Here is a 144,179-nt window from a genome sequence, read left to right on the forward strand (position 1 = left end):
CATGACTGAAAATCCTGAACTTGAAGCCAAAAAAAATGAATAAGTGATGTCATAGTGACTACTTTTTAATGTCAATACAGTCTGGGTAAAACCAAGACACAGGCTGGTAAACAAAAGCAATTGTAAACAAAAGTAAACTATCTCTTGTGTTCTGGGATTTGATAGATTAAGTGAAGTTTATGAATGTTTTGGGGAAAAAAATGAGTCAATACTATCCCTCCCAACTATAAAATGAAAAACATGAATGAATATGTGCTTGTATGAGGAGCAGTTAACAAATAAACACAATGCCACAAAGCAATCTTCTGATAAAATTACCATTTATTAAAAAAAAAACAAAAAAAAAACAAAACATAAGTCACAGTCATGGTGTTCAGTATGGTCATTCATTACAATACACAACACAGGGACAAGTCAAAGTGTGTAATGTTCCCTAAATTTATGTTGTAAATGTGGTTTAAAGTAAATTCAAACACATACACACACACCCAAAAAGATAAAGAATGATGTGTCTGAGCTCGGCTACCATGAGGATATAAAAATAGATAAGGACATAAGGTTCCTTCTCAGACAGGAAATGAAGGGGATGGACTGAGTTGTCTTTCACACATCACACTCATTATCTATTCCCCCCACCTCCTCCTCCGCCTCCTCCCTCCATCACATGCTGAATTTTTGGAAAAAAAAAGAGGAAGAGTCCGTCAGTGTGAAAAGAGGTCAGCGATCACATCGTTGATGGAAAATCACCTACATCGTGCCTACTAGACCATGGATGGACACGCAGTCAGGGAGTTCGCACACTTTCTCTCCTGACACTTGCATTCAGTCTCCGAAACACACACACACAAATGCACAGATGTGTTGCTAAAGGGTTGCCATGACAACCCTCTTCCGTTCCCAGTCGTTCAGGACGAGAGAGGGAGTCGACGGATGGAAAGTGTAATTGAGTAGAGTCATTTAGGCCATGCGGAGAAAGTCATTTTGTTGCAGAAATGTTCATTTTAAAGACCATTTTAGGATCTTCCAAATCAGCCTGCAGCTAGTAGACGGGAATACTGTGAGATTGCTTCAGCTCTGACTAAACAAAGAGGAAATACAGCCCCAACCAGTTAATCACCAACAGATCCCATGACTGTTACCATGTTTCATCAGTCTGACACCTTCTTTAGTTTGGCTTCTAATGAGATAATTACACTGGATTCATTTTATTGACTGGGCACTTGTGCATGTGCAATAACGATGACGTGCAGGTTCATGTAGTTTGAGCTAGAATACTGTCCAATGATGACATGACTGTGAGGGAAAGTCACCGATACCCTTTAATAAACCGTTATTGTAGGGCTGGGCAATATATCGAGACTTTATCAGAGGCAATATAGAAGGAAGCAATATCTTTTTTATCGAGATAGCTTGTTTTGAATTAAAAGCATCTTTTCTTTTGCATTGTGCACAGCTGTATTTTTGTTATTGTCATTGAAAAGTATTTTTAATTTATTTTGTTTTAGGAGCATTTAATTTAATATAAAGGTAATGTAATTTTAGTCAGTTGTTTTAATGCACATGTGCTGCTGATCCTTAATAAAAGTATATTTGGCACTAAAGGCTGCTAATTAGAACTGTCTATTTGGTTACTTGACAAAAAATATATATATCGAGATATATATCGTATATCGTGATTCAGGTAAAAAATATAGAGATATAAGATTTGGTTCATATAGCCCAGCCCTACATTAACGCTGAGGTTATAGAGTAAATTATTGGTATTTCTAGTTATATGTTATCAAATCAATTTCTGTTTTGGAGTTCCATTAAATCAGTGGTGAGGAACACTTGTTTCCCTGCTCCAACACACCTGATTCAAATAAAATGGATCCAACAACCTATCAAGTTCTGCACATATTCATTCATTTGAATCAGGTGTGTTGGAGCAGAGAAACATCTAAAACTTGCAGAATAACGGTCAATGTTCCCCACCACTGTAATAAATCAATCAGTTACTGATAGATTTTTAGTTCGTGATGGGGGTCCATCATTCATTCGCAGGCACAAGTTTACCAGCATGTAATCCAGTGTTACAGCTCATATCCAATGATCACATTCACACTCAGGAGTCTGTCAGATCTGCTGCTTAATCATTTCCTCGTCCCAGCGTATAACAAGCAAATTTGCAAAACTCAAGCAGTGTATTTGTGAGGTGGAAAGGTGCTAAAACCCCTCCAAAAACAAAGAAAAATACAGAGCAAATAGAGGGTAATTTCAACAAAAAATAAAGTGAGACATCATAATATTGACAATAATCTGTTTTAGTCTCCTGTTATAAGAATCAACACCTGTGTGCTCTTGCCAGTAAACTCTTTTTTCACAAAGGTATTAAATGGATCTGGGAAGATGTGACAAGAACACAGCAACATGTCTCTGCTTCTTATCTTTTATTAAAAAAAACAATTTTTTTTCTTCCCCTTTTGCGTCTCAACAGTAAACTGAAACAAAAAGCAGCATCATGTGGTTCTGAATTGAAGCTTTTACAGCTGGCTGTTAAAGAGAGTCACATTACTGAAATGTTAACAGCAAAGTTTTATTATTTTATGTCATCACTAAACCAGAATGTCTTGTTTGTTTAGGGTAATGGTAAGGGTTTATTAAATAATTAAATAATAAATATATAATTAAAATATTTAATATGTTTTTAACATATTTTAGCAGGAGTTAATAATTACTTATTATGTCCTGTGAGTCTTATTTACCAAAGGTCCTTTTTAAGCTTGCTAACTAGTCTTTTTGTCTGCCAGGGTAGAATCAAGGGTTATAAAGTCTTCTCAGAGGTCAGTCAGTCCTTCTTTTATGGTATACACAGAAACACATAGTAAGGAAACAAATAGCTTGCATAGGGTACTCAACAAGGCATAAAATCAGCTATAACGGTTTAGTCATTAAAAGGAAATTCCAACCTTTCATAACCTTGATAGGATAACAGAAAGAAGAAAAACTAAAATAACCTTTAACGATTTCTACAGTGAATATAACAAAAAACTCCTGTGTTGGCTATTGGCCTTCGCTTTTCTTTGCAGTATTGCTACATTTATCTGCAGACACAGAAAAAAAGCTTCATGACCAAACCACAAAACGAATCCTGAGTGACAGACATCATTTCCTGTTGTTTTCAATTATGTTTCAGTGTTTTAGGTGGACTCTTCCTTCAATGATGGGGAAGACAGAGGTTGCTACTTCAGATACAGAAGTTTGTTTTTCCACAAAAACACATTCAGTAATCCCTGCACAACCCTCTCAGGGCAGTAAATGATTTAAAACCTAGTCTCTTCAAAAGTTGCTCCCAGGAAAACATTCAGTTCAGTCAACAGGAATGAAATTTAATTTCATTATTATGACTCTCCAGATTTTATAATGTGCAGCTGGTGTGTAGTGCTACTGTTTTTGCTCCCTATAATGAACTGCTTTGGCCTCTTTGCTGGTCAGATATATAGCAGATGCCACTGTGAGGCTGGGCCGACTAAACAGACCAAGTTCTGCCTTTGGAGATAACAGTCTAAAGGATCATATTATTACACATTTCTGAACTGACTAAAGCACAAGACACTGGGAAGACAGGCTCAGAAAAGGTAAAAATCAAATTAATTAAAATACTCAGTTTATTAATGACGATCCACAGGTTGGCTTCACCGCTCAGGCCTGCAGCAGCTTCCTCAGGTCCTCGTCCATTCCTCGGTCTCTCAGCTGCTCCAGGCTGTGGTAGCGATGGATGATGCTGTCTGCGGTGACCACCACCACCCTGACGCCGTGGGTGTCCTCGCCGAGCTGGCAGCCGATGGCCGAGCTCACGACCATGTCCAGGCCGCCGTGGCAGCCGCCGGCATTCCGGTGATAATGGCCGGAGAACACTGCCTTCACGCCTGTGGCAAGAACAGCCAGGGATGCCAAATTTAACACAGCAGAAACTAAATAAAGTCAAGCTTTAAACAGCAAAACATAGAAGCTTTATTTGTGTTTTAATGGCCTGATTTAGTTCTAACTAATTTAATCAGAATATTGCTATAAAGAGTAAACAAAAAGCTGTGTTATACTGTGTCATTTCTTCAATTTAACTTGATTACTGTGAAGCCATGAAATGTTCATTTTCAATAGAAGCCGCAAAAGAAAATGATAACGGGTGGATCGGTAAACAGGACAAGGGATGCTGTGTCGCTCCAATAACAGCAAACAAAATCAGTTGCTTCTTTATGTTCTAACTTTGCCAAAGTCTGAGTCAATAAATGTGCTTTTTCTCTTCAGTTGAGAAACAATTTGAAATCCAGGCAAGTAGCCGTCACTTTTTGGCCAATTTTTACAAAAAACAAGTCAGGATTTCCAAGTTTGAGGAAAAGTTTGGAGTCAGACATAACTTTGGATATGAAGAAGCTGCTTTAATGCTTTAATATCAGGACAGAATAAGGCCTAGGGGAGATATGAGAGCACATGTTCTGGTGCGTCTTCATGTTTAAATGTGCAAACGTGTAGCAGGGGGAGGGAGGGGGGTTGTGACATAAGTGAACATGAGCTGCTCTAATTTCTAACCGGAGTGTTTCCACTGAGGGAAGTCTGCTCTCTTCCTCATCTCTGGTGAGACGCGCAGCTGAAAAATAATGAAAAGTGGCGACAAAAGAGGATAAATTGCAGCCTGAGAATGAGAAAGACATCGGTCTGTCCCAGAATTCTGCACAACAAAGACAGGATAGACGCCCCCCAACACCATCTCCACCACCACTGAACAAGCTCTTATGTATCCACTGCTGATACCACTTCGATGTCAACACCGTGAAATTGCTCTGAATCATCAAGTCGGCCACTCTGTATAATCAAACCGCACCAGAATACAAATGTGACCTAAATTTTTATTAATATTAGCAAAAGTGATAAAGTGAGGACAGCGGTTACACACAGCGGGCCATTAAATGATTAATTCTCCATAGATGGGAATGGATTTGTTTAAACCCACATTTGTGTATGCCTGGACTCATTTGGGGGTGGGACTGGTTGTGTGTGCAACCTTCAGGTGAGCCTGCAGCAGTCACATTACAGAACTCACATGAATCTGTTTGTATGCGTGTGGCGAGGATAGTAGACTTTTATGTAACCTTGCCACTGTTCTCACAAATGTGTGTTGGAGTTAATAAGCGCCCTTGATATTGTTTCCCTATGAAGGCTGAAAGGCCATAAATGCCCTCTATGTACTCATTATTCAGTATGACTAAGTGTATATAGCTCTGTGTGTGTGTGTGTGTGTGTTGTGGTCTATCCATGCCAGTGTTTTGAACAGCCTTTCTGTAATTATTTAGACGTTGTGAATGAAAAGAAAAAAGCAGAGCAGCAATAGAAGCGTAAGTGAGAAAAATGTTTGATAGGATCACCTGATGACTCAGATCGCCTGTGGATTATGTCAGAATCCACATGAAAGCTTCAACTTCTTCGTCTCCTCAGAGGGATGGGGAGGTAAGATGAGGAGTCTTAGACAGTAATAGGAAAGAAGTGATAGATATGAATTAATCCTGCAATAATAATAATGATGAAAGAACTGGGAGAGATGGAGAAATCACTTTAAAGCTGAGTTTAAAACTCCCAATAGTCATACTACTGAGTAAAGTGTTCTGTGGGAAGTGTGCATATGTACGCATGTTTCAGTACATCTGAGAGCTGTCACCACATCCCACACACCACCGTGTGGCGTCAGAAAGATTTCCCCATATGTACATGATATATCTGTGATGGAGCCATGTAGAAAAGTAATTTTTTTTTTTTAACCTGTCCTGTCCAACATCATAGCAAGCAAAATGATAATCTGGTTGCTGTATTGTGCTGAACAAATCTGCTTTGCCAAGGGGAGGCCTATGGGTAAGAGTCCTCTTGATAAAATGATTTATTTATTTATTTATTTACTATTTACTAGTCAGCAGCAGCCCCAGAGCACTAACCCAAGCTACCCCACCACGAAGACGATTCCGGCCCCACCCGAATGGCGGCAGAGGAGAGCCTCAGCAAGAGCCCCCCACGGTCTTGGGGCACACGTTCCATTGGGCCAACATCGGCAGCCGCCGGCCCCGCCAGGTACCGGCTACCCAGGGCATACCAAGCGAAGGGCCCAGGGCCCCAGGAGCCCAGAGGAGGCCGCCCCACCCCCCAAAGGCAGAGGGCCCGCACCATGCCTAGGAGGACCAGAGGACAGCGACCCCCAAGAATAAGACGGGTCTGGGGGATGTAAGTCAAGAAAGTAAGTGTAAGAAGCAAACTTCCCTCTGGATGTTGAGCCTCTAGTGGCATTAGGGACCCCCGCTCCCCAGGAGGTCCCCCGGGGCAAGACAGGCCAGGAGAGGCCGCCCCCCACGACAGGGCCATACAGGGACCGCAGCCAATGAGCTGCCACCGACCCCAAAAGGTACCCACCCCCCACATGCCTAACGGGGAAAGAGAGGATGGAGAGGAGGACAGCAGCAGAACCCAGACCCACGGCACACCACCCCCAGGCCCCCCCAGGCGTGTCTATGTTTGTATGTAAGAGAGATAGAGAGAGCGGGGAAGAAGAGGGGTCCGGGGATGTAAGTCCGAAGGGAAGAGAAACTCCCTCCAGATGGTGAGCTGCTAGCAGCACTAGGCACCCCCTTTCCCCAGGAGGCCCCCCAGGGCAAGACAGGCCAGAGGCAGCCACCCCCCACGACCAGGCCACGCAGCGACTGCAGCCAATGAGCCGCCACCGACCCCAGAAGACACCCATCTACCAGACACCCAGGGGGGAAGGAGAGGAGCAGAAGGAGAATAGCGGGAGAGCCCAGATCCACGGCACACCACCCCCAGGCCCACCCAGGCCACCCCACAGGGTCATGTCATCCCTCCCCACCCCATCTACTCACCTATGACCTTGCACACTCCCACTCATCCTAGCACATGCATACGCACACACACAAACATACCCCCACAGAAAAGTAATTATTAATAGTTACTAGTTAGTTCCTCCAAAACAGTAAGAGTTTGTAACAGTTACAGCATTATAAAAAGTAACAACTTACTCTGGAATATAACTGCCCTGCTTACTTATTTTTAATGTTCAAATATGTTCCCTTTAACAACTTTATATTCAGCCTCATGTTCAATTACTTATAATAAAACTGAATATTAGATCTGACTGAATTAAATAAAACTTAATAGAATGAATCCTTAACAGAAAACATCCACACCAAACATACTCAGACTGTTAGGATGGTGTGGCTCCATCTCCTTCATTGTTACTGAAGAGATGCTTCATTAGATTAAGATTTTTTTCTCCATATTGTTCATTCAGCCAAAGATCAGACAGCTTTCCAAAATCATTTCAAAATTTTTCTTGCTTGCAACAGAGGCTTTGCAGAATGCACTTATTATTTATATGAAGCACCAAAAGGCTAATTTTAATGATTTTGCATGGAGTCAATTTCCAAACTGGTGGCAAAAACTAAAAAAATTCATTAGTAGGCCTGGGATGCAGGAGCTGCAGCCCCAAACATTTTTTGTTTTCTCATAACAAAAGAGACATTTGTTAAAAAAAAAAAAAAAAAATCATTGAACTTGTGCAATTCATTTCTCTGAAATAATGTTGTGATCATGTGTTTTGCTCAAAAATGTAAGCCAGCTGTGTTTTGGTGTTTGTGTATTTCATGCAAGCAGCATCTGCCTCGCAGTGCCTGGCACCACAGCTGCCCACGCCTGGCAGGCTTGTATTCTGCAAGCCAAAGTCATTTAATCTGGAAGTCAGTCGTGTTGTGGATATTAAAGAGTATTTTTTTTCTCTCTCTAAAGGAGGGAGAAAAGTGTTGGTAAGGATGTAGTAGCTAGATCAGCTGGAGAAGTCACCTCCTGTTGCTGCAGCAGCAAAGCTGTGCCACTTTATCTACAAGCTCAGTGGTGAAGAGGAGGGATCTTTATCCTGCCAGTCTGACTCTGTGGTTCAGAAATATACTTATGTAACAACACACACAATTCATGAAAACAAGTAATTATTTATGTAAGAGTAGTTTGTTGACTCTTGTCTTAACTCTTGCTCTGTCACTTTCTCTCTTTCGTTTCCTTGCTTCCTCCGATAATGTCCTTTTGTGTTTCTTTTAGTGAATCTGTACTGGAGTGTTGATATTAAGTTGAAAAAAAAAAAAGGAGTTGTGAAGAAGGGTTTCTCAGGCTCGGGATGCTGTGTGGTTACAACAGCACCAGGAATGTGCATGATGAAGGTCAGTATGTCATCAAAACAAGTTTTAAGGTTGGAGAGTGACACAGTGCTGCTTTAAGACTGAAACTTTTTTATGAGCAGGTTGGATGAAGAAAAGGAGAGCATCAGTTTGTATTAGCTGAGAAACAACCATGATCTCACAATCAAAACAGAACATCTGACACATGAGTAAATACTCTGTAGACCATAAGCAGCAAACAGTTTAGCACAACTTTCATCCATGTCACGGCTCTAATTTCCTCTCAGTGTTTTACTCCTGCTGCACAGGAAAACAATGACGACACAGGTGAATAAGAAGTTGATTATGTTCCGATTTAATGTATTAAAGCTAGCACATGACTTATATGACACGCATCCATCCACCTGAATATATAAGTTTTGCACTGTAAAAATGTTTCTATAATATCTAATTATGTCTGACATCTTATATGAAAACTAGATAAACAGATTAATCTTGCTTTACAAAAGATTCACCATCAAGTTTTTTCCTCCATAGCACAGGTTTAAGGAGAGTTGTTCACCATAACAACACCAAGACTCTTTTTCCAGGTCTTAAGCGCCACTGAGAATCTAAGCTGACAAAACCAGTAAACAATTTGTACATTGTGGAAATGAATCAGCTGGCACTGCTTGCTTGTTCCAGTGGATTCTGTGGAGTAAAACTGATTTCATGGAAACAATTTCAGACTAAGCGACCTTGCTTGACCTGAATTCATTTGAGTTTGTCCCTCCTGGAGTGGAGTCATTATTTGTCTTAAGAAGTCAAGTCAGTTTTCAGAGCCTCTTGGTTGGTAGGAAAAAAAACAAAAAACAGTTTGTGAGAGAATATAGTCTCAACCAGCAAAAAGAAATGATAGAAAAGTAAGAAAAGTAAGAAAAATACAATCAAAATGTTGAAATAGCTATCAATATTGTAATTCAGCCAAAGGATGAAGCTGACCTCTGAAAATGTCTGAAAATAGACCGGGGAGAAAGCCGAGAGTACCTCACTGACAGGAGAAAATACAGAAACTGAAAAGAGAGATGGCTTTTAAAATGCCTGTTGCCATGGAAAAAAACAGGAGATGGGGTATTACATGCACATATAATCACAGCTGCTGCAAGAAAATTAGCTGTGGAAACAGGACTCGAGAGTCTTCAGTCCCCACCCCACTAAAGATGGGGGGCAGGAGACCTTCAGTGCACAGAGGTTGTAAAAATGAAATTAACATATGTACAAAATTCTAATACTGCTGCTCCTGCAATTGAAATGCAGAAAATAACAGAATTTTTGAATAATTTCATCAACAGCTCTACAAACAGCTGACTGAGGCGTTTAGGTTTAAAACGACAAACATTGCAGAAACATCCACTAAACAATGAGACCACCAAGCGAACGATGGGTTTAAAATTCAACCTTGGAGTGCAGAGATGGAAAATTTTCTGCAGTGTAAACTGCAATAAACTGGTGGCAGTGTCTGTGTTTATTAAGCACCAAATTTGCTTAACAATTTACTCGGTATGTGAATGTGCTTCTAAAGGAAATTGAGTCTCATTTTAGTCGTGTTGTTGTGTACTTATTAAAGAAATAATGAGCAGTTATGAGCATTGGGCCTTTATCTTTCCAGCATCAATGATGTGGAATCTCTCAGATGTGATGATCAATGCTATCACTTCCAAGTCAGTGACATATTTCCAGGAGAATGGTATAATGTTTATCAAAGGACTCTCTTTTGGTTTAGAGACAGCAGCCCCGAGGAAAAGACAGGAGGCAAAAGTGGAGGCAGCAGAAATTAAAATTAGAGATGCATCGATCCGTTTTTTTCGGGTTCAAAGCTGATTCTGATATCTGAAATTGGATATTGGCCAATTCCGATATTTTCTGATACCAAATCAGTTTATGTGAACATTATTGTGTTTATCGTCATTATTGCCATTGTTGCTATTGTGTAAGGTTTTATGAGACTGTAGTTAACAACACATCACTTCTTAATATGAGAGCAGCTAATAAGCAACATTAATATAATTTCAATGTATTGCACAATTATAAGAAAAAGACTTTCGAATGTAAATCAAAGACAATGTCTGTAGTTGCTTCATAGTCTTAATAAAATCAAAGGTAGTTATAATTTAGCAGTGACAACTGACAATTTTCTGTTTATATTATCAGCTCAGAGGACTCATTTCTGCCGAAGAGGACTTCTGATCATAGAAGCTGCTGTTCCATATACGATATCCTACAAACAGGACTGTGTTAGCTGCAAACGTTTAAAGTGCTCCGCAGGTTTACGTGCATTAGCAGGGCTCCAGACTAACTTTTAGCATTGGTTGCACTGGTGCGCCTAACGTTTTCATTTGGTTGCAGCAAAAATTATAGGTACACCCCAATTTTTACAGTGTGGACCAGAAAAGCCCCTTACTTTGTCCCGTTGCATAGCTTAGAGAACCTCACCCACCGTCAGACATGGCAGCTGTTGTCAATCAAAAGTAGTTCCATTAAAACGCACACTAGTTTGAAATCTCTTGCAAGAAATTGGCAGGTATGCTTTTTGCGGAAACACTAGATTAGCCAATTTAATGATGTGCTCACCTTCAGCCAGAGAGGCCAAGCTCTTAGTGTAAACAACTGCAATAATCCTCTGTTTGAATGAAAACTTGAGAACTGGTGGAGCTGCATGCACCGCTTCAAACTACAACAGCCTCAGCTTGTGTGCATTCTCCATGCCTTGTGGTACAATTAGCACATGTTGCTATTAGATTTAAACCTTTTTCTGTGTTACTGTTAGTGTCATAGCTCCAGATAATGATCTTTATCCTAAATAAAAATACCTGGATTTGTTAAGTCCAATTTCACCCCATGTTTTTTTTGTCTTTTTGCCATGCTTCGCAGTATCGTATACATTCCCTTTCCTTGCTGAGTGAATGTGGTCACCAAAACATGCACTCTCTGTGCTGATAACTCCACGTCTTGTCTCCGTATTGGTGGAAGTCCCATTCACCTGTCAGCCTTGATATAGCACCGGATCTTTTGTGCTTTTCTCTGTGATGAAGACTCTCGTTTGGGAACTGGCTTTTGGTTTGACAGACAGAAGTGGTGAGGGTTGGGAAGAGGGAGGCAAGGAGGGTAGAAGCGGAGAGTATTATGGTGCTTGAAAAATATCCAGAGTAAGCAGGCAGAGTGATGAAAACATATTGAATGCAAACGGAGGAAAATTACCCAGAGTTAAATTGAATTCTGGTCAGGGGTTGCAGAAAACCGCACAGAAAGGAGAGCAGAGTTTCCTCCGGTATGCTCGGTATTTCATCTAAACCTAATAATCCATAATTTGAAGATTTTTTTGAATATCACGAAGCAGCTCACAAAGCTTAAATACTAACAATGTGCACTGCAAAATAAGGGGATAAAAGAAGTTAAGAAATATCGATCACCATCAATTCAGGTTTGATGTTTGTGATCCTTCCTTTAATCTACCCTCCACCTCTTTTCCTTCTCACTTTTCATAATTGGGCTTTCATCTTCTGGTCACTGATTCACAAGCAGCAAAATTGGATTTGCTAATTACGATTCAAGTTCCTATCTTGACACTAAACAACCTCATATGAGCAAAAACGTCTCCGAGTATCTTTTTCTTTCAGACTTTTCTTCCTTTTCTTCTTCTTTCATTTTTGACACAGACTGAACAAAGCTGCCACTAGAACATGTGTGAGAATGGGTTGTGTGGGAGTGAATATACAACGTGTGTGCTGGTATTGAACGGCAGTTGTCATTATAGTGCAGGTCTGGGAAGTAATTCATGATGAAATGCTAGCTGTTAATAATTTGCATAACAGAAGGACAAAAAATGGTGTAGTGTGGTGACTCCACATGAATCACACCCAGCCATCAATCATCATGCAGCAGGCCTCGAAATACTGAAGATGTCACACATGTATCATAGCAAACTGAATTTCTGTGTTATGCGTATTTATAACAAAAAACTTAAACAAACAAAAAGTGCTGCAGAAGAGAGGTTGGCACGAACAGCTATAAAGTAAAATGGTAAAGATCATAGTTCTGTGGAATGAGCAACATAGCTGAACATGTTGGATATACCTCTAGAAAAAATGTGCCAGAATCCCCCCCCCCAATACTATTCTGTTGGTAGTCACTATTGTTTTTCCCAGTTGCTTGGTGGATTAGATAATTACACTCTCCTGCACCAATAAGGAGAGAGAAAAAAACACAAAAGAAAAAACACACATATATTGGCCATTTTTACACTTTATTCATTTTGCACTATCAGAGACCTCAGCAGTGTGGAAGATCCACACACAGCCACAACAGCGTGACACCTCCTCCTCATGTTGGTCACCAGCCTGGTCACATTTTCCAGTGGCATCCCATCCTTCAACAAGGAGTTATTGAAAGTCAACCACCATTGTTGTTTTAATCATTTGCCAATTGTGTTGCTTAATTGGGTTGATATGTGGACTCATGGCAGGGCATTCATTTGTCCTCTCCAGTCCAAAATTCTGTACTGATAGTGGCTGTGTGGTGGAGCGTTGTCATCCTGGAGGATGGATTTTTTTTCTTTTTTTTTGCACTTGAATATGGAGAGAAAAAAAACAAAACAAAAAAACAACATAAAAAAAAACAAAGAAAAAAACTGAATAAAATAACATATCAGTGTTGATGAGGTAAGGAGGAAACCCTGGGAGGGCTTATCAAGAACTATGGTGAGGTAAGGATTTAGGTCCTGGACTCTTGAGATATGGACCACTGACTCAAGAATCTCCTTCTAATATGTCTCTAAATTAGGTGTCAGTTATATATCTGTGACTGGCACACACCTGACAGCACCTATTTCTCAAAAGAAGAGTGAATACCAAAGGGAGACCATTGTAGGGGTTTTGGTATTTTTTGGGGGGGACCACTCACATTTCACTGTGCTGCTCATTCCACAAATGCACGATCCTTACAAGTTATACTTCATTGTAAACGTGACTAATCAGACTTTCAAACCATGCATGATACAACACCAATTAATATTATCAAAAGGCAGACATAACTGGCCTAAATAATGTTCTCCTCAAAAAATGTTTGGAAACGTATAAAAACAAAATATATTAATAAGGTTGGTTTTGGAGAAACATCAGTCTAATGATGATTTCAATAAAGATTTATGTCTGAGTAAGGACTAGGTAGATTACAGTTTGTAATGTTAGTTATGGTGTTCAGTAAGATTCTGAACTGGAACAAGTTTATTCTCCTCAAATAATATGTGCTGTTTGGGCAGTTTCATGAGGAAACATCAACTTCAGTTCTACTGATATACTGATGACACTGACCTCTATCTATGAAAACTAAGGAAACTAATGGTTATATTGGCGACGCACGACCTAAAATGTTCTGATTTTAAAGTTTGATTCACATATTCAAGTGACCTCTAGAGTAGCATTGTTTTACCTGTCGACCATCATTAAAAAGAGAAAGCTAACGATGGTGTGGTGGTTAGCACCGCAGCCTCACAGCAAGAAGGCCGCTGGTTCGAATCTCGGCTGGGGGGAGGTTCGAACCTTGAGGGTGGTGGCCTTTCTGTGTGGAGTTTGCATGTTCTTCCAGTGTATGTGTGGGTTCTCTCCGGCTTCCTCCCACCGTCCAAAGACATGCATGTTAGGTTAATTGATGACTCCAAATTCTCCCTATGTGTTGGCCCTGCGATGGACTGGTGAACTCTCCAGGGTGTACCCTGCCTCTTACCTGTTAATGCTCGGATAGGCTCCAGCTTACCTGCGACCCTTAATAGACTAAGCCGTAAAGAGAGAGAGAATGAGGTTAGGCTAATGTCCAAAAGGTTTAAAAAGTCTCCTTTAGGTTCAAGACAGAAAAACAAAACTCCCAAACCTACTGCCAGTTTCAGGAGTATAGTTCCTCCAGTCAGTGGTGCAGGCCGCGATGTTCCAAGAAGCCAATGAACTTTCCACGGGACATTTCTCAAATGTTCCCTTCCTCACCCAACTTAAATCTTAAGACTTGTAATTTCCGCTGAGGGGAAGACCGTGTATTTAGATGGCTGCGGCTGCTTCTTTCTAGAAAAGGTTGTTGTTGTTTTTTTCATTTGAATTGGAAATTTGTGAACAGATGAAAAAACAGACAACAATGGTCCTTTCTCACTAGTACCCACTTAGCCCAGTCCAACACCACCCTTCTCAATTTGTAGGTGTTTTGTAGGGAATCAGGTTTTCCCGGGACGAGTAGATACATTTTAAGCACCTCCTCCGTCGGGGTTCTGAAGATGCAGAGCCTTCCGAAAATGGTGAAAATTGTCGAGATAGCAGGCCACTATTGGCCAGAATTTGATTTCATGGGATGAGTCACAAGAATGACTCCTGACCCCGCCATCTTTAACCCTTTTAAACTCCAGAGCCGCTACTGTGGAATTGGCATTAAACCAAGCAATACGTAAATCACAAGCTCAACGTCCTCCATTGTTGTTCTGTGTGTGTCACAAACAAATGACTTCCTGATATTTACTAGCCACCTTACTTTGCCAAGGGGAGGCTTATGGGTATAAGGCTCCTCTTGATAACCTGAATAATTAATTAATTATTTACTGTTATTTATTCACTTTGAATTATGGAATCTATGGAATCTTGCTGGACCTGACCAGAGGAAACAATAAAAAAAAAGGAGATGAAGAAAGCAAAAAGGAAAGTAGACGCATTACTAAAACACGGCCTCAATTGCACTCTGTTGTAATGGGAACAATCAACCGGGGTGGTGTGGTGTTGGCTGAACTACGGTAGGGCTAAGTGGGTACTAGTGGGAAAGGGCCATAAGTACAGGCTTGAAGCAATTACTAAAAAGAGAGCCTTGCCTTTTGTCTCAGCTTTCTTAGCTTCTTATTTTCAGCTTAGAAAACCCCTTTCTTTTATTTAGTTGCCAAATATTTCTTATATAGAAAACCCAAAAGCCAACCTCTCTTTCTTCAAAATTCATTGACATTTAATGTCTGATTGTCCACAAGAACTTCCACCTTTGGATGCAGGTGAATAAGAGAGCCAGAAAAATGAAAAGCAGAATGTCTCTTTGTTAAAACAATAGGGTAAATGGCTTATACTTTGCCTCTTATCAAATCCTCAGTGGGTGATAAATGTGTCTTCACTACAGGGTTGAGCCCTTGCTGATAATGACAACCAGCGGCAAGAGACCCAGGAAGAGTGAAAGAAACAGAGGCAGAGATGACGATACTGTGCAGAGCAGCACATGGCTTATCTTAGCCTCTAATTAGCAACTGTATGTTCAACTGCACAGCCGCTAGGAATGTTAGGAAATTCAGTGAATTTCTTAGCAACGCCCTTGATTTATCACTTCTTTGTTTTAAAACACATAAACAAGGTTTAGAGGCAAACAAAGACAATACAGAAGTGTTCGCCTGCTCGTTCATCAGTCTTTGTGTGCACGTTGATCATGAATGTGGGACGTAAACCTCAGAGGAGAGGGAGGGAGGAGATGGAAGAGGGGAGCAAATAAATCTAATTACAGTACTTCATCTCCGAGGATGGGAGAGGCTGAGAGCCTGCTGAGATTTCTGCTTTTTCCAATCGCCTCTAGGAAAGTAGACACCGTCCTCTGGCCGGTGTGGGGATTCAATCATCTTTGATGAGACAGAGAGCACAAAAACCTGTTCTCTGTGCTAATGTAAATTTAAGTTTTTCCAACAAACTTTCAACCTAAAATTTTGTCCTTTGCACGCAGTGAATAAATGCTGCCTGACTTGCATTCATGCAGTAAAAGGTAGTTGAACTCAACACTGAGAGCATTATTTACCAATGATTAAGCGTATGACAGTGACAAGGGAGTACAGAAATATCCATGATAGGAGTAAAGTCAAGCTTCTTTTTCGAGTTATGTTGGAATACAAAGCAGAAAAAAAAAAAATCAGGAAGGTGAGGATTGGGAATCTGTGCAGGTAAATCCCCTGATATTTCTTTAAGGGGTCAAGGTACATTCTGCGCAATCTTCTCACATTCTTCCTTCTGCCTTGTTACAGTCAATGACACAGTTATTACACTGTGTGAATGGCTGTTTGTCCCTTTCACATTGTATTGCTTCCTTCCTTTGTAGCTTCACAAAAGCTGTGTAGGAAAAAGCATGCATACATAACATTGGACAGATCATTTAAATTTTTATCCATGGGCTTCGAAGGGCAGCAAATCTAGCCTTAAGCACCCAAAAGTGCACTCTGTGTCCTAAACTCAGTCCGAAGTATTGTTCTTGAGGTGTGGAACCGCTGTTAGCATACACCTTTATTAGCAGCGGGTATGCAGGGTCACCTAGCAGGAAAATGGGAAAAGCTTCTTTGTCTTCCACAATCTGTTTTTTCAGAGGTGGTATTTTTCTAGTCTTTAAATAAAGAGTCCAGCTTAGTGTTAGCAAAAAGTCAAGCACCATGAGCACTCCTGGCCACTGTTTCTCTAACAATGCAAGACATAGCCTGTCACGACACACCAAACGCGTTGGCTGTCTTCCGTAGCCTTTCCTTATCGCTCAGGTAGTACAACATTATTGCAGTCCTCTTCATAGGATCGACTGAAGACCTAATATTTGTGGATTGCCGGTTGATGTACGGGCAGAGTTGTTGAGTCAAAGCAACAAAATAGGGCTTGGACATTCTAAAGTTTTCCCTCCATCCGTTGTCCACGACAATGCCGTTAACAAAATTATCCCACCAAGTGCTGCATCTTCTGAGTCGGACCCAATACTTTCTCCTGGAAACATTATTGTTGTTGTGTTTCCCGCATGTTTGTCACATTGACGTCATATCCTCTTGTTGTGAGGTTACGCTGTCCTGACAGAACACAGACGGTAGAGGTTTCGAACCGACCCACCTTGGTGCCTGGTTTCAGACATGACCGGTTTCATGGAGGCTAATCCCTGGGTTCGTGGGGATGAAAGGATGGATTGCTAAAATACTTTTGTGGTTTTACTGCAATTCGGTGCCGTGGGGACGGCCCCTTAGACACAATTATTCCACTGCCTAATTAATTTAACAATGGCCGAGACACAAACAATGAGATAAGCTGGGGGAGAACATAAAACAGCAATGTAGGAACTTGTTTTTGTCAGCAACAGACTTTATCCTCTATATCCTTCATACATCACCAGAGTAATGTGGGGGCTGCAGAAAACATTAAAGAAAGGAGAGAGAAAAAAAAAAGAAGCAGCAACAACCCCATAAATGCTGAGCCAAATCTCCAGCTGCTGGAAATCAACTGACAGCATAAACAGACACCTCTGGAACAATCAGAAACCCAGTTATACAGAGTTATCTAGACGAAGTTAAAACTATTCTTCGCTGCCAGAGAGACATTTGTAGAACATCCAGTTATCCTATTTCAAGGTTGCCTTAAATGAGAAAATCTGTCCAATTTTACTTCCTAGGACATGCCAGACTGCTGTTTGGCCTTCTTCAAAGGCAGCCAACTTCTAAAGAATATGCCAGTTTTTAAACAATGCTCGTACTTTATTGGTACAAAGAAAAACTAAATCATACAAAGCTTTACAGTACTTCTACACAATGAAGCTTGTAATACTTCAGCTGCTGGAAAAGCTGCATTTGTCTTCCAGGCAAAATTACATGAGCACTAGCTTCTCAAACATAGAAACTTACCCTTGTCAACTGCTTACTTAATGAACACTGCAAAAGAAAAATGACATCTTTGCTCTTTGTACTATAGTTTCTCAGTGTTCTTGAATCCTTTGGAGAATCAGGCGCGGGTATGAAGAAGTGTGAATGCATGTGTGTGCGAGGCTGAACGAGACAAATGACTCTCATTTCCAGCTCTATATTGTGATTGTGGGTCCAGACCAGCGTAGTATAGCTGATTTACAGTTCTAAGAAATCCTTATATCATCATAGCTGTTATGCAGCACCCCAAATAAGCCACAGACCAAAACAAGAGCAATAATCCATGGACTTTTCAAAGACACCCCCCCCGAAAGGGCACTTCCCAGTCATTGGTGGGCTTCCTGGAAACCTGTCTAAGACAAACACAAAATACTTGTGAACACAAACGTTAAGTGTACAAAGTGTCATTGGAAACTTCTCTAATCCATCTAACATGTTGGAGACCATATCAAAACTTAACACAAAAAGTAAGGAAATTTTGGTTCAGGCGATTATTTCTTTAGTGTAATAATGCTTCTTGGCAATAAATCTTATACCGTTGGAAAGCCTGTTTATTTCCCTTTTAAATGGTGCCAAAAATTCATTTGTAGGATGAGCAGCAGAGTTGAGTAAGTGGGTTGGGAAAAACTTGCCAAACCTTCTCTGCCATTGCCAAACAGTTTCCTCTGCTATTGACTGCCTTTCACTGCCAGGCCTGTTTGCACTGGAGTCAGCAACATGTGCACTGAGCGTAATGTTCAGGTTCTGTCTTCTGTAGATGTCAAGGTGTGCGGAAGACACAGAGAATGCTATGCTGATTGCTGCACCCATAGAGTAACAGCTTTTGGTGGAAGCAGCGTGATGGTGTACGGTGGAAACTTCCTCACTGGGAAAACAAAGCTTGTCATCATTGGAGGTAACATCTCTGTTTAAAATATTGAGTCATTACACTCATGACTAATGAGGACAATACTGGATTTAGGCTGTCGATCTCAAGTCAACATTATTAAAAAAAAAAAAAAAAAAAAAAAAAAAAAAAAAAAAAAAAAGACAATATACAGTATGTCCCTGCTAATAAATGCTCATAAAGGAAGCTTCAACAATACCAGCAGAAATAGGCAACATCAACTGTCAGGAAATACTTCCAAATGAGACCAATGTTTCACCGCACTGCTGATTATACTGAACCTGGTATGCAATTCATTTACTGTAATTTTTGGTCATGAGAACTTTAACATGTTTGTAAAAGGCCATATAAAGAAATCTGGAACAAAACAACTACATCTCAGCAGAAAAGTAGAAAGAAAAAGTTCAAACTGACTGCTTAGAACAGTCTGAGGCCTGAGCTTTCACAAAAAGATACACATTTATGTAATCTGAAACACTAATATAATCCATGATCATCCACTGTAACATTACATAAATAACAGGAAAAAAAAAAGCAAAAGAAATAGTGACCTCCTACATGATGCTGCCCTTCACAGTAATCACAGTAATGATCACCAGAGTGCAAGAGCTCATGAAGGTTTCAGATCACAGGGTGCAGTGGTGAATACAGACCAACAGGAGAGGGAGATGATGCATGATTAATGCACAACAAAGAAGGGGTAAAAAAAAAATAGTTCTGAGGCCAACGCATGTCTAAATTTGCCAAGGATGTTAGGAAACATGGTCCCTCATTGCAAACAATCAACAGGCTTTCCTTGAACGCTGTGTTTACTTCAAAATTTCGTACTTATTCTAGTTATCTGCAATTCCTTACTTGCACTGTCATCTAAGACGTCTGCAATAGTTACAATGGGACAGTCATTTATTTTATTTCCTTGCAGGTCATTTCTGTTTTGTGGAAATTCTTATAGCTTGTAATATTATATTTACAGCACACATGAGTAAATTTTTTAAAACGTATATACAGTTGTCCTCATAAGTAAGGCTTAATCGAACTTAGTTTTTGTACTGCTAGCAAAACATGGAGAAATTTGTGAAACATCAATGATGTTGAATCAACAACAGAGGTTTCAACTTTCAAAAAAAGGACAAAAAATTATGATGAGGCAATTCTGATGAGGCAGAGGGAGGAAGGAGGGAGCTTGACATTACTGAGGTCGATGAGAAGGAGAAAAAGTCTGGGAACCACTGCCTTAGCTGGTGACTGAAAAGGTTAACTTTGGACACTAAGTGGACACCTTTTTCTAACAACTTTTTGGTAATTATTGTAATGTATTTTGATGGGAGTGGGTAGAAAGGGCACAGGAATCTGATGAGTTACATGGAATTGCTAAGAAATAAATCCCAGTAATTACATCTTGTCTCCGGTTGTAAACCATGTGTTACACACACAGACTTAAATGAATGGGCAAAAGTCATATATGGAACTTTGTAGTAATCCTTTCTAGATAACCACGTGAATGTATCCATATAGTCCATGAACATCTCCTTTAAGTAGTCTGAATGTATAACCATTGTCAGGGCACATGTAAAGAAGCGTGTAAATGAGGACATTTGAAGATAACATGTTCTGCACGTATAGCAACCCCTTCTATTCCTGCATATAAAGAGCTTGTATGGATCGCCCCTTTAAAACTTTAAACAGTGTTCCCTCGGAGGAGCAATCCATTATGAGAGCGAAGGGTCAGCAGACCAAAACGGGCCAACATGGTTAAATACATGCTGGAATAATGGATGGATAACGAAATTAATACCATCTCCAGACAGTCACCTTGATGCATGATTAAGAAGCAGTGCACACGCCCGCATGAGAGGTCCTGTCAATCAACAGTGAAGCTCTGGCTGGATAGTGCAATGTGCATGTGTGTGTAATATGAGTCAGTGCCTTCTTATAGTCTTATTGTCCTTGTGAGAGTTTCCCTGTCCAGTACCCTTGTATCATACCCTTGTAAGCTTACAACAATGGATTCTGATTAAAGAATTATTCTTCTTATAGGAGGTGAATGCATTAATTAATTGAATTACGTCGTGTTTCCAGAAGCTCCTCCTGTGCTTCTGGATAATGGTATATTAATCCTCTGGGCTAGGATCCTAACTGTGCTTCAACTAGATATCCTTGAAATGAGCAGGTTTAACAAAAATATTAGCTAAGACGCATTAAGACACTTCACAGTGGCCTAAATCCATCATCACAGAAAATACAGCTGCTGTTTCAGGGCTTGGAGGAGGCAGCTGGCTTTCACAGTTAAACTTTGATTTATCCCTCATGTCCTCTACTTATTACTATAAATATACAAAAGTAGACCCAAGACAGACAAAAGACATCTCATATTAAAGTGGATAGGAATGTACTGAGTCACTGTAGGCTATTTCATTCACAGTCATATGATGAAAATACTGTAAATCCTACCTGCCCGTTTGAACCTGTCCATGAGGTTTTCTCTAACAACCCTCTGCAGGTTAAAATAGTCATCCTCTTCATCAGGGCTTCTTAAGTACAGAGGAATGTGCTGGAATACCAAGATGTGTTTGGGCTTGGGTTCCTGAGCAGAGACAGAGACAGTAGCAGATTTCTGAAACATAAGATCCAAAACCAGCCAAAAAAAACACATTTTATATCTCAACAAGCTCATGAATCAGATTAAAAGTTGTGTCATCCTACTGTTGAAGATGAGGAGGAGGAGGCCTCGCTCAGCTGTGCCTCCAGCCACGTCTCCTGAGCCTCCTTCAGCTGAGGGCAGGCCGAGGCGTCGTAGAACAGCTGGGAGTTCAGAACCAGGCAGAGAACTCCACCCACCTGGGACAGCAGGAGAAACAGAAAAAAAAAAACTGATAGGTTGCACTTTTCATTTCCTGACACTTACACAGCCTGTGTATTTCTATTTCCATCATCATCTTTAAATCTCTTCTAACTCTAACCTACTTCTGAAAATTGTTTTATTAAATTACACGTGACTGGCCAAGGTTATCATATTTTAATTTAATAAGTAAATTTACAATTTAGTTACATGCGAGGCCTGAGATTCACTTGTCTTATATACTGCAAGTAAACAATGGAGCAACACTAAATTTAGTGTTGGCGGCTCTTTTTTACTTTGGTGTTCAAACTTAATATGGTTTTCACCAGAAGCAGGCCAGTATAAGCAGCAGGAGGGGTACTCTACGTGATTTCCTCCCTTTGGTTAAATAGATGATCAGCTTGCATGCACACTGTAAATAACTTGTACCAGGGTTTACAGGTAATTGAACTGAGACCCCTGGCTGTTAAGCAGAATAGAGTTTACTTCTTTCTTTCAATGTTGAGGAACAAAAAAGACGTTATTTAAAATTGTGACGTGTATTGCCTGGACCATCTGTGGGGTAAGCGTAACTTACACGATGGCTGAGTATGAAATCCGCCTGGTAGCCTCAACATTAAAAGCTAGTGTGAAAAAGTACTTTGACTTCTAGGGATGGCTTCATTTGCAGAGGTGTGAAAAACTCTGATGTGGATCATAGAATCGAACTCTGGTCCGCCTACAAACATAGCTCTCAGTTTGGTTCAAGTGAACCGAATTTAGAAAGTGGAAAACAAGGCAAATGGCATTGTGAGTAAACATAAACAAAACATATGTAGGACAATAGGTGGCTCTGGCCAGGAGAAATGGCTCTCGGTCAGACGTGGAATGACAACGCCAAAAAAGTTCTGATAGAAATATGGTCAACCCAAGACCGCTAGGATTCGATGGAGCTCCACGTTCTGCTTTTATGTGTTGGAAACAGAATTTCTCTTGCATTAACCAACAGATGAATGAGTTTGCTTTTTTGTTGTTTGTCATGACAAATGCGAGAAGCCAGGTTACACGTCTCCACTTGGAAAGTAGTAGTAAAGTCGTCAAACAAGGGGGAAAAAATGCATCAAAATATTATAATCACATCACAGCCATCTGAATCGTAATCTACTTGAATTGTGATGTGACTAAATATTCCCACCCTCACATACTGTCCCTAGAAGTTCGGTCCATTTAAAGTGGACCAAACAGTGTCAGTGTGAATGTGCCGTACATTAATTTCCCTTCTCCTAAATGACATCATCTAAATGTGTGTAAATGCCAACAAAAACTAAGCAAATGTTAATGTTGGTGTCAAGCTTCTTAATTACTAAGACACACCTTGAAATAACAGTTTTTTCCTCAGTCCAACAAGGCCACAACCAAGTCTACTTCCGCCTGTTAACATCTTCTTACCCAGAAGCTAAAATAGTCATCACCCCAAGCTCTGCAATACTGCTCCACAGTGCTGGGGGTGGGGGTGTTGCCGAGGTCATGGTTTCCACTGACGAACACAAGTGGGATGGAGGGATCCGTCCCCTTCAAGGCTGCCTTCAGGTCTCGCTCCTGACCTTCTCTGAATGGCGTGTCTGGAGGGGATTAAATGAGCAATTCATGGTCACTGTCTAACAAATCAAATATGTTGATAATTACAGATTTTATGAAAACAAAACAACACTGATCTGGAACTGAAAAGCAGTCATTTGATCATATAAACATTTTATAAAGAGCAGATGAAATAAGCCAAACAGCAAAATGAGATGATTTAATTCCAACTGTCAGAATGAAAAGTGTAAGGGGGGGTTCTGCAATGGGGAGAGTAGCCTAAGGGAAGGGGGAATTATGTGGATAATAATGACAGCTCGGAGAATAATCAATGCTCTGTATGTCTCGAAATTTATATCACCATGGTTACTGACATAATGACCAGTGTTCTGGTGTGATCTTCTTGGTCCAAACTAAACCTTCCAGGTCACAATTATGAGGAACATCTTCTAAATTCAGTGATCCAGGATCTATAAGGCTACTTTAAAACATGTTCAATAATTTATTAGAACCAGGCATGCTACAATATAAGTATGGAGTTTGCAAAGAGGAGAACAAAAGTAAATCTGTTTTGAGCTTAACTAATTCAGTCCTAGTGTGGGTGAAAGGCAGAGAATGAGTGAAATTCAAATCTATATATACTTTTGAGTTCATATCAAACAAACCACCATCCACTGCTCTTTAAGTTATTCCCTCTTCTCCCTTCTTTTTCTTTCTTTTCCATTTTTTCCCCATCAGAGTAATTATTTTACTGGCCTACTTCTGGAGCAAACGTTTCCTTGGATGTTTGGATAGAGCTCATTACATAAGAGCCTTTTTCTGACAGAACATCTTGGGCATGACAGTAGGAGAAAATGTAGAGTTTAAAAAGCACCCAGATAAAAGGTAAATCGTTGCTTTCAGTTGTCACTCTTCAAACATAGGCCCTCCTTGTTATGTAAAACAGATTGTGCATGACACGTTCTAATTCTGCACTAGCAGTCATATAGTATTTATTATTTATTTTTTACAATATTTTTATCTCATCACATCAGCAAGGCATTTTGGCATGAACAATACATCAGCGGAGGAATATGTTTGCAGATCAACACCAGTGGTTTAGACTCTCAGAAAGCACCGCTTGTATATGACTGGGTTAATATGAACTGATAGCACCTGAGGGTTATCGCTAAACAGATGTCTGTATATGAATTTGCAGAATCTATAGGCAACAGGATTTTGTTACTGGAAATTTTCTGGTTTCCACTAACCAGCCTTTGTTAAAATGGAGAGTGATGGAAAGAGTAAAATATCAAAATCATATAATGTTGTCTTAAATAGATCTAGCTTTATATTCCATATCCGAATGACAAAAACTGCATAGAAGAGTATTGGTATTGACCCCAAAATACATTACAAATATTTGCTGGCTGAACCAGAAATCTTGACAAAGACAGAATTTTTCATACCTTTAAATATAATTACACCCTTTAAAACCTGGGTTACAGAGAGCTTTATGTAAAAATGAATGTTAAAAGGGCAACATTAGAGGCAAAGATGTAAATAAATATAACAAAGCAATGTAAAATGTAGAAACTGTACACTGGAAAAAAAATATCTGAAGACAAGGAAAGTAAAACATAACAACAGAAGGCAAAACAATGCAAAACCAAAGCATAAAACTTTAACAGATCTAAAACACCTAAGAGCACATGCAGAGCTAACCCCCAGAGGAAGACTGTTCCATATTCTGGAACCAAGGACTGCAAATGCACCAGCCCCCTCGAGTTCCCAGCCAAGGGAACAGACTTTGGTTGAGGACCTTCGAAGTCTGACAGGAGTATAAAAGTAGGAGTTAAAAGTTCACTAATGTACATTATGTCAATCACATTTATACAGTGACTCTTAAGCTTTCATTTATCTATTACATTTTGGAAAATGTTCCAATTTTTGTATTTTGTCTGCTCAGACCAGCTGATCTAATAAATGTAAGTTTCCAAAATGATATGGGACAAATTGATTGCAGACAAGAGCAACTAAACCACTCCGCTACTGAAATGTACTTGAAAACAATCGGAATAATTCTGTTACTTCATTAGCTGATTAAACTCTCTTTATTCGACACAGAAATGGATGGACTCAGTATTTACTTTTTCTTTTTTCTGACATTTTCTTTTCTGTTATTTGCAGTACAGGGCAAAAAGGAGCCCTGTACTGCAAATCTATGCAGCATGTAAACCAACAAACTCAGGCTCATAGTGCAAGATTTCCATTAAGACATCAGATAATAGGCAATGGGTTGCAGGCTTGCCTGAGGAAATATTTTGTTGTTTAGTTAAGTTGCTAGTACATCATGGAAAAAAAAGATTAATAATATTTTTGGTACAACTAGCTTTCATATGTGATACAGAGCGCATCTGAGTTTGTTCAATCTTGGTCCATGTCTGCCCAAATAGATGCAGGCAGAGAACAGATATAATAAATGTAAGTGATTACAAAGCAGGATCTGTCTCAAGAGCATGACTTTGCTTAGATAAAAATGTGTTAAAGATAAGACAAATAGACACACACAATGGCAGAGATGGTGAGCCGCCTTCTGCTTCCTCACGCCAACAGCTGCTTGCTCTCAACTACAGCCATCTGCTAACCAGGCATAACCATGAATCAGGCATCTGCAAACCAAACTCAAACCAATCAATCATATCCCACCTGTATTTGAAGTGGTTTCCTCAAATACACCATGGAAATCCTTAGACATGCATCAGACTTCTTGTCTGTACCAACAAATGACCAAGAAATTAATATGGAAAATCAAAAGTTTGTTCACAAGTGAATATTGCTGTAAATACATCAGAGCCTTTATGGCAAGCGTGTGTGCTGATGTGAGTTTCTGCTCCACACTCTTTTCTGTTGACCACTATGTGGCTCATTGATACTGTAGATATGCTCAGTTGCATGTGGTTCTGATAGCTACACAAAAACAGTAACTGGGATTTTCATGACAAACTACCAACCCTATGATGAGTCTACATCTGACTTTACTGCCTGGGCCACAATTGTCAATACACACGTTTATGCAAATGTAGTGATTCTAATATTGGCAAGAAGCATACAAAGTAGTCATGCAGCATTTTCAGATAAATTGCATCTCCTATAAATTACTGCCATTATTTGTAGGTAATAAGGAAGAATCTAAAAAAAGGCACATCTTTCTGCATAAGTTTTCTTGTCCTCTTTTCCTGTTTTGGAATAAGTAATATAGATGTACAGAGCAGGGTATGGGTAAATAACAACACAATGCTGCTCTGCTTTCTCTCTGGGACTCTGACTGAGAGGCCTTGTTTGTTTAATGAGATTGCAACACCAATTCTCAAACCTTGACAGGAGACTTTGGCAGGCTCCAGTTGAGCTTGTCCAACACTGTAAGCACTTCTCTCAATATCCTTTAAAGACTGGCTGTCAGGGCTGCATAGACTCTTCAGTGCGTGGGGTCTTGCTGTCGCATACATTTTACACACCTAAACAACTGTGTTTTCAGTGTGTGGGGACCTCTATATTTGTGCACCTACAGGTTGTGCTGATGTGGCATCAGCCAACAGTTTAAGACATGGTCTTTAAAGAAATGAACCCATATTGAATGTATTCCACCAGCTTTCACACATATTATTTTGGTTAGGATAACTCAAAGCAAAATCTTTAAACTGTAAAGTCCAATAAACCCAAAGCAAAAAGAATAATATTTGCAATCTCAATGATAAGCAGAAAATAACACTGGCCTCACAGACACCAGAGGCTTTAAAGAGTTTTCAGTCTAAAAGGACCATTCCCAATTGCAACTCTTGGATGTGGTAAGAAATCTCCACTACTGGTTTCTGTTGATGCACAAGACAAAGATTTTTTCCATCTCATTGATTGTGTGCTTGGTCATAAAATAAATATTTTGGTTCTAGTTTTTTTGGCTTAGGTCTCAAGATGGTAAAATACTGTGTAATCGGGGTCATCTACAGGCTTATTGTCAATTCAGACTGTCAGAAGTGAGATGTATCTGCACTGTGAGCAGATTTGCTACCTACATCCACAAATGTGCGTCTCTTGGGTCTCAATGAAAACATCAACAGAGAGACATTTCTAAGCTTCTAATTTCTGCAATTCCAGAAGCTCCAAAACCCCAAAGAAACATATTACAGCCTACAAGCTACAGGATGAGCCTCTTAGTAAACATGCGCAAAAACTCCCAATTCATCCACTCACATAAAAAAAATCTAAATGCCTCAAAGTGTCCCAAAAACAGTTTTTCTCCAGACAGTCTCTCCCATGTTCTCACATCTTCTTTCATTGAAAAACCCACTGGGAGCCCCATTTTCATCTCACTTCAATGGCAACTATACTGGTTTCTACAGTTACACAGAAGGGACAGAGAAGTCCCAGGGTAACCTTTACCTCACCTGTGTGTTTCGAAAACGTCCCAATAAGCACACATACTTAAATACTTCTCCTTGCCGTATCATGTGTAACATCCTTTATGAACCTCCAGAGACATAGCTTGAATCCTTTGTAGTGCTCATTAAGAGTGTCAAGTCCAGCATGTTTTTCTAATCTAATCATCTCTCCATCTCCCCCACCCTCATCCCCTCTGCTCTTTATCCCTTCATTTGTCAGCTTTGAAAGTACGTGAGAGAAAGACACAAGAAAGTGAAAGAGATAAAGGGAGAGGCAGAGATGGGGTGAGAAAGAGAAAAGAGATTGAAGGAAGTCCTTAAGATGAAAACAAGCATCTCTTGGGGGGTTCGCTCAGGTTGGAAAGGAAACAGTGAACTGGGGTCAAAGAAGGCCTTTATGGCAAGTGCCGGTCAAAATCTTTTCTTCAACTTAAGAATGTTTAGTTATCGAGGAGGTGTTGATTTTTCTTGACCACAGTGATAGAGTGCAAATGAATGCCTTTGAATCTTTTAGTGTTCCACGCCAACTTCTGTGTACAAGTACTCTGAACTTCAACAAGTCTTTGATAAAGGAGATAATTTACTAGACATGCTTTTAATTTTCCTTCCTTTAAATGCCTCCATATGTGATTTATTTGTGTATCAGAGCAGTGTTAATTTGGTTGACTAATAGTTTTAGTCAATGGCAATTTTTTCACACAAAACAGAATAATAAAAACCTAAAACTAATCCTTGAGGAGAAAAACCCTGATAAAATAAATGAACTTTTATGAGAAAACACAACTCATTTAAAGAAATATTTGTATGTCTATCCTGAAATCATTGCAAAGCTATGCCAAAGCTAACATTAGATCATGAGATATAGTTGTTTTTGCAAAAGCTGCAAACTTAAAGATATTTCATCTGTCAAGTCAATGCTACTAATTAGAGAAATAAATGAACCATTAATCTGAGATTGACTCAACAACTGGCACAATTTTAAAAAACGTAATGGGTCTTAAGAGAAGAACAAGTTTTTCTTCGTTCATGTCAATCTTAAAAGACATCAGATGATAACAGTGGGATATTGAGTGCTGTCTATAACTTGTTACCAGATTCGTAATTTCACCTAGGTGTAAATTATGACATCATAAAATCAAGGGAAACTTTAAAAATTTTAATCTTACCTTCAGGACTCTAAACTAACACCGGCCAACCTGCCAAATGAAGTCATATACGTCCATTGGCTGTGTGCTTATTTTGGCATGTGTGGTGGTGTTTACTGCCTGAACAAAGTGCAGCTGAACGCGGGGCAGAATTTAAACAACAAGAGTGACAAGTAGAAAGAAAAACAAAAATGTGGCAGTGGTTGGACGGTGTAAAAAAAAAAAAAAAAAAAATGCCACAGGTCACAAGAACAGAAAAGAGGTAGGGGAGAATGTCTACAACAGGGCTACTCAATTCGGTCCTACGAGGGCCGCAATCCAGCAGGTTTTCCATGTATCCCTGCACTAACACACCTGAGTCAAATTAGGTGGCTCTAATAGCCAATCAGGTTCTACACAATAACTCATTAATTTGACTCAGGTGTGTTGGTACAAGAATACATGGAAAACCTGCTGGATTGCGGCCCTCGTAGGATCGAATTGAGTAGCCCTGGTCTACAATGAAAGATAAACTGAAGGGCATTGAGATCTGGCTCATTCTACTAAGAGTTCATACACGATTTATGTAGTCAAGGCAACTGAGTATCCATAGTGGCATGGATTCAGGATACAGGCTACATCCACGAGTGGTTTTGTTTGAAAAAAACTTTTCCATTAAAATGGAGTTGTTTTGAGAAATTTGTGCATTTACACAAAACCACTGTAAATGCTGAGATACACTACCGTTCAAAAGTTTGGGGTCACTTTGCCATGGGATTCAATAGGGAAGTGACCCCAAACTTTTGAACAGTAGTGTATATTTGCCAGATCTTAAAGGGGCACTGTAATACTACCACATTTAATTTAAAAGCGTGGCATGTGGTGTTCTCTGTGTCCACTTATTGCTGACAGCGGTAGCAGAAAAACAGATGTTGCAGCATGTAAATTCTTCTAAACTTGCATATGTATTCATCTGCAAGTGGATCCTCAGGTGCAGCGATAACTACACTACAGGTAAACTATACTATAACATTACTGTATATGTGAAGTGTTTTCTTCTATGTGCCTTTTAAAGCATTACTTATCCCAAACAGCATCTATTGTCTATCAAATAAAACCATTACTGCTGTTTTTAAAATTCAGAGGATTTTCACTTCACTAAAATACTTTGTTCATTCAGACACACCAAAGTAAAAATGGTGACACAAATATATCATTCTAAAAGAATAAAAAGATAAGTTGTTTCAGTAGAGCAATTAGATACCAATACAATGTTGTTTAGCATTTTAGTCAGAGAAATGTCAATAAAAACTATTTAAACAAACATTCATGATTAAATACATTAAGTTGCACTTTAAATCTGCTTTATTTTCCTTGGAAAAAAATTGTCTAGTGGATACTTTGGCTGGTAACTTTGGAATCTACCAAGCAAACTGACTGGTGAAAGGTAATTTAGATCTCTGATTACTCATACAATTTATGTTATAGTTGACTCAATCAACTCTAGAGTTAGTTGGCTATAATATTTCATTTAGTTGGCTAAAGCTAAACTACAACCTGAAAACTTGATTGAGATTACTAAACTATGACTATGATCTAACTGACAGTTCACTCTTAAAAGTTTAAAAATTTGTCAAAATGAACACTGATTCAGAAAGCTCATTGAGAGAGAAGCATAGCATGTTTATATAAAGTGAAAAGCTTGGAAATGAAGGTTGTTTAAATAAGGTATGAGGTATCTGACTGCAGCTGTTTAGTAACAACAACAGACAGATAATAGAAAAAAAAGAGACAGGGGAAAATGTTAGCGAGACCAATGAAGACGAGAGATAGACAGTTAAATCTGTGGGAACCGAAATACAGTTGCCAATTTCCTGTCGCCGACAGGCAGCAGTGTTGACAATGCCAGTTGACAGCCAGCTTCCCCTGGCCGCCACCCATTCATTCTGTATTGTAAATAAACAGTTTAAGGGGAAATGTCAGCCGAGAAAAAGAGGGAGCAGCCCCGGCTATAATATCGTCTCTTTCTTTCCCATCAATGTGGCAGTGCAGTTACCAGGCTCATGACGGACATGGTGAGTAATGAGGATGGCACATACAACCTGCTCTGCCGGAGCTGACAGTAACAATGCCTGACGCTTCACTGTTTAAAGGACCTCAAGGCCTTTGGGTTGAACCCACACACACACCCACACACCACTGTCCCAATGCATGTGAAATCCATCTCACTCTAACCTCTGAAAGAGACTGATCAGTGAGAGATAGAGAGAGCGTAGTGAAAGCTGGATTACGGACACGTCTTGGTTTAAATGGTGCAGTCGTAACAATGATAAGACTTGGATGCCTTCAGTGAGACTCTTCTCTGATAAGGAGAGACAGCTCAAGGAGTGTTAATGACTGTTGCTGTGCAGCTACAATTGTTGGTCAATATGACCCATAAAAGAAAAGGGAAGCAAGAGCTGCTTTGTGACTAAGCCAAGCCAAATCTGTGTTGAATATGAATAGTTTGCCTTGAGTGAAATTTTAGAAACAGGTAGCCAAGGACATTTTACAGATGACATGCTGCATTGCATATAACCAAACATTCTAAGTATGATTAATATCTCACTTAGCCTGCAGCACAACGGCCAGTGAAACTTTGATCACTCTCCAATCAAATATGACAGAGTACTGAGAGGGAGGCCATGCTGAGATGAGACAGGTTTGCTTGCTGACTTATCTTCTCTTTCAGCCCCAATTCCTTGAGGCCAGTGAGCCAGGCAGGAACCTCATGCTACCTTCCCTAATTGTCATGCAAAGGTAGTTTGCATAGGTTGACGGCTTGGGGCTCTTTTTGCTGAACATTAATGCTGCACTAGGCCCTGCCAACACATTCCTACCCTGTTAAGAAACCAGGCTGCTGTTGGATGAAGTGAAGATCCTGTAGTTGTCTACAGCTTTAAAAAGTGTAAGGGAGTAATGATTTGATTTAGGAGTTGTTGATTTATATTTTACAGATTATTATAAGGTCTGGGCGATAAAATCAATTTTACCGATGAATTTGAATCTCCTTGAGCTAAATGGTAAATGGGCTTATACATATATAGCGTTTTTTCAGTCAGCTTGACCACTCAAAGGGCTTTACAGCGAATGTCACGTTAACCCATTCACACACACACACACACTCATACCCCGATAGACACATCAGGAGACAATGCAAGGTTCAGTGTCTTGCCCAAGCACACTTAGGCATGCAGACAAGGAAAGCCTGGAATTCATTCACTAACCTTCCGGTTGGAAGACGGCTGCTTATAGAGGATTCGGTGGCAGCACGACCGATTTATTGCAACACCTCAAACAGAGGCATGCAGTCAAATAGGAGAAATGCTGCTCTCTATGAGATGCACTAGACACCAGTAGCTCACAGACTACCGCTGAAGATTCATTTATGTTTTCTTTACATTCGTAAATAGGTACATCCATGTCCAGGGGTGTCAAACATCACTGCCCACATCCTTTACGTTGGTATGGTTGTTAGGAGATGTATCCACTAGGGGGCAGTGCAGAGTTTAGTTTACTTCCAAGTTCTAATTTTAGTTTCAGACAACAGTACATATGGAGACAGTAGCAGAGATTAAGATAATGCACATTCTCAGAAAGAGACAAAAGAAACAGTGCAGTAGATGACGGTGGTCTTTGGGGCTATTAATTACAGTAAGGCTTTTTCTTTCTTTTTTCTTTAGCTAATTATATACGTGAGCTATACCGCACAACACCGCCCCTGCAGTTTCCAGTAGTACTGCTCCATTCGCTCTGTCTGGGCACGCATCTGCAAGCTTTCTGAAAACAAAGTAAAAAAAAAATGCATGTAAAGGACACAGAAGTTGGAGAGAATGCTCTGTCCATACATGCATTTAACACATAGCAAAAATCAAGCTTAAGAGACAACCAACATTGGGGAATAATTTTTTACCGTGTATCCCGTAAGATGAGAAAGGGGCCAAGTGGAAAGCGATCACAGTTGAGCTCATGTTGCATTTCAATATTGAAACGTTATAAATTTATATGATGGAAAAGCTCAGCTTTGTTTACATTGTTCATACTTTTTGTGTGTGTGTGTTTAAACAAAAGACATTTTTACATTAAAAATTATTAAGTATGATTAAACATTTTTTTACACTACACAAGCCCCAATGGGAAAATAATTTTTGTAATGATATGCAATGTTAAATTGATGTTTTCAAAAGTATTTTGTAAATATAATTAAAAAAAAGGGGGAAACCTTTTGTTTCGAAGAGAAGGGAGTTTGATTTTTGAATTTATTTGTAGCTAGAAATTACATGTAAATTACACATCTGTTATATTATCATCTTTGTCTACAACAGCATGACCTGGTTTTACAAGCATGTATCAAAGCTTGTGATTATTTGTACATTAAATTTAAGTAAATTCCCAGAATGGATGGTTTGAGTCATTTCTGTCATTTGTAATATTACCAGTCAAAGGTCTGGACCCACTTTCCCATTAGATTTATGGGAAACTGTGTCCAAACTTTTGACTGGAACTGTATATTTTTAAGAAAGGAAAAACAAAAATTGTAAATCAAATTGGGTGTGAAAAAAAAAATCTGAGATTTATTTTCTAGCCCTATCACGCAGCCCTAATTTTTATAGCAACAATTGTTTTATCTACACAAGTGCGCAAATGTCTTGATCCAACCCTTTTTTCTGCATATTTTGCTTCAAAGTGAGGGCCTTTTTGTAATCGTTAAGGTGGTCTTGGGTAATAGTTCTCTGAAGGTCCTTTAAAGTTTTTCTTTGAACACTGGCTGCTTTCTCACTCATTTTCATTCAATCATCACATCTGGCCATTGATCTTTAAATCAAACACACACACACACAAAAAAACAGAAGTATTCAACATGTCTTGCAGAGTACCTGTGTTTGTAGTGTGTCATCTCTCTTCTAACCAATGTAGTTTGAAAAAGTCGACATGCTGTTCTTCTGCACCCATATTTGCTTGCTCCTCTTGTTACCTTCCACCAACAAAACGCTCACTTCATGTGCTCTACAGGCTAAACAGTAAAATTGTCTATTTTTTTAAGTGTCTCTATGATAAAAGAAATAATCTCCCAAAGTATCCAGCCCCCACAATGAGAAAACTGATGGTAAGAAACCAGCACAACCCATTGACAGGTAAAATTTCTTTATTTAATTGTGGAACAATTGCATCAGCAACTCGTCAACTTCTACAGAACCATTTGAAGATTTCAAAGAAACAAAATCCAACCTCACCACAAATAGCTTGAAGGTAACCAGGTGCTTTCTACAGATAAATATTGCATGCTGTCACAGGAGGTCTGATGTTTACGAGCTAGACTTTACAAACAGGCCACACAACTAACTGTGTTTTTGCCTCCCAGCAGCGGTGGGTGCAACACATATTAAAACACAGCAGCGGCTATCTCGGGTCAAGATTTTCTGTACTGGACAGGAATTTAAAAAGTCTTTGGAGCCTGATCAATAGCTAAAATCTTCATCAGCATCAGCTTGAGAATGGCCAAAGGCCCTTTACTTTTCATAGATAAATATCAGCTGAGGTCTTATGGGAAATTGTTGCTTGCAGACTCTGGCTGGGACAAAGGCTAATAGAATGCCAGGGGCCAGTGTTTAAACCAGCCTCAGTGAGAATTATTCTGTGGCTGCACCATCCAAAGCTTCTGTTTTTCACGGAATGCATTAATTAGATTAGGACCGTCTCATCGAGCAGATGAGAACACATAAATCAATACATACCAGACATACCTCATTCACTTTTAAGATCAATAAATGTCAGAAAACTTGCACTGCTTTTGCACACACATATCTAGAAATGTGCAGCAAGCAAAAAAAATGAGATGATGCATAACCTCAGGGAAGTACACTACCTGGTCAAAAAAAAGGAAAGTTGCTACCAAAACAAACAAAAAAAAGGTCACACACTAATATTTCATTGGCCCACCTTCAGCTCTGATTATGGCAGCCTTTGCTGTGGTAATGTTTAGATAAGCTTCTGCAGTGTCACAGTTCTCATCATGGATGTGCAGCCGACAAATCTGCAGCAACTGTGTGATGCTGTCATATGGAGCAAAATCTATGAGGAATGTTTCCAACACCTTGTTGAATCTATGCCATGCAGAATTAATGTTTACGCCAAATTCTGACCCTACCATCATAATGTTGAAATAAAGCTGAAAGACTTATCAGACGAGGCAACGTTTTATTGCATCCGCTATTGTCCAAATTTGGTGAGTCTGTGTGAACTGTAGCCTCAGTTTTCTGTTCTTAGCTGACAGGAGTGGCACCTGGTGGGGTCTTCTGCTGCAAGGTTGGACATGTTTCACTTTCAGAGATCCTGCATGCTTTGGTTGAAACCAGTGCTTATCTGAGTTAATGTTGCTTGTCTATCCTCTCCAACCGGTCTGTCCATTCTCCTCTGACCTCTGACATCAACAAGGCATTCTGGTCCAGACAACTGCTCACTGGATATTTTCTCTTTTTCAGCCCATTCTCAGTAAACTGTGGAGATGGATGTGGGAGGAATACTCATACTTTTGTGTGTCTGTGTGTGTGTGTGTGTTCAAAGTTCAGTTTAAACTTCAGCAAGTCATCTTGTCTACATGCCTGAATGTACCGAGTTGGTGCCATGTGATTATTTGTGATAACAAGCAATTGAACAGGTGTACCACCATTTAAATTCTGAACTTACTTCCTTTAAATTATCCTTATTATACAGTATATTACATAGTATTATGGAGTACTTTGACGTACTGGAACATGGGCCACATCACCATCTGATCACATGTATCCATATCTCTACATGTACTGTACTTCTTACCAATTATAAGGATTTTCACAATAAAGAAGTGATTAAAAAAACGTGTCTTTAGTGCAAAGCTTGATTTATATAACCATTTTTGCACGTTGATGGAAACATCTTGGCAACACTTCAGTCCCACAGCTAACATCACGGTAACTTAAAATAACCTCAGCAGTGGGTGAAGACATGCAACTTCCAAACATGTAGCAGCAACAACAACATGACACACACCTAAAAGACACAAAGAAATGAGAGCAGCAGCCATGTGACACCTTCAGGTGTGGGAGCACCACAGCACATAAAATAGCAGAGCGTGACATAGGAGAGGACAGACTGGGTGGATGTACAGCTGTCTGCACCAAGGCCAATTCACAACTACAGGTGTTGTCTGACTTTCTGCCCTGAAATGACAGTTTGTCTATGATAATGGGATAAAAATAATCAACTGTGCCTGAGGCTCAAAAATGACATCCATATTTCAGAAAAGCAGTTAATTAGAATAGTTTCCATCAGACACATCCCAGTAAAACCAAAGAAATATATTCAAATTAACTTGACATTAGTAGAAAATCTCCTCTCAAAGTGAAGTAGGGGATCAAAAACTAGAACCTCCTGGGTGGGTCACAAACTAAAACCTATGTTGGAAATAAAGCAGAGCCGGATTAAAGTTTTTATCTGTCTGATGTCTGCAAGTCATAAAGTACCGAGTCTGAGATATTAGAATGAGCACCAAATATATCACAGATGTGCTTAGAGGAAAAGCAAAATCAAGAAATCATGTTACAATTTTTCTACATTTTATCTGACAAAAAGCAGATGCCAGAGCCAGAAATTGTAGGTTGTTGTTTACAACGTTATCAGTTGTGGGTGAAGGTTGCTGTGGTTGATCAGTGGGTCATTTTCAGTTTGTAATGATGATGGTACAGATGAGACATGTAGACCGTTAGACCACTCAGACCTGATGCAACAATGACATATGTTTACCTTTAGGAACACTTTTCTGTGCACGAGAACAAGTGTGTGTGTGTGTTTTTGTAAGACTGATAAACATGAGAGATAATTTACAATAAAAGTTGAAGGCTTTACTTCTCAAATAGTTTTAGTTTCATCAGAGGTTTAGAAATACAACTCCAACTCCAAAAAAAGTAGGGACATAGGGTAACATATCAATAAAAAAAAGAAAGCAGTGATTTGCAACTATATTAAACTCATATTTATTGAAATTCATGAAATACATGAAATTCAAAATGAGCTCATATTTTCTATTAGATGATAAAAAAGTCTCGGTTTCAACATCTTATATTGTTTTTTTCTGTTGTGAATAAAACACAATCTATGAGATTTGCAGATCATTGCATTTTATTTACATTTTACATACCGTCCTTACTGTTTTGCTGCAACTGACCTTACACAGTCAGCAAGTATAAATCCAGCTTCAAAGTTTTAAGTGGACACTTTCAAGTTTTGCAGAAACCTCCCCAGGTTTTGTATACTGATTAAAACTAAGCCTTTAGTTTTAGTTGTATTTATATGAAGCTATGCAACAATATGTAGTTAAACATAACAACCACCCTAAGAACTGAAACTCCTCAGCTTAAGCCATTTGTGGTTTCTGTCTTAAATTAACCAAAAAATGATCAAGCCATTTTTTAATAACACACAACTAGCAAATAGGGGACATGGAAATCATAAGCCAGGCTTTTTTGTGTCTTTCAAAAGGAATTACACAACTTTATTTAGACTAATTCTGACACTTTTAGAATTTGTGTGAAAGCTTAGATGAGACACAAGCATCTATAGGTTAACAATAACAGATGATGATTAGAGTTAGCATATGTGGGTTAAGATTAAGTCATCAAACGATCCCAAAATCTGACAATAACATTGCCTGATGTCAATACGTTTATCTATTTCCACTTAACACCACTTGAGAGCCACTAAACCTCTTCATTTTAATGAGAGATTAAGAAGTTCTCATCTGTGCTCCATCCCTACCTGGCATAGCGTGGACGAGATCGCCACACAGCACCATGAACCTCGGCTTAGGTCTGAGCTGGTTAACGGCTTTCACGGCCTGTTTTGTGAGCTCCACTTCCTCAGCCCATTCATCTCCACCACCGCTACAGTCGCCCTCCCTCCAGGTCTTCATCAGCCCAAGCTGGGGATCCGCAGCTTGGATGAAACAGAAGGGTCCAGTCCACTCACGCTCTGCATCTGGAACAAAAACAGACAACAGCGTTCATAACGGGATTAAAAGGCATTAATTCATCATTTAAACCTGGATCAGGTAACCTATTGTAAGAGTGAAGGAAGACAATAAAAACAAACTGATCAATATTCTGATATAAACATGAAAACTTTTATCTTTTCTTTTAGATAACTAAGTAGCCAAATAAATAGAAGTAGCTGGTGAACCATTTTATGATTTATTTAGATGAGTTGTTGGAGGAATTCCTAGTTTTGTGTGTCCAAACAGGAACCAAGGATGGCTATATTTAGTAGATCTAAGGGGTTATTTTCAACTCCAATGTAGTGTACTTGATTGGTCAAAATCATTAATGAATATCTAGAAAGTGCCATTTCAAAAGGCCAGTACAAACAACTGCTGTTAACATTAATGGCTAATGTGTCAGTTAACAGACCAGTTGGACTATTAAGAGCATTTGGATATTTTTTAGAGAGCATGTTTTTTTTTTTAATATTAATGTATTTATTTTCCTTTTTGGAATTTAGAAATATTTTCAATCTCTTCTTATATGGCTGTCACATTTTACTTCAACTCACTAGCCCTTCAGAGATTGGTAAAAAACAAATAGTAATGGAATGGGAACATATGAAATCAGCACACAGTCCCGTGTGAAATGACTCTACAGTAGCCACAGGTAACTTCTTTTTAGCTCTGACTCCAGTCAACACAGGTGGGAACAATTGCCCATGCTAACTTCCACTGAGGATGCTGCACTTGGGACTGCTCGAGTGAACACAGCTCATTTTTACTTTACAAAAATAACCATTTACAGACAACATCTCACATGGAGGCTCTGAAACTGACTCCTGGACTGAAAAAGAGAAGGATCAATTTTATTATCTGTAAAACAGCTGGCAACTCACTCTCAGTGTAGCTGTGTGGGCCTGACATTAACAATCCAGTCAAAATGACTAAACTGCTCTAAATGTCTTTGGAAAATAGTGATCATCAGAAACTGTAGTCCAATATCGCCTATAGGGTATAATACAATGTCATCACTTTCTGTTCTAAATGTAGACTTCTTCCCTAGGAGATAGTGGAAATTAGTTAACTGGTTCTAAATACAGAGTACTGATGTTATGACAGACAACAGTAAATAATTTAATTGTCTTGTTCAAGCAGGTGTATCATTCGACCATTAAATAACACATTCCAGTTTACTACCTTTGGTAAGAAAATGGCAAAAGAGACTGTATCCCTAGATTTAGCAACTTAAAAAAACAAAACCTTCCAGCACTAAATCGGCACTTAACATTGAGGTCTTCCTTACTCTGCAGGGGTCTCCAACTCCAGTCCTCGTGAGCTACTGTCCTGCAGGTTTTAGATGTCTCCTACTACAACACACCTCTGCACAAGCCTGTTAATGACCCAGTGATTTGAGTCAGGTGTGTTGCATCAGGGTAGAATCCAAAACCTGCAGGACAGTAGCTCACGAGGACCGGAGTTGGAGATCCCTGCTCCAGAGGTGTATTCCTCTCTACCTGTCAGTCAATACCTTTAAATGAACTGTTTGCACATGTGAAATTTCATTTCACTATATTAAATCAATCAGAGGCTGTGGTCTGAGTGAGAGAAAAATATAGGACAGTCATTCTGCCATTTAAATTAATCTGAGGGACCATTTTACAAATAAAAAGTAGCAATAATCCCAGCACGGCCACTGTTTTTCTCTTATAATTTTGTAAAGACTGAGCTTGAAACTGTGACTATTCACTGTTGGTTAAAAGTGGGTATGTATGATTATATGATTTTGTGGACTGACAGAATTTTTTCCCTATTTTGAGCGGTTAATGGCCAGCTGTGTGGTGTTTATCATATTTGTACAAACAACAACAAATAATAGTTACAAGTACAGCCTTTAAAATGTTTAGACTGTGTTTACATTTTCATAAAATATGTAACTGTATATAACCAGGTACTTTGATCAACTTGTCATTTTGATGTGTTTATGTAACATAAACATGGAGGCTTTAGACTGGGTGGCATCATGGCAGTGGTGTTTAACTCATATACAACCTGCTAGCTTGCTATACAAGTTCCATGCAAAAATTCATTCTCTGAACCAGCATAACTCTTGGTAAGCTGGAAGCACCATGATGATGATTTAGGACTGGGAATTCAAGATCAGAAAAGGGGGAGGTGATGTACATTCTCACTTCACTGTTAACTAATGCTAAATAATTAACAAAGAGCTACATGTTAAAGAATGAACGTTACATAATCCTGACATTGTGCAACACAAGAGCCCTACAATCTAATCACTCAAACCTTCATTAACAATGCAAACAGTGCCTGTCTTTCCATGTTTAGAAAAGAAACAGAGACTTTATGCAGCTTAGTGGATGGCAATGACAAGGTATGACATGAAGGACTTAAACTAAAAAAAAGCCCTGCAAAGTGATGGAAATGGACTCTTACTGTTGCTTGAAAACAGACGGATGTTAAGAGCAGGTGTAAACCACAAGTTTCTGCTTCACTCAATTTAGTTTCCAGAAAAAGCTGGAGCTCTACCACTGCAGTTATGCACTGCTGTCGCCTTGGAGAGCATGGATTCAACACAAATCCCCTCACTCACACTCAGCAGGAGTAAGTAGCTGTTCAGCATCCTTTGTGCTTAATATGCTCTCCATGTATCACTCTCCCAAATGAGTTTATGATAATTCAGTCCTCCAGAGAAACTTGAGCAAAGATGGGGGGAAAAAAATGAGAAAAAGCGGATGCTGCTTCTGGGAGGGAATATAGAAAAAGCTTAACAATGATACCCCCTGTGTAACTGACATTTATGGAATCATGAGGGGAAACACATTTTTCACTTATGATTATCATCGTCATCTTTCCAACCAAATCACTTTTAAGAGGCTTCAGTCCAAACTAACTTTGCCTTAATCTTAACTTGTGGCTACATTGCTGATGAATATTTCCTGCTGAGAGTGAAGACTGCTAATGAATTTTCAATTTTTCCAGCTGCCAAGATCAGTGCAGTGTTAATTTTCCAGCTATGGCTTATGTTCTACCTTGTCCCTGCAGTCTATACAATTCTATCACATTTATGATTTGAGAATGCAGACAAGACTTGTTTTTTTTTTTATTTTTTTTTATTTTTCACACGCTACAATAGTCAGATAAGATTTGTTCTTTTGGTCACACAAAACAAAGGAATCTATATAAAATAGCTGGAGCTCAAAATCTGCAGAGTTTATAAGCATTATACAGTAGTACAGCATCTGTGACGGCTTCATGAAGAAATTACTGGAAATAAGGGGAAGCAGTCTTATGTGGCTGTCCCGGGGGAGTACAATTTCACAAATATAAATAGCTCAGACTTTTCAGGTGCACGTCAACCAAACTTATTATCACATTGGATTGAAGTACCTCAGTTTCCATACGGAACTGTGCCCAGCAGGGGGTGCTAATCACCAAAACACACACAGGGGGTAGAACTGCTGAAAGCATTACATAGTATTACACACTGTAAACTACTGGCCTTATACATTGACTTCAGTGTTAGAACCTCAAATCAACTTAAATGAACTTAAAATTAGCCACAAAAGTAAAAAATATTGTTTAAAAACAGTCTATCTAAAGCTCACAGCTGAGCTCAGATAGAAATGATTACATCAGAGACCTCAGAGGCAGACAGGAAGAACTTCAATCTATATCCCAGAGAAATCTGCATTAAATGTATTCAATGTATGTGCTTATAACATATGCCCATAATAAAAATAAACACTTGGGGAAAAAAATGAAGAAACCGCTTCATTAACTTCCTGCACGGACTTAATTTATTGCTTAACAGAGAACAACAGTATAGCAGCTGATAACTTAATACTAACTCAGCTAACAAGCAAGGTGCTGACCGTGACCCGTTTATCAAAACAAATCTAACAAACGTCATTTTTTAGCACAGCCTTTGCTCTGCCATGCCATTTAACTGCTGCCGACAGTCAATAAACCCGTACAACCACAAAGTTAGTTAGACAGCATTAGCAAATGAGTTAGCCGGGTGAGCTAAAGAAGCTAGCAACAGTGGGTTACCTTCAGTAAATCCGCTGAACGTCCGATGTTTTGCCCTGAGAAATAAGTCGTCACTCCCAGCCATGACTTCCACTGTTTCTAGCAAACTAACACGCGACTTGTGGTCGGTTAGCCTGCCTCGGTGTACAGTTGCTGGGTAGTTTTTGCTCCAGCTGTACGTGCTGCTAGCTACGACTGGCAACGATTGGTGATCAACTACACAGCCTGTTCAACTGTCAAAGTTTACCTGCAGCAGAAGTGCTTGTGTGGATGCACGTTCATACATGTCTTTGTACTTTTTGTTGTAAAGTTTTGTTCGTTTTCTGTTACTGCTTCTGGTGTTTCTTTTTTACGTTTTAATGCATTTTGGTGTTTTGTACCATGTTGTTTCTCTTTATCTAACTTTCAGCCAGGATTGGTGCTAGCTATTTGGGTGCGCTGAGCACATCTTTGTGCTCCCCCCTCGTATTTAAATACAATTTACAGATCTAAAACCATGAAAAAAAAATATTGCATGCATTAAATATACATTCATGCATGTGTAAAAATGTGTGGTGTGAGAAAAACAAACAACAATCTGCTGCTCAACCCCTCCAAAACCAAGGATTCATAATTGACTTCTGGAAGATATTGAGGACATAATCCCACTGAACATCAGTGGGGCAGTGTGGAGAGGGTGGCGGACTTCCGCTTCCTGGAGCTTGAACACCTCTGAGCTGCCAAAAAAGACACAACAGAGACTGCTCTTCCTGAGGGTATTAAAGGAGAACAACATTTCACAGAGACTACTGGTGTCTTTCTATCGCTGTTCCATTGAGAGCATTGTAATGTATTGTATTTGTGTGTGGTACAGCAGCTACACAGTAGCTCAGATGAAAGTGCTCCAGAGGGTCATCAAAATGGCTCAAAAGACCGTCAGCTGCCCTCTTCAAACACTAGAACTACACAGTTCCCACAGCCTTCAAAAAGCACAGACTATCATTAAGGACAATTCACACCCTGGACACTCTCTGATTGAACTCTTGTCAACAGGCAGACATTAAAGAACAACTAAAACCAGGACAAACAGATTCAAAAACTTTTTTATCCAGCCGCGTTCAATACGAAAAAACTATGTTTTCCAAGGAATGAGTGCTTTAACAGAATGTACACCTGTGTATGAGGGATGGGTCTCTGCTTGTGCTCCCTTTTTAAATGAGGCTTTTATTGCTTTTATTTGTACATTTTATACTAATTTTATATATGAAGTATCTGACTGGATGCACTGTTAAAGCTCATTGTACTTGTTGCAATGATAGTAAAGATATTCTGTTCTAAATGATTTGTTTTATGACATGAATAAATGATTTCAAACCATTTTTATGTTTAATTGAATTAATTACTTGAAACATAACACTGAAGTCTGAACAAGACTATAGATCAGGTAACATTATAAAATCTTTATTTTTCTAATGGTAGGTAACATTAACTGGGGCTTCATTTATAAATTTGGTGTAGGTAGCCTACAGAAACCAGCAAACACCAGTCATAGTCAACTTTTGGGATTTATAAAAACCAAACTTGGCAGGAGAATGTTCCTACCTTCCTCCACGGCAACTCTGACCCTACCATATGCACCAAATTTGGAAAAATGGGAAACTGCAACATCAATGGTACAGAATAAAATAAAAAGAAAATGCTGTGAAATGTGAGACATTAAAATATTACCTTTCACACCACATGGTACATATTAAAGTTATTTGCAACAATAAATAAAGATGCACATTCAATATTAATTCTCCTGAGAGTGCATGCTAAAAAAACAACAACAAAAAAAAAAAAACAAAACAAAACAAACAAAAAAAAAACAGGATTTACAAGAGAAAGGGAGGTGGTATTAATAAGAACCAACCACTAAAATATGTTCTGTCATTGTCAAATAAAACATACATGTTATAAAATACATTCAGCTAAATAAGGTGGACAGTCTGCTGCCAGCATGCAGCAGTTAGTAAAAGAAAAGGCGAAAAGTAGCTTCAGTTATTCATTCTAAGACCCAGCAGAGTGGGAATGCAGACTGGAGGCTGGAGCGTAGAAGTGATGAAACATACAAGAGGTGGATTTGCTTTTATTTATTTATTCTTACACAATGCTTTTTTTAATTGTTGTTTTAATTAATTCTGTCAAGACGGTCTTTATTTCCTACAACTCCTCGGTCACCTTGTTAATAGGGGTGATCGTGTCCCTCTTTACCTGCAGGACTTCCTCTGAGTGTATATATGATTTAACACTAAATAAACTGCTACCAATCTCTGATGTATCTGTACATATTTATTTTATAAATTCAAACAAAGGACCAAATTACTGGCATCAGTACTGTCATTTAACAGACTTAGTGTTGCTTATACCTGTTTACAGAGTATTCTAAGACTGAGTGACATTACAGTAACTGCCATGCTATGCTTTTTTGTTGTCATTCTCTTTATGGCCATTATACACATCTTCATTTACATATAGTTTCTATATCATATTACACATTTTGTGTTTCATATCTTGTGGCATTATGTAATGTTATGCAGCCTATTTGGTAAAACAAAGGCCCTATAGGTGTAACTACAATTTAAACACCTAATGCTACATCAATAATGGCTGCAGTCACTTGTAGACAACGTGATAAAATCATCAACAGCCTTGCTAATATGTTAAGTGTGGCCAAACCTGTTCTTAAGCTGTCACCAAGAAAAAGTCAGCAGGCAAATTATGGTTCCACTCTTTTCACTTCAACTGATTTTAGACATTATATAGCCTAAAGTTGTTTCTGAACCAATGTGTCATGGTCTAGCATGGTGCTATTATAGCTTGAAATCTGAACAGGATTAATGGTAAGTTATGAGACTGTGTGAAAAGCTTAGTCATGGTTGTTCTAAAGAAGCGTAAAATTGTGTGGCAACTTTCCCACAGAAAAGCAGAAACTGACAAAATGGCATGATAAAACAAAAAAGATTTTCAAAGGAGAACACTTAATACACAAATATGAAAAGGACAAAAATAGAGAGAAAGATGCCAGACCAGCTGAATCTGAAGGGTATAATAGACAACTTTGCAATTCAGATCAGGTGAACCTTCCGTGATATCAGCTTAACTGTGTCTTCACCTGTGCCATTCACTGTAACTATGTTTTAACCTGTTGTTGTTCTCCTGCAACAGAGTTAGCAACACATATAAGATGCCTTCTTTTTCAATGTATTCTTAGTTTCTTTTAGTTGTCAAATGTGCTGAGAATGTTGCTCTTTGTGATGGCCGTACCTACAGCCTAAAACCTAAAACCCATTCTTTTTTAACCCACCTGTGTTCTAGTCCTTCACCAGCTCTGCCCCTCACACTCTTGCTGGTTGTTTTGCAGTTGCAAACTCTCACTTGTTGCTGATTTTACTTTGAGTTAATGTGATGTTAGCTATGAACTTGAGCAACATGTCACTTGACCACTGCTGGCTGATATGATTTAGTCAGTGTATGAAATGCTGAGCTGACAGGATAAGAGGCAAAAGGAAGGCAGGCTGGAGGCTGTGTAGAAAGCTTAATATGTCATTGTGATAGGGCATGCTATAGGTATCTGGTAAGCCTGTTAAATTATTTGTGCATTTCAGAGATGTTCACAAGTCCTTTTTTGCAAGTCCGAGTAAAGTGTCAAGTCTGTGCAGGATCATCGCCTGTCCTGCAGGTTTTAGATGTTTTCCCACAGCAGCACACCTGGTGCTTGTTCCAGCAGGTTATGTCAAAACTCTGAGTATGTTAACTTTGGGTTAAGGGGAACTCCAGGTTTTCCGTTCCAGAAAGCAGGATAAGTCTTACCTCGAGTCTGTTAATTGACCCCATAAAATAAACCTCCTCACTGACAGGTTCACCATATGTGAAATTTTCATTTCAATTTCCCTTCAGCCTTGTCCTTAACATTCTCCTGCAGCAAGGCAAGGAAGTGTCCAGATGACGGTCAGTACTGAGGATCCAAACACAGCAAGACTGGAAGGCATTCGTTAGACAGTTAGTACTAAGAACAAAACCACAAAGATAGGCTAGGCTGATCTGGGAAATCCATGAAGCAAAGAGGATGACATCATGGGCCCAATATGCTGCAAGTAAGGGTCCCAGACCCTGTAGAAGGCGTTTAGTTTAGAGTGGAGCATACATGAAATGTATTTGCAAGGAATGCAGTCCATAATGATGTTATGCCAGGATTTATTTGTTGGAGCATCAGTCTTGATTCAAAAGAGTAGATAGTTTTTCCTAGCAGCTGATAGTACTAAGAGTAAAAGAGTTAGAAAAGAGCTTTTTGGCAGATTCAGGGTTGTTCATCAACAAAAGATTCAACAAGGGACACTTTGACTGAGGGGATTCTATATCATACCAAATCAAAGATGGGTCATGGTTGCGCCACCTTGTAATCATTCACAGGTGAGATACAAGTCTGCCTGTTTCCGTGGTAAAAGGAGAAAGTTGCCGGATTTCAGCCCATTAGTCAAAACTCCTGCAGTCCGAGTATTATATAGAACCTTAATCAATTTCACAAAATCATCACCTGGGCCAAATTCCTCCGGAGCGTAGAGTAGATACATTACATTACAGTCATTTAGCAGACACTTTTATCCATAGGGACTTACAGTGGTTAGGCAGCAACGTTAGGGGTCTTGCCTAAGAACCCAACTGGAAGGTGTTAATATTCATCCAGGGAACTGAACTCTGGTCTCCAGCATGGGAGATGGATGCTCTGCCAACTGAGCCATTCAGCCGCTATATGACCATTTGACCCGGTTGCGAGACAGCACGAGGGCCAGGACCTTACAGCTCTGGGATAACTGAATGATATTGAGGAGCCTCCTCATATTGTCACTGGAATTTTGGCTCTTGATAAAACCGGTTTGGTCCTACTTGACAATATGCGGCAGAACCTTCTCTATGCGTAAGGCCAGAATTTTGGAGAGCAGTTTTGGTCAGAATTAAGTAGAACTATCAGCCTGTATGAGGTGCAGCTGTCTGGGCTTTTTCCTTTTTTGAGGATAAGAGAAATGTTGGCCTCCCTAAGGGATTGGGAAAGGATTCCGATTTCAAATGACTGATTGTACATAGACAACAGAGGATCCAAAAGAATTCCACTAAATTCCTTATAGGACACACATCCAAATCCATCTGGCCCTCCAGGTGTGTTTTAAGGTGGATGAAGGTGGATGTGGTGGATCCAGCACCCTGGATTTTTGTACCACAGATGTTCCAGTTTCCTGCTCTCATATTGTATTAAGTTTTTAATACCCAAAGTTACAGGTGGTGCAGCAACAGCTGTATTCACCAGTGCTGTCAATCTTTTGATTGATTGCACGGCACTGCGGAGTGTCTGTGTGACGCTACGTCAGTGATTGTTACATCTGGAGAGATGACAGCAGACAGGATATTGGACAGAAAGATCATGGAAGATTGTTCACAAGTCTCAAATGGTGAGTCCAAGTTGAGTCTCAAATCTTTTGAGTGCAAGTCCAATTCCAGTCTCGTGTCAATGGAAAGTTGATTTAAGTGCGACTCAAGTCTGAGTCTCAGAGTCGGGTCCCAATCGCTGGTGCATTTGGTAAAATTGAATGAATGAAGTATGAATGAATGAATGAATGAATGAATGAATGAATGAATGAATGAATGAATGAATGAATGAATGAATGAATGAATGAATGAATGAACGAACGAACGAATAAATAAATTTTAATTATTTTACAATTATCCAGAATGACTCAAACCGCTGAATAGAGCATGTTGTGGGTTCCTGAAAGGGTTTTCATATCCTATTAAAACATTTAAAATCTGGAGTTTTTATTATCATTTAACATAGATGGCTACCCAGGTAGATAGAGCTTCACAAATTGAACATCTGCATATCCACATTGTCTTAATTTGATCAACATCTCAGTACCACAGTCCCACTGAGATAAAGACCTTGGACAGAGACAGAAGCCTTTCAGCACCATGGAGAGAGGCCATGATCGCCCCAGTGTCTTTACAGTTGCACTTTCTAATAGCTTAAACGCCTTATAAGGCTGGTTTGAGTTATTTATTTATTTATTTTTATCACAAAAACAAAAGAAAATGTTTCTTGTAGAGTTATCAACTTCTCTATGGGTAGAATGTACTTTTCCAGTAATTAACTTTTCCTGTTTGTACGTTTCTGCCTATTTCTTAGCTTTAACAATCTATTTTTTTCTTCTTTCTCAAATTGCTCATCTTGGTTTTCTTGGAGTTAGTTAGGAGTGAGTCCTAAAGGGGAGAGTATAAGGTTTTTACTGAAGGAACTGCGGGTCTGACTTATCTAATTTTATAATGGTCAAAAACAAGAAAAAATCATTGTAATATTTTAAGACATACAATATTTTCTTTATAATTTCTATGTCAGAGAAATGTTATATCTCGATAAAAATGGGAAGTAGAGTATAATGTAGGTGCAGCAATTAATGCAAACATGCTACACCTAACAGAAATAACGTATATGATGCAAAAATCAGATTCTGTACAATTTTAAACAGCTTGAAAGATAGAGTTTGGTCTTTATTTACCTTTATTCATTAACACAGCCAGAAAGATGACTCTGCACTAATTCTGTAAGGTTACAGTCTGGGCTCTGGGGAGTAATCATCACTCCAGGAGGCCTTCTGTCACTGATTTTAAGTCCAGTTCTTGAGTCCTTTGGCATACCTTAGATTTTTGTCACTTTTTTGCTTTTATAAGAAGATTTCAGTACAGCCACCCTGCCATGGAAACCACGTCTGCCATGTCTGATAAGGCTTCAGCCAGCTGGATCAGGTGAAAGTACTGATACATCATTCAGGTCCTGTCAGATCTTTGCTGGATTTTCTTTTCCAGTTTCTCAAGGAAATTATTTTCAGATACTGTTCATCTGCTGTAAATAGTTTTAGAGACCTGACTTCTTTTTATGGTCCTCCATGTGGAGAACTAATTCTTTAAGACCACTTCAAAGGATGACAGAAACCTCTGTAAAGGACTTGAGTGAAACACGGTGCCTTAGAATAAAATTATAAAATGTTATATCTGTTAGGGCTGTTGAAATGGAGATTTCTGGCTTAGAGAGTTAAAACTTCCTTTAAAGACACAGATTAATAAATTCCATACATTGTTACTCTAAACATCAAAAACAAATAAACCATTAAATTTCCCCCAACTGATTAACCTGACTGTTTTTTGCAGCTTTGTTTCCCCTTGAAAGAACACACACACAAGTGCTTGTGGTAAAAAATGAAGGAATAAAAACTGGAAAAACTTTGGATAAATGGCTTTTTAAATAAATACATACATAAATAAATCTTCTCTTGTTCTAAGAAACTCTGCCAGCCACTGCCTATTGTAACACATTAGGCTACTTGTGATTTCAGAGTATCTCAAATACTTGCACTGGGAATTTTCAACGTGACACAAAACGAGGGTGTTCCCACGTATTTCCTAGCAAAACAGAATAGTGGTGTCTGTATTTCGAGGCTTTATCATAATATTTTACAATAAAGCCCACCCCTCTACCACCCTTCTCTCTCTCTCTCTCTCTCTCTCTCTCTCTCTCTCTCTCTCTCTCAGCCCTCGCATTCACTCCCTCCCCTTGTTTTCCTCCTCCTCTCCTTTTTGCTCACCAGGTTCTCCCACCCTCGGCTCTTCTATTCGCTCACTGCGCTCTGCTTCTTGGCGTGGCTTATGTCTCTGCCTATCCTGTGCGTAAGAGCGCACAGATGGACATGTAAACCGACGCGCTCCTGAAAACGCGAAATCGGAGCCCGTAAAAGCCTCTCTGGGAGGACTTGTATGCGCACCTAACAGCAGAGGGACTGCTCAGATTCAGACAAGTTCAGTCCACTGAGATTTTTTTCTTTTTTTCTGGACGCGTTTTTCTTTCTTCGCTTTTTCCCTCCTTTTAAAATCTTGTTTTTATTCAATTTCTCGTTGTTTCGATGGCGACATGTTGGTAAAGATGTTCATCAGCGCAGATGACAGTCCGTTACTGTTGGGGTGTATGTTTCTGGACTTTTCCGCTTATATGGAGCGCGCGCCTTTTCCTTTCTTTCCAAGTCTTTTCGTTTTCGCCTGAAGTTGAACGTGGGGGAGAAAGCATCATGAGAGGCAGATACTTTCTCCTCGGCTTCTTGTTGCTCAAACTTATGGCTCTCGTGTGCAAGGCTGACGGAGAGCCAGGACTTCTTGGGGGATTTGTCATGATCGCCACCTCCAACGGCTCCAGAGAGGAGGAGAGTGTGTCAGAGGAGACACCGCACACTGAGGACAAATGCAGGGGCTACTACGACGTGATGGGCCAGTGGGACCCGCCGTTTATCTGCAAAACGGGCAATTATCTGTACTGCTGCGGCACCTGTGGCTTCCGCTTCTGCTGCTCCTTCAAGCACTCGCGGCTTGACCAGAGCACCTGTAAAAATTATGACACCCCGGTGTGGATGAAGACCGGACAGACTCCCTACAAAAAAATGAACAAGATACACGACAGCACCAAAGACAAGACGAACTTAATTGTTTACATCATTTGTGGAGTTGTAGCCATCATGGCTCTTGTGGGGATTTTCACCAAGCTGGGGTTGGAGAAGGCGCACCGGCCGCAGAGAGAGAACATGTCCAGGTAAGTCCCCCTCCTTTTACTGCGCTTGTTTACAAAGAGACTTGCAGTAGTAGCCACGAGCGCGATGATCTGTAGCACGCAGCGTGAGGTTAATCCAGATGGATGAATATCAGAACTACAAAAGGCGAATTAACATAAAATACAGCGACTCGCTTTGAACGCATCACATATATATATTTACACTGGTTTAGATAACCTATTTATATCATCCTCTGATTCCTATTAACAGTTGTGGTTTGGCAGCTCTCTCCACTCCAGTTTATCTCTCCATTGTGTGTTTTTCTGAGTGGGAATCACTGCTTGCATACACCTAGGTGGAAGTGTGTTTGCAATGATTTCAGCACAATAATAATAATAATAATTTAAAAAACAGCAAATCTCTTTGAGTCTTTGAGAGAGAATTTTCATTTTTCCTCTCAGCCCAAAAGATGGGGCCCAACTGAATAATTCAATTAACTGTACCACAGCTCCTCATGCCTCCACCTCACTCCCTCCTCTCCTTATCTCTTTTCTGTCCAACAGGGCCGTTGCCAGCGTGCTGCAGGGCGGGTGTCCAGGTGAACAGTATCGGGGGGAGGAGGCCCTAGGGATGCATTCCCAGCACTTTGTGCCTAGGGCCACAAACCTCCGTGAGTTTTTGATTATCCTTGGGAGTTTGACATCCCATAAAAAGCTGTTGTGAACTGTGAATGCAACTTAGAGCAGCATATTGAAGTGTAGGAGGGGTGTGTGTCATGTTGAGTGTGTCAGAGTCGGTGGCATTAGTGACGTAGAGGAGACAGTTTAGGGACTCAGGCCCATCAATTCAAGTGGAGGCGCAGATTTTTAGGCAAAAAGTCTTTTTGGTTAAAGTATGTACATACATCCCTGCAGGCATATTTCAAATTAGAACACTGGTTTTGTTTTATCTCACACCAGCTAGATATCCATCCATTTTATAACAGAGAAAGAGGATATCTTCCTGTCTTCTCTGCTGCTTTTCAAATCCAGCCGTTATTCACTGTTTTATTTTAGTTCGTGCCCACATGATATAATGAGAAAGAGAAAAAAGAGGAAAGTGGGAGTGTGTGTGTGTGTGAGTTGGCAATGAAGAGGTGGTGGAGATGTTTGCATGTGGCTCATGTGTAGTGCTTTCTCTGTTTCTTTTTTTTATTTTAAAATTTATTTATTTTTTGTTTGTTTTTTGTTTTTGGGGTTATAATACAAAGAATGCAATCTATTTCTGTTGTGTCCCGTGGGCTGCTAGCTTCTTTGTGTTTTTTAACGCCGAAGATCAAACAGATGAATACACACAAATGTGCATGCACACACACATATGTGTACAGACAGACACAATACCGGAAGCATGCAACATCCAGATTCCTTCAAAGTTGCATCATCAGCCTGTATTTTTTTGTGCCAAAACAATAACAGATTTGTGTTGTTCATCATAAACAGTGCTACACAGACAAAGAGAACAGTCTCTCCCTTATTTTTGGTCTTATATGTATGAAGGTGTGTATGAATGGCATCCGGTGTTGTTCCAGTTGAAATACTACCACATCAAAAAGACAAATTTGACCTCTTTAAGTTTGTTTTCTGAGTTTTAAACTGGCTTGTTCATGAAAACTAAACATATTTCGTTGTTGGATGTGAGGGTGCGACAGTGTAGTGGTGCTGATAATAACTTCCCCCACCTGAGTGCAATTCCCTAAAAATGTAACATTGGCTTTAGTAGAAAACGTTTTTAACATACATTTTAAATGAGTCATACAGTATGTATTTCGGATTAAAATAGGCTGAATAAATTAATGTACTTAACCTTTTAGGAGCTGAGGTTCCTCAAATTGGGGGAAGTTGAGAACGGATAGTGCCAAATTAACTGTACCAAAATGGCGATTCTGGAGACCTGACATGAAATGTCTCTATTTTATTCTGCTCTTTTTTTTTTTTTTTTAGCAGAATTGGACTTTACAGAGATAATGTTCACATAATGTACTATGATTTGATAGAGGTTTAAAGCTACAGCTTCATTATTTCAAACATGTTAACTACAGATCTTAACAAATCTCCCTTTACTGACAAAAAAAGTGTTCAAATAGACCTTGTAGATGCAGAGATATTATATATATATATAATTTCAGTTGTTTTTTAAAGTACTTGTTAAAATTTGAGTGACTGATTAGTAATATGACACACAACAAGGATTCAGTGAGAGCTAATGAATCTGAATGTTATGCCAATTTTCCAGCCATATTAACTAAAATAAGAACAGTATCTCTTATTTAGTTGTCTTCTTATTATTGTTCCTTGCTGTTATTATGAATCAAACTGAAGTATTTAGGAAGAATGAAATGCAAAAAAATGCATCTTATGTCACCCAGGATGACCTCTACCTCCAAACCTCGTTGTGTGAGAAAAGCAGTTCTCATTAGATGTTTTTGCTCACCATTTTCATTTTTATATCAGCAATAATCCACCTTCTTATAGACATAGAAACAGTTTATCTTCTATAATTTTTTTAAATTATTTTTAATTTATTCAGTGTCACGTGACTGTTCTCAAGTCAGGTATCTTTCATGCCTTCATGTTTAAAGGTATATTAACAACTGATAACAGAAAACTGTGTATTTTTTGTTTTTATTGGCATCCCCATTAAAATTGAACAGGCAGCTGTTGTACCCCGCAGAGTTTGGTGGGGATACGTTGGTTTAGGAAAGACCACCCCACACCAAGTTTCTGCTGCAAACCCAGTGAAAGAACAGCTTGCATAATATTGAAATAATAATATGTGTTGAAAAAAAAAAACGAGATTTTGTGAAACATTACCTCTATTTAACAAAACTTTGATCACATTTAGTTTTTTAACCTCTTTAGTAATGGTGAAGTCAGGATCTTTTCAAAGATTCAGCTCTTTCGGCTTTCAAATAGCTCTTCATTTCTGAATATAAGTCCTTGCTCAAGACCCACTTCTTTCCACTGGTTTCGAACATAGTTGAGCTTGACATTTCCTTGCTTTTACTTTTTACTCCGGTCTTAAGTCATCTGTTATTTACTGATTTTTATCATTACTGTTTTACTGTATTTACTGTGTTGTGTTTTATGTTGTAGATGTTTTATTGTTCAGCACTTTGGGCAAATGGGGTTGCAATAAATGTGCTATTTAAATATACTTGAACTTCCTTTAATGTCACTCAGAGCTTTTATTTAGCCTAATTTAGCAATTATGAATGGTGTGTATGCTGCTTAGCATTTTTTATTAATTTTTTTCATAAAAAATGGCCTGTAACATGGTGGTATGAGGCTCATCTTTCCTTACATGGGATTGGCCAAAAGTTAGCCAATCAAAATAAAGTCCCATCCATCAAACTTTTTGGGTCTTCTTGATGGGAATCAGCTCTTCTCGTTCACTACAAAGAGTCTGCTCGTTCGTGAACGACACATCACTAAATCTCACGTACAGCAAGATTTATTGAGTTAATTTAAGTTGTACAAGCTCAAATCGTTCCAGTTGACTCAAGTTTCTAAAACTGTTTTTCTTTTCTTTTGAGGCACCAAGTTTGCTTTTTTCTTTTTTTCTCTTCTTTCTAATTTTTTTGTTAGAGTTTACAAAGTTTGTAGTTTTCCATGTGGAAATGTTGCATGATTCACACGGTCACGGTCGAATCAGGAAGTACATGTACCTGTAAATAAGTGGTTGGGAGAGAAAGAAGAGTTGAGATTCTACTGCTGTTTGTGAGAATGAGATGATATTGCAGTCTTACAACAGCTCCCCTGGCTAACGACAAGGTGACATAACCCTACTCAGCATGAAGCACTACACCCACATACTCCATCAAACTCATAAAGAGAGCGTGTTGCATGAAACAGGGGAAAAAAGATGGATTTTCTTTTCTTTTTTTTTTTAAAAAAAGAGGTGGAGGCGGGCTGCCTTGAAAAGAGATAAATGAAATGACACATTCAGGTGGTGAAAGGGTCCACTCAAGCCTTATGTTTTTTTCTCCTCACAGCGGGAGAGTTGCGATAGTGGCGTGGCCTCTCACCTAAAGTGGCCACGAGGACGCGGCTATGAAATAGTGATTTTTGTTAGTAACGTGGAGCCTGCTCCTTTCAACCCTGTACTCCTCAGGTTTGTGTGTAATCATGTGGAATGTCATTAACCTCCGTGTTCTGGCGGGAACGTCCTAGACGAACATCTGATTGGGTCCCTCTGTCAGCGGCGGAGGCCATTTATCACCCTTGTTGGAGAACAGAAGAATTAGATATGGATTTGCTGGATGTTGTTCTTATTTGTAGTGATTAACAGAAGGTAAATAGACTCAAAAGGGCGAGGTGGTCTTTCATTAAGAGTGAAACTGTGAATACAAAGGACAGATGGTGGGAGGTAGAGGAAGAGTGAGTAGAGCAGTAATTACAATGTAAAGATAATTGCTTGGTTTAAAAGGGTTAGTTGGGCACATGCTTGTGCACACAACGGAAGTCTGTACAGATATAGTGCAGGGTTGTGTTTGAAAATCTATTTTTAGTGCAAACCTTATTGACTGTAGCTTATGGTCAGATTGCCCTATTAGTGACATCAGTGAATCTGCTCTGGCGGGCCTTGGCATCCTGTATAGGGAAACTAATTCCTTTGAGTTAGGCTGCTGTTTTTCTCTTATAACCACTGCTTCTTCATTTATAGGCTTCCACTGCAAGTCTATTATTTGTTGTAGGTGTTCAGAGAAGTAAGCAAAACGACATTCGTAATTCATCCTGTATCTGTTTAATGATAATTCTTATTATCAGGTGAGAAGTAAACAGTACTGATAAATATCCCACCAGGTCTGTGATGTGATTGTCAGGGACTCCTCATGTGCCTCCAGCCATGCCCCTCTTACAAGCCACTGCATATTTAAAAATGAAAACTTGGTTTGCAGTGTAAACCAGAGCCAGCCATTCTGCAAATTCCCCCAGCTGGGAAGGCTCGCAGACTTTCATGTGATGACAGAGACTTTGTTTGAATCCTTAAAAAACGGCTGAAAAATCCAGCTTCTCTTTGCTTTTCGGCATCAAAGGGAGGACGAGACAAAGACGAAATGAAGGAGGAAGAGTTGGAATGGGGAACAAGGAGCGTCATATAATCTCTCTGGCAACTTCCAGAATGCATACAGTGATCATTCTGGAAGGATAGGGCTTTATATGTGTCATATGTTGCATATGAATGCTTTGCTCCACTATGGGTTTTCATCACGATGTCTTAAAACATCTCAAGCCATTACTGTTTAAATCAAGGTGACTTTTATTAAAGTTTTTAGGCACAATGAACCAGAGGCCTCCTCCTTCAGACTAATTGACAATCCTTTCTGTATTTACTGCATAATCTAATTATTATGTTAGCTGTGAAATTTAATAGGAAAGAAGTAGTTATCCTCGATTTACTGCACTAAACACGTCCTCCAGACCAATAATGTGCTTCTATGTTCTGTAACTGTCATTTTGGGTATCATACTAAAGAGCTTTATGTGGGCAGCTCTATTAGTTTTATGAAGACTAAACACACACTCACTCATACACATTACTTTATATTCATGCCTCAGTTCAACAGTTGCAGACTTAATTACCTCCACAGTTGTTAGAATCTTTATCTAAACACTCAGAGATGGGAAGGATGAAATTTTAATAGGTAATTGCTTCTGAGATTGCACAAGATTGAGAAAAGGCTCTGTCTGCAAAATACCCTGCTCCGCCTTGTAACTGTGTGTGTGTGCATGAGCGTTTGAATGAGTCAATGAAAGCGTGTGCATGCGCGCAGTGAGTGTGCACTGGGTAAATGTCTTTTTCTGAGCAGTGCAGTCCTGTCAAAAGATGTTGTACATCTCCTTCGTTAAAAGTAGGTGACTGTGTGACCTTGTCTTCCCAGCTGTCATCCGAGCCTTCAGCATGTCACATCTGATTGCTGAGTGTCAGAGCAGAGAGTGAAGCTGCAGCTCATGAATCTACAGTCGGGCTGAGGAAACAAGGAAAAAGTCTGTGAAAGAGAAAATGACAGTGCTGTAGGTAGTTATCTGTGAGGCTTCACTTTGTGTTTGAAGCTGTTATTCTGTCCTTGTGTTCAAACAAGAAAGACGAGCGTGACTGAGGTTCTATCCCTGACTTTTTCTTTTAGACTCAAAGCCTGTTGGAGGGACTTCTACTACATCTACAGCTAGTTATTTTCTTATCTGCTGCGAAATTGTTTTTGGTGTTTGTGATTTTGGTTTCGTTATGATGATAAAACACTCTGAACTACCTGTCTGGTGTTGCATAGCCCCCTGTGCTGCCAAAACATCTCTGACTTTGCAGTGCATGTACACCTGATCTCTAGGGTGCGGTCCTGTGATCTTTGGGTCCTCGGTTGTGGTATCAGTGGATCAGGCTTGTATCAAAGCGTCCTGCAGATGCTCAGTCAGATTGATCTGGGGAATATCACACTAAAGCTTGTAGTATTGGATATGCCAATCCAGCACTGGATCACCAATAGCAGGGCTGCACAATATTAGAAAAACACCTGATATGCAATAGCATTGTTAAATATTCAAATAAATATTTCTATACATGGTGCTAATCCCAGGTGTATTAAAGAGATCTGCATTGTTTCAGCACCTGTGCATGCTATTTGTAGGAAAGCAGACTGCTTCTATAAGGGGTGCAGTCCTAATTAGTACACCATGACTTTCATATTTTATATTAAAATGTCATAAATATTGTTATTTCTGCGATAATGGTAATTTTTTTATTTATCGGGCAGCCCTTCCCAATAGTATCATGACAACCACACACCTCAATCAGTTCAGCTTTACCAGGGAAAGTACATTGGTGTGAGATTCTTTAAAGTAGTTTTAAGAGGTAGCCACACCAAAACTGACAACCATGAATGCTCACGCTCACACTAACAGCCTAGTTCATCCAGTTGCAATCCGGGAGGAATGAAGAACATATGGAGAAAGCCCAAGGAGCCTCGGGGAGAATGAGCAAACTGCATTCAGAGGCCAGAGTCGACCAGCAAGCTCAGATCCAGAACCTTCTGTCTGTGAGGTGCAATAGTAGAAAATTAACTAAAAGTCTAAAAGTGACGTAAAGGTGCGAAAACAACAATCTCACATTAGATTTAAAGCTAATTATCCAAGGTGATGGTATGTTACCTCCATCATTGTACATCTCCAAAGGTGGACCTTTTATTGCCATTTCAGGAAGCAGTAATTCAAGCTTTAAGACTGAAATAATATAATCCCTTTGTGCTACCCATCAAAGAAGAAGAGTCACTTATGAAATAATAAATCATTAAGTTGCAAAAACTACTGTCACTGTGAGTGTTTTTGAGTGTACGGGTACATGTCATGCTTAGAAATGTCTTCCATGATACAAGGTTGCCTCATAAGACCCTGGTGATTTAATCAGTTTGAAAACTTCCTAAATCTAGTCTTTCTGAGTCATTTGGAGCCTCACTACCAGATTAAATCCAGCTACAGGGAGCAATAAAGCAAAAAAAAAAATAAAAAAACAGTGAGGTACTGGCTGCAATTCTCAGAAAGCACAGAAGTGTCTCCTCCTCCTCTCCAGGGCCTCATTCCTGCACCCTTTCTCTGACTAATTATCTTAACGTGGGGCTCTCGGCTGCTCTGGGACACCATTAGACTCCTTCTTATTAGGGCTCTGGGGCCACACAACCAGCGAGCGCTAAACAACTGTACTACTCAGTGTAGGCGCACAGGGATGCTAGTCAAAGAGGTGTCAACACAGCCAGAGGAGAGAGGGAGACCAGGACTCAGAGGGGCAGAAGAAAGACAAAGGTGCTTAGAAAAAGAATGTTTTAACCTCTTTACTGAAATCTTGCAAAAAGCTGTAACAGGTTACCTTGAACTGCTACCTGTTAGCATACAATTTGGCTTTAAAGTAAGGAGTGTTTTTATGGGGAGTGAGTGGCTACTAATGCACGTTGCCCACTCTTTCCTGTGCTCATTGTTGTAGCATCTTCAAGTGTGTAATTTTCTACCTATTCATCGTGGCGTAGGCTAATAAAAGAAGCACTGGGGATGGAAAATATCTTAACTTCTAATCACCCCTCCTCAGGAATATTAATCAGTTCATTTACTCCCAGGAAGTCTTGCATTTGACAGGTAATTATTTCTGTGGCTGTGCGTGCACATGTTCATGTCTGTGTTCACCTACATGGCTCATGATATAAGCCCACGCCTGTGCACACATGTATGTCATAAACCGCGGTGCTCTTCAGTCATATCATGAGTGCAATGAGGAATATTATATCCATCCATCTTCATCTATTTCAGGCTCATTTATATTTGACTATCAGTAATGATATAGCACTCACAGGCAGTCATGGGATAAGCGCACAGACTTCCCATCTGCATGTTTGAACAGGTGGTTATCAACACTGGTTTCTAATTAACTGCCACAATAACCCTTAATCAATTAATCGAATTAATGAGTTGAGCCCTTTGTAAATATTAGGATATTTTCTGCAGTTCACTTCCAAAAGGGTCTTGGATCAGTGTTTAATGGTACATTTGTCAATGTAGCCATGTAACTTTTAGAAAAAACGTCCACAGTAAAGCAAGTTGATTCTCATAGTGGCATTGTAAGTGTATTAAGGCCCCCTAACATGTAAATGTGTAAACACTGTGTAATATGCTTTGTTAAATCCCCTGTAATCTGCAGCTATTTTGCCTAGTTTTCCCTTTATCTCTGTTTTATAATAGCAAAGTAAAGCTCTGCTCTTGTGTATTGCAGGCATATTGTACCCACGTTTTCCTGCTGTGTTTTGAAGGTCTCTGTAGAAATCACTAGAATACAAAAATTAATATTTAGAGCAAAATTATCTTTATTTTCATCTCCAGCTTTTCTTTTTCAAGATACCAAAAAATTAAAGAACCTGAGGTATCACAGCTTATAAAGACATTGTTTACAGTTTCAGTTCTCAACTGATGCATCTTTATTTTTTTTATTTTCAAGCTCACACCTCTTAGTTACCTCGTTGTGGATTTTAAGGTGAGTTCATTATTTTTCTGCTGGAGAAGCTTCCTCCTGTCATCTACAAACAATGTGATGTTTTCTTATTGAATTAGCTGGTATTTAACTAAATCTGAAATTGCTTTTTGAAGCTCTGAAAAAGAAACCAGTTAAGTTTCTATTGCACGGTATTGATCCATGCTGCACAGTATTGCAAGACAGTGGCAGAATCAGCTACTTTGCATGCAGTTGTAATTAAGTATGAGAAGCAGTTGTCTAAACTGGTATGAAACAAAACAGCAGCTGCAGTGGATGTCCCCAAGTGCAGACATTGTGATGTTTTCCTCTAGTAGTTAACTGAATCTGAAATGATCTTTTTAAAGCTGCAAAAACGAAACCAGTTTTGTTTCTTATGGATGTTTGGAAGTGAATATGCTTAAGCAGTAGTTGTATAAACTGGAATTAAATATGAGGAAAAATAAAATGACTACGATTGTGGTGGATGTCACCAAGGGTAAAAACTGAAAGCGCTCTTCTCATGAGTTATTTTTATTTCCAAAAATATCTGGGATGTTGAATCGTATCTCATTCACAAGATTACTGTTTTCCAGTTTAGACTGAAAACAGCTGGCTTTAATCTTTGCAAGGTCATATGCAATTCACAGTCATTTCCATTTCCCCTATTGTGCATCAGATCTTTAAAACAGGCAACAGCCACCTCAATTAAGCTTTAAATTAAATCTCAATTAAAAAAATATGCTTATTGATGGAAATATTTTCTATTTTTAAATTTCTCATTCTCCTTTTCTTTTTCCCCCACATCTTCTAAATGTAAATAAATTAATAAATAAATAAAACAGGAATAGAAACCTGCCATGGGAAATGTTTTTAGCTGCAACAAGAACCCAAAGCATGATCGACCCTCGTCTCTGCTCTAACCACCTCTAACCACCAACCACATTATAAATAACACTTGAGAAATCAAATGCAATTTATCATACATATATTTCCCATTTTAAAGAAAATGTCTAAATTTCCATTCTTATTATGGAGTTAGATGCTCGTGCAGGGAATTCTACCATGCATCATGTGGAAACATCCAACTTCTCCCATTAGCACTCAAATAGTGTAACAATTATGACTCTTCGGATGGAAAAAAAACTCCCATCTTCTTTTCAGTTTATTTGGCAGGTGTGAAAACCACTGATTTGTGTCTTCTAATATTTACAGCGTTGCAGAAGCTGAGCTGTCCACTCACTTCTCTGTGTGTATACCCTGAAAGTCTTGGCTTTCAAAGAGAACAGTCTGTTTTAGATGAACCTGCCAAAGCAGCAGATCTCTTTCCATGTTCTGAAACTACTGATGGCCCTTTTCCTCTCTTTTTCTCATGTACACACATGCATATGGACACCAAACAGCACCCACACGTGTACAGTCTCCATACACACACGGAAATTCTGTTCCAGGCCGGTGCAGCCTAGGGGCAGCAGGCAGATTTGCTTGGCTAGCTGACTGATGCCACCAGCATCACAGGCAGGGAAAGCTCATGCTGAGAGAGCACATTTGTGACCACCCCCCCTCAAGCATAATCAACCCTCATCCCCTACTACACACACACATATATGTATATGAATCACCAAACTCAGGGCAGCAGTCTTTGGAGAGTGAGCTCCACCTGCTTCTCTCTCTTTTGCCTGCAGGCTTCAGTATGGCCTGGCTCGCTCACCACCTTGCCCCGAGGAGGTCAGGACATATTGGCTGCTTTCCCTTCGCTCACCCTCCCACCCTCATATGTGCATATGGACGCTCACAAACAGTAAAAGACACTGTCATAGACAGACTTACAGCACCCGGTACCTCTGCCAGCCCTTCTAACTTGACCATCACTGGCCCATGGAACAGGGACATGTGGCTGGGCGAAATAATGCGTCACCATGCCGGGCTTTCGCTCTGACAGATCTTGTGCCTGTCTGTAAATTACCAGCTGGGAATGGCTCACCAAAACAGAGAAGGGCTTTCGTTTTGCGCCAGTTCTGATTGCAGCAAATGCACTCCTCTCAGCTACGCTCAGCTTCTGTTGCCTTTTTGTCTTTGTATTTTTTTCTTCTCGTGGTAGTAGTTCTACTCTAGATTTTATTGTAGACTTATTGTAGATGAGACTTAGTGTGTGTTTCTGTCAAAGGATTTATGGTACATGAGTGCAACAAGGTTGGCATGCTCAGAAAAACTTGTGAAAATCCTTACATTTATAAATTTGTATTTCATAACTGCAAATGAGAAAAGTCTATGTTTGTGCAAATGTTTGTTTTGGAGGACTTAAACTACAAGGTTAAACTGTTATTTTTTTCTTCTTTCAGGAAAAGGTCAGATGTAGTTTTTTATCTATTTTTCTTTACTTATATTGTCCATCCAAACACAAAACCAAAACTGTGTCAGTGTCAAACTAAAGAGCCACGAAGAGCAAACTGAGTGAATACATCTAAAGCAAAGGTCTGAGCATAAAAAGTGGCTCTGTGTTGTCTTGGTCTTTCATTTGAAACAGTTAAAAAAGAAATAGAGACCAAAAATAAATAAAAATATTTTAATTCTTTACTGAATTGAATTGAATGATTAAACAGATATAGCGCATAATACATGTATAGTTTCAAACCCAGTGAGACAGTCCCTGGTTGCCTGGCAACCTCACTGGTGAGATTGCATAGCTCTGTAAAACAACAGATAGATGTTTTATTGCTTATAAAAACACAATATTTAATCAGTGTATTAATGAGAGCCTAAGGTGTTGACAAATGGATGGTTTCCTTACTGGAAGCATTTTTTCCTACTGCCCTACTATTTATTCACTTTTTAAAATCGTTACTAACAATTCTGAGCATCCATATAAGCTTGATAGACCAGTGTTATTGTATAAACCCTATTTCCAGAAAATTTGGGAAGTTTGGAAATGTAACAAAATTAATTATTTTGTTTGACCCTTTATTTAAAGCAGCACTTCTGAACTTCGGCTGCTTTTTACGTTTCTGCCTCACCTAATGAAGGCTTCTTGCTGCAGCTGATAGTGTCCTCCCAGGTTTCTTTGCTGAATTGTTGCAGTTTTCCAAAAGGAATGTCTGTCCATTCGTGCTTAATACATGATTTCGGTCTAGTTCAAGAATCAGACACTCCGGATCTCTTGGGCCAGTTTCCTGCAGGTTTTAGATGCTTCCCTGCTCCAACACACCTGACTCAAATTAATGGGTCATTAAGAAGCTTGTTCTGAACTTAACAAGCTGTTGAAGAACCATTTAATTTGAATCAGGTTTGTTGTAGCAGGGAAACATCTAAAATAATATTATTATTATTATTATTATCTTCCATTTAATTATTATGCTACAATATTACAAATTTCCTCTGGGATAAATAAGTGTTTTCAATTTCATTTCATTTCATTCATTTAGCTCTCAGATTTTTTTATATACACCTGTGCATCAGAGGTGTCACCACACACTGGCTTTTACACCTTTTGCAGTCAACAGCCTGCACTTGGACTTTCTCATGTTTGGCATGTAGAACCAGATGACTGTTTCCCCAAAAGCAGCTGCAACATGGGTCATCTGATCACTGAGCATCTGTCTACTGGTTTTCTGTTGATGTATGATTTCCTGCTTGTGTGTAACAGCTTTAGGCCACATTTCTGGATGCAGTAGTGGACTGTGTTGAGTGAAATTGTTTTTCCAAGGAACATCAGAACCAATGTGACAATACTGATCATGGTGGGACTGTTTCTGATGTAGTAGTGCCTGAGGGCTCTACAGCCAGGACTATCCAAAAGCAGTTTCAGCCTGTACCCACTGAAATTTCCCCAGACTCTGTGAATATTTACATAAAATTCTGCACTTTGTTGAATGACCAAAGTTTTATGAAACATTGCCTTGAAACTCATAAATTTGTTTTTTTATTTGTTTGTTTTTTAACTGGGTTTGGCACAAGATGGAGAAGCACAACCCATTTTTGCTTGGAAGGATAAAGCCTTTGATAGATGCTTCTTTAATACCCAGTACTGGCACCCTCACCTGTCAGCAGTATTATCAGTCTGCTGAATGTAGAATTAATGCATTGCTTCTCCCAAATAAACAATATTTGTTTGCATTAGCAGCTTCAAAGCTGATCATTTGATTTCTCTCCTGTTGAAACCTTCAAACTTAAAATGGAAATTTGTATTGTTTTCCTGCCCTTTTATTGGCCACTATGTTGTGTCTCATACATATATGCAAATGCACCATTTCAGTATCTTCTCATCAGATCACAGAAAACAGCATGACACAGTGTTTGTGCACAAAGCAACTTAATGAGCTTCATAACTCCAAGGGGCTTTACCTTATTGGAAAATCAGTAAGCTCATTAATTTATTTGGCTACCCAGGAGCAGATGATATAAACTACACTGCCTGTGATCAAGCATTCAACTTTTATTTAGCTCTGTCATCATGAGCAGACCTGCATGCAGATTTAATACTGGACAGCCCATAATCATTAAACTCTGTGTTTTTGCTTATAAGACAACCATTTCTGACTGTGTCGCCACACAGAGATGGCAATTGCCTTTAATGCTGCAGTGTAGGGAAAAATAGGAATTCCAGAGAAGCTCAAGAAACAGGCATCCAAAGAGGAGACGTACCTTCAGATGTCACTGTCACCCTCCACAGCAGGCATCAACTGAATAAGTTTCCCTCAGGAGTATTGGGAAATGGAAGCAAAGGGGATCTGAAAGTGCCTTTTATTTTTTCTTCTGCTCTTCTGATATAGAAAGCCTGATGGAGTGTACATGCCAAGTCTGAAGGATAAAGACAGAATGAGTGAGAGAACTTAAACCAATGAATAAAAAAACATGAGTGCAAGTGAAGGACAAAAGATAGCACAAGATTGATTGTAAGAAAAATAAGGAAGAATAAAGCAGACAGAGGGAAGGCTGAGATCTGAGCTCTTCGATCTGTTAGGCCTCTCCTAGTATAAGAGTGGAAAGACACAGCGCTGATAGGATTCAGCCAAAGCCCCCTGATGCGTTTCGCTTTCAAGCACACAATGGCAACATTCTTTTGTTGTGGCAATGTGATTCCCCTGTGCTCCAAGTCCACATGTGCTGTTGCATCGGTGACTCTGCTGCATGTCAAGTGTGGATGAACGGTATTGATGCAAATGTGGCGGGTGGATAGGTCCTGCACTGTTATGGACAAAGGATCAGGGACAGTCTTTTATTGGTTTTGCCAGTGGGCAGGAAGAGAGCAGTATGAAAGGAGATGAACATTTAGATGACAGTGACTGGTGTTTGGAGTGTGTTACTGGTATGAATGTTGGCTATGAGGGGACATAATTTGCCGTTTTCAACATGTACTTTATTGAATACAGATATAAATTTAGTTTATTTCTAAACTGATAGCACAAGACTTCACATGAAATGTAATTTATGCATTATGTAAATTATGTGCTTTCTAAATGTAATCATCCGTAAATTATTTCTCCAGTGATTGTTAACACCTCTAAAAAAATTATCTCTTTTGAACAGAATTAAAAATAAATAACTAATATTGATTAAAAAAAAAACTAAATATATATACCACTCATCCCTTAAAAAAGTCTTACAACAAAGTCTACACATTTGTTTCTATAATGCAAGGCTGTTTGAATATGCCAGTAATCCTCACCTCAATATCTTTACTATTACTTACCTTTAAGTCTGGTAAAACACGATGGACCTTCACCTGATCTCATATGTGAGTCTGAAATACCTTCACATTCCTGCAGTACAAAATGTTGAAGTTTGATGTTAAAAACTCAGCAACATTGCAATTACTACTTTTCCTTAAAGAAAGGGGCTTAAATTTAGTAAAGATGGCACTCAGATTATCCACATCTCAGGGTACATCTACATTGTCTGTCTACATCAGTGTCATCCCATGCACAGGAACACACCAAAACATATAAAGAACTTAAAAGCACAGGTAAAAAACAGAAACACCCCCGGCACCCTCATCCCAAAATAATTGTGTTTTTGTCTGTCCTAAAGTAGTGAGATGCAATTAAAAGTGGGCCCAGAGTGCAGCCTGTGTTCCACATTGTGTGACCAGGAGGGCTGCCTTGGACTCCCTCCCAGTAAGAGTACACCGAGCCCCTGGACCCTTCCTGCTCTATATGTGCTTTTTTTCCCCTTTGTTTTACAAAATTGGTATGTGTGGATATGCATGCTAGTGTAATGCTTTAAAATAAGCATTGCTGGGCAGCCAAGTGCCTCACGGATGGGCCACTGAGAGGGGGGAAGGGCAGGGCATCAAGGCCACCAAAAGTCTACAACACAACCACCCATCTCCTGCAATCCTTCATATGGTCATGCCCAGCTGGAGCCCATTGGTCTATCAGCAATAATAATAATATTAATATTAATAATAATAATAATAATAATAATAATAATAATAAATTACTACCACCATCATCATCAACAATACTAATAATATTAATAATACTTTTTATTATAAAAATTATACAAATAAAAATATTATAAACATCACTCTTAATAGCATAATTACCTATAAGATTAAAACTAATAATAACCTATTTTTCTATGCTAGCTGGCTTTGTGGGAAAGTGCGTGTCTTCAGGGCCAGTAATTTGGTTTAAGTTGAAATAAGTTAACAATGGGTTCCAGATGTCATTGAAAGCAGAGGTTCTGTAATTGTTATAGACTATTGTTTCCAGTATGATTTATTATGTGAGAAGGTTGGTCCAGTGACTGATATGTAAAGAATCTTTGGATTTCCAGTTTCTAATAAGGCCTCCTGCAGCTCAGAATAGAAGAGCGTTTCTGAAATACTGATGTCCAAAAAGAGTGAAAAGGTGAGCAGGTCCATGTGGCATGAAAGTAATCATCAGTGCTACCGAAAGTGCCCTGTGAACATCTGTCCATGTCTGTGAATCCCATTTTAAACATTTTCCTTCAGGTGACGTCAGATCTGTGAATGGATATATACTGAGTGAGGTTGCTGGGCATGGGAACAAAAACATTACTGCAGATTTTAATCCGGAAGTTGGGGTTGGAGAAGAAGTTGAGATCTTTTTCCCATTTGGCTATTGGGAGAGTGGTTATAGAGTCTGAACTGGGTATGAGTTTATAAAGTCTGGATATAAGTTTTTTTAGGGTTTGTCATTTTAATTATTTTATTAGTAAATTCTGAGGATTTCAATAGATTACTAATAATATTTCTCTTTGATTTATTTATTGATTTTAATTGTTGGTAATGTAAAAATTGTTCTTCCCCAACTCTGAATTTCTAAACTAATGAGATTAAATAAATTGGTTATTTTAAAATAATTGGTGGAGGTGAGTGATCCCCTTGTGCTTCCATGAGGAAAAGTGAATGGGGTTGTTTTGAAATTGTGTATTGTGGTGTGTATTTACAGGGTGCTAGAGAGGATTTTGTGATGCTAACTTTCCACCAGGCTGTATGAGTTGAGTTGATTGTGATGGTTTTACAGCAGGTTGTTTTCTTTATTTAAACCGGTAATAAAGGGTGGGTCTGAAAGCGAAATATTATTGCACTGATTTTGTTCCAGTTCCATCCATAAGTTGTTGTAATTATCTTTCCTGATCAATTTCACTACATATTGAAGTTGATTTGTTAAGTTAGATATGAAAGCTGGGTGCTTCTAGTCTGCCTAATGATTTCTATTTTTGTAGTGTTGCTAGTGAGGTTTTGGGTTTCTTGTTTTTCTAGTAGAATTGTGAGATAACTGAATTATTGATTTAAATCAGCTGTCTGATTCTTATTGGGAGGACTGATTTGTGATAATATTTTCATTTTAAATGTGGATATTCAGCCAATGAGTGATATTGGTAGATTTGTCCAGTGTTTCGGATCATGTTATTTCTTTTTTTTTAACAGAGGGGTGTAATTAAGATTAAAGAGCTCTGACAGCCTGGATGAAATATTAATTCCTAAATATTTAATATTACTAATATGTAGTAGAAGTGGTTTATTTTGAGCTGCAGGATCCCAGGATTCTTTAAATGAAGGTAAAACAGTTGATTTTTGCCAGTTAATGGTATAATTTGAGATTTTGGAAAATTCATTAATGATATTGAAGGTTTCCTGTATGAGGGTCCTGTAAATATAATAATAAATCGTCTGCATATAAACTAATCTTGCGTTGTGAAGTGATATTTTGAATTCCTTTGATGTTATTGTGTTGTCTGATTGCTGCTGCAAGGGGCTCTATGAATATGGCAAATAGAAATGGTGAGAGTGCACATTCTTGTCTGGTCCCCCGGTGAAGTGTGAAGCTTTGTGGTGCGATACCACTGGTGGTTATTGTGGCCCTAGGTGACCAATATTGTGTTCTTATCCAATGGGTGAAACACGTATTTTAAAGAACAGCACCAACAGAAGAGCAACCCCAAACATCAGGTGTTTCGCATTATTCTGTTTTACTGTGGCAGTAAAAAATGCTACAACATGTATACAGTGTTTGCAAAGCACTAACACAGAGATGTTACAACTCAATATTCAAACCTCAGTCAGGTTCATTTGGCCACCAGCGACAAAAGCAGGAAGGCAGAAGGCAATAATGAATGGATCTTAATGGAACAGATTGCTAGTTTATGACTTGTACTGCATGTTTTTCCACAGTCTGGACTTTTTCCTGCTGTCCTGTATGCAATTCCTTTTTTTAAACGCACATGGTTAGGTCAATATATTACAGACATAAAAATACGGCAGTTTCTGCTCACTAGTTGTATTTGTGGTCATGTTGTTGAATGTTTGCTCAGTTCTTTCATTCAAATATTTTAGCAACTGGCTGATAAATTGATGCTAATGCTAGAAAAGCTATATTCTCCTAAGCCTGTTCAGTTAGTTCAACCTGGCCAGATTTTAATTCTCACGTTTAGTTTAGTCTTTCTTAATCACCAGTATTAAAAACTCAAGACGGTACTTTAATACATATTAATAAGAACAAGTCTTTTCTGTGCACAGGTCTAATAATTAAATATTCAAACTCTGTGGCGATGCAAAACCTGCCTGGCAGTCTTTTATAAATTTTTTATGGAGCAGGGATTTTGAAAGGTCAAAATCTGATTCAAGTTAAGTCTTTAGGCAGCCAAGTGGGAGGTCCTCATTGAGCCTAAATCCAACTCAAGTTTCTGTTTTCCAGATGATTTCTGAATTCTATTTTTTTATTATCATTTGCATCCATTATAATGTAATATTATTCGCACAACCCAGAGGGCAAAGCTCACTTTCTGTGTTTAGGGTTATATCAGCATCATACTGGTTTGACATTGCTGAACCTGAGTCATTTAGTATAGCTGTATGTTTCCATTGATCTTGATCTGCTGCTCATCTTCACCATCAGCTACTCCCCCTCAACCCATCTTCTTCTTTATTCTTTGTTCACTCCTCTGATTGTATGCATTGTTGCAGCAGCTTTCATAAAGCCCTATATCAACAGTTGAAAGACATAAATGATGTAAGTCATTCCACACAGCAATGTGTGTGCAACAGAATAGAGTTATATATGAGCACCTCCTCTGACCCGAAATATCTATCACTTGCTGCTTTCCTTGATTATGATGCACCTTACACTATTTGAGGCTTTGTGTGTGTGTGTGTGTGTGTGAGTGTATTTTTTTAAACGTTTTTTAAAACTGTGAGTCAGTTTCATGAATTCTACAGTTTGAACAGTTTGATTAGATTTAAAGTATTTGTCATGATCAAAAATGTATATGTATATGTATATGTATATTTTTATTTTTGTTTTTTAGATAACCACACCACCACAATATGATCCATCAAAGATAAATTAAATTAAAGTCCCCTTTTGCTGAAAATCTAATGTTTAAGGTGAAACAGCATATCAGTTCAGTCCTGACCACTTGCTGGACCAAACTTTTTGCATATGCTTTAAGCTTGTGCAAAAAGCCGTTATGCTTTTTCAGCCAGCCATCAGAGAGCAGTGCACATTTCTAATTTTGTAAATAGCGATAGAAAGTGATTAAAAAGTGAATACTATTCTCATACTTACAATAGCATGTAACCTTGTATTGCCCTCAGAGTTCAATGTGTAGTTAAATGATCCCATTTTGTGTTCAGGGCCAGGTTAGCATATTTACAGATCCCCATTTACTGAATGACAGAGAAAAGTATAGAATCATAACATTTTTCATGTCAAACTTTTAAATGTACCATTCTATGAAACACAGATGTGTTTTGAGGTGACTAAAAACTGCTGAAGTGGAGCTTTAATGTTTTCATTTTAAAGCAATTCAGCTTTAAAAATCAGCCAGAGACTGCATTTTTACCCAGATCATGAAGCTAACATTAGCTTAATTGGCCCCCTGGCTATAGCTATAATTTAGAGTTTTAACAGCTGAACAAAGATAGACACAGCCTTCGGGTCCCTAAAACAAAATCAAAGCGAGTGGGCTTTAAACTGGCTTTCTTTTAAATAACCAGCAGGGGGCAACTCAGTCAGTTACAGAAAGAAATCAAACTGCAAACAAAGCTATTGGAAACTAGCCCTCTTTGCTAATAAACAAACTGTACTTTTCACTTGATATATTAGTTAGTAAAACATTTTTATTGTCAGTTAATGGTCTCAGTCCTAGCTTCAGTTCTTAGAGACACATGACCATTTTTTAGATTAAGGTACAATGTAGAGTTATAAAAACAGTCAGTGACATTACTTTGGCTATGGTTTTACCATTTGCACCACTCAGTTCTCAGTGTTCCCAGTGTTGCTTTGCTAAAAGCCCTTAAAGCATATACATTGTACAGAAATCCTGCCCTGCCATCATACCAAAACAAACATTTAGAAACTGAGTTCGGAGTAGAGCTGCTTAGTTTAAATGTTTTGGTTTCATTTTTTTTTTTGTTCGATTACACAACTTAGCTTATAGCTTATTTGTACTGCAGTTGTAGTTTTCTTTAATGCAGGGTATGAAGAGCAAATTGTCCTTATAAGCTCCAAAAATGTGCTACATCCTGGGTATTTACACCAGTATGAGACTGAGAGAAGGCTCAAACACATGAAAAAGAATAAATGATAAGCTTTAGCCAAACAGCTGCAGCAACCTCGAAGTGACACTGATAATATCAAGTAGTTGACTTTTGATCAAATTTACAACATGTCTTAAAATTTAATGGACTATTATTGGATTGCTTGTCAATATAAAGTTGTGAGAAAAAGATGTGCTTTGCCAGTCACCACTGTAGCCAGAACCATCACCATCCCAGCGTTAACTCGATCCTAAATTATTTAATGTTTTCTGATTGCATTTGCCAGCTGACATATCAGGTTTCTCCATCGCCATGCCAACACTTCAACACTGTCTGGCCATCTGTGTTTGATAGAAATCCAAGACTGTTTCATTTATAACAGTGGCCATTGCTTCAGCATTTGTTTATAGCATTGCTTATTTATTTTTCTGAGATGATTTGCTAACAGTAGGCATGTGGCTGCCATGTTAAGAAGTAATAAGCAGGTGAGAGGGAAAATAAAAAAGGAATTATGGGAGAGACAGAGACTGATGCTGGATAAAGTATATTTTCATGGAGGATCATTTTCATCCCCAGAAGGCAGTGATTGGCATTAATTACCCAACAGGTGCTAACACCAATGAATCTCATAATTAACCAGTTTAGATTTAGTTCATTTGGGAAGACATGACTATGAAGCAGTGGGCAGGGACGCTTGTGCATGTGTATGTATGATAGAACATGCTCTTACTGTGTGTGTGTGTGTGTGTGTGTGTGTGTGTGTGTGTGTGTGTGTGTGTGTGTGTGTTTGGGGGGGGGGGCTGTGACAGAGGGATATTAGCATATTTGTTCACATTCTTTAGTACATGCGTGAGACAGTTGTATTAAAAATAGCCAAACCTTGTTGGACATCTTTGCTCAATATGCAAATTGTGTTTTGCTAGCTTGGACATTTAAACACGCAAATAGATCCAATTAGGTCCTTTGATAGACTAATGATCAATGGTTGGATGGATCAAGTTATGTCAACAAAAAAATTATATTATATTAAAAAAATAATATCATCCACATTCAAAAAGAGCGAGTTACTTTGGCATGTGCAGTTAGTCAATGAAATCTTTCACTGTTTTTATTATTGGCATTCATTGTTAAGTTTCTGGCTGCATCCACTGGTTTTAACATTGCTGACTGAAGGTGGGTCGAGTTTTGAATGCTCATTGTTGTTTCCAAATCATATCATATCAAATTTATCTTTGTTTAGATCAAGAAAATTTGTCAATGTATGCAATGCACTTATTGAAGCTTTGTATCGGATCTGGTGAGACCGTAATATAAAGCTGAGTGTCATCAACATCATTATGAAGAAATTCTTTGTTTGTTTCCATGATCCAAACTAGTGGGAACATGTAGATACGGAACAATATGAGGCCCAAAGTGGAGCCTTGGAGAACTCCACATGTCATCTTTGATTGAGTAGATTCATGACTTCCAATCAAGATGAAATAGTCCCAGTCTTCCAAGTAGGATTCAAACCAGTTCAGAATCAGACTCTTGGATGAATCTAGGATGTCAGGGTCAAATGTGTCAAAGGTGGCTTTGAGATTAAAAAATTGAAAAATGAGCTGTACATTAAATGAAACAAGCATTAATAGTTTTGCAGGGAAAGACTCTTTGATGATGTAGAACCAAATTTAACTAAATAACAGATTTTGCAAGACTTTACAGCAGCTGTCTTGAGTTGGGTCAGGGTCGGTGGTTTTTATTTTGTTCATTGTTTCTGCAATTTAGTTTTTACCTTTTTATCTAGACTTCTATGTGCTGTGTTTCAGGTTTACTTCCTGACTAATTTTGTAAGTTGTTTTCTTTTCATCAGCTTTCTGTTAAGTTTAGCTTCTTTTTGTCATTGTATGTTGGATTGTTGGTTTTGGAAGTTGTGGTTTTTTTCATTTTGGTCTATTTTCTAGAAGTTTACACACTTTTGGATCTACATGCTGCCTGACTAGGAGTCATACAGTTTGGTTCACAACTGCTGTTCATTTGTTTGTCATATCTGTACATATACAGTAAATATTACCTTTTTATCTTTGATCAGTTTATATTGGCGTTTTGTGTCCTGTTCTACTACAAACCCTAAGAAGTTTTTTTTCCTTTTTTTATTTTGTCTTTAAATATCTAGTTTTGTCTTCAGCAAGTGATATGCAGCAAGCTCGAGTGACTCGTTTAGCCTCAAAACCTTAGTGAATTTCTGTTGTGGTTGTTGGTAATTTTCAGTCTGTTCTGATACATTTTGCTGAATCTGAGCAGACAGTATCTTCGTTTATCATTAGAAGTCATGCATGATCATGCAATCAAACTTTCTCCTTGTAGTTTGGTGGGATATGCTGTTTCAAGTCTTCTCTATACTTGTTTCCCTCACCATATTTTGTAGGGGTTAATCTGAGCCAAAGAATATAGTTGCAGACATTTTCAGATATTTTTAATAAAGCCTAATCTAGCCTTTCTGTTTTCAAGGCATACAAATCTATTTTTTCACTCCTAATGTTTCTTCCTTTTTTTTAGAAGGATTTTTAGAGGTAGCTATTAAATACAAATGCCAGACATGAAAACAACTCTAGACCTTTTATCTGCTTAACCATTGAATAAATAATGGAAAAGCTCACATCTCTGCATGACTGAGTTTTTGAGACAATTGTCCAATAACATTTGTGCCCGTGTAAAAGACATTTCTACATATAAAAGAGCTTTTCATCCAATTTCACTGTAAATACCCATTTACAGTACATATTACATATTTCAGTACATATTATCATTGTCACTTGAGTACATTTTCTTAAAGAGCTAAAATATAGCTTTTTTTGTCACAGTCCTAATATTTTTTTTACTTAACTGTTCAAATCACATCATGGCATATTTATACTTCTTGCTTAGAGGTCTGGGTTAGTTTCGAAGGGTCCCTTGGCAGAGCATTCATTACCCGGCGGGTTGGTGGGGTAGAAGCAGAGGGTCGTCCATATGGGGATTTCCTTTTGACCCACTTCTAACCCCCATGCTGTTGCACAGAAGCCATCTTTAGCTCACTTGCCTCCCTGATCTGCAGCAATCGTCAGGCAGATGGAGGTGTCTTTGTCGGCTCACGCTGGTTCCCTCACACTCCCTGTTGCCAAGACACGGAGCGGTAGAGAAGAGCCGACAGTTGCACTGTCACTCTGCAGGACCATTGCCTTGCACAGACCCCCACATCAGTGCTCGCAAAACATTCAGTGAATTTGTGCATGAAACAAAGGCACATAGATGAACTTAAGTTTTAACATGGAAACATGCTGCACAAATTGAAACTTACAAGTGCAAGCACCCATGACAGAATACACACCGTTCCATTAGAGCATGTGCATTTGCACACTTTGAGTTCATCTACTTGCATGCATCACTAAATTCTGCAATTTCTGTTGCTCTCTGCAAATGTTTTTTTTCTTATCTCACAGCCACCCAAGTCTAAAGTATTTCCATAAAGACAGTGACACACAGATACACCCACACACATATGAAAACACACTCATACACTGTACACTTAGCACCATGCCAGTGCTTGTGTTCTCTTGCTAACAAGTGGAGAGAGGCAGTCGGTTCTGTAACCTACTTTTTCTCTACCCTCTTCTCTTTCGCTTGCATCCCTAACTCTCTGAGGGAGTATGGATGTTTTGCTTGAGTCAATCCCTGAAGCACAGGCCATCGATAAGCACTGTTTAGTTTTTACTTCTAATAACAGAGTGTAACCGAGGCATCTTTGTGGATGAACTGACAGGTCTTGGGGTGCTGTGAGGGATATAAATGTGGGCTAATCTGTCCCTCTTTGTACAGAGAACCCTCTGGACCTCTCCAGAGGTTTCTGAAATAATATTCTTCCATTGACAAATCTTAAATCTTTTATAAGCTAGAGGAAAGCAGTGGAAAGGTGTCAGATGCCCTCCTGGATATGTGCATTAGTACACAATGGTGCAATGAATGGGTGCTGAAATGTTCTGTCTTTGAGCTGCAGCTGGACAAAAGACACTGAAAGACAGACACATAAACACACAGGATGACTGGAGGAGGAGGAGATGCAGAAAGCGAGAAGGAAGAAACTGGTACACAAATAAACAGGCACATGGATAAGAGTTGAGCCGATATCAGACCAACATATGGCTGAAACACAGGCAGAAGGAGAGAGATCACTTTCAAAAACAAGCGTCTCAATCAGGCTCTGCAGTGGCCTTTCTCTCTGAGGTTAGCAGTGCCACTTGTACAATAAAGCAGCAATTTACATTCAGTTCCATCTAATTATGTGGACAGCCCCAGTTGGGTGAACACAAAATACATATACAGCCTTGGTAAAGTATAAACCTCCCACCACATTAACCCCAGTCAGCAAGTAAAAGGCAGATTTCTTCTGTAGTTGTACTGTACTGTAGTTAGATAAGTAACATGAGACAGATTATGTATCTCACATAGGGAATGATGAGCAGGATGCAGTACAGGACCATCACCTTGACTTTCTTTATCAATGATGTGCTGCTGAGAAGACAAACCATCATCTGAACACTGGGCCAAAAAATGTCACAAATGTATGAGTCTTGAAAAAAAAAGAAAAATGACAGCTGAAGATCATTTTATCGAGCTGTTTTGCTTGGAGCCAGTTGTAAGAAGTGTGTAACAATGGCTTATTTGTACTCTGCCTCCTTAAACATTCACCTGGAAGCTTTTCCTTTGTTCGCCAAACCAAAAAAAAGCCTTTTAATTGCAAACTGGCATTGACTAAATTGCTCTGATGTTGTGTGAACAGCATGTAGTCCTTAGTGCTTGCATTTCGCTCTAGTTTTTGCCTGACTTCAACAATTACTGTTATGCTTTACTCATCCCGCTGGTGCTGGCTGGCTTTGAAGGGATGAGCAGGGGAAAAAATCTACCTACCACCCCTGCTTTGTCTTTGCAGGCCAAGAAAAGCCCCCCACAGCTGTGCTTTGGCACTTTACCCTGCCAGGGATTCAGCCCAGGGGCTAGGTGCAGCAGACTAAAGCTTTTAAACATAAAGCTTCACTTTAGCAAAGCCAGACTGTGGGTCAGAGACTGCAGGGAAAATAAATTCAGAGGTTATGCTTAATTAAACACTATCAAGTATCAGAGTCTTGCCTTCAGTTTTTCTGCTGGATTAAGTGTTAAAGGGTGATTTGTATCTTAATTTAGTCCTCTCTTGAAATCAGATACCAATTTTCTTTTTCTTTCCCACAGAACAAAGCTAAAACTAATTAAAGACCCCACATTATTTTTATTAAAAGGTTCATAGTCTCATTTGAGGTGTTCAAACAAAATAGTTTCCCATTCTTTAAATGTTTAAAAAATGTTTTTCCTACAGTATATTACTTAAGTACTTCTTGACACCTACTGTGCAAAACACTCCATTTTAGCTCCTCTCTATAAAAGTGTAACCACACACCTTGCTTTTTAAGTAACTCCGTCCACACCTCAATCCGTCCAAAATGGCAAACTTTAAGAAAAATTAAAAATATGTCAATTTAGCAAAAGCATCTGTCATTTTTATAACAATAAAATCAAATTAAAGCTCAACAAATGACTCCTTTAGGTCCTTTCACCACAACCCTAAAACCCCCATATTTCCTGTGAGGGACAAATTGAGTGGTACTACATTACAGATTACCAGGAAGAATATTTAGTTGATATTTTGTCATGTGCACTTTAAAGTTGTTCTCAAAGAAAAGTTCAGAAAAATTAAGAAAAGGTGAAAAAGAAATCTTGAGTTTGGCAGAATTGTTTTTATTGTTTTTATTTATTTTTTACTAGCTTAAATGGATTTTTAACTTTTTCATAGGTGACAGAAAAGTCCCATCCATTTTGATATAATCAACATGTTAGGCCAAGAATCTACTGGCTATTTTAATTCCATGCATGTTTAATGGGATCAACACACGGGAGGTGACCAATGACAGCGACAGGCAAAACTCATCGTCAGCCAGGTGAAACCGAACACACGGGACGCGACAAACAGCAGCAATGGCGGCAGTGTCGGGCATCACACTCTGAGATCACTTTTCTCCAAGAAATGTGAGTGGTTATGATATTGGAGGGAATTTTGACATTTTCAAACCAGTCCGTGGTTAAGGATGAAGAGTCAGAAGATATTGTTTAAACTGACAGAAATCTTGCTGTTGATTCTACCGCACAAAGCATGGTGAATGTCATCATTTGATGGCAGACCTCAAGGCTGATCCAGATAAATCCAGAACCTACATTCAGACAAATTCACCTTGGCACCACATGGCTGCCTTTTTATTTACATCTCTATAATCTTTGAGTGAAGTATCGTAAAGCTTGGGAACGTCAGACACAGCTAAATTGAACTGTTCCTCCATGTTGAAAGTGTTTGCAGACTGCACTGTCTAACCTGCTTTCAGCTCATTGGTCAGTCATTGAAGCCCCTCACTGGTTGGTTGTAGTGCCATGCGAAAGCGACAAAAATTGAACATTTTTTTATTTTCCATGTGCATGTCTATGTGAAAGAGCGCAACATTTCACATGCACAAATGTCGCCTGCCGCTTGGCCGGAGGAGGGCTGCGATTTTTGCCTCAATGCGCTAGTTCCATAGAAAATGAATGGAAAAGGACCAACGTTGCGTCCCATGTGTCGAGCCCATAAGTACTTGGCTTAATTGCTAACACACTTCCACAAGGGCTAATAGCAGAAAACTCAGATTGTAAAAAATTTATGGATCATCATTGTGTAAATATGGAGATCATGAAGAAGACTAAGAGGCTCATAGCAGGAAAAGCAACAGCTGCAGCAATTTAGATGGCATTTAAGTTCCCTAAAATCACAGTTACACAAAACAGAAATCACAAGGGTAAAAACTACAGAAACAAAATAGGAAACCAGACAGGACTGTGACAAAGAAAACCTGAAGGATAACAAAACAACAAGCTACTAAAGAAAAAGCCAGAGACCATGACACCTTCATAAACAGACAAACATAAAAACCTTCAATTATTGGCCAGTACTCAATCAAATCAAATAATAAACACAATATATCCAGTTGACAAGTTCTCCTCATCACCTGAAGCAGTGTTGACGATATACTGAAAACCAGTTTTTATTGACATTATGATATATTTTTTCTACTTCAAGCTCTGGTTTAAAAAGTCAAAACAATGTTGGGAACATGGCACAGCAAGAAACTATTTGTGGCTACATACCCAGAAGGAGCAGTATCACGGGAAAAAACAGAAGAAGAAAAAGCCACTATGCATTTAATGGCCGTACAGACCACCGTCATCTACTGTATTTTCATTTCATGTCTCTTTCTGAAAATGTACATGATCATGATCTCCTTCACTGTCGTCATGTTTGATATTGTCTGAAGCTGATGTTGGAAATCATAAAAGAACTCTCCAGCAGCTCTTCCTTGTATCCCAATCTCAAACCTAAGACAAGATAACCATGATCGCATCATAAGGACTGTTTCTTAAACTTTAGATAACACCAGAGTGAACGCTCCTTTGACAAGTAAACAATTTAATGGAGTTCTTTTAAATACATTTGCTGTAATAACACTACTAATCTCAGCTTAATATAATATTCTTTCATCTTTATTCTCTCATGCTTTGTCATTCTCAATACCACACTACCCGACAACCTCTCACAGGAGGCGTCCTTTCCGTCTCTCCAGGGTGGTATCTGGGTCGGCGCTGCTGACATGTTGTCGAAGGTGTCAGCCCCCCATGGAAACACACATCATTATCATCCCTATTTCTCATTACTTCCCTCCTGATCTGTCTGACTCTGTCTGGCTTGCTTTGTCTCTAACAGCATGTTGCCCTCAGTTGATTGAATTCAGTCCCACTGCTGACTCATAACACTGGATGAGTGGAGAAACAACATGGCCAAGTAAGTCAAAGTGGCACTGCAGTGGCTGCATCCTGTCAGCCAGGAAGGTCAGAAAGATTCAAATGAGCTCCTGCAGCAAGAGGTCGACAGGAAAAATAAGTTTTTAAGTTTTTAGAGGGCAAAAATGAAGGACACAATAAATATTTAAAAACTGGCCTCTTTCTGTGGCAGGATATCTCAAATAATCAGGCCACGACCTAAAAATGGAGCATTTAGCTGTAAGAGAGATAGATGATTCCTGAGGAAAAACAACAGACCCTGGTCTTTCTGTTGATGTTCTCTTTCTTTGAGTGGTGCTCCATCATCATGATAAATAAGGCCTCCTCTTTGCCAATCATGTGCTTTAAGCGGAGCAGGTGTTTATTTCTTTGTGTTTGCTGCGTAACTGTCGAGCCTCGTTGCAGTGAGGACGACCCAGTCAGCAGCCAAGCCTCTTATCAGATCCAGTCATGTGACAGAAACCTGAATGCTGATATTAATGAAATCCAAAGGAAGGAAATTTCTTTGAACTTTTTTTGTGAGTTGAGGGAGTGTGCAAATTCAAAAGAATTTAGAAAGGGGAGATTAAATTTAAGTCTGTTTTGGGGTTAAAGAGGCCATATTATACTGTTTGGATTTCTTTTCTCTGAGTTGGTTATTTATCTCTTTGCCTAGAGTCCACAACAAAAGGAGCTTCAACTCTCAGAAGACTGGCAGAGTCACCGGCAGTTCAGACTCCATTCAGAAACTCAGAGATCTAGTTCAATTTCTGATTTGTGTAATCAAAAATGACTTTTGCCATGCATCACAGTGGAGAGGTGATGAGGAGGAAGGACCCAAATACAAAGCCATTGTTGTGACTGTTGACAGGTTTTACACAGGTTGAGTGGGAGATGGAATAGGGTTTCATTAGTCTAGGGAAGATGTGTTTGGGTTGTAAACAGAGAAACTAAAAGGTAGCATTTCCAGATTTAATCACTTTTGGGAAAATTTGCATTTTCAAGCTCCCAGTATGCTAGTTCCATGTGGACAAAAAGTCCAAATGATAAAAATACTTTAGCAGATACACCTAAACTTGTTTCTGTGTGGACATGGCTTGAGGAAATAACACTACAAACATAAATAAAATATTCATTAAACCAATAAGTCTATAAATCATGACAGCTTTTACATTTTCTCCAAAGCTGCACCAGGCTGAAGGGTCTTTTCTTTCTGGGACTGGAAACTAAAAAAGCTAAAGTACTCCAAGTTCTTGGTAAGAGGTATTTGTTAAAAATCTATCAGAAAAGAATAATAATATATGACTATTTATTAACCAAAATATAGGTCCTAAACATTTTATTTTTATTTTTTTTTTTTTTGCTTATCTCAAAATATAACAGTGCACAAAAGTGGTATTTTTGCACTTTTAGAATAATCCATCCATCCATTGTTTAAATCTGATTATTGCAATTCAGGGTTGCAATGGATATAAGTGGATATACACAAAAATATCAGCTTATTCAAAACAAGAATTTTTTTTTTCATCAAATGATAAAATATCTCACTTTCAACATCTGATATGATGTTGTATTGGTCTATTCCAATGGTCACATTCTCTTTGTATTTACATGCTACACAGTGTTTATACAGTTAAGTCAGTTATTATGAGACCAGGAATTGCTATGCAACTAAAGAACAGCTTTATGTGAGAATAACTAAATAACTTAAAATACCGATAACACAAATAAATGAAGTAACTTTTTTTAATGTGGATGGTCAAATCAGACTTTTTTGTGGGAAATACCGTTTGCTTAGATTCCATTAGGGAGCACATGCACCTCACAGAGCTTTTCACACCCCTTACAACTGGGTTTTTGTCATGCAACTAATTCTTTAATTAAAGCATATTAAAGTTCTTGCTCTCTACACAGTAAAACACAAGGCTGATTAAGCATTTTAATTTCTTGTTGACACAAACTGCAGTTATTAGACGTTATTTTGATGCTTCTCTTTTCCCAACACCTTTTTTTTTTCCCAGATTGTGTTTTCTACCTTGCACTCTCCCACACATCTGTCAGCACTCAGCAGGCTAGCGGACTTATGGTTTTAAGCATCTGATAAACAAACATCCAGAGGTGTTATTTTGCCTTTCGTGTGCTTGTGTAGACTTCACATTTCAGCTGTTTGCATCCATTCAAGGTAGTTTTCCTTACCTTTTTTGTATGAGCAAAGTCAACTGCAATGACACTGGTCAAACAACTACCTCCATCTGCTGTAAGGTTTAAAAACTGGGAACTGATGTGAAATATATTTAAAAGAAGCTCACATGTTAGAGAGGGTCATTATCACAATATGTGTGGGATAATCCCCCACACAGGTAACCTTAAGAACTAGCTTCAACAGGTATCAAAGTAAATTCCTACATTGCATTCAGTGAATAGCTTTAATGTTTTCTTAGACTCAAGTCAAAGCATTGTCCAATGGGGGAAAAAAATAAAACAAAAATGCAAGAGGGCCCCTGCTGTTGAATCCCGCTGCAAATATTCCAGCGACAGAAGAGAGAAAACAGAAGAACAATAGAAATCAATAGCACTTTGAGATTGGGAAGGTGTGATTAGAAGCTCTAACAGAAAGGGATGCAGTGGAAGTCATTGCACTTTCAAAGGCTCAGGGAGGAACAATTAGGGGTAGATAAGCTGTTCTTTCTGCTATCATTTCCCACCACTATTTCCCATGACAGGCTTTTCAATAATACGGTCTCTCTAGATCGCACTACTATCTGCTTAATGGTCAGTCCTCAAGGGGATTACTCAGATATGTGATCAGGTTTGGAATAGTGCTGGCTGCACACATTTCTCTACATCTCTTAATGATTTGATGACATTCTCTCCCATCGTACACCCCCATCCCTACAGCTCTCTCTTCCTAAATGGGATTGCAACCCACTAATGAGTCAAGACAAAGCTAGCAGCATATGGTGACAATAATGAGATGAACAGTGTTTGGAAAACAAGGCCATAGATAAGGCCGACGATCTGACACAGTGCTTTGGAACAGACAGACAGTATTGCGCACTGAATTTCATACAGCACCCTTAAGGATAAGCTACATGATATATATTATTCATGACCATACATGGCCAAGTTCTTAAGGCACTGTTTCTGGGCAAATAACTGGCTGCTGATGCCAGTGACTTGCCTTTAATTGGGTAAGATTCTTTTATCACATTGCACATGGGCAGACTTTGCTGCTGAGACATCATGCAAGTTTTGTGTGTGTTGCAAAACATCAAAGTAAGGCAAAGGTTCCTAACCTTATTTTTCCACATTCCCATAAACTTTTTCATCAACACAACTGCACATCATCTAAATCTGCTAACTTCAAGAGATCTATACCTGGTTATGTTTTAGCTGTGTGCTATACTGAAAGAAGTTAACATTTCAATTATTTCAGCCGTTTAAATTCTGTTAGTTGAAAAAAGTATCCATTACCTACAGATCACTACTTAACCAGTAGCTATCTATTTTAGCTGCTCCTCCATAAGTTTTTTAATCACCCATTTTTTCTTTGGGTTGCATGTAAAAGATTAAATGTGGCTTCTAGGTCTGGTAAATGAATCCAATGAGGAAGTAGATCTATTAAACATGCATTAATTCTAATGGCCAGCAGAGGGCACCTTCTACAGCTGCAAAAACAACAACAACAAAAAAAGTTAGGTTGGTAATCATATTCATCATAGCGCAATGCTCATTTTGTTCACGAAGGTTCTATTTATATTAAAATTGGTGATAATGCAGGGTGGGTCATCAAGCTACGGCTGTCTTGAAAACTGTGGCATTATATAGATTGGGCTGGAGGAGAATCCCACTCAGAACAAGCAGCCAATCATATTGACGTCTGTTGTGTCACACTAGATCCACTCCTTAAATTAGATTTATACATCCTGGTGGTTTATACACACATCAGTCATTCTAGTTAGGATTTGCAGCGTGCATAGCTGTTAACAAAATCTTTTTATTAGTGTTCACTCTTGTGTATTACTGTCAACTGTAAAAGTATTGTTGTTGCCACTGAACATGCCATTTACTTGGGAAAATAAATGGATAAACAGTTTCTTATGGCTACATTCAACTGGACCTGACTTACATTTTACAGTATAAAGATGTGCAACTTGAGTTTCTTTCTTTGGCTTCTCAGAGTTCTGTTAAAAGCAAATAAACTGCTGAAACACATATTATCTGTGTGAAATGACAGGATAATTGAGCTTAATGAACTAAAACGAAACCCAGTCTTGTTTGCACGTAGGAAAAGACCAAAAGTCACAGGTTAATTCCTTTTTATTGGTTAATGTTACAGCTAAGAACAGGTCTGATTAGCCTACATTCCCCAACCATGGTTTAACTGTGTATTACTTTGTTTGAACACAGCTATGAACAGCTCTTTTCAGTTTATTTTGAACTAGATATCAGCAGCTATCTGACTCACATCTGCATTTAAGTTACAGGAAACGTTTGTAAAATGTAAATACTTTTTAATAGACACTTAACTATCAGGATACCCATCTCTCATATCTGAATGAATGACAAGTTTTTGCCAATCTGCTTGGTGAACAGATAAAATTGGGTATGTAGAGATGTGTTTGTGCTCCAAAGTGCTTTGAAATGTTCAAACAGAGCATGGAAACATGGCTCGTTCTATTCCATGCATGTAAATGTATATTATTTGAGATATGTGGAGTTATATATCACTATGATGACAAAAATCAATTGAGAATGAGCCCCAGAGTTCCACCTCAATTTAAACCCTGGTTATATTTGACTCAGTGGTTGAATATTTCATTTTGATGTTTAAAAAAAAAAAAAAAAAAAAGAAATCTCTAGAGCTAGTCCCGAGGGGGACACCCAAGTTACTCACATCTACCACACTGGTCTGAACCATGCATCTCATGGCCCAAAAACTTCCCTGTCACACAAAGGGGTTTTACATCCAGCTCCTGGCAAAATTCCCATGAGCTCAGTTGCCATATAGCGAGGCCTCTACAAGCTCTGTGATCCATGTTGTCCTCCATGCTGCAGAGGAGAGATATGAGCTGAAAGGATGAGGTCAAGACAGATGCAGCTTCTTATGTGCTGTAAACAGACAGAAGGGCAAATGAAGAGGAAGCTCTAGACCCCTTCCTCACACAGGCTCACACATAACCTGCTTACCATTTTCAGCGTGACTAAATAGAGAAGCAGAGAGGACCCCACACACTTCCACTCAAACATGATGATGATTGTCACACAAGGGTGAATGATTTCTGACAGGAATTAGCTACATGATGGATGCACACTTGCTCATTTGTGGTGTCGGGAAGGACACCACACTTTGACTACAATAAAGATGTTTTCTGTTAGTTCCAATTTCACTAAATTCAAGCAATGGGTTCGCTCGCTTCTCATCTTTCATTTTCACGCTCTGTTTACACAGGTTTTCATTGTCAGTGCAGACTTTTCTGTCAACATCAATTTGATTTCAATGTTCTTTACACAAAGATGACTCATGAAATTGCCTTTTTAACAAGCAGGAGCAGGTTTTTCAGTAAAACCAGCAGTGCCTTTTTTTTGACAATACCTGACAAAGCTGTTTGGATGTGACCTAGAACAAGCTGAGAGGAGGCAAGCAGACATGAGAAGAATCAGCGCAGAGACTTGAACAGGCAGACCGACAGAGCAGCAGGCAGCATAACATAGGTTGCATAACAATGACTTTTTCAGTACAGTACAGCCGGCCTGCCTGTTGATATGTGGGCGCGGGTGACTGCGGGACAATGCGAACTCGCCGTGTGCTGCCGAGCAAATACTACACGAGAGAATACTGTTGCCATGACAAGAGAGAGGAAGAGAGAGATGAGTAATGACACAGAAGCATTGCTACAGCTGAGGAAAGAAGGGGTTTATCCACTTGCAGAGTGAGGAGAAAAAGGGAATAATAGATGAGTCAGCTGCTTACAATTTTCAGAGCCGAATCAAACAAGCAGTGAAATTACACTGTACAGCCATTGGCAATGGAGGCAAGCCAAGCAGGAGAAAGAAGCACTCCTACATGCATACATGCGCTCAGGCTCTCTTGATATTTCTGTCTGTCTTTATGCCTTTGCTTCTTCAGTTTGCCTTGCACTCACACAATTACACAACCAATGTGCTTTTTACTCTATCTCTACACTTTCACTGTGTGGCAGAATGGAGTATATTCCTGTTTGGCATATGAATAAAGCACAGGTACCTCCTGCCCCGGGAGGATTGCCTCAAAGCTTCGTGTTGGATGCTTTGAAATCACTCTGTGTTTTGGTGCTGTAGTATGCCTGCACCTCAGTTACATAGCGCAATGCTGACTGCACTGTCTGTTACCTGGGCGGTCATAAGCTCATCATCCACATGCTGTCTCATCAGTGCAGTTACACTTTCTATAATCCTGGCATTCATGCACCATGCAGTGCAAGTTCATGTTAATGTTTCCTTGTAAGTGAGGGTTCAAAATGTGGCATATATTTCTAACCAAATGTAAATGCTTCCCTCTGCAGTTCCTCAAGTAGTTCTTTTTATACGTATAAATACTGTTTGCCCCGTCACTGATGGATGTGTCATAGCAATGGTTCAACTTTAAGCCAATTTACAGACTGCACAACAATACACTTTAGCAAGGAGTTATGCAAGAAAGAAATTTAGATTTTTTCTCTATTTTGCAGGTGCAAACTTGCAAGCTGAAGCCACCTTGTCACTCACACTTGCTGATGAGTAAATTCATAAAAAACTGACCTTTAGATCAGCTAGCTGTGAGATGAAACGTGCCAGTCAATACAATGTACCAGGTTGGATTTTATTATTATCCTCCCAACAGACCTTCAGACTGAACAGGTTTATTATTTCTTACATGAGACTTCCTGGAAGTTTTTTAAAACATGACAGTTGATCACAGCTAGCAAGCTAAACTCTGGAGAACACATGATTCTTAATGGGCTCCAGCAACAGTACAAACAGAAGACTGATGCGTGTCTTCTTGGAGTTAGAGGTATTCTGGTCTACTAAGTTTTAGCCCACAGAACACTGAAGAAAATCCCTCATTGTGGATATTGGATTCCCTAAACTGAGAGGAAGCTAGGTTTTCAAACTACAAAGACTTCCTGTACTCAGAGCTCCTTTCCCAAGCTACACCTCTGAAATGTGTGGTTGTGCATTGCCCCATATGCTGGAAGAGCAGCAAGAAAGCATGGTTGTGTGGTGAAGTGCAGTTTTAAACTACACTATCTCTGAATTACTTATACTCACACCCTCTAGTCCGAGGCATCTTATTGTTGTTGTAAGCTACATAGCTAGTTCTAGCCTTTGGCTAACACCAAAGTCCATGGTAAATGTAGTCACTGCCTAATGATATATCTACATAGCTGTGCTAGCTGATTATTAATGAAAACAACTTATTCCTCATAAAACCAAAACATTAATTGTTTCAGCAGAAAAACATTAACAACAGTGTCAGTACTCAGGCCCTGTGAGTTGTGGGACAAGCAATCATTAAGTAGACTCTGATTTGACTGCTTTCTTTGAAAAGGTTTTATAGTTGTCTTATGTAATATGGCTTTTCTTTTCTTGTTGCCTGTAGCAGTGCTTGATGTAGATTGTTTGGAGAAGCTGAAACATATGTCTGCTCTTTGTTTCACATTTATGTACTGTTTGCTAGCTGCTCTCACAATGCATCCCTGCAGAGCTCTGTAAACTCAGGTGATGTGCATTTTGTGCCCAGAGCGGTGCAGGTGGGGAGTCAGAGGATGTCCAATCATTGCATTTAGCTCTGATGCAATGACTGTTTGGCCTTTTTGCTGTTTTGCTGCACTACAATGGGGCTTTTTTTTATTTTTATTCACTTTTCTGTAAATATAATGTCAACACAATGACAAAAACGTGCATTTAAAGTAGATGATATACCGTACCTTTAACTCCACACTGCCTCTGCAGATGTTCAAGAAAGTAATTGTTTCCACATTTTACACACACACACAAGCTTGACCAGGTGTCCTTATCAGGACATTGCCTTGCCTCCTATACATAATGGAGGACCTAACCTATGGCATAGCTCTAATGCAGGGGTGACCAACGTTGATGCATATAAATGAACTGTATCATTGTCTCAGAACTAAACAACAGTGCGCAACTTTAGTTCTATCAAAAGAAAAAGATAAATAATTCAAGTTTTCACTTTACAATGTTTCAGCATCCACGCCTAGTCCATCTAATTTGAGAACTGGTGAAGTCCCAAATGTAGATCTTCTAAAATCCTACATTTTTTATCTAAAAAGATCACCTTACCATTTAATTTTCTGTGCATAGATCAAATCAATAAGGAATTTAATAATAATCTTAAAATATGTTGTTGTTCTGCACTAGACTGGGAAGTAAATTGTGATATTATTCAGCATGTACTGAATGCTGGTAATATTGCACCTGTAATGAGAGTAACAACACCTGCAGAATAAAATGCACACGATCACTGTCTTCCTCATCAATCCCTTTTGCATACACCAACAGACTGCCCTCTAGATTTTAAAATAATGACATTTTGCCAAATGTTATATATTTAGTTAGTTTTAATTTTCCACTGGCATGTATCTCGTTAATTTTTAAAATGACCACATTGTGTCTTCTGGACTTCTTCTACAAACATAATTTTATGTTCATGTTCCCAGATGGTGTCCTGGGTATCCCCTGTATCCAGGACAGTGCTAGTGAAGACCCAGATTCACTGACATGGTTAGACTCATGAAAACGTCTTTCTCCTGCCAGACTCTTTTATGTTAGTTTCTTTTTCTTAATGGGCTGTCGCATCCATAAAAATAATCTCAACAAGCTTTGAAAAATAGTTTGAAATGTTTTATAGTTGGAATGTTGTCTTCATTGTAGAACACATGTGGCTAATTTTCATTACTAATGAAATGAAGTCTGATTTCCTTCTCAGTCACAATTAAAGTCAATCACAGCAAACACTTTGAACCAATGTTCTCCTGTAGCTGCCTTTGTGACTTGCACAATAATGTATATTAAGACTAATTCTGTAAAAATTTTTTCCCCTCAAAAATTCTCCTATTTTTTTTTCTAGCAACTCCTAGGTTTTGAGTCATGTAGCTATGTCCTGACCTCATTCTGTAAAATTTTTTCTACCTAAAAATAAATTCAGAGTGGTGACCAAAATAGCCCTACAACATAATGCTTCCTCCACCATGCCTTACAGCTGTGTAATTTTAAAAAAAAAAATTTTCCTGAACACATGGATACAGATTTCACTTAACTGGAACATTTTGTTTAAATTTAAGCTACATCCACATGGAGACTGAACTGATTTTGTTTTTAAAAAAGTTTTTCGTAAAGACAGAATTTTTTCAAGAAATGTGTACATCTGCACAAAACCCCTGAAGCGTGTGGTATATCTGCCAGGCCTAAAAGTGGTGCTGTGATGCTGCCAAGGAAATACAAGAAACCAAGAGTAAATCATGCAACATATTAACAATTGTGCAACATAAACAAATATAGGACGGAGTGTCCACTTGCTGCTGATTGTGGTAGTAGGTTCTGCAGCATGAGTACAACTCTGTAATCCACCATTACTGCAGCTGTTTGCAGGATGTTTTGCATGCGGGTTCAGGCGTAGAGTTGTGGCTATGGCATCATTGATTCAGGAAATATGTGTATAGGTTTTAAAAAAAGAAACAAAACAATGAAATTGTCAGATTGATTCATCTTTGGACCCAGTTTAAAAATGTACTGTACATGTTCAGGCTCCCAAAATGCCTTTTTCATGTGGACGAAATGTTCAGCTATTAAATCTGGGGGCATGGCCTTAGATTTGCACCTTCTGCAACATTCTCACTCCCAGAGAGCAACAGCCTTGAATTTTATTCTGTAGTGAACTTTTCTTAGTATGGATGAATAAATAGCTTGGTGTCTGGAATTATATTTGTAGCTTTTTTCCCAACATTGTGCTTTGTTCTTAGTTGCAATCTGAAGTCCTGGGAAATTTTTCCAAACATGGTGTTAATTTTTTGTTAACTGTGCTGCATCTTGATAAGCTACACTTCCAGTCTTATGTCCCTGACTCCAAGTTTGTATTTTAAAAAAGACTCAACACACTGTCATTTCCAGTATGCCACATATTACACTGAAAGCCCTTTATGTCAATTTTTAGCGCACTGTTGTGAAAGTGAAGTTTTGCTTTATTTTTTAACTGGAACATGACACAGTCTATTTTAATTTTTTTGAATTTTCCTGCTTGAGGAAATATCAGAGCGGTGGAAAGACTAGTTGGCTGTTTGATCCTCTGAGGCCATGACAATCTTCTTCCACGACAGTTTGTTTTTCTTTGGTTCAGCTCCCACACTGCATCACTTTCTTCATCCTGACAGACATCCTGCTGACACATGTCAGTAATCCTGGTGAATGTGTGCGCAGTGCAGTGATGTCATCGGGTTGCCTTATTTGTTTTCCAGTAAGCCAATCGGTATGTGTATGTATGTATGTGTGACCTTGGGGTAAGAGTTTTTTTGCATTTGCATCTAGTTGTAAAGTGAAAGAGTAATTTTGAATTAGTTGCTTTTTCTTTCTTCATTTTCTCCATATTGCATCAGGATATGAGGCTTAAATGTTGCTTTTTATCCTACAAATTTAAATGATTTTTTAAAGCACTTCTATGAACCTGAAATGATAATGGTCTTTTGAAAGCAAACAAGAATTAGACTTGATTCAGTATTAAAACAAATGCTGGAATGAGTGCTGGAGGAGTCTCAGGCAAGGTTTTAGTGTGATTCACACAGAAAGCTGTTTGCCTCGTTTTTCTTGTGCCTACCAAGTTGCAATGAACTTACCAAGGATTCTTGTTAGGAGGAAATGAGCAGTGTAAGTTTTACACTAGAACACAATGTGATGAACCAGTAAAATTGAACATAGAAAGCGCTATTTTTTAAATTTCTTGTATGAATTACTGTCCTTACTTGAGCACTTCATGAAGTGCCTTTGAATATGCCCCCACACAAACTTGATTGCCACTAAAAGTGGGTGACTCAAAAGTGGAGATACTAGACTGGGTATTGCAAGCAAAATCGGAGCTGGGACACTATTTGCAATACTGCTGTGATCACCTAAACACTAACATTACACTCTGTTACATACTGAAAAACTGTGTGCCATAGAGGTGATTGTAAGGAGTTTGTGGCTGACTGCACCAAAGGTTGCTTGATGCTCTACTTCTTAGAAAATAAAATAAAGTATGGTTTATGGTTAGCTGTTGGAGTGGTCACCCAGAAACTGTTTGATCCTCACCATGTGTTGAACTGTGCATGGCCAAGACACTGAGAAAAAACCTGTATGAACATGAATGGATAATTCAGAAACACTTAAAACACTTTGAAGAACCTAGTTAGTTAAAAAGGTGCACTATTAGGCCATGTATACACAGGGATATATAGATATCTCCAGATTTTTCAATGTTTGAACCAAATGTCTGCATGCAAACACTTTTTGGGGCACAGGAGCCAATTAGTATGGATATGCTTTCCAGGGTGATTTTTTTTAAAGAACTTGTGGACTGGAAATGTGGTTTTTGGCTTCCAGCATGAGATTTGGTCTGTCTGCTTGGTTTAACCTCAGAAGACATGTTAACCTCCAGTTTGTTAACAGGCTTACCCAAGTTAGCCTGGCTTTGCTAGCCTTGCTAAAAGGACATATTTGCACATAAATGTACAGTTACTTGCCTACTATTTTAAAGAACAATGGCTTAATATTGTGTAATAGAGTTAATGGCCAAATAAAATGACAGCCAAATAACACTTAACTTGATGCCAGCACCACTGTTGGGCCTTGAGATATTTCATCATGTCCAGGACATCGTCGTTTAATTTCACTTAGCTGCTTAACACAAACACGGAAGAGCAGGAAAATGTCATGTGACAAAAATTGCATGGGAATTTTCACACAACGAAAAATTACTACAGTTTTAGGCCCAAACTCATTATGTTGCAACATCGTAAAATGTCCAGATTCGATAAATGTGATATTCAAGTTCGCCAGTTTTAACATCCACAAAAATACTTTGGAAGTAGGTAGCAGGGGCATGACTAGAGGTTATAATCTGTGCACTGTCAGAAATCAGTGCTGGAATCCTGTTTGAGCAAACATTTCCCGAGCCCAGCCTGCCCTATACAAAAGTAACCAACATGAATTTTTGTCATCTCTCATGCAGCTATCATGAGTTTCAGAATGGGTCTGAATTAGCCAAATAGCAAACTCAGACATCCCAGTGCACAAGTGTAAATGCTTACGACTTGAAAAAAGACATCATAGGGTCTGTGGCTAAACACACCAAAGTTTAAATTTACCTTAAGCCTAATTTACATAGACTTATGTAAATTAGGCTTAAGTTAATACACCTAATATCTGCAATCTATGTGTTCTCCAAATTCACTCTGACAACATCACATGCTCAACATGGCATGTTTTCTCAGGGACTTGGATCATATAATTCAGGCCAGCTCAGTTCCTTCTGTAAATCTGAATTATTTATACGAGATATGGAAATGGTTGGTCATTAGGAGTGAATAAGTGAGATGACTTTTGGACGGAGTGAGAACAGCCTTTTTCTCAGTCTAGTCATCAAGCTAGTTATCTGTCGCTTAACATTTTCCATACAAACATGACATGACACAGTGCAACTCTTCTTCTCTAACTATCATACAAATAGAAGCCTTTCCAAAGAAATGGCCTTTTTGTTATATTTTAGCCCAAAAAGGGGATACAGTTCTGATAGTGTAATACAAAATTTTTCATCATCTCACATTTTGTCTTACCTGATTATTTTTTTCAACATAAAGTAAAAAGCAGTGGATTTGGGTTTGTTTGTCTTTCTTTGAATATTTTCTTTTATTGTGCATGGATTTGCTGTGAGTCACTTTGTGGCAGAGTGCCCATATTTTAGAAGGTTTCAACCCTGATTTGTTGCGCTATTGAATTTTACAAATGTCCTCCTCAACCAGACAAAACCCATTATGAAATGAGAAAACTGGTGACCTCATGTCATCTGCTTTTATGCCTCCTATGAAAAATAAAGCAGTGCACCAGCTTTTATCATGACCAGAATGAATTTCTATTAAATTCATGGGCGCAATGGCTTCAGCATTCTAATGACTCAATGCCATTAGCTCCTTTTCCACCTTGTCCCTGCCATACATGCTGGTTTATTTTCTTTTGTCTCACTCTCAGTTACCAAAAACCAACTTTAAGTGTGCCAGCATGTACAAATCAATGTTAGCCAAGATCATCCATTCATCTGTGGACAGACTGCCAGTCGATAACTGGACCAACACATAGCTAAGCTCAGATGCAAAAACATTTTTCTCTGGAATTTAACATCTTTTTTCTCTTCTTTTTGTCACGCTGATGCTCCTTTTAATTGTTTCCATTCTCCCTCTACCTTGTCAATCAACATAGTAAGTGTTTAATTAGTGCCACCGCAACTTGGTTTGCCTTGACAGTGGAGCTGTGCAGGTTTACATCACCCTTGACTGCACCTCACAGCTCATTAATGCCCCACTGAGATAAAACAGAGAATTTGGTTCAGGAAATCAATATCATTCGGCTGTGGATGCACAACTTCCACATCTCCTTTAGCTGTAAACCCACAAACGACAACCTGTCTGAGAAACCTTTAAGAAGTGCTGCAAGGAAAGGGAGGAGTGGGCAAGACTTCCTTTCCACCCTCACAGTCTTTCTCAAGCTTCTTTTGTGTTTCTCACCCTGTCCCTCATATCTCTACCAACCATCTTTGTAACATTTTCTCCCCTTCCCCTCCATTTTTAGCATCCTTATCCCTCTCCCTTCTCCTGCCTGCTCCTTCCTCTCCTTCTCTCGTTTCCCCTTTTCAAGTTATCAAGTAGCAGTTTTAGGGCTTTTAACAGAACACATTCACTTAGTATGGACACCTTTGCCTTCACTTGCAGGAATTTGCAGTTATCTGCCAGGCTCTGCATAGCAAGAGAACAATTCCCACATTATTTTATCATTCAGCTATGCTGTCAAGTCAAACTGGAGTTTTGCTCAAGCATTTTACTCCTTAACCTAACCCAATGCACATCTTTTAAAACCTTATTATTCGTATTCAACTTAAGGAAGGCTTGTTTACCCAATTATAAAGCTATAATACAGCAATTGATATGACATGTTACATCCTATCCCATAATCTGATTTAAAAATAAAAATTAAAAAAAAGGAATAAATGAGTAGTTAATAGACAGAAAGTTTATGTTAACATTGGAAAGATGATGTGAAGTAGCTGACATAGTTCCTGAGTCTGTTTGAGCTGTAGTACCTGCATACTGCATTTGCAAATAGATGTGTTTGGTGTCACTGTTTGTGCTTAGAAGTGCCCTGAGTGCTCTCACCTGCTCAGCTTTTTTGATTTAATGGTAGGGGCTGTGTGAAACTCAGCAGTGAAATGTTCTCTTGTTTTACATTGAATTGAGTCTTATGTATTTTTCTGTTCCTGCACCTTTTCTTTGTATTGATGCATGGAAGCAACTGTAAGGTTGATTCATTTTCGTTGAGGAAAAAGAGGACATAACGAAGTCTTGGGTCATGTGCATGTACTCAGTTGTCTACTGTGTTTTGTCTCATGTGACTTATTATTTCACAGAAGTGTCAGGAAGCATAGAAGTGATGGTGAAAAAATAATGATGAAAAAAATAAATTGAACTACTGAGTAGCAAACAGGTTTTTGGAATGTATTTCTCTCTCAAAACAGGGTGATTTTTAACATAAAGATTAGTTTTTCATTTTTATTAGACTGTAAAATTCAGTTCAATCCTAATTTATTTGTAGAGCACATTAAAAACAACACTGTCGACCACAGTGCTGTAAGCAGCTAAGGATCAGACTCAATAGATGGTTGATAGTAAGGAGGTGTCAATATAATGAGAAGGTATTTCATAATGATGGACAAATGATACTGAGGCTTTGGAGCTTTTATCACTTATCCTGAGCCAGAAAGATTCAAAACACTGTATTGGAGCTTTTATGAAGACACCGCTGTCGTGTGACAGATGACATCAAAAGCTTTGAACATCTTCACTGCTTCACTTCATACTTCATTGATTCAAAATCTTTTAAATAGCTCAAACCATTTAAGTGTGTTTCGTTGCCTGAAAGCATTTATTTCTTGATAGCAAGGTTTTCTTTAGAAACTCTGCACTAAAACACAAATCAAAACAAAACAAAAAAAAATAAAACAGGATGTTTCTGTGATCATTCAAATACCACATCAGTTGCATAGAGATTGTAAATGACACAGCCTTAGTCTCGCTCTATGCAGCTATTGTAAGATGGCTTTAAGTCTATTTTTTTTTGCCCCATTTTTTTGGGAAAGGGCGCTAAATGCTATGTAATAATCAAGCATCAAAAGCTTGTTGTAACAGTGGAGCAGGAAGCAAAAACTAATTAAAGAAACAGGTTTAACTAAATGAAACGGGAAGTCACAAAAACCTAAAAATTCATAGACCATGATAAATAATAATAATAATAATAATAATAATGTCCAAATTAAAAGAAAAAAAATGCCAAGACACATTTTTAGTGCTAATACTATCTCATCACACATAGTAGAGCCGTATGACATCACACAGGAAAACATTAAGTCAGTACTAAAGGACAAGGCACAAGTACTTTTGACTCAGCCAAAATAACCATGGGTAGTAGAGATTGGTTAATATATTTAAGGAATTTCATGTTTACTTCAAATTAATTTGATCCTGTTTTTTGGAATAAGTGAACATCATATTTTATGCTATCTATTATGTAAGCTCACCAATAATCACACAGATTTTTTGGATTTACTAAACAAATAAAATTACAAATGGTTTGATTACAGCCTTCAACAAGCTCAGCCAAATGTTACAACAAAAAGAACAATAGCTTTATTCCTCACGTCCCAGAAGGGACGCAATGAGATATCTACATGTGAGAGATTTTTTTTCCTTTCAGCAAGAAAGAAAGCAACCCTTTTTAAAGATTGTCCAAAGTTCCCTACTGAGAAAATATTTTAATATATGAGGCTGAAATACCAGTTCAGATGACTCTGCATGACTGTCATTTTCCATATCAAGGATAGTCCCTTTTAATTAATTTTTTAAACAAATAAAACAAAAATATATCAAAGGGGAAAACTGTTAATCATAAACAATGTTTCATATTTCAAGTCAGTTCCTGTGATGACTTCCCCATGAAGAAATTTTGTTATAATCATTTAAACAAATAATTTAGACTTAATAGACATTTTTCAAGTCTCAACACACAAAGCAGATACATACTCAGATTATTACAGATCAAATTCTGCATGACCTAAAATGTGCATAAAATGGAAACAAAGTCATATACAGAAACGATTTCCTTCCTGGAGCTGAAATAGATGAAAGTCTTCTGACATGCATGACGGAAATTACTGGTAAAATCTCATGTAATAGGCAGCAGATGCAACTTATCGGTATGCACTGACATACGCACTGGATTGAATCCAAATGTGTATTAGACAGCGGGGCATACAATAGGCCGCAGCTGGAGAATGATGGCAGGAGTCCATCAGTTGATGCTCATGAGAACAGTGGAGCACAGCCAAATATTAGGAAGCGGCACACCGTACATTATTTTAAAAAAAAAGAAAAAAAACAGACACGTAGATGCTGGAAATCGTACATGAGAGTTTATCCTGTCAAGCTGCTCTTTAGCAAACCATTCAACGAGCACATGCCTGTTTGGAGCTGCTCATCGGCCAAAAGAATTGGAGCTTTGATCATGTTTGTAACCTTGTTTTGTCCTGTGTCCTTGTCCACAGAGGGTGGCCAGATAAACAACAATGTGGGACCGGGCTCAAACATTGGCCTGCAGCACCCTTACCCTGCCCTCAGCCAGCTGGCGCACGTCTACGAACAACAACAACAGCAGCAGCAGCAACAGCAGCAGCAAAACAAGGATCTCAACAAGTATGCCTCCCTAAAGGCTGTAGGTGAGTGTCCGTAAAGTTATCCGGTTATTGCAGGAACATTTACATTGTACTGAAAAAGAGAACAGTTGGAGATACACAGGTATAATATATTGGTTACAGCTCAAAAGAACAAAAGTCTAACCTTGAATCTTGGGGCTGCTCCCACTTTTGTTCGTGAAGTGGCATGAAAAACTGGCCCATTATTGATTACCTTTCTTTTTTTCTCACTACAGTTCACTTAAAAGTTTTTTGACCTGACACAAGGTGTAGCAGATACTCATTCTAGAGGTCTGACGGAGGAATGTGACTCGACTGTTCCAGTCAGGCAGGCTGGTTTGACAAGTGTTATTGATTGCACTACAAAACTGGACATGCTGTAAGACAGAAACTGCTCATTGAGCTTTTTGGCTGCTCAATTCATGTCAGGAATTTCAACGAGCTAGCTGCTGGTGCAACTGATTTGAATTTCCTTCTCATTTGTTATACGTTATTTGGCAGCAGCATCAGTATTTCATGACCTTTCAGACTGATGTAATTTTTTTTTAGTGCATGTTTGTCAGCTTACTTATGCCTGACAGGTACCCTGCCCTCAACTGATTGAGAATTTCCCCCATTATACTGCTTATTTTCTACAAATAAATCTGTATACAAACAGAAACAAGATGCAATTTATTAGAAAAATGACCATATTGAGGAATCCTTTTTCTGTAAGTCTAATAGCAGAGATCTGATGGCAACCTTATTTATGTGTACTCCCTGGGAATTCTCTATGTGATCCCATGTGCAGCAGTCTTCTTGTGGAGAGGGCCCTGACTCATCCCCAGACATAAAATGATAGATAGCCATGCTTTCTCATGCTGAATGCTGTTTTCTTTTCTTTCCTCAAAGCAGGGAGAAGTTGTTTAATTATGGTAGCAGTTAACATAGCTGCCAACAACAGTGAAAACACAATGAAAAAGAAGTGCTAAATTTTTCACTTAAAAGGATGCTTGCTCAAAAGCAAAACTGTGATTGACTCTGTCATCTTACGTCCTTTTATTATCTGTGAATATATTTTTAGAATTCAAAGAAAAATGGTCAAATATAGCAACACTGTTGATTAATTTGAGAAAAATTGTTCACTTTTCCAAAATGCCAACAGAATATGCGTTGATGTCAATCTGTAAGGATCAAAGAACAAATGGATTCTTTATCAGCTCAACATTTCGAACCAATATTCAACAAGAAGAAAGTCATCATCCTAGGAGAGGGAGACGTGCCAATTTTTTCACTGACAGGAGCTTCGGTAGATCAAAGTGCGGAGCATCCACAAGACATGCAGCAATTTGAGTACAGAATCAAACTTTGACTGTTCCTCCAACGAGAAACCCTCACTCTCTGATGTTAGGCTCACGCTTCCTTTTATCTCACCACACATAAACCCAGCAGATGGATGCCACACATGCTGTGGGGACTGCAGAAAGCAGTTTTGCAAATAACTTAAATCTCTGTCTGTGGGGAAAACAGATGAGACAGGTTTATAATATTTAGAAAATAGGTACATGAACATTCTTGCACAGTTACAGAAATTATTGAAGTTTTACTTTTTTGTTTTTTTGTTTTTTTTTTTTTTGTTTGTTTTTTTTCTAGAAGTCAGAAAGTAGCAGTAACATGAGTTTAATGAACCTGTGGGTTAAAACGGAAAATTCCAGCCAAGTCAGCTGATGCTCCTGCTTCTGAATGCAGATTTTCTTAGTGTTTGTTTTTAGCTTTGCTCAGAAATTCTTTTCACTGTAATAAGTAGAAATTCCAAAGGTTGCAAGCAGCAATCATGTTTTTTTCCTTAATTATTTTGAGATAATGAGTTAACTGTCTCATTATCGTGTGATAACGAGATAAATAATTGATGTCATTATCTCAAGATAACAGTTTTGTTTTCCCAAGATAATGGGTTATTTAAAAAAAAAAGAAAAAAAGGTCTTTCTTTGTTAAAGGCCAGGAAAGTCAATCTCAGGAACTAACTCAAGAAACTCACGTAAACACTCATTTCATCACATGGTATCCAGATACCACCTCTGAAAGTACATGTCAAACCTTGAAGCATGTGGGTTGCAAAAGCAGTAGACTACACAGGGTGCCACTCCTGTCAGCTAGGAACAGGAAACTGAGGCTACAATTCACACAGACTCACCAAAACTGGACAAAAGAAGACTGAAAAAGGTTGCCAGATCTGATGAATCTCCATTTTAGCTTCAACATTCTGATGGTAGGCTCAGAATTTGATGTAAGCAACATAAAAGCACGGATCCATCCTGTTTGAATCTCAACTCAGTGGAGCAACTTTGGGAAGTGGTAGAATGGGAGATTCTCATCATGGATGTGCAGCCCATAAATCTGCAGCAACTGTGATGCTGTCATGACAATATGGAGCAAAATCTCTGAGGAATGTTCCCAACATCTCGTTGAATCTATGCCATGAAGAATAAAGGCAGTACTGAAGGCAAAAGTGGGTCCTACCCGGTACTAGCAAGGTGTATGTAGTAAAGATCACAATAAACAATGAATAAAGGTGCTAATACACGCACCACTCATTTTTATGTTAACCTTGATCCAGTTGTAATCCTGAGAAAGCAAAGTTTATTATTCCATCAAAAAATGTCAAAATAGATGGTTATTTTGAGCAGAAAGGGCAGATTTTTCAAGATTGTAGCATAAATTATCTTCATGAGTTTTAATTGGATAAAGAAACAATTTCATTCATTATTCATTCATTCATTGATTGATTGAGAAAAAAGAAAAAGAAATGTGATCTCCAAAAAAAAAAAAAAAAAAAAAAAAAAAGAAAACAGTCAATCAAATAAATAATTACAGTTATGGCCACTTTCTGCTTCCATAGAATTTAGTTTGCTAGTTATAGTAGTGAAAATTCTACTGGAAAGGAATGATAACTCCTAATATTTGAAGCATTTGAACAGAAACATGTAATTGTTGTGGAGCTCATAGAGATTTTTTTCACCCAGACTTTCCACCAAGTAAAATCTCCAGAACACCAGCATGTGGGATACAATAGTGTGTGAAGGCAGTAGCAAATATTCTGGAGCATTTACTACCGATGTATGCTGGTAAAAGTAGCTCCTTCATTCTCTTTTCTGCTGTACTGTTTTTTACTCACCCCTTGCTGTTGTTAAAATATTTTCAATTACTTTTGGTATTGTCATCAGTACAAGGAGCCTCATCATTCTGAAGGTGTTGCATAGTGCTGTCCCTCGACTTTCTTTGCATTTTCTTTATCTTTCCATGTGGAATTTCTCTACACTTTCTCCAAAAAAATGTGTATAATGAATGAGGCAACGCCTGTAAGGTAGTTCAGGCAGGCAATTTGAGCTGCTTTGCTGCTTCCCATGTGCTCTGCCTCAAACTCCACATGCCACTCATCAAACATGTCTATTTAAGCTACAATTTAAACTCCTGTCATGCTCTCTGAACCATATATTCTGCTGCTGCCCATCAGTGCAATATGCTGCCTGCTTTGTCCGCCCTTCCACCACCCCAGCATCCACCTGTAGGCTCCATGTCAGAATTTGCTCATCACTCCAGTATCAAACTGAGAAAACATAGGAACAAGGAGTAACTGAATTAAAGCCTATAGTCGCCAAACCTTATTGATATCCTTTTTTTGTGTAAGCACATAAAACTGAAATAGTCTACAGCGCGTGTCGTTGTTGGTTTTAATAACTCGTTAATGGACTGAAGTAATTTTGTGTCCACCTCAATTTTTGACTGATGATGTTCTCATCTTACCACAGAATGCTATATTACCATATTTTAAAGAGGACATTCTTATTTCATGTATTTTAGAAAAGATGAGTTATAAACCTTCTTTTTCCTGCCAACCAGATAACAACTCCTGCTATAACTGCAAAAGACACAGAGTAGGTGCCAGCAGGAAGAAATCCTCCATACATAATACATTGCTTCTGAAATTTTGCTGCCAGTCACTTCACAATTCATTTCTATCTGTGAGATTTTCATTTCACGTCTCACCGTGGGACTGGTTGGTTTTCCACAAACTAGAGCACTTCAGCTTCTGATTTGACAAAACAAAATTAGAAAATGGTCAGTAAATTACACTTAATTGCATCACTGGATGATTGTACAACACCTATGACTGCACACTGCACTTCCAATGCATTTTTCACACCTTCTGACATAAAACCCAGCTGCCGGTTATACAGTAGATCAGGGGTGCCCAAGTCCAGTCCTCGAGATCTAATCATCTGAATCAAATAACTAACTTGTTACCAGGCCTTTGCAGAGCTAAATGCCATGTGGATGAGGGAATTTATTTGATTCGGGTGTGTTGGAGAGGGGATGCATCTAAAGTTGCAGGATAGTAGATCTCGGGGACTGGACTTGGGCACCCCTGCTGTAGATTGTTTTATATGTATTTAAAGCTCTAAAAGGTGTAGCTCCTATTACAATGTTGATTTCCTCTCTGCCTGTATTACACCACTAGATGTCTCAGATCTGCTAATCAGTTGCACTTCCTTCATCTAGAAGAGTAAGAAAGGGTGATCATGCTTTTTCCTTTCTCAGTCAAAGACGCAGCTTCCATAAATATCTTCAGGGTTCATTAAAAACTCATTTATTTTTCAAAGCCTTTTGGTATTCTTTTATTTTTTTATATATTTATTCTTATAATTATTACTTTTACTACATCTGTTTTTTATAAAATGTTTTATTGTTGTTTATCCTTTGTTTTTTAAAATTATTCATCACTTTGGTCAACTTCAGTTGTTTTTAAATGTGTTATAGAAATAAATTAGAATTAGTATGATACAGTAACAGCATGAAATTGTGCCAAAAACAGTGCTGTTTAAATTTGAATTAATTATGATAAATTCTGACACCACCAACCTGAATCCTTTTTCAGATGAGTTACTTCTCATGTATGTGATCAGAGTCATGGCTCAAAAAGTGGGGCCAGAAATATTTCTATATAAACTAAATGCAATGAAATTTCAGCAATTTAGTATAACTATAAGTGTTTGGAACTCATCGTGTTTGATTTTGGACCTTTTATTGCTTAACATTAAATAGGAAACCCAGATTTGATTCCCAAAATAAGATAAACGCATGAGATGTTGAACCTGAGACAGTTTATATTTTAATTTTTCCTCTTCTTTTAACAACTGTCTGTAAACATGTGGGAAGTGAGAAGACCACTTGCTGGAGGTTTAGGGGAGGAACTCTGGTGCAGGATTCACGCTGCTCAACAATCCTTGGCCGAGGACATTTTCTGGATGAGAGCTGATTTTGCTCTAAAACCTTGTTGAACTTTTCAGTATTAATGGAGCCTTCACAGATGTGTAAGCTGCCCACATCATTAATGCAACCCCATACCATCAGAGATACTGGACTGTCCACTGATGACAAACTTTGGTCCATCTCTTATTTAGTTCACAGGAAATGGCATCAATGGTTTCCAAGAAGTATTTCAAATTTTTAATTAATCTGACCACAGAACAGTTTTCTTCTTTGTCTCAGACCCATTTTAAATGACCTTTGGTACGGAGAAATCAGCATTGTTTCTGAATTATGTTCACATATGGCTTCAGCTTTGCATGACAAACTGTGCTCACATTTATCTATGGACGTACATGAGCGTATGCAGTGATTTCCAGCAGAGAATCATGACTGTTTTTAATGCAGTGCTGCCTATGGGCCCAAAGGTCATGAGCATCCAGATTTAACCTTCAGCTTTGTCCCCTGCACACAGAGATTCCTCCTGCACACAGAGATTCCTCCAGATTCTTTAAATGTTTTGATGTTATACACTGTAAATGGTGAGATCGTCATCCCACTTTGTTTTGTTGTCTGCCTTCTGTATTTAGTCCACTCGAAACGGACTGAGACCTGCATTTGTAGGCAGACCAAATCCGCTTCTTTGATTCGAGTGGGGCATTCCCTATACGCCAACAGACTAGGATTTGAATAAAAAAGGCTGGTGTGAATGCACCCAAAGTCTCTGTTTCAGCATCTGATATTTTGGGAATAAAAAATGAGTTTATAAGACTTGTAAAACATTGCATTCTATTTTTAAATTTCATTTCACACAGTGTCCCAACTGTTTTTGTAATTAGGATTGTAAGTTCTGGTTATTTTACACCTCGTACATTGCCTCATGGTAATCTTTTTGCCTGAGGCTGGTGCTTTGTACATACCAAAATGAACATGTGAAAGGAAAGTAATTCTTATTTAATGAAATACTGAGTTTCCTTGAAGGTGATGACAAACTGCCAAAGCTGCTAAGACGCAGCAAAGAAACAATGTTCTTCAGGCTATTTCATGTACCGTGGTCTACCCAAACTTTAGGGAAAAGTTGTCCCCACATGGCGTACACATAGTGATGCACATGGCGCAAAAAAAATAAATAAAAAAAAAGGCAGCGACTGCCTATAGGACATAAAATCAATCTGAGAAGCAGCATTGTTCTCCAGAATCACTTAAAGCATCCATTATTTCATGCAAATGGGACAAAATGTGCAACACCATCAGTGGAGGTCAGCTACAAAGAGTCAATTATTGTATGTTTAACTCTTTACATGGCTCCTTTTTTGAAGATTAAAAATGAGTGCAGGCAGCAATTTAGAGGTAATATTAAAACCTGCCAATATTCTTTCCCTTTTTTCTTGCCAGCTCCTTTTGAACCAGATTCTTCATCTTTTTCTCTTTTATATCTAAAATGGCCCTCATCATCCTTTCACCACTCCCTCTGGACCCTCTTCCACCCTTGCTGTCCTAACCTTTAATGTCTGGGTTTGCTTTTCTCTCCTGCCTCCTCTTCCAGCCCCCCCGTTCCTGCCCTGTCCTCTTCATTTCCTCTTAAATACTTCGTCTTCCCTCACACCTCTCCCCATTTCCCGTCTTCACCTTTTTCCATCTTTCATATCATCAGCTTTATCGTTTACCTCCTGGCCTCCTCTCTGCACTCCCCTAACCTTCTCTTTGTGCCTCTTTTGTCTTCCTTTCTCCTCTTCAACCACCGCCCCGATGACAACCTGCTTTCCACCTTAATCCATCCTCCATATCGCTCATGAAATTCATTGGATGGCTAATCCAAATCTTCTCCTATAGCTCCTCATATCTGATTCTATTTCTGTAATTGAAGGGGTGCCTCCTCCCCCTCCCATCTGGATCACACTTGACTGACAGATTTCTATTCCACAAGTGGTTTTCAAAGAGATATACATAGCACAGGAGCCTGGGATTTCAAGGAAGCCCCATTACCATGAGTCCAGTAATGGAAACAAATCAGACAAGCAGGAAATGCTTGTGTGAGTAACAGAGAGGGAGACGTTGTAGCCAAAGTACACTAGACTGTAGCACAGACTTGTGTTTTCACTGTCTGTTGACCCCATTAGATATGGAGCCAAGCCCAAGATAAGCATCATTTTCCCAACATCCCCCACTTCTGCGCCCCCTCGTCTCCCCCACTTCTTAATTGCCTCTGTCACTTTCCCAATGGTCTGATGAGCCACACTTCTGTCAATCAATAGCCATCTCCACTGTCCCCCTGTGCATTTATATAAGGTCACTTTATTGAATTCTAACAGCAACCAAGACACAAAAAAGTTAATAAAGGTCCCTGGATGCAGGCCTGTAGCTCAGTGTAGAGGAGGACACAGACTTCTGCAAATACAAATGACCAATTATGACCAACATGTAATGTACAATTGCTCTGCTGAATGATAATAATAACTAGAAGCACTTAGAGAGTACAGACCTCTGCCAAGCCAAAGGGTCACTCACCTGAAAAAAAAAAAAAAAAAAACCCCAAAAGGCCCAACAGCCCACCCATATTTTAACCATCTAGATCACCAGATCCAGAATATTAACATGATCTGAGTCAAACAAGGTCAGATTATAACATCTATCATGATGTCATCTTGTATTTTCTTTTTTTTTTTTAGCCATTGATTCTGCACATTATCTGATATGTTAGAAGCTGAAATGGCAAAACGATCCCTATCTCTCCATGAAGAACACTTAAAAAATTCCTGAATCCAGGCAGTGATTTGGATCACCCTAAAAATTTAATCACTTGTTCCTTATTCTATTTCTGAGATTTCCTGAAAATCTCATTAAAATCCGTTAACAGACTACTAACAGACAGACAAACGTTCGCCCCCAAAACCTCCACCTTGGCAGAGATAATAATTGTGAACACCAACAAATGTTATCCTGGGAGTTTGTGGTTCAAAATGTGAACCAGTGCACCACTCCTGCCTAACCAGTGACTGTCTATACCTGCCTATTAACAAGTAAGATCTCCACAGAGGATAAACAGAGCAAATCCATAGTTACTGGGATAGAATTGTTCATTTATATTAATTTATTTCTAATCTCATTTTCACCTCATTAACCTTCATACAGAAGAAGGATCACATTACTGTAATTCAGACTGGAATCTGCCCACAGCACTGTACCAGTTTATCATTGATAGCTGTAGGCTGGCAAAGGATTTACTCGCTTCTCACATAGGGAATAAGATACCACCCAACAAGTCTCAATCCTTCCTTTTTAAGAGCCTCTACACATCCTGTCTGATGTATGCAAGCCTCAATCTGTATCCATCTTCACTTGTTTATCAGCAGGAATTATCAAAAATTGAATCTGCTTCTAAAATTTAATATTTATCTATACACTTCACCTGTCATTTAGTATTAATCTAATCCTCTTTAAATGCAAGGAAAAAGGGTACTTTTTAACCTTTTCTGGTAACTCATTTATTACAACATGAAGAATTTATATACATTTATGTATATATTGATATCATTTCATAACTACTGTTTAACTGTGGCGACGCAGCTCAGTCATAAAAGGAATTGTGTATTAGGTTTTGTTAAACACACCTCCAAAACGTAGTGTCGAAGTCTGTAAGATGCTAAAGCTTTCAGGAAATGAATGGAAAGCTGTAATCATGTATTCATTAATATTTAGATTTTTTTAATCTGTTTATTTTCTTTTATCAATAACTTGAACTTATGGTGAGTGCAAAACCTAAACCATTGTAAATCTGGACAATTTTACAATTTTACCTGTAATGCAAAATGTTGGCATATAATGATTTTCTGTTGCAGCCTTTATGTTGAAACTGCTCATTTTACCCATAAACCAATGCAGCTGTTGCAGATGGAGGTGTGAGATTAAAACAATACAGAATGCATGTGAACAAATTTAGTTTTAAACTAAATTCTACAACAATTAATATGCAAATTTAACCTACAGTATATTTCACAGTTGGGCCTGTCTATACTACATGCAGGCATGTATTTTGTTTTTAGGATATACAAGATGAGAGAGATGTAGCCCTAATTTTAAACCACCTACTTTACTCTTCTTTTAAAATCTAACCATACTTGAGAAAGAGAAATATACCTTTAAGAAAAATTACCATTGAAAAAAACACTTTAATAAAATCTGTTTATTAGTTGCACATAATGTGAAGGTGGTGAACTGAAGTGAGGCAATGACCATAAGATGTTTCATTCTCAAATTTTTTCTGAAGAAAGAACACTTGTGACTCCGTTTAAATAGTTTCACTTTATTATTCCCAACATACTTGTAGCTGATTGAGTATAGAATGCCTTTCATGTCTCTTGTCAATATTAGATATAATTTCCCATCGATGGTGCAAGCATGCAGTATTATATACAGTATTAAGACATTTTAGTATAATGAAGCAGAGTTTACTCAATATTTGGACAATAACTGTTCTGAATCCCTGTCCATTTTTTTCTCTTTCCTATTAGTTGTTGGTTATAATAGCAGCATGACAGTGAGATACACCCACCCAAAAAGAAACAGTTATAGCTCTGCATTAGAAAAAAGCTCATTTAAAAAGTGCATAACTTAAAAAGAGACATTTAGCACTACTGAATGCTTCATAATCTTGACAGGAGATAATCTAATTGCCTCAGAAAAAGCAGACTGGCTTAACAGGTTTGGCTATATCAAGGTTTTTAATGTTACTGGCGCTGAGGGGCTTCAGAGAAACAGTGCTCATCTCTTCTTTTCCTGATGCATAATGTTGGTCTCAGTGGGATGCAGAGCTCACACTGTGTAACAGCAGTGTCTTGCGTTTCCTCTCACGTACACCACTGGATGTTTGCGGCGATGAGCTGACTACCTCCAGATTGATTCACCTGTCGCCTGAGCAAGTTTGATCCCTGGGGACGGTCTAGCAGGGACTCAGTGGGGGCGAGACACTACGCTCCCTCCACGCATCTACCCCAGCCCCATCCTCACCTACACTTCTGCTCCACCATTCCCTCGCAGAGCTGCTTACTCATTTCTCTCTGCCGCTTATGGAGCGATAAACTAGATTTATAGTTACAGCAGCAAAGCAAACCCGCTGAGTGTGGTAACTTTATCTTCAAGGACGTGGAGGCAACAAGGAGCTAAAGAGTAATGACTCAACTGTGAACATGAATCGGACAGAAAAAAAAAGGTCACATTTCGCAGTGATAAGCAGGACTGTGGTTGGGTGACATGACTGAAGAAATAAATATGAGGCTTTAAAGCTGGCTGCTCAGAGTGAGAAGACACACACACAAACACAGACAGGGTGGTGAGGTTAGGAGTAGAGGTAGAAGATGTGTGTAAACAGTGCCAGTATCTGTTGGATTTTTGTACATCTGCTTTTTTGCTTTTGTTTTTTAATAATTAATGTAAATAATAAAAGAAGGCAATGACCTGCTATTTTTATTTCCAATTATTGTTAAAAACATAAAAAGATTATATTATTATGATTTTGAGTTTGATGCCACCAGCATGTTTCAAAAAAGGTGATAATGGAGGACATTTGTCACTCTGCTGCATCACCTTCTTTTAGAGTTTTAAGCTTCCCCATCTTTGATTGAGAAAAGCTGAGCACCTAGACCAGGGCCACTCTATTCGGTCCTACGAGGGCCGCAATCCAGCAGGTTTTCCATGTATTCCTGTACCAACACATCTGAGTCAAATTAATGAGCTATTGTGTAGAACCTGATTGGCTGTTAGAGCCACCTAATTTGACTCAGGTGTGTTAATGCAGGGATACATGGAAAACCTGTTGGATTGCAACCCTCGTAGGACCGAATTGAGTAGCCCTGACCAAGACTTTTATCAAGCCATACTGAGGTAATACATGTAGAATGTTGATAGGCATTGTCTTGCTGAAATAAGCAAGGCTTTTCCTGAAAAATATGCCACTGTCCTGATGGGAGTGAATGTTGCACAGATGATTTTTTTTTTCCTTTCTGTTTTTATTTAATTTATTTTTTTCTTTAAAAGTTTGTTTTTAATGCACTTGTTATTGTTTCCGGTGATAAGCTTTAAATGTCTTATGTAAAGCACTTTGAATTGTCTTGTATGAAATGTCCTATACAAGTAAACTTGCCTTGCCTATCCAAGCATGCAGCCATGATATTTAATTCAATTTAGCACAGAGATCCAAGAGTTCATTTCTTTTTTTTTAACAAGGCATTTACAGCTCTTTGTTGCATCTGGTTTTATGGATGGACTCCGCTATCCCCATCGAGGTGTAAAATGTCTTAAAACTGTTCCTCAAAATTGTAAATTTGAAAACAAATGGTATTTAAAGGGGTATTATTGATTGTCTAGGAACTCTGTATTTGGACAGTGACATAAAAAATCTAACCATCAAGCCAAAGGGAGCACTATATCTCTGCATCAGAATGCAGTCTTAGATTTAAGCCATGCCCTTTAGCAGCTCTTTTCTGTCAACCTAACATTCTCTTTATTTCTGTTTCTCTCTCTCATTATGTTAGCTGCCAAGTACAACGGTGAACTCTACAACAAGCGTCGTCTGATGGTAGAGCTGCCATCAAAAGGTGGCCTTCCCCTTCAGCCTATGGGCAACTCCAGACCCACCATGGGCAACATGTCTTCAATGACCACTCCAATGACGACCAACCCCATGGCTTCAAACCCTATGACCTCCAATCCCATGAACCCCACAATCACACAGATGACGTCTATGACACCTATGACATCTATGCCACCTATGACATCTATGCCACCTATGACGTCTATGCCACCTATGACGTCTATGCCACCTATGACGTCTATGACACCTATGACCTCACTTACCCCGATGACATCCATGACTCCCATGACTTCCTTAGGACCACTAACTCCAGAACCCGTGGCCACCTATGTCACCGAGATGCCTAGCATCTCCTCTGTCTCAACTCTCCCAACAGAGAGGCACATAGCTGGTGGAGGAGGGGGACTCAAGCCAAATGGCCAAAAACCCAAAGGCAGCCATGGTCATGCTTCCCACAGCACCCACAGCTCCCACAGCTCTCACACTCACGCTCACAGCCACAGTAGCAAGCCGCCAGGACTTGGGGCTACTTCCCTGGCACATATGGCAGGGACCATGCCAGGTGGCACATCCCTGGGCATCTCTAGGGCTGTCGAGACCGCCTTTGGTTCAAGCTCAGCCACAATGGGCCGCCCCTTGGCATACAGTTCCAACACAATCGCAACTGGGCATGCAATGGGGTTTGGGCTGAAGGGCTGGGATGGGACTGAGACAGTGGGCAGGAGGAAGAGCTACGGGCATAAGAGGCCTCAGTGTACGGTGCTGGAGCCGAACCAGCTCCATGGCACCAGAGGCCACAGCCACAGCCAGCACTTCCTCCCCACACAACCCTATTTTGTGACCAACAGCAAGACAGAGGTGACTGTGTGAGAGAGGGAGAAAGGGAGAAAGAAAGGAGGAAAAGGATGCATGTGGAGTGGTGACACAAGTAATCTCTTGACTGGAGACGTCAACTCCTGGGTGTCATAATATGCGGATCTACACGTGTGTTTGTGTGAAGAAGCTGAGGCTTATTGGCAAAGTATGTCTGAGTGGTTCTTGTTTCACAAACAGAGCTCAACAATCAGATTGCTCTACAGACCTTTGTACTCAAGAAGTTGCTGTCCATGTTTTCTCAAGAGCCTAAAGAGTAGGGATCCCTGTACTCTTGTGGTGATGTTAAGAGTGATGTCTCACAGCTAATATCTACTCTGTAATGATGACAATGTCTGAGCATTACAGCAGATGTTACAAAGCAAAAATGCTGAGAATAAAACAGATGTGCTTTACAAACCAAGCCTGAGAAGCAATATAAGGGATCAAGCTTGAAGCATCTCAGCAAAGGAGGAATACAGCACGTTTACCCACAAATCTTTCAAGAAGAGGTTTTCTTCATCTGCCCAAAAATAAAAAGATAAAAAAATAAATATATATTGAATGGATTGGAAGAAATACCCACACTCAAATCTCCAGAGTGCTTTAAAGCAGACAAACATGATGAGGGCACTGGGATTTTAACTGCAGACATGCTTTGTACTGTGGCTATTCTGAAGCGCCTTCATAAGCTCTGCAGCTGAAGGTTGCCCTTTTCCATGAGGCTCCAGCACAAAGAATGGAGGTTGTCACACTGGCATTGTTGTGTTCTGATCTCATCTGTGTGGTGACAGCTCACCCAGAGGAGAGATGAGGAGGGAGGCAGGCAGGCGGCATCTGGGTGATGCTGTAGCTAACTGGAGGCTCCTCAGAGTATCATGAAATGCACACATGCAGACACATTTTCACTCAAACAGAAATATACAGTAGAACCGCTGAACACCAGGATGTTTTACTAAAGGTTTTTGTTGTATATCAATACTTTTCATAATTGTTTTGCATTTAAAAAAAGAAAATAGTCCAAAACTCACTCCTGAAATCTTAACATTTAAAAATGGCAGCTACTTTTAAATGCAGAAACTACTCACATATGCACAGTTAAAGAGATTGTTTGGCATATATACCTTGTTGCTATGAATTAAATTAGAAGATCGATGCCAGTTTTATGTTCGTTTCTTGATTACAATGCAAGAAGCATCAGTAATTAGCTGTGCTGCGAGTAAACACTGGAAACAGGAGGAAAACAGTGCAGACCTGTGCAAAGTTACAATAATGAAATCTACCTGCAAGCGCCTGAAAACATCTCTAATTAACCTGTTATATGTAGCTAATTTAATCTGAACAAAAAAACTTAAGAGTTAAAAAGACTTCCAGTGGTTTAAAGGGAAGTTTAATGCCAAATTAACTGTGATGCGATTTTACATGAGGTTGCCAGGCAACAAACTATTAAAATTTTCCCCTAAAAGAATAAATAAAGTGTGCAAAAGCACAAAGCTGTGTAGCTGTGGTTAGAAAAAGGCCCCTGATCATGCTGGAAGTGGACATGATGATTCCTTTAATTAAAGACTGTTTATGTATTTATCACAGACAGTGCACATAAAATGTCTGCAGCTGTGTGCCAGCAATATTTCAAAAAGTCAACCAAATGTAAGTTTGGACTTTCTACAGGTTGCAGTTTGCAGGGATTTTGCAAAGAGTATTGAGAACTGGACCAGCAAAACACTAATAATTTAACTTTTTTTTTTTTTTTGTCTTCTTCTTTTAAACCGGTAAGACACTGCCACAAAGAACTAAGCTTGATTAGATCACTCACTGTACTCGAGGTCTAGCTGAAGGGAAAAGGAAAGAAAAATCTATGTGGGTTTCATGACTCAAACATAAAAATATACGCGTGAGCCTGACAAATAGGCCAAATAGTCAAAGACGTTTTTCAAGCTTATTTGGATGTTTTGTTTTCATATTAGCAGCAGCTACTATAATTATGAGCTTTTAAACTGTGGAGTGCTGCTGTCACTTCTGTTATTTAAGCAAACACTAATATACTTTTCAAGTGATAAAATTATTTCTTATAGAGCTTGGGAAGACCCAGTCAAAGCACAAACAGCTGCCACCTAGCCCAGACAGCGACATGTACAAAGATCAACTTTGTGACCACTAAAAACTGGCAAAAAAGAGGAAATAATACAAAGGAAAGACATGCATGTGACAATCTGATGGAAGAAACAGACGCTTAATTAAAATGTAATGTCGACAAAGCTTCACACTCTTTGGATCCCGACTGTATGGAGATTTGTGGTCCAAAGGAGCGCCTAATACTACATTTCCAAAATCAAAAACGACTAAGCCAGCTGAGTGTAAGATAAGCGGGTCCAAAAGGGGGATATTTTTGTTTCATGCTGTGCAACACCCTGCTGCCTTCGGGAAGGGAAGGGGTCGCATGACTGGAGACCTGAGGGCTGACTGAAGGCAGGAAACAGGATTTAAAACATTGAAATAGCGGTAAAATGGGTCGCCTATATACCTGCACCGAACACACGTGCATTCACACCCACACTTGGAATATATTACAGGGTGGATTTTGCTTTTTTCGTGCTCCCACAGTGCCGAGCGGCAGGTGTCATCACAGCAGCGAGTCAGCACTGCTCCCTGCCTATTCTACATGAGAGACTGTGAAACCCCAGACCTTGGCCCTTTGTAGCGATTACTAACATTATGCTTTTTATATATAAATATACATAGCCTTTCTCTCTTGTCTATTTCTTTTCATCCTTACTTCTTCTCTGCACTTCTTTTCTCCTTCTGCCTTTCTTTACCTGTGTCTGAATGGATTACCTTCAGAACAGAAATACAGTACCAGAAACAAAAATACGGGGCTGTGATGAGATGTTATATAGAGGAATTCAGTCATAACAAGACAGCAAAGTAATAATTCACCCCGACATTTGAAGACATGTTTGGTTTTACCATGTGCATTGTTAAAGCAGGAAGTTAAAGTGGTTGATTCTGTGAGGCAAAAATATATATACATATATATATATATATATATATATCTTTTTAATTTTTAACATTTTTGTATGGCTATGTGTGTGAATCCAACTTTGGCATGCAGTTTTGGCCTCTGAAGTTGTCAAAATCCAAACAAACAAAACAAATTGAAAAATTCAGAATCTATCCAAACTCATTTGCACCTGACAAGATTCCCAGCAGACTGTGTCCCCATGCCCCCTCCTTTGCTCTTTGTATTTATTTTTCTCTCTTGCTAGATTGTGATTTTGTTTGTGCCACAGTTGAGGAAAAGGTCAGGTTTTTGCTAGATGTTCATGATCAGAGTCAATTGACTTAATCCAGCAAAGCAGAAATGTGAAAACATGAACCCCCGTTGCTAACCACTCCCGCTCAATTCTTTAATGTCTGTTTCGCAAACCACAGGGATAACTGCTAACCAGACAAAGAAAACAAACAAACAAAGAAAAAAAAATCCTCATTGCACAGTCTGAAGGCCAAAATAAACCAGCAGAGAGCAGGGAATCGGTTGTGCTGACTGGGTTATGCTTGACAAGGTCAGGATCATAGATGTACGGGTTCAGGAAGCAGTCATGTTTGACAAAGCTCATCAGGCGGTCAGACAAAAAATGCCACAGCAGAGACTAAAGGATACAGGTAGTGTGCTGGCTCAAAGCATAGTGAAACAGTGACAGAGCCAAGAATTCAGTGGAACAGTTCATTATTTATTGAAAAGATGTGTGAAAATCTAGATTTGCTGAAAGCAATTTGATGATAAAATGCTGTGTTTGAACTTCCTGTCAGTGGTGGTTTAACATGCTGTTATAAGAAAGAAATGCTGAAATTATTAGTAGATTTACTTGTGGGGGCAAAATTCCATTTTTTATGAAGTGTTTAACTTCACTTAACTTGGTGTGTGATGGCACTGTGAGCCTACAGGGAACTCTTGAAGCTATTAAGTTCAAAACAAATTAAATTAATGTGACTCAGATGTGTTTCATCATGAATTTTATTTCATCTCATGCGATGGACTAAACTGCTAATATTTTCTCCAGTTGGTAGCTTTAGCAATCAAGCTAGCAAGCTATCCTGCAAGTTCTGTTTGCTGATTCAAATGATAGTCTGCCAAATATTTCACATTATGGCGTTTGTTGTTAATGATCATTGTGTTATCCGGTCATGACATGACTGAGATACAGGGGTTAGAACTAATTGCTCCTTAGTGGCTAGCTCCATGGCTACATCATGATCACACCAAAAAAATGTATCTAGTCTTTTGTTTTGCCTCTGAAAAGAAGTCAGATCAGGAGTTGAGATGTCATGGACCTAAATAGTAACAGTCAGGCCCACTCTCAATATAGTGATTCACTGTTATATTGATTAACAACAACTAGAGCAGTTTAGCATGTAGCATACAGCTTTGTTGGGTCAACACGAGCGGATCAGTTTGACTTTGTGACCTGAAGTTGATAAGCAATATTTTTGCTGTTCAACTGTTTCTATATAAATGATCAAGTTGGGTTAAAATCTATTGTTTTTATGTTTTGTTTTTGTGTGCTATGAAACTCACAGACTTACTCGCTAGCACAATTTTGCTAGCTTAAATCTTGATTTAATCTTACTAGTAAGACTTGCTGGTGCAGTTTAAAGAGATCCATCATTGGATTCTCACCTGAAAAACACTATAAAATGTGCCACTTTAAAGGTTTCTGTAGAAGTCCAGCTGGAATTCCTCTGTTAGAGTAAGCAATTATCTACCAATAGCTCTCCATTGAGTGAGGTGGACTAGATATAAACACTGGGCTTTCTGTAACCTTAAAATGGTTAGACTCGTTCTGTGGTACAGGGAATTCTTTGTATAACTAGGAAAGGTCATGGACAATCCAAACTTAAGTCAGAGTTCCTTTTTGGTAATTCATGACATTTCTCAACCTCAACATCAACAGCTGACTTTTCTTATCCATAATTTAATAAACATGAAACAGCATATCAACCTGCCTTCCTAATTAGCATTTCTACAAAAGCAACAAATTAAACAAGCAGGCAAATTTTTTAATTCCAAAATTGTGTTTTGACCGTAGAGGTTCCACTTAACACAATCTAGAGATCTGCTTCCAAGATACATTACATTCAGCACTAGGTTTGTAGATTTGATAAGGACTAGCTTAGTTAATTAAGAAATTAATCCTTATTTGGTCTGCAGACTCTTTAGTGATTTATGCAGAAGTTGATGTAAGTCTGTGAGCTTTGTAGCCCAACATCAGCTAAGTGAACACAACCCAAAACCTCTGTTACCTCTCACTGACAAGTATCTTCCAGTGTTCAAGTTGTGTAATGTGACATCAATGCCACATGAAACAGATTTAATTGCTATGCCCACAGTCAACCGCTGCCGTAATGATCACATTCTGACATACTGAGATCAGTCCACGGGGTTGATGTTGAGCTGGGTAACTAGTTGGTAGGTTTCATTTGTCAAATTAATAAGGGGCTCAAAGAAAAGAAAACACCAAGAGGGGTAGAGGCAGTGTCAAAACATGACAGAGTAAAGCTGCAAGGCAAACACCCAACAAACTCACCCACTCACCAAATACACAGACCAATACAGAGCTAAAAACTAAAGCAATACAAAAGGTTGTGCTGCTGCTAGCCCACACAAGCTGAACTGAGACAGAGAAATCGGCATCAAAGGTGACAAAAAGAGGCAGAGATGCGATGGGATATTAAAAAAGGAATTGTTGTCCAGTTTCTCCTCTGTTTTGTTGTATTGATGGGTGTCTATGTCCAAAGTGTTGAAACACCCTGAAATCCATCTCTCATTTTCAGCAGAGCTACCTGCTGCTGGGCAAAATGGCACAATTTTCATCTACTATCTATTTACAATAAGAGACAGAAACAGAGTGATACTGAAGCCAGCAGCCGGGGGGGCTCACTGTGGTCTTTCATCAACAACACCCAGAGAGAGTCCACATCCAAGAGCTCTGCTGCAATAGAGACTCTACAGAGGTGTATAAAGACAGAAAAGGAAGTTAGTTAGCAGAGCAAGAAGCTTTGAATTACTGATCTTGCAAACTGATAGCGCTATCATGTCATGAACTGCAAACAGATCCACATTGGAAGCTGCAAATCAGAGACAACTAATGGCTCACACACATATCCATACATCCAAAACTCCTCAGTATGGGTATTTCATGAAGTTAAATTATCATTCTAGCTCATGCAACTGATTCCTGCTAACAGATTAGCTATTTCTATTTTATGCTTAAACACTAATTAAGCTCCTCGGTTGAGTTGTACTTCTTTCTTTTTTTGAACTTTTTGTCCAATTTTTCCTTAAAATGTAAAGCACGGATTGTTCTTGATGTCAGTCTGAATCAGGAAAGCACTGTTGTATGTAAATATTCATTTCATGGTGGAACATAGTTACGGCAGTCTTTTTTTCCCTGAATTGGTACAGATGAAATGCAGTATACTCTTTACACTGACGAGAAGAAAGAGCGGCATCACCATGACTGGAAAATGTGGTATGTGCAGTTTATCTGAATGACTCTAAAGGGCTCAAACACAAGCTACGTTTTTAAAAAAAATTTCCCTCCTCCCCTCCTCTCATAACTTTTCTGCCCTTTATTGTTGCTGTTTGTTGGACTTGGACTTGGCGTTGTAAACATTACAGCTAATGAAGAGCAGCATCTTTATGATCAAAAATCCATATATGACAATATAATGAAAGGGTTCTCATCACCTATGTTTACAACTTTGTACGGTGTTGATTTTTATGTGCAATGTTTTCACCAATCTGGAGCTGTCCACTTATGCACACAGAGACAGAGGAGATGCAGTGTTTGTTGTCCAGTAACGCTCAACATCTGCTTTAATAGGGTTTCGCTCCTGTGGTGTACTTCATACATGTAACTTTTATCACAAGTCCAGATAAATTACACTTGATGTTGGAATTAATAGAAGGATTTGGACCACGATGAATGGGAAAAGTCCTGTGGTTATCAACCTCTATAATGGTTCAGAGCCGAAGGACTTCCTATTACTTTTACAGAATCAATAAACTATCTACAATATAACAACTATCCTTTAGCGAGCATACCCTTTTATAGAAAAACTCATTGATTAACTCATTTTGGTATTAATCATGCATTATCTACAAAGTTAAATGGAATCCAATTTTCTATTTTTGATGTCCAAACCAGTTTGTGGTATTTATGCATAAGTGTATATGGATACATATGGCCCCAACACAGCATTTATGCGTGACTAGTAAAGCATATTTTTTATGGTAGAGCCCATCTCCCACTATTGTTTGCACAGTAGCTTCAAATATGCACCGTAATGCCCCATCGTCCTTTTAATGTTGACTAACTTTATAATTTGTGAGATTAAGTTATGAAAAATCTGTATTTTGGTACTATACAATTATTGTACAAAAAATAATAATAATAATTACAAAAAAAGAGACATATAGCAGATGTATTGTCCAAGAAATATATTACCATAGTGTTGCTATGACTGTTTTCCTTTGATTTTGGGAAGGGATTACAGGAAATTTTTGTTCTTTTGTTGTTGATTTGCCATCTGACAGTATATTACCATTGTTATATATAACAACTTTCTTACGTGCCAATAAAAGATGACTTCTGTAAATTGCTCCTCTCTTTGCCTTTCTTTGGTGTCATTTTCTTTTTGTTTGGGTTTCCTTGCTCTTTTGTCTTCAGAAAGAGACTGCACAGTCACTCAGCTGTTTTTGTTGTTTTTTGTGTGTGTGTGTGAGTTTCCCATGATTCTCCCCCTTCCCAGTGAACATTTGATGTGTAATATGTTGTTAGGACAGATTACACTGACTTTGGAAACACACTTATAGACTGCAGCAGGGTAAAGGTTGAAGCAACCGTCACACATAAGCCCCTTCTTGCTTTGTATTTGCGACCAACGCCTTAATGCCTCACGGATGTCAGTCCAAGAATATTAAACTCTAGTACCTATTAGTCCAGTCCTCATTAGTTAACAGCTTTTCCTCACAACAAGCATTTGGCAGGAGAAAATGCTGAACATGCTGGAAACTGGACTTTTTAGTTTGATCCCAACTTAAATTACAAAAGCAAAAAACATTTTTGGATCACAGTCCAGACCAAGCTTTTGTACTAACAAGATGTTTTGGTGGGATCAAATTAAATAATTCTCAGAACCAACTACAGAAAAGTTATCATCAGAACCAAAAGGAAAAAGGACTTGATGAGACGAATAGATAGTTTCTTATTGTAATATTATCATTAGACATCAGATTTTTCAGATCTAAAGTATATAGGACACAGTGGCTACAGTGGGACGCACAAACAATAAAGACAGTGTTAACACTTTCAGTTGGATAAAGGACCCAAATACAGGCATACTGGCAGGGGAGGTTGAATATAACAAACATTTATCTAAGAATTTCTGCAGATGGAATCTAAACATGGAAAATCCAAAAAGGCACAAAACTGGGGAAGGTTCAACCAAAACTCCATAAACACTGGAAAACCAGGTACATTAATAGCTGGAACAACGAGGGAAGCACTGATAAGCATCTTGGAAAGAACAAACGAAAGCAAGGAGCACGTTGTCTAAGGGAGGTCTTAACTAACATACAGCAGATGTGCAGCAATCAGAAAACTAAAGGCCGATTTCCACCGGGTGCTTGTGCGCAGCTATAAGGCTATGTATGGTGCTATTTCCCTATCTTTAATCAAATACAGGCTACTGGCAGGGGATTTAAGAGCAAGATTTCTTGTTTCCACACTCAAATATATTGCTCTCTCTTAAAACTCTTGCTCTTAGATATATCATTTTTCCTTTCAAAACTCTGCTCCTCTCCTCAAGTTTATTGTTGCAGGTTTAAATCTCCAGCGCTCGAGTTTGGTCTCTTTCCATCACACTCAGACCTATTCTCTGCCCTCTCAGAACTTCTGCTCTTGAATCTCTTTTCCTTTCTCTTGGGTTGCTGAATGAGCTGTCTGTCAATCGTCCTCCAGCCAAACAAATCGAACAATTGTGCTCTTGATTAAAGACAGGGAAATACCCCCATACACTGCGGCCTCCGCAGCTATTCGCGACTGTTTTAGTCAAAGGTTTGATTCACACCGGGCTAGCCACGGTGCACGTCAGACGCGTCCCCAGGGCTCCAGACTAACATTTTTTACGAGGCCCCTAACTTAAATTTTTAGGAGCGCATGCCGAAAATTTAGGGGAGTCCACTGAAATCGTCTTGCATAGCAAACATTCACATTTCCTCTAATTTTCACTGTGTTAGTGATAAATACTTGAACAATAAATTCAGAAATTACAATGTTTACAATTCACATTTTTGTGCAGCAGTTGACAACCTCTGTAATGGTCCAGGGACTTCTTTTTACTTTTACAAAATCAATAAACTATGGAGTAAACACCTTAATTCAAGACCAAATATGGGTCAAAGAAACGGCAAATGTGGGTCATGTTTGGACCAAAAATCTTTTGCTATCTGGGGTTGCTGCCATCAAATTTAAAATGAGCCGATACTTTCCATGAAATGGTAAAATGTCTTAGTTTCAACATTTAAAATCTTTTATATGTTCTGAAAAAATAAGAGTTTATGATATTTGCTGATCATTTTATTCCATTTTAATTTACATTTCAAGCTTTTCAGAATTGGGAGTTTTAACAATGTGAAAGGTTTGCATGAAACCAAAGAGCTTTCCAGCCATCTGTGCTGCATGCATTTACAGAGTTATGTAGTTTTCATTGTTATTTTGGGGTTCTGCATTTCCCTTAAATAATTTAAATTTACATGATATGGGAATAATTTATCCAACCGTACTCTCCCAGCTCAGAATCAGATCAGAATCTTATTAACTTACCTGAGATACAAACCAAATATTTTCTGCTCCCACATCAAATTATAAAAGTAGAACAGCTATACATATATATGAGGTCAAAAAGTACTCATATGAAACGAATAAATAAATGAAATCAGTTAATTTTGTGTGGTAATATTTCACTAGATAAAAAAGTAGTGGATGCCATTTTCACACATGAACATTCAAGTCTTTTTCAGAATCTCTCTAACAAGACATCATAAAGCTACTTCGGGGTACTCGAATGTTACAAAGAAATAAACATGTAAGACGTTTCAAGTCTGTAGTCCAACCATTTGCATGCTAAGACTCTGCATCATCCTTCATCACGTGGACCACCTCAGCCGCCTTTCCATGGTGCTGCAGTGTTGCAAAGCATGTCCCAGAACAATTTGGCAGAACTTTTCTATGCATGGAGAAGTGTTCCCCAGTTTAGTTTAGGAGTGGAAACAGCCCACCGAATGTGCACTGAATCACGTTTCAGTAACTGTGACCATTGCAGTGCTTCTCTGACAGCATCTGCATCTGATATGGTACCAGTATTTTAAATTCAGGGGTGCAAATTGTAAGCATGGTCACCTTCACGCTCGCAGCCTATCGTGATTGTCAGATTACAATTAACAACATGTGCCTGTAGTCGACCCGTACTCTCATCAGGTCTGCTTGATTACGGTTCTATGCTAATTTCTGCTACTCTTGACAGATTACGAAGCTCATTATTAAAACAGCTCAGCTATGCCTGTGGTGAGAAATTTCTTCACTGCATCAAGCATTTTTTTTCTTTCAGTCTAATTTGCATGAGCTAATCTGGTCCTTTTAGGTGGTTTTGGTGTCTTCTATGGAGAGTAGTGTGTAGGATGATGCAAAAACTGCCACAATAAATTCAAAATTGGTTTAAAAAAAAGCTAAATCTGTGAAAAAATTTACTGTCATTGTCATGATAGTTTGATGTTTGTACAGCTATTGAAATAACAAACTGTAAACGCCTTTTTGCATGTAATTATATTGCTTTCATTAATAATGACTTTGGAGACAAAAATGTTCCAGCATAGATGAAATATATCCCAGTGTACAAAGACACGAATGGTTCAAATGGATATTTATTCAGTCTGCATGCAGAGCTGAAGCATGAGTAATAATGTGTCCTTGGTATTTAAATGGAGCACCACTGTGAGAAATAATCCAACCCCCTGTTTTTGTTGTGAAAGTTTCTCTTTTTGCCTTCAAGAAGCTATTAAAAAAAGAGGGGGAAGAAAAAGAAAAATCTTTCAACTGCACACATACGTTACCTTCACACCTATCCAAATACACACAGACCCACCCATTCACACAATGTGAGTTTACACTAATTACTCAGGCTGCCAGTACTGCTGGCAGTGAGGAAACAGTCCAGGGAATTTAACCTAAAACAAAGCAAAACCTGCTTTTCCATCCTCTTCCCTGCCAATCCCGCTCTACCTTCCCTGAATCCTGCTCAGCAGAGCGGAGCGGCACAACAAGAGCTCTGTGTGTGTTTTAAGCCATCTGGCACTGATCCTTGCTTCAGCTTTTGGGGGCATCATTGCCATCATCACACTCCTCATGATTATTTTATTCCCTTTTTTATATTGTTGTTGCCACTTTGTTGCTTCTGTACTCATTCCATTATCAGTACACTTGTTTTGAAATCATTGTCATTATCCTTCAGTCATCTTCAACATATGGGCATGAATGATTAATATGGTTTTATTTGGATAAAAACAAAAGAAAAATAGAAGATGTGTGAAGAAGTTAAACATCTGCTAAGTTTGTATAGAGTAGATGGATTTTGACTCATTAGCAGAATTCTGCTGGTTTTTCTTTGTTCGGCTAAACAGTTACAGGTTAAGAAACCAAAAAAGGCACCAAAAAACATCATATTCATCTATAAAACTCAAACCTGATACTGTCAGGTGTACCATTTACTCCAGTTTTGATTGATGAAGGTCCAGATACCATCCCAGTGCTGCCAAATGCCAGAGCGTTTAGGCCATTTCATTGGTTGTGTGGTCAGTTGTTGACTCCATCTTCTCCAGCGGTTAGTCCAGGGATGGGTAACAATCTTTAAAGGCTGCGCCTGGGCTGATTGCGGATTCCTTTCACCTGTTTGTGTTTGTATTTATACTCCTGGGTTTGTGTTATTCCTTGTCGGGTCATTGTGGTTTCTACATGGTTTCACAGGGTTTCCCTGTTAAGGTTTGTTGGAGTTTTTCAACTTTTGTTATGTCAAGTCTTGTTGTTTTGGGCTGGAATAAAATCACTCTTCATCTGCACAATTCTGCCTCCTGTCCTCGACTGCCTGCGAGTGGGTCCACACTCATCCTTCTCCCAGAAATCATTAGTTTTTTATATGAGCCATTTATATCTGCTTGCATGTGGTCCACATGGCAGCTGCTATATTTTTGCCACCATTTTCACCATGGTGTCTCTGAATGGACAAGTGGCTCCTTCTGTAAAGTGAGAAGCCTCTTTAAAGCTTTAAAAGTGAGCATTAACAAAGGGCTGGTTCAGTATTTGGTTTCTTTAATACACAAGAAAAGCAATGAGCCAAAAGCTTCAATGAGCACCAGACTAGAGCGGTCCATACAGCACCGCATTGGTACGCGATAAATTGGCAATGAGTAGAGAGGCGACCAGAGCTTTTAAGCTGGAGATGATAACCTGCAGGTGAAGAGAATCAGTAATGAGGAGATCACCAACTACCACACCTGCAGAGAAGTAAACAGAGACAAACAGGATCTTGAGGCAAAGAAGACACAAGAGGGCAGGAAGAGAAACTGTAGACCCTAACAAAGTGCTTTTATGTAAATCATAGTTTTTTTTTTATTGTTTTTTTTTTATTTCCCTAAATGAGGGACTAACATGTGGAATTAATTACCTGCACAACTAAAATCAGATTCCAAGTGGGATCATTTGAAAACATGAATGACTTGCCATGTGTTTAATGTTTCTTTCTGTATTAATTGTGTGTTTATATTCTAAATTGACCTATATATATATATATAAATATAGTCATTTTTTTCATTTTTAACTGAGTTTGAGTAACTGAAAGGTCCATCTGGGGACTGACATTCAAATTCTTAACTCTAAACACCTGTCCCTATCCAAACAACCAGAAAGAAAGTAGAAGCAGAACCATGGAAATGTGCCATTATTTTTGTTTGTTTTTCAAATCCTTACCATTTTTAAAAGCATAATTATGTGACTGAACCTTCAGAGGAAGCTAAAGGTCTTTACTCAAATTTTGGCAACAGCAACAATAATTTTCTGCTCTTTATTACTATAATGTTTTGATGTTTCTTTATGTTACTCAGTGTTCTTTTGGTATATATATATATGTATATATATATATATATATATGTGTGTGTGTGTGTGTGTGTGTGTGGGTGAAGCATTTATTGCACACTGCAATCAATTATATAGTGAAAGCAGCACTGAGCTTTTCAGAAATTGCATGTTTTTCTTATGGCTCAGGGCAGAAAGTATCAGAATCTGTGAAAATGAACCATTCCCTCCCTAAGCTTCAGACCAGGAGGAGTCAGACTCTAATCTGTGAGGAAAAAACGATGTACAGCCTGGAGGGATACCACTGACAGTGACGCTGGGACTCACTTTAACGTCTTTTACACTATTTGTTTGAACTTTGAGATCCAAGGCAGCCTCTTCTCATAACATAGTGTCTGTTTGAAATTGGAAATCTGCCCTGTTAGTATGAATATATCATGCTTGCTTCTATTGAGCCTTTTAGTTTTTGCATTTTCTCTTCAGATTCAATCTCCATTTCCTCATTTTTCCAGTTAATCTGTCATGCTGCGCAGCATATCGGGTGCCCTCTCAAAAAAACTGACAAATGGAAAAAGAAGTCTAATATCACAACCAAAAAGATGATTTAAAGACTCAACAGCAAATGTTTGAGGTCCTGCATGTTGGGGAGGCTGATCAGACAGAAAAATATAACAAACAGAAATAAAAATTTTCATCTGACAGTACATTTTTTATGGATCGATGCTGCAATATATAACATGAAGGCCTATAGGCAAAAAATCAACATGATAAAATCATAAAAGGACAAAAGAGCGCTATGAAAGAAAATATGCTATCCAAAAAAAAAGCGTTTAAGATTTTAAGTGGAAAACAGTTATTTAATTGAACACAGACACACTCACCCTTCAAACTATCATTGATGCATGCCACCTGGCACACTTAGCCAAATCACATTTAAGCCAGTTGTGAATTATTACCACAAGCAGCATGATAATCCTTCTTACATTTTCCCTGCAGCTTTGATTCCACTTTGCTGCCACTTTTCCCACAAACACACATGATCAGCAAATGCATCTGCAGCCTGAGTGACTGCAGCTCCAACCTCTATCCACCTCCTGTAACTGGCTTGTCTTCTTGTTGATAAGAAAGACATCACTGTCATACTCGTCAGAGGGAATGTAAACCTGAGCAGCATAAGTCAGAACCAGGCTTGTCATAGCGAACACATCAAATCGCATGTGTGTTTTTACAGGTAATTATCATATGCAGGAGGCAGGGTATTATAAGGCTGCCCTCTAAGTTCAATGAGTCATCTTGTCAAAAGGAATGACCGTCCAGTCTCTCTGTGGAGACTCTCTGTGTCAAGATAAAGCAGTACTTAAAGACAGAGAGAGGCAGAGTGGGTTCTGGGCTCTCAGGGATAAAATGTGCGATGCTAAGCTGGGCTCTTCTCCATGCTCTTAGGAAGGGTGTATGATATGGAGAAGCCAAAAAAATCAGTTCTACTTTTTACAACCTTTTATTGTCAGTCTGCCTCTCTCTCTACTACACATTGAGCTTTGTGAATACCACATCCTAACATGTTGGGTATGATAATACACATGAGATCACTTAAATTAATGCAGGAAAGACAGAACTGAAATAGTCCAAGTCTTTAATTTATAATTTATAATTTATGTCTAATCATCTGTGTTACTGTCAAAAGTTTTTTGGCTTTTTTTTTTTTACAAGTTGGCACAATTTCCTGGAGTTTAATTACGTGTCTATAACATGCTTTTGTCAAAATACTACAGACAAACATAGCAGTTGCTCAATTTCAACACACTTTACTGCTCAGTTCACAGCAGCAGGTTTTAGAGGGAGTGAAGCGAGCCCCTTGATTCCACTCCAGCCTTTTACTTCAGGTAGTGTCTTCTCTGAGATTTATCCTGCAAGCTAAATTTGAACACAAATTACATAGGAAAAACCCTTAAATTGTGCTCCAAGTGAGCAAAGGATGCAATTCCACCCACTGCCGGTAGCTGTGAGCCTCATTGAGCTATGAAGATATCAGGTTCTCTTCTCAACACCTGAAAGTTACTCAGTGGACTCTGGTCACCATTACTCTTTCATTAATTGAGCCAGATGAATCTGAGGGCACTTTCACACCAGGATAGTCCAGGAGACTCAGTTTGACTGGGCAGAGAACAGAGATTTTTTTGCAAGTCCGAGTCAAGTCTCAAGTCTTTCAGTGGCAAGTTCAAGTCAAGTTGCAGGTCACTTTTAGGTATAATGAATAATCTGCAATATTTGCTGTTTGGTCTCCAAAGAAGACTGCATTAAAAATAAAATAATAATAATAAAAAACAACTGTCCCTCTCCTTTGGATTACTTCTTTGCTTTACTTCTTTTGAATTCAGAAAACCTGGAAATGAACATGGGAATGTTTTCAGATTAGTAAATGTGCTGTTAACAAGATACAACCCAATTTTTTTATAATTTGAACCAAAATCCTTCTGGACCCACAGAAAAATTAAAAACAATAATATTACTTTTTTCCCCTGAATGTAGGGAGGAGGGTCAATATGCTGAAGATTTGAGACATTTCCCTGCTTTAATACAGCTGATCTAAGTGACAGCTTGTTATCAAGTTCTGCACAAGCCTCTTAATGCATTAATACTTGGACTCGGGTGCATTGCAGCAGGTAAACATGTCAAATCTGCAGGACAATGACTCAAGAGGTCCACAGATGGTGATCCCTGCACTTAAAAATATTCATGTTTTTTAAAAAGATGGAAATAGCTGTTTGAGATAAGTACAGAAAATATTAATTTCAAACATTTTAAAATTAAATAAAAAATGTTAATATATTAATTAATAAATATCAAATACTTGCAGGTCCAATAAATACTCCCCACATTCCTAAGTAAGCAACAGCTGTACTTTTATTATAAACTGACCCAGAAAAAACGCATTTACAGTGGGTCTGATCCCAGTTTGGTCCCAGTTTAACATGATCATGGTAAAGTCAGCAGTCTTTGGAAACTGATCAGTAAATGTCTTTTTCTTCTTCTGAGCACACCTAGTGGAGTCATTCTGATGGTGTTAACATTATTTTAGTACAATGGGCTCGGATTACACCGGAGCTTTTGGGGGAGCCTTAGTCAGGTGTGCACCGTGACTTTGCCCATCATGTGCATGTGCATATATATTAGTGCATGTAGCTCGGTCAAAAATATGGGTACTACAAAAAGACCCACTGCTGCTTTTGTATGCAGCTTGTTTAATCAGAAACAGATGGAAAGTTATTTTAATAACCACAAAAGAAAGCATATAAAGTGTTTAGTTGCACGCTACGAACAAACCTGCTGCTGTCCATGGTGCTGAAGGAAACAGAACGGATCACATTTGGAGGATTTAATTAATTCAATTAAATAAATAAATAAAACACAAAGCTGCTAAATGATGTTGTTATTTTCAAGACACAGCAGGAATCTTTCTGAAAAATAAAATGTAACCTGAAAGTGAACTATTTTTAGGGCTCCCCTTCAAAGTATCAGTTGAATGTCTTTAGGGGAGCTCCTGTGCCTTTTAGGGGAGCAAAGCTCCCCTTAGCCTCCCCAAAATTCAAACCCTGGAAATAGAGAAGAGCAGACAACAGACAGCAGACAAGATCAGACAGAAATGAAAAAAAAGTAATAAGATTTGCTAGCGAGTCTCAAATTGTAAGTCTAAGTGAAGTCTCATTTCACTGGAAATGTGACTTCAGTGTGACTCAAGTTCAAATCCCAAACTTGAGTCCTCATCTCTGGCAGAAAATTCTTCACCTTTGTTTGGTCTGCTTTGCTTTCATACCACACTTTACTCAAGCAAAACCAAACACCCTTAACAATGTCACAGTTACAACAAGTGCTCATTAGGGGGTGTTATTCCCTAACATGACTACTGACCAACAAGAAAGAAGAAGAAAATACAGCTCACTGATTGGCTGGCACTGAAAATGGCTTATTGACTGCAAGTAAATGATAGTGAAACACAAAGTTTATGCAGTCTTGGGGTTTCTGTTTCTACTTTGCTGTTTAAACCTAATGCAGTTTTTACAAGAATCTGTCCAATATGAACTGCAGGAGAGGCATTGAGCTATCTAGCATGTTTCGCTACAGTGCACTCCACGTCACTTCTCTCTTTGGTCCGTTTGAGTTCACATTGCATACAAAATTCACCAGGGTTCACTTACAAGTTAACTGAGATTCCTGGGTTTCAAGTGGACCAGAATTGGCTTCTTTTGTTCCCACCAGAGTGAGAATAAGCATTGAGAGTTCGTTTAAAGCTGACCAAACAATGCCAGTGTGAATGTGCCCTATGCTATCAGGAGAGAGAAACTAATCTATTGGTAGGTAGTCCGCTGTCGTCATGCTGCTGAACCTGATCAACTGAAGCACCCCCCGTATCATAGCACTGGACCACTAACCTGTACATCAGGCACTATGCATTATAATTGCATCACTTAAGTCACCACTCTTTTTTACTCCAACCATTTAGCATTTAAGCTAAAACATGATGCTCATTTTTAGTAGATGAAGCTCTCTATGTGTGGTTACAAAGTGCAGTCCAGAACAGCGTGGATGGGAACAAGAACCACATCTAAATTATTCCATACAGATGAATTTGATCTTACAAAGAAGAAGGAGAACAAGATGCCTTCAGGCGTCACGCTGCTCCCCAGGGTACAGTAATGGTAAGGAGGACAGACAGATGTCCTAAGGAGGATAGAGGTTACAGGACCTGGTAATGCACCTGGACAGCAGATGGTTCATCAGCAGGTCTCTCTTTGTCCTCACTGACAGGAAATGGATTGCTGAGGGCCAGACTGCTGCCCAATTACTACTGGACCACACACACACACACACACACACACACACACAAATACACACGAACACAACACATGTAAACAGACACAGTGAGCCTTACAGTCAAACAAACTCACAGCAATGACTGCAAACAGCTTTGCCTACACGCATACACACTGTTGCACCTGAGTCATACCAGGCAGACCTACAATGAAAATACATGCATGCTCGCTCATACACACAAACACACACACACACACACACACCAGGTGGTGCACTGGCTGTCAAACAGGCATTTCTTTTGCTTTTGCCTTTTCTTTTTCCCAGAGTGCATTTCAGCACAGAGCTGTCAGATGGCTCTTTATATCCAACTGTCCCAGCGTGGCCTGCCAGACCTCCCCCTACACAGTGTGACAGCACCGTTTACACACAAACCCACAGAAATACACTGTAAATAGCTGTGTACATAAGCTTTCACAGAGATACACACACAAACTAGTTTTTATTACTTGTAGAATTGCACAGCTTTTACACCTTTACTCTTCCTCTTTGTGTGTATGTCTCTCACACACTACTCTCACACATACCAGTCTGAAATCATGACAAGTTGTAAAATAGCACATAAAATAGCACATTAACTTTTTTCTGTTTTTTTTTTTTGTAAACAAACATGACTAGTACTTGAGTTCATATGTGGACTTGCTCCTTAAATGTGGAAATACTGCTATAAATGTATTTCTTGTCTTCGTATTTACAGAAAAACAGAAGCATGAATGGACTGAATACATTTTATAATGATTTAACAAACTGCTCTGAATTAAACAAAATGCAGTACCTGGAAACATACCTACTAAGAATAAATTGTAGTGCTACAAACATCTCTCAACAGTCACCTGGCCACACAGGTAATCTCTGATTTGTCCATAATCTGGTGACTGACCAATCACAGCATAAAAGTCAGCTAATGGATAGAGAGAAGAGCCCAGGAAGGGGAGGATAAAAATTACTTATTTTCTCTATTCAGGTTTATCTTTTAATGGCAGATCATTCTATGTTTATGTTGCTATTTACACAGACATGTTGTGTATCCTAGATAAGAATTGAAAATATTTTGGAATCTGCATTACACCTATTTCCCTTATCTTTACCTCTTCTCAGCTCTTCTTTTTTGTTCCATTTTCTTTCATATGATTTTAGTGGTGTAAAACCGGAGCATGGGGAAAAGATGAGCCCATTATATATTTGGGCAGATTGGGATCACTTTAGTTAAGAACTGAAAATGCAGCAGTGGCCCTGGTGGAAGCTAAAATTAGACAAATTAAAAAATAGATTAGATGCAAAGAGAGAGTTTTTTAAATGTAAAATCAACAAACAGAATAAAACATAGCTTAATAACATTGCTACTGGTAGAATAAAAAAATGTCAAAGAAAAAATTCCATGCAAGAACCACATGTTTCGAGATATGTATAATTTATTTTTATTTAATTTGTATTTTTCATTTATGTACATTTTATGTTTACATTGTACAACAATGACTTCAGTTGTTAATAATTAATTTGATATTAGGACTGTTTACATTTTCATATTTCATTTTTTATCATAATTTGCATGACTTGTGGATATTTTAATTTAGTTCAGATATTCATATGCAAACCATTTGTTGCTGGTTCAAAACTAAAGTTATTGTTTTCACATTGTGCTTTTGGTGGTGTTGACTCAAAGAAGCTGGCACATGTGATTTGCATTAAGGGGAACTACATGAATTCTGAGCAGTTCCATTTTTGTGCATACATATTATCTTAGAAATAAGGCATTTTATGGACATAATGCCAAGCCAATAAAAGCATAATTGACTTTTGTTGCGATGACGCCCAGAGACATCATTTTAAAAGGCACTCAAATGAAGCTGAGACAAAATAATGCTTAAAAAAAAAAGGAAAAAAAAAAAAAAGCCTCAATGACACTCAAACAAAAGACCCCAAACAACGACACAATCGCTCTTACATAAATGCAATCAGTTTCCATGGCATTCATGCCAACTTTTGCCCTGGTAAATGTATAAATCCCCAGCCACTGCCAGTCTGCCAAAACACAATCCCATTAGCATGACATCTCTAAAGTGCATTTTACTTGCTGGCACAATATATCCAAAATGTCAAGTCTCCCGTTAGTGTTGTAATAAACCTATCAGCTGCCAACTGGCTGCTGTGCCTTGGATGTGGTGCTCAGTGTCTACACCAGCTGTGTGGCATTAGCATTATCTGCAGGGGTGTAGCAAGCAGTGGGCATGGCCCATTTGAACAAATATGCCTGGAGCCGATTTATAGAACTTATCCCTCTTAAAACCATTTTTTGACTGATTCACCAGTCAAACAATTTTTGTACCAACTGCTGCAAAAAATGTATCAACAAATTCTCATCTGGGTTTTGGCTTCTGCAAGAAAGTGCTTTGGCTGATGTCATTGAACTCCAGATCTTGCAGACAAACCATGAGGGTAGGAATGCATTTGTCTGCAAAGACAAAGAAGACACAGTTAGGATCCAATCATCCACAAGTCATGAAAGTTCCCAAAACGCAGAGATAATTATTTCAAGTCTGTATGCAAATCAACCCTAATTGATACTCCCGTTCTTTGCTGTGCTGGTAAAAATTCTCGAGCCACCCCCCCCAAAGAAATTTCTTTTGGGGGGAGGGGAAAAAAACAAATTTTTTTTGTAACCTTCACAGTTGTCCTGAGCTTACAGAAAAACCACACATACAAAACCATGTTTTACAATGTTTTACTTATAATAAAAATAGTAAAAAGAGTTAATATAACATGTGTGACTCATGGAAATTTTCATGTGAAAGATTTATATATGAAACCCATGCAGAAGTCCATGTGAACCACAATAAAATGATAATAAAATTCCATGTAAAATAAAGATGAGAATGTGCTCACATGAAACCTGTGGGATAACATGTGAAAATAAAGCAAATCCCCAGATGAAAGCTTGATAATTATAGGCAGTTTTCCACATTGTCATTTGTAGATATTTAACTTTCCTTCGTTAATGATTGCATTAACTTAAACTTAATAGTTTAAGTCAATGCAATCATCCACTTTTTACTCTAAAATTTTTCTTTTGGCAAATTTGAAATGCTTATGACCTTTTGTTTCCACAAGAAAGCAGACATAGCTGACAATAACCTCCCCCAAATTTGACTCAAACAGGCCTGTATAACTGACTTTTTATTTAAAACACTCATTCATCTTTTTTGGGGAATTATTTGACCTGGAGATTTTCATGGACCCAAAGCTGTGTCTGCCCTTTTGCAGAAAATAATTATTGAATAGCCTTATGTGGCTGAATCACTGAGTTAGTATAGGGATACGGCTTGTTTAATTTTTTTCTTATTTTCAGATATTCATTTACATTTTAGCAAATTTGCACCATCTAAAGTGTGACAAATTAGCAGCATTTGTTTGCCATGGAACTCAGCCATGATGATGGAAGATAATGAAAGAATCCAACTACATGAGAAAAACTTTGATTAAACTGGGATCATTTTATTTTTATAACCACATCAGGGAAGAAAAAAAATCAAACATGACAAAACCCGGACCTTTTAAAGTGCTCCATCCCATTTATTACATGAAGCAAACCACAAGAGCTTGACAGAATCAATACACTCCATCTCCAGCAGTTTTACAGCCACTGATGCACCATGTCGACCCTAATAGATGCATCAACACTAGAGTGATTACTATCCTCGTACTGACCAAGATCAGCACAGTGCTGCCTGGACTGGACCGGAGAGAGGCGAGCTTCCAACAACGACTTGGAGGAAAGCCAAGCGTTGCCACGGTGACAGAGCTGCAAAGAAAATCTCTTTGTATCGTTACCAAGGCAACAACAGTGGATAGATGGAAATAAATGGGGGGGGGGGGGGGGGGGGGGGGGGGGGGGGGGGAGATAGATAGATAGATAGATAGATAGATAGATAGATAGATGAAGAAAGGAGAGAGTGTGTTAGAGGAAGAGAATGAAAAGAGGGAACAAAAAGCGAGAAACTGAAGTGGGAGAGAAGAATACCAGGATAGGTTGAGAGGAAGGGATTATGACTTGTTGTTTGAGGCACAGAGAAATGAGCTCAGCCTTCATTATTCCCTCCATCTCTGTCTTGTTTATGCTGGATGGATCTTGACTGCGTGGGAGAATTTACAGTTTGTTGTAACCTTATCCCAAACAAAGTTACTCAGCAGATTCCTCCGAGTCAGATGCAGCATCACTTTAAGAAGACAGCTCAGATAGGACACAATAAGTCAACTGTTCCTCTACCTGTGGCCTACGTGGCATTGTTAACTGTGCTACTGTATTCCCACTATTTCTTTAATTTCTTTTATTTATTTATTTTTAAAAAATTTTTGGCATTGTCTTTTTCTCACTTGCACTTATATCTCCTCTTTGTGGCTCCTTTCTCCATTCCATACATTTCTCTCTCTCTCTCTCTCTCTCTCTCTCTCTCTCTCTCTCTCTCTCTCGCTCTCTCTCTCTCTCACTGTCTCAGCATCTGTTTTTTTTTTTTCTTCTGGAGCTGAAAATCGAGTCCAGGATTTTTTTTTAGTTTTGAACTGCAACTTCAAAACATTTATTGGAGTCATAATGACATTATAACTTATGAACTGCTTTGCTCCAGGGCTTCAGTAATTCCCACTGCGTTTGAATTGATTGCATAAATCTAGCAGGAAAGAATAAGACTGCAGAAATGTTTCTCAGAATTTCTCCATTTAGTATACGTGTGTGAATGTGTGTGAAGTGACTCTAAATCGCCCTCATCTACACAATGATAAATGTGATGTATCATGTAATAATTTTCCATTCTTGGAAAGCCAGAAAAGTGGAAGTTGACAGAAAAAGCTGACAGGGAGAAGATAAATGGCTTTATTTCAATACGCTCCTGGTTCCATTTGTGATATGTATGCAGATTTATGCAGCCCACCCCACCCCCCACCACCACCCCCCCATCTCTCATGCTACTAGTTACTCAAAGTAACTGAAAACTTTTTAATCAGTAAATCCCATTTTTACACTTTGTACGAAGCCCCACACATGAGGGAGCAATCAGAGGAAAATTTAATCAAATCAAATCCCCTGAAAACACAAACTGTTGGAAAGATCGAAAAGAAAATTACATGAAATGCCAACCCTAGTTTGCAGTATTGTAAAATTTGGTTTCAAATAAAATAAAGCAAATGGGGCCCATAATGTTGATGCTGATATTGATTCCAATATTTCTGTTATAGAAGCTGCTTCTGTACTTTAATAAAGGGTTAAGGAGGTTGTCATGATTCGAGTTGAAAACAATATTTATATGCTAACTATGAAAACTGTAAATGATCTTTAAAAATAATTTTAAATTTTAAAATTTAAAATTTAAAAAATTTAAAATAAAAAAGAATAATAACTAAAAATTGAAAAAATGAAAAGATAAACATTTTAAAGTGCATAGTCCACTTTTTGAAAAAAAAAATATTCTTCTCTTTTATTTAATTTTTGGTCAGAAACATGAAAAAAATTTTCCGCACTTGAATTTTTAAATGTATAAATTAAGTGTAAAAAAATAAAGTGCAAATAGATTATCAAAAATATTTTTAAGTGGGATCTGAAGACGTCACCAAACAAGATGGTCGCCTAGGTGGAAACGCTCCATTTGACCCACCAATTTACCCCAAATTCGCTAGTTTAATCTAAGTTGTTGTATTTTAAATCTTAGGGAAGCGAGAGTCTTTAATAGCATTGACAGCACTGGTGTATCGTGCTTCATGGAAACTAGAGCAAACAAACTCGTGGCTAACACACCGCTAGCTAGCAAAGCGAGTGCCAAATTTACAGACGGTGGGGCCACCATGACGGGAACAAGCAAAGATGAGTTCAACAGCGCAGATGTCCTGGCTGCCATGCAACAGTCTCTGGAGAAAGCTACAGAAGAGATGGGGCGAGTTGGAAAACTCTTAATGACCTTGCAAGCAGATATCACAGATATTAAAGAGGCCAATGCCGGTTTGAGAATGGATGTCAACGGGATATTAACCCGGCTGGATGAAGCAGAAAGCCACATCTCTCGGTTGAAGGATGACAACCACCAGCTTCGTCGAACAGCAGATAAAAATGCCAAACAGTGTGAGGAACTACACTGGGCCGTTGAAGATGCTGCCGATAGAGCGAGGCGCCAAAACTTGGGGCTTGTCGGCCTGAGAGAGAAGTTTGAAGGTAGAAACCCCACAGACTGCGTGAAGAAAATAATATCTGAGACCCTGGGGATTGACTTAGACAGCTCACAGCTGCAAAGAGTGCACCGTGCCCTGATACCGATGCCCGATGAAGGCCAACCACCCAGACCGGTTATCATGCGTTTTCTTAGTTTCCTAGAGAGGGAACGAGTGTTAGCTGCTGCAAGGGAGAAATTCAGAAATAAGAAGGACGTGACTTGGGGAGGCTGCAGACTTTCATTTTTCCCCGACATGACCAAAGAGATGGCGGAGAAGAAGAGAAGGTTCACAGACGCCAGGAACCGGCTGCACAATCTAGATGTGCGTTTCACCCTCGCGTACCCCGCTGAACTACGCTTTACATGGAAGGGAAAAAGGATGAAGTTTTTTTTTTTTCTTTTTTTTTTTTTTAAGATGAAGGTGACACGATGTGTCATAATTTACTTTGATTTAGCTGGCTCTAAATATACTTTCAAACAATAGAAATAGATGTTTTTGCACTTTTTCTGTCCAGGTTTCCAATCCTGCGTGAAGTAAATAAGATTTCAGGACTGAAAATATTGCTAATAGGCTTATGAAGGATAATGCATACTGCATATGAAGTGCATGTGTGTATATTTATATATGGACATATTTAAAAACAGAAATACTGTTAGGTAATTCTTCAAGGGGTGGGGATGGGGCGTCCAGTGGTGACCAATTCAATATGACTCATGGACCGTGTTTGCGGTGGGTTTCTCAAGTGTGAGAAAGATAGGGAGGGTGAGTATATTGTTATGTGAAATGAAATGAAATCACAAGTTAAAAAAAAATGTGCTTGGGGGTTTATTTAATGTTCTATGTTCCGAAGGGATTTTGCACATTTTTTTTTGTATGTTTTGGTTTTGACAGGCAATGCGGTGGCACCCCCTCTCAATTTTTGTTTTACTTTTTTATTTATTTTATTTTTTTTTTTCTTCTCTTTCCTCCTTCCTCTATGTGAGTTATCTTATTAGGGACCATGTACAAGGTATATGTTAGATTATGGTTGGATTTGTAAGGATAGTATCTTGGAATGTAAATGGGCTACAAAATCTGGTGAAAAGGAGGAAATGTCTATCACACCTTAAATTCCAACAAACCCAAATAGCTTTTTTACAAGAGACCCATCTAACCAATTCAGAGGCTGCCAAACTGAAAAGAGACTGGGTGGGTCAGATATTTCACAGTTCATATACGAGTCAAAAGCACGGAGTGGCTATTCTAGTTCACAAAAAGTTAAATTTTTTACTATGAAAGAACAAAAGGATGACAAAGGAAGAATTATATGTCGAAGCTAAGATTAATGGGAAAAAAGTTAATTTATGTAACATTTATGCACCGACTATAGAAGACACAGCCTTTTTTCACAGATTAAATAACTTAATAGGGGGGATACATGATGGGCACACAATTCTAGCAGGGGATTTTAATCAAGTTCTGGATGGGACTCAGGATAAAACCACTTTCTCTACCCATGTGCCAAAAGACAGGATGGCAATTAAACTCCTGATGAATTATCTGGGACTGATTGATATATGGAGGCTTGTCAACCCAAGAGAGAGAGAATACACATTCTATTCACATAATCATAAATCTCATTCTAGGCTAGATTATTTTCTGATCAGCAAGGATTTGGTAGAGAGCATTTCAGGTTGTTCAATAGGGCCCATAGGGCTGACTGATCATACTGCAGTGCAGCTGGATTTATTAACAGGTTTAGAGGGAGCAAAGAAAAATAGGTGGAGGCTAAATGTACCTCTATTACAGGACCCAGAATTTAATACTTTATTAGAAAATGATCTTGATCATTTCTTTTTAGTGAACACTGGGTCAACAGATAAAGTCAGGACAGTTTGGGAGGCCTCTAACGCTTTTATAAGGGGGAGAGTTACAGCCTATTCAAGCAGAAAAAAAAGGGAGCAGATACAACGATTAAAATATCTTGAATTCCAGCACAAAGAATTAGAGAAATCACTGTGTGAAAAACACACTATATTACTAAAGAAAGTTTGTGACTTGAAATTCCAACTAAATGAGATATACAATAAAAAAGCAGAGTATGCGCTATTTCGGTTGAAGAGTAATTTCTAGGAGAGTGGTGAAAAGTCGGGGAAACTATTGGCAAGACAGTTACATCAAAAGGAGACTACCTATGCCATACCAGCTGTTAAAAATGAGAATGGAGATTTGGTAAAAATGTAGGGGATATTAACAAAGTATTTGCTAGTTTTTATGAACAACTCTATAAATCAGAGGCCAATCCAGGGGTGGGTGACTACGAGGCATTTTTCTCAAGGATCAATTCCCCAGAAATATCAATATCAAGCGCTGATCTCCCTAATTGTTTAAAAAGATAAGGATCCCACTGATCCAGGAAGTTTCAGACCTATCAGTCTCATCAACGTGGATTGCAAAATCCTGACGAAGGTTCTCGCTATGAGGCTAGAGTGCATTTTGCCCCATATAATACACTCGGATCAGATGGGATTCATAAAAGGAAGATCATCTTCATATAATGTCAGATGCCTATTACACCTCATACGGCTTAACCGAGACAAAAGCACCCCAATAGCTGCGTTTTCCCTAGATGCACAAAAGGCGTTTGATAGGGTTGAGTGGGGCTTTTTACAGCATACGCTTGGAACGTTTGGGGAAATGTTTATCAAATGGGTGGATGTGATTTATTCAGATACTAGGGTGACAGTAATAACGAACGGACTGACCTCGCCCTTCTTTGGTTTAACGGATGGGACCAAACAAGGAGACCCTCTTGGTCCTCTACATTTTACTCTATTCCTTGAACCCCTAGCCATTGCAATTAGGGCAGAAACTCGTATTAAAAGGGTGTCACAAGGGGGGAGGAACACAAAATATTCCTGTACGCGGATGACATTTTGCTGCTGGTCAAAGATCCTATGATGTCTATTCTGAATGTTTTATCTACAATTGACTCCTTTTCAAAATAATCAGGCTATAAAATAAATTGGCAAAAGTCTGAAGGCATGCCATTATCGAGAGAGTGTAACCATTCGGTTATCGCCACTTTCAATTTTAAAGTAATTCCATCTGGAATGAAATATCTAGGGATTAGATTATGCTCAGACGTAAAAAAAAATATATAATCTCAATTAATATAGATCCCTTAATTCATAAAATTAAGACAAATTTGGACAAATGGAAATTGATAAATCTCACTCTATGGGGGAAAATTTATATTATTAAGATGGTTGTTGCTCCACAATTTAATTACATCTCTATGATGATACCAGTAATCATTTCTGATGGGCTCTTCAAACGATATAATCTTATGATTACAGATTTCTTATCGAATGGGAAGAAGCCCAGAATTGGTCTGAAGAAACTGTTTGCTTCTAGGGATAGTGGGAGACTGGCCCTTCCAAATATGGAATTATATAATATAGCTTTTGAAATGAACAAGCTAACAAATCACTGGATAGATTGTGGGTCACATCTTTGTTGGGTTAAGATCGAGAAAGAACTTGCAGCTGCGTATTGTGGAATTGCTATCACAGAAAAAAACATGTACGCAGACAGAAGAAGAAAACCCAATCTTACAACACTCTCGGTGGGTGTGGGCAAGAGCACATAAGATATTGGGGGTCTCACAGTACAAACAAAGTTATTCTTCCATATGGAATAATCCCTCAATATGTATAGGAAAAAAGACTTGCCTCTGGCATACATGGTTGACAAAAGGGGTTTGTGTTGTCAACAACCGAAACCACTCATTTATATTGTTTCAGGAACTTAAAGAACAATGTAATTTAAAAGATAAAGGGGAGTTGAAAAGTAGTGTGGGTTCTATTTTCGGATTGAAATGGGCTGCAGAAGGAGAGAATAAGATTCAAAAATTTCTTAATTGTCGTCATACTCCACACTCTGCCTCGCTATTTTATCGAGAAATGTCAAATATTCAAACAAGGTTGTGTGAAGGCTTGAGATTAATTTGGCAAAAGGATCTCGACAGTGAGATTAGTTTAGACCTATGGCAGGATGTAATTTCAAATGTGGGCTGGGCTACAAGGGATGCGAGGGGGAAGCTCATACACTAAAAAATTGTGCATAGATATTATTTTACACCTGTGAAATTGGTTAAAATGGGATTTTCCCAGGACAGTAAATGCTGGAAATGTCATAAGGGACTGGGCACATTCCTTCACGCCCTATGGGACTGTTCTGGAAGGAGGTGCTGAAAAACCTTGAGGGATGGGTTAAACGGCCTTTACTGGAATCCTCACAACTATGCCTGTTGGCGAATAGGGCTCTAATGCCCCCAGACCTTACCAAAACAGAGCGCAAGCTGACTGTAACTGGCTTTATTGTTGAGGCACGGCTTATACTACGCAACTGGTAAAGCCTGTATAAACCAAGGATCGTAGAGTGGTTTAAACTCATGACAGAGACTGCTGCCTTTGAAAAGATGATTGCCAGGGTTAGCAATGTTAGTAAGTAAAGTAAGATGAGTCAGGTATGGGAAGTTTTCTTGAATCACATAAGAGGGGTAGCGCCTTAGAGGAGTGGTGGGAAGGATAGATGTATGAACCATAAGAGGTGCCAGGGGTGGGGGCTGCCTTTTGAGTTTCAGGGCGAATGTTTGTTTTTCCTTTTTTCTTTTTTCTTCTTTTTTTTTCTCTCTCTCTCTCTCCTTGTACGGTTTCTGATTTCCTTGTTGCAAGATGCAACAACAAGAAATGTTACTCTTTTTGTTTTGCATTTGTGAAATGTGTTTGACTATGATAAAATGAATAAAAGATTTGAATGACAAAAATATATATTGTTTTAAGGAAGAAAAACAATATAAACACTTTTGGCTTTTCTCTCTGATTCACTTTAGCTTTGACGTTCTTGTGTCCAAGGACATATTCCCAGATTAATCTCTGGGTTTGCATAAGAATTTGATAACAGTGAAAATTATGTTTCTGTCACAAAAGCAGAAAATAGAAATAAAACAAAGATGAATAGAACAGTTTTTATTTAGCTGGAATTGATTTCTGTCTTACATTTTTATGACAAAATACACACACTGCAAACATGACTTCCACACTGCAGAACTTTCCTTAACTTAACAGTCGGCTAGGGAACATATTACATCAGACACAAATCCCCTCAACATAAATTTGACATACATACAAAATCTCCAGTAACCTATATGAAAATGATAGCATCAAACAGATTAATACTACTATCAAACTACTATTAAATGAACTTACATACAGATGTGAGACAACACAAAAACAAGAACAACCTCCATCCCTCCTCTCACTCCACCTGACCAAAAAAAAAAAAAAAAAAAAGAAAATTACAGGCTTATTTCTCTTCTGTAATGAATGTTATTACAGGTCAGATTAGCATACATCACCTCACTATTTACGTGCCCATTGTGCTCAAAACAACTTTACCCTGACGGTGCTAAGAAATTTTAAGCTAGCAAGCTTACAGTTTAAACTCAAGCGAGCTCAAGGTAGCTAGCTTAATTTAAGAGCAATTTAACTAAACCTAACCATGTACCTATGTGACATCTGGAACGTTTGGATAGATACAAATGTGTACACTTTCAAGACTACTGCTACATGATGGAGAGGCAGACTTTGCACTGATCTTTTGACATTTTTATTGAATTCATATTGCAGAACAAAATGTGTGAAAAAAAACTCATTCAACCCACTTTCAGTGTGGTGGTGAAGATAAAAGTGTCTTTCTGTTTGGTGTTTGTCCCTTTATAAAGCAATCCGGTCTTTATGCAGAACTGATCCCACATCACTGCTTTGTATGTCATGCACTGAGCTTCCTATGCATTACCACCAAGATGAAAATGGGAATTTTTCTGTAGTTCATCCATTCATTTTCGTTTCTGCGTTTTCTAACCTTAGCTGGACATTCAGATCTAAAACCCCTAAACAGCTTCTTCCCCAGGCCGTCAGAGCCATCAGTCCAACACACAAACCTTGTCTTCACCTCATATTATTAAGGTGTTTGTGCATAACTGCAGAGAAAGAGAGGGAGTTAAACCCTCTCCCCGGGAAAAGTTTGAATGGCTTCACATCCTCCATAGATACAAAACCCATCCGAGACTATATGAGAAGGGAAATTAATGCAGTTCTGCAAAAACACAGTTATGGTGTGTTCCACTTGTCTCGTAGCGGCTCCTCCCTTTCTCTTTGCTCATTGTCTGAGAAAGTAAATGACTAGCAACTGTGGAGAGTGAAACACGATGCAAATCCAGTGTAAACATATGTTAGACTGAGAATGAGCAAAATCCTAGACAATTTTGAAATTTCAACGGGATGCATTTTTTAGCTCTTAAAAAGAGGACATGTCCAGGTGAGAGAGGATGTTTGGTCACCCTACCATATACTGCAGAAGTAGAGTTAAATTTCTATGATGGCAGGGCTGAGTGGGGGCGGCGGTCGTCTCGTAACCCGAGGGTTGCCAGTTCGATCCTCGGCCAAGTCGGGTTCATGTCGAGGTGTCCTTGGGCAAGACACCGAACCCCTAAGTGCTCCTGATGGGTCGTGGTCGAGCGCCTTGCATGGCAGCTTCCGCCATCAGTGTGTGAATGTGTGTGTGAATGGGTGAATGTGATGTATAATGTAAAGCGCTTTGGGTATCATCCCAGGTACAGTAAAGCGCTATATAAATACGGACCATTTACCATTTGAGTCGTGGAGACCTCCAGCCAAATTTAGCACCAATACCAAAGTTAGTATCAACACTTTCAATTTTAAGGACTCTTACTTATTATTATCTGCCTACCCCTTGTCAACACTTGAGTCTAGAAGAGCTTTAAGAAAAAAAAAAAAAAAAAGTTGGTGGGCTGGTGTGGTCAGTCGTGACCCTGTCCACAGGAGTTATAATTTCCTTGGCACAATCAGGCACCTGAAGTGACAAGAGAAGCACAGCAGGAGAGAAAAGAAAAGATTGAACCCCAAGCTTGCCTTGTTGTTGATTGGTATTCCAGCCAAGAAGTCAGAATATTCAAATGTCAGTAAGCTCTGTTATCTCACCTGAGTCGGCAGCGATTAGGAGATAGGTGAATGAAAGGTGCCAGGAGGTGTCACGCTGCCTAAACTCAAACACACAATTCTGCACAAGAGTGCTCATGCATGCTATGTCACAAAAATATACATGGAAACACAAAACATACCGGTCTTCCACCTCAAAGACACATACATACATTTTACTTGGTCACATCATGGACTGAAATTAGTACATTTGCACACTTGACCTAAATATCTTTCTTTTTTTTTTTTTTTTTTTATGCCTGCAGGGAGGGTGGTGAGTGAAGGCTATTAGCTCAGCAGAACATTTTCCCTTTGTCTGTTCAGGCTGAACAAAGAAAGACCTCTAATACAAATCAATATAGTTGTGGACAGATACAGGCCGTAATACACACTAGTTTGTTTTAGCTCAGCTCATCAGTCTCTTCAAAGCTCATATGCAGCCTACATGTCTGTTCTTCTCTACATGGTCTTTCTTAGAAACAAGATAATTCATATTCATGAATCTTTGTTTTAAAAAGTTTTTTCAAAAAGCAGCTCTCATAATTTCTCTGTAGCACACAGACTGTTGGAGATCCACTTTGCTCTACAGGCGATGAAGTTGGTTCATAGACAAAGTCAGTTTGGAGGCATTGGTGTTGTTTTCCTCTGAGACGATTAATCAGACTTTATTTGCACAGCACTTTTCATACAAAACTAAATATATCACAGTAGTGCTTTATAAAGTCATTTATTCATTCATTTTCTATACCACTTGATCTGGGTCGCAGGGGGTTGGAGCCTATCCCAGCAGTTAGGAGGGTACACCCTGAACAGGTAGTCAGGACCAACACAGAGAGACAAACAACCAACAAATGGTTAATCCTGCCCTACTGCAGCTCCAATGTCTCAAAAGAAATGTTTTATTAAATAACATTCAAAGCTTGATAAGGGTCACAAGGGTAAAGATATGAGAAAGAATTGACCAAATACTAATGCATTTGGTTTAACAAAAAAAAAAAAAAAAAAACAATTTAAAATCGCAGAAATTGATGAAAAACTATGGGCAGATAAAAAGCTGCAAGGTCAGTAAATACTAAAAAGATTTTAGAGAGCATCGGATTATATCAAAATGAAAATCAAATAAACAAATATATTTGAACAGTGAAGTAAGAATAACAAAAGTTAATTAAAATCAGATAAATTGTGGATGTTGTGGGTAAGAGACTATCCCAGTGCTTTCTATGTGAGAGGCCAACACATGGCCATTTCAGACACCCTAATACTAAAATGCATTGTTTATTCCTGATCCTATATATATATAGTATAGTTTCCATTTTGAGCAGTTTGCCAGACACATTAATAAGCACAGATCATTTATATAGTATAATACAGTTTGATAATAAAACATGGGACAAAAATTCAAAATTTTTCAGACAATGATGATATTGGGGGCACCAGTAAAGTAATAAAGAAGGTTTTTACTTTCCCTTCTGGATAATCAATCGTGCCCAAACTGGCATTTTTATTACCTTTACTGGAATAAATTCATAAACAAAATAAAACAGGGCATGAAAAATAAAATTACTTTATATTTTTTTCTTGATCAGTAATTTTCTCAATATTACTAGTAGGAAGATAAAATAATCGAGACATTGTGTTATTATGAAGAGCAAAAAATAAATAAATAAAAATGATCTAAAGTATAAAATGATGATATTCATAACTAAGGTTATCCTTTGAACAAATTTCAGTGTCGCTGTTATATTGTTGCTTTTCAACATCCCTGAATGTTTTTAGTGTAATAAAGGTCATTCGTAGCTAATTTATACATAACAAAAACAGCTACACGTTTCATTAATACCTCTAGCTCACTTGTGGAAGCTGTATGACTGATAGGTGCAATGTGTCATTTCTCTGGTTGTCAAGGCAAAATATATTAACTTTTATCCGAAATATTAAATGGGATGTAATAGAAGTTGAATAAAGAGCAACCAAATGAAAGGCTGATACAAATTTGTTGGTGTACTATAATTAGAAAAAAATTTGGTGTACAAAGAATTAGAAAAAAAGTTTGGCCTTTGACTTTGAAGCTGCATCAAAGCAGAATGTAACATGAAGGATGAAGGGAAAGGGCCGGACTCCAGACACTGGGCTTAGAGGAAGCAGACTTCTATTGAGGATTAATTTTGGACAGCTGGAGAAGGTGGTGTTGGGAAGATTTGTGATATTCCACACACACAGTCTGGAAAGAAGATGATAGCAGGAGTAAGATTACACAAAGACAGAAAAAGAGAGCTATTAACTGGGTGAGAAAAAAGAGCAAGAAGACTGTTGGATCAGAGCAAGGTTTGACATTGTGGCAAAGAAGAAGAGAAAATGCCCACGCAGCAAGAAAAAGAATGAATGAGTTGGGTCAACTGAACTTTCACCAATGCTTCATTAGTGATGTAAACATGGCCTTTTTAGCTCCATGGAACAAGAGGCCTAAGTGGTGATAAGCTGAGTAGAAACTAGCTACTATGAAATGAAATGAAATAGCAACTGTGTACAAAGTGGCAACAAGCTACTGAATAGTGAGGAATCTAAGCATAGCATTTGTATGGTACACACTCAAGTTTTTACCATATAAGGTTCTCTGTCCTACAGACTGGATTCACACATGAACATGCATTCTATGCAAATGAGCCTCCTATAGGCAAACTCTATGATTGGAGGACACAGGACTGAGGAATTTCTTTGTTTAAACCCTATATAAGACAGAACGACACATTAGGTCTCTAGGTCTTCGTTGTGGTTTTGGGACCTCCAGATTTTGCTGCAGAAATCTGTTTTGATGTCTGAACTTTTGTAATTAACTTCTTTTTATTATTCAAGTCAGCGTCCAGAGACGTTTTTGCCTGAAAGCCAATTTTTCCACATCTCCTGATCAAGATACATCAATAGCAACAAGCTCAGCTGCAGACACCTCTCCTCCCTCGCTCTACTGTTGTTCTCGAGACATGACACTGGCTGTGTCAGAGTCTGGGGAGTGAAATTCAATGCAAATCCGATGTAAACATATTTGATATGGAGTTGCATCATCCAGGATTTTCTAGGATGTTTTTTTTTCTTTTTTTTTTTTGGCTCTCAAAAAAAAAGAGAACATCTACTTACCCTAAACAACTACCAAATAGCAGCTAGATCCTTGACCCAGTTTCAGACCATACTTTGGTTTGAATAATTTTTGTTAGTACTTAAGCTATTAAAGTAGTTTAATTTGAGTGTGGTTGTGCAAAACGCCTACAAGTACAAAGTTCTTACCTGCAGAAGACAATCAGTCTTTTCAGTTTTTACCTTTTTCCTGCATTTTCTGAACCTCTAAACATCTTCACTGCATCACCGTGTCACAATGGATCAAGTTATATTGCCATGTGGCATACAATGATGAAGCATGTGCTGGAACCGCCATGAAATTTGTGAGAATTGACTCATCTTAAAGGAAAACTCTGCTCCTCTGTGTAGCATTTCTCTCTGAGTCTTCAAACTGAGAGCTCTATGACTGCTATGTGCTACAGGTAAGACTTTGACTATGATAAGTACTGTGATTCACCCCACCCAACTGGAAAACACTTGGAATTCCCATTTACGAACACATCACAGTCACATACCACACTGAAGGCCACAGAAAATTCTTGTTTGGTGTGAGAATTTAGAACTTGATTCAGTATTTGGTCTGTTTGAATAAGCTACTCAGGGTAAAGGTGTAGTTTAATCAATCACGAAATCTCCTGCTGCAGCCTTGTGTTTCGCTTTTAAGTCGAGCTGATTTAAGCATAACTTAGAGTCAACAGCAAGGCCAAACCATTCATGCCATCTTCTCCTGTTTCATCACTCTCATCAGCCCACAACACATCAATATTAAACTTAGTAAAGACATGGAACTCATCCTACTTAGTGTCTGCACCTTTCTTATTCTCACTCAGGTATTACTCATGCAACACTCACTCAGTCACACTCTGTCACCCACTTTTTAAATAACTTACTAAAAGAATGACTTTTCCGACAGAGAGTCTGCTCTTATCTGGTACCAGTGCATGTTTAAGCCAAGATGCTGACAGTACAGAGTACGAGTTTCTGCAGCACTATTTACTGTGTGTTTGTTTTATGTGGCAGACTATCACAAACACAATAACAAAATTCATTTACACTGTTTTGCCCTCAAGCTTACAAGTTCATTAAAATATCATATTTGTTATGTAAATGGTATGTTCTCATGATATGTCTGGAATATGGCTTATTCATGCAATTTAATGTTAATTCAGAAAAAAAGACTTTTTTCGTGAGGTTACATTCCTGTAATTCCGTGAGAATTTGAGGAAGTCCTGCGAGACCTCATGGTAATCCCATGTGTTGTTGTGTATGATAAAAGCAGTTTAGTGTTCATTCCTCTTGAGTTCTTCTATTTTCTTCTCAGGTCTGTAAGTTTATGGGTTGGTTTCACTTTAGTTAACACACATTTACCGTAGACACGAATGATGTTTGTTGGTTTATTTACTCTTGAATGTGTGCTAGCAGTTAGAAAATGCTACATGTAGCCTCCTGATAGCTGGCTAATGTGAGTGACATCTGCTGGTCAGACACTGGGGCCGCACCATTTACTGCCTGGGTGACCCGGCGGAGAGCCGTGTGGGCGGAGTTTTCACTCCATTTAAACTGGGCAATCAGCCGAATAACCCGCTCAGATCGGATGACTTGTTTGGCAAAAACGCCCCTAGTTTGAACGAACCAGAGTCCGTTTGCCAATAAACTTAGAAAATGTTCCAAATTGATAAATAATGTTGATG

At 38.7% G+C, this 144,179-nt stretch overlaps 2 protein-coding genes across 4 annotated transcripts; one reads left to right on the forward strand and one right to left on the reverse strand.

Moving 5' to 3' along the window:
• Positions 1–303: 303 nt before the first annotated feature.
• On the reverse strand, positions 304–42,065 carry cpped1 (calcineurin-like phosphoesterase domain containing 1). Of its 3 annotated transcripts, XM_041973937.1 has the most exons (7): positions 41,837–42,065; positions 37,549–37,767; positions 23,046–23,218; positions 21,482–21,616; positions 21,230–21,392; positions 5,403–5,498; positions 3,826–3,908 (listed from the first exon to the last, which is right to left on the reverse strand). In XM_041973937.1, the coding sequence occupies exons 1-6, from the start codon at positions 41,898–41,900 to the stop codon at positions 5,452–5,454; spliced, it is 801 nt and encodes a 266-aa protein (XP_041829871.1). In that variant the 5' UTR covers positions 41,901–42,065; the 3' UTR covers positions 3,826–3,908; positions 5,403–5,451. The 3 variants fall into 3 exon arrangements, with proteins under 3 accessions (XP_041829869.1, XP_041829870.1, XP_041829871.1); XM_041973935.1 differs by lacking the exon at positions 5,403–5,498 and having other exon boundaries at positions 304–3,908; XM_041973936.1 differs by lacking the exon at positions 5,403–5,498 and having other exon boundaries at positions 304–3,908; positions 21,230–21,362; positions 41,837–42,059.
• Positions 42,066–49,561: 7,496 nt separating this feature from the next.
• On the forward strand, positions 49,562–109,856 carry shisa9a (shisa family member 9a). The gene is made up of 4 exons (XM_041973907.1): positions 49,562–50,456; positions 50,979–51,085; positions 95,213–95,383; positions 107,176–109,856. The coding sequence occupies exons 1-4, from the start codon at positions 49,816–49,818 to the stop codon at positions 108,102–108,104; spliced, it is 1,848 nt and encodes a 615-aa protein (XP_041829841.1). The 5' UTR covers positions 49,562–49,815; the 3' UTR covers positions 108,105–109,856.
• Positions 109,857–144,179: the final 34,323 nt, after the last annotated feature.

Source organism: Melanotaenia boesemani, chromosome 21 (genome assembly GCF_017639745.1).
Source record: "Melanotaenia boesemani isolate fMelBoe1 chromosome 21, fMelBoe1.pri, whole genome shotgun sequence".
Taxonomy (NCBI): domain Eukaryota; kingdom Metazoa; phylum Chordata; class Actinopteri; order Atheriniformes; family Melanotaeniidae; genus Melanotaenia; species Melanotaenia boesemani.

Bases quoted from the DNA above. Each gene is read 5' to 3' on its own strand.
- cpped1 (XM_041973935.1), bottom strand. From the start codon at position 41,900: ATGGCTGGGAGTGACGACTTATTTCTCAGGGCAAAACATCGGACGTTC. The intron at 21,617-23,045 runs GTAAGAAGATGT...CTGCTGTCCCAG, and splicing joins ATGACTATTTTAGCTTCTGG to GTGGGTGGAGTTCTCTGCCT. The intron at 3,909-21,229 runs GTAGGATTTACA...TTCTTGCCACAG, and splicing joins GGACAGGTTCAAACGGGCAG to GCGTGAAGGCAGTGTTCTCC.
- shisa9a (XM_041973907.1), top strand. From the start codon at position 49,816: ATGACAGTCCGTTACTGTTGGGGTGTATGTTTCTGGACTTTTCCGCTT. The intron at 50,457-50,978 runs GTAAGTCCCCCT...TCTGTCCAACAG, and splicing joins CAGAGAGAGAACATGTCCAG to GGCCGTTGCCAGCGTGCTGC. The intron at 95,384-107,175 runs GTGAGTGTCCGT...TCATTATGTTAG, and splicing joins TGCCTCCCTAAAGGCTGTAG to CTGCCAAGTACAACGGTGAA.